The following is a 139,472-nucleotide window of genomic DNA, read 5'->3' on the forward strand; positions in this document are numbered from 1 at the left end:
ACTGAGCATTCCAGTTATTCACTGTCCTTGTCTGAGACAGGAAGAAGCAACAGAATCCTGGCTCCCAGCTCTTTTTCCCATACTTTGCTTCCTGGGGTAGGGGAGTGCGGGAGAGGCAGACACATAAAACCACGGCCTGGCCCAGCCGGGCGTGGCTCAGCAGTTGAGCATCGACCTAGGATCCAGGAGATCGAGGTTGGATTCCCGGTCAGGGCACATGCCCAGGTTGCGGGCTCCATCCCCAGTTGGGGGCGTGCAGGAGGCAGCTGATCAATGACTCTCTCATCATTGATGTTTCTCTCTCTCTCTCTTCCTCTCCCTTCCTCTCTCTGAAATCAATAAAGATATACTTTTTTTTAAAAAAGCATGGCCTAGATGCCATTTTTCTCGTGGCCTGTGTAGAGCATGTCCAGCCAATTTCTTGATCTACCTGGCTTATCTCTGGCAGGATCGTCCCTTGCCCTGGTGGTAATGCTCCCTCAGGTCCCAAATACCTGGGTGTAGGTCTCCCTTCCTAAGAGCCAAAATGGCAGAGACAATGCCAGCAGTTCCTTGCAAACAAGTCCCAAAGCTCTGTTCCACCTTCAGTGATGATGGAGTAAAGTCAAGGAACTAAGACACTGCCCAAAGGAGCATTAGAAACACCCCGTTCCTAATGCACGCCCCAAGGCTTGCAGGGCCGCATGGCTGCCTTCCAGATCTCCACGGCCCTCTGCTGCCCTGCACCACAAACTGCCCCAGCAGGGAGCTCTTTGGTGTGGGCAGTAGGTGAGGGGCAGCGACCTGGCCACGCACCAGCTCGTTAGCCCAGCTAGGGTGTTACCTCCTGTCACCGGATCCTCTCCATTGTGCTGGTTTACAAGGTTCTGTGAGCCGCACTGGATGTTTTGTAAGCAGATACCCATAGCTAATTATACATATGTATTTTTAATTGGAGAGATAAATTAACAAGATGGCTGGAGATGCTTTCCCATTAACAAGGGCTTTTGAGACAAAAGCACCATCGGATTTAGATGCCCTGTGACTTTTGGTTGAAATTGCACGTGTTATTTTGTCATTGTCATATTAAATTTTAGGGTTTTATTTTCTCAGATGAAGCCACACCCCTGAAAGAGAATTACTGCAGCACCATACTCAACCCTAGCAATAGAAATGTCCACCATCCTGATAAAATATTAAGAGCACACCACTCCAATATTATTACCCTTTGAAACAATGTTTGAGTTGCATGCCCAAGAAATGTAACTCAAATATTAATTAGCTAAAGCTTGTGTTAAGCAGAATAAAAACAAGAATATTTTATGAAAAGTGAAAAGATGTTTCTGTGCCATCTGATTTGGTTTCACTGCCTTCAAACTAGATTATGTTTCTTAAAACTTGCAAGTGTGAAGTCAAGAGGTTTCACATTACAGACATGGTGAAATCACCACAAATCTTGATGAGGCAAAACTTCAGGGCAAAGCAGAGAAGGAATTGTCCCAGAGGCTTGATGGATCTCCTCAGACCTCAGACCTCACCTGACAATTATTTGGGATATAGTTTATTCTCAGAGATGGACTACCGACCCTGTTGCATCTCCCCCAAATAAGAAGCAGAGCTTTTCTCCTGACAGGAAGTCTCTTGGTGGTCTCAGGTACACGACTTCTCATCCTCTGAAAGAAATCGACCACCTGCCCCAGGGGAAATGGTGTGTTCGAGTCCCTGTGCATCCCCCCACCTTAGAGCAGGCAGCAATGATGCAAGGAGAATGTTAACAGAATCAGGCATTTGTCAAAGTGCTGAGTTAGCCCCAGTAGGCTTGGAAGCTCCCCAGGAAAGACCAAATAGGGACATCACTCTAACTGTGATACCCAAGCCAGTCGCCTGGAAAGGCCTTGCCCAGCTGTGGCTGCCCCACCTGCGTTGCACCCACCAGAGGCCACAGGCAGGATACCTGTTCTCTCCCACTGGTAGTCGCAGTGTGATATTGTGTCCTGTCTCTCCACGCCCAGTGGCTGGAGTTTCTTAAGGACGGCAAACCCTTTAGGATTCAATGACTGAGCATCACAGAGGCTATGCCCCACCTGCTTCTAACCCTCTGTTAGTTTGAGACCTGCTGTGCCCTGGATCGAAACTCTTCAGAGTTTTGTATCCTTGAAAGATATTTTTTATCCTTCAAGAATCAAAGGTTCTGCATCCTTAAAAGACAGTTGCAAGTCTCCTCCACAATCCTCCCAGCCACCCATTGGCCTCACCCTCCTCCCAGCCGTGCCTCAAACTTACCCACCAGCAACACCTAAAGACGCATGGCGGACTTCTTGCCCTGTTCCTGCTGTTACCTCAGCCCAGGAACCCTCCTCTGGCCTCTTCTCACCATTTATTTATTTATTTATTTATTTATTTATTTATTTATTTATTTATTTATTTATTATTTTTTATATCTTTATTGACTTCAGAGAGAGGAAGAGAGAGAGACAGAAACATCAATGATGAGAGAGTCATTGATTGAGCCCGCAACCCGGGCATGTGCCCTGACCAGGGAATCGAACCCTGATTGCCTGGTTCCCAGGTCGACGCTCAACCTCTGAGCCATGCCCGGCCGGGCCTCTTCTCACCTTTTAAAACTCAATTCAGCACACTGCTTCCTGGAGGTCTCCCCTGATCCCTCCCCACAAACAAGACTGGGTACCCCTTTTCCTGGAATTGTGGAGGGTCAAGACCTGTTTCACACTTGAAGGAACACAGGGTGGGGGAATGGAGATAGAGTCAAATTGTCAAGTGTGGTCAACACAATCAAAGAGTCTTGGGAAGTGGGTTCGGGGCTAGTTTGGGCTCCATGGATACAAACAAGCAAACTTTGTGTGTGTGCCTGGCCATCTGGGGATGAGAGCTCTGGATGCTTCCAATGATGATTTTTCTGTGCTTGTGAATCTTTCATAAGTAGGCACCAGAATGAGCCATCCCAAAAGTCAGTGTGTGTGTCAGCGAAGAGAACAGCTTAAAGAGGGAGTAAGCAGCCCATCCTTGGAGGTAGTAGACTCTTGCTGGTGAGACCCCCTCGGTCCTCTAGTGGGAGGTAAGCAGAGTTTCTTGGCTTGCAGGGCACTGGCCTTGGGATCTTCCTGTGACAAAGAAGAGATGAGGCCTCTTTTCATGGCTACCACAGGCACACAGGGGTTGTGTCCCAGAACCCTGGTGAGATCCACAGGCCCCTTCTCAGAACATTGATTTTAAATCCATAAGATAAAATACTGAGATTATAAAGGAGACCAAGGATCCTGAAATAAGTGTCAAATCATTTCTTAAAATCTGTCATGTGACACATGTGCTTTCTAATAATTTAACAGCAAGATCTACTGGCAGGTCTACGACTATCATAATTTCAAAGCAGTGATAAGCATAATTGATATTTTGAGATAGCCCCAACAGCTTAATGTGCTATGAAAAGATCTGTAACTTCTATTGGGCACAGAATCACACATTCTTAGGAAAATGCTAAATTTCAGTTAAAGGCTAGGAAAAATAAAAATGTGATGTTTCCCCCATCCCTGTTTACAGAGCCACAAAGTTCCACCCATGACTCTAAGAGTTCCGGGGACCCCGGGTTAAGAACCCCGCACTCCAGAGCCTGTGACTGTCTTCTGGAGGGTCTACTCTGAAACTCTGGTCCTGATTGTTAAATCAGCCAAAGCTGCCCTTTTTGGAACTGGGCAGAGCTGCAATCGATAGGGTGAGCAGGAGGTAGGAGTGGGAACAGTTCATTGTGGCCTCAGGACGCCTTACATCAGGATTCGGAGTGCAGAGTCTGGGGGCCCTGCCTAGACCTACTGATTCAAATGCCCAGTGGTAGTCCTGGGAATTTGTGTTTTCAGCAGAGCCCTGGTAATAACTTTCACAAACGCCCTGATGCCTTGTCCCAGCCAGGGACAAGATAGAGGGAAAGGGCCCTGGATGCTCTCCACACCTCCCCTGGCTGAGTGCAAATGGAGATGAGCAGCAGCTCCTGGCCCCTCCAGGGCCCCGCTCTTGTAAGTGATGCCTGAAAGGTGAGGCTACACCGCCTCTCTCCAGGGAAACCTGAGCTGAGGAGTGTGTGGCCGGATTGAAGGGCTGGGAACTCACCACCTTGCCTCCTTCATGCCTCTCTCCCACACTTCACCTACCTCCACATTCAATCTCAATCAAGCCGCAGAGCCTTGGCTGCCCTTGGGCATAGGAAGGGAGGCCAACCACCATGAGGGCAGGAAATCACCCCAGGCTGAAGGCGTGTGTTGGCCAGCAAGCCCCCTGAGCCCGAGTGGGGGCTGAGCCAGCTCTGCTGACCATGAGCCACCAGCCAAAGGGCCTAAAGGAGGAAGGTGAGTCTGTCCCCATGTCCATGGGGCCCACCCCAAGGGGTCCTGGGTAGCAGCAGGGGACAGGGAAGCAGAAAGGGTCTTTTAAAACACAGGGAACTGTGTTTGAGTTCAGGGCCTGACACCTGCTTGCTGAATGACCTCAGTCTGGTTATCCAACCTCTCCCTGCCTCGCCCATAGGATGAAGGCAGCCACCGTTCCTTACAGGACTGTTGGAGGGATTTAAAATGACATGTGCAAAGTACCATGCGCAACATCTGTGTTAACATTGAAGACAGAGGCAGGCAAATTCCTCCAGGGTCTTTCAGTCTCCTTCTGTCTTGGTTTGAGTTGCTTTTCCTTGGCAATCCCCTCAGCAGATTCCTCTGTCTGTCTGTCTGTCTCTCTGGGGCAGCGGGCTGTGGGGATGTTCTGACCTTGTGATTTTTCCAGGGTGTCAGAGAAATGTCAAGACTGGGGACTCTGGAGCTTGTTAGTAAAAGAATGGGAGCAGGGTTCCAGCCGAGGCAGCTGTAAACCAGTGGAGGGTTCCCACAGGGAAATGGGGTGGCACAGGGAGGGGGACGTCCCAGAGGCCACCCATCCATCCCTGCCCATCTTTTACAGCAGGAGGTGGAGTGAGAGGAAGGTCCAGGAGCGGCTCTCCAGGCGCAGGTGAGGTGGGATGATTTGTTCAGGGGGGCCTGGCAGCCCAGCCATCTCCTCCACCCTCCTCCCCTTCTCCCCTCCTGCTCTTTGTAAGGAACCCTCCCAAGCAGGAGGTTTCATTGGAGAGGGGGCCGGTGCTGCACGGGGAGGGCCTGCCCTCAGCCCCAGGTGTCAGGGGAGATGTCCAGAGTTAGTGCCGCTCTGAGTCGAGTCTTGGGAAGCAGTGAACACTCACCATCCTGCGGGGTAGGAAGCTCACTGCACGCAGCTGGCAGGTGGTGGAGCCGGGACCCACACCCAGGCCACTAACTCCAGCCTGCACACTCTTAACCTCCACAAATACCAGCAGCAGTGTGTGCTCATCCCCCTTCCCATCCCCAGTGTGGCCACAGCTTTTCTGTGAGCCATGAGGGCTTTCCCCAGAGGGGGGTTGACCTGCTCCAGGAAGCCAGAGGACATCACAGGCTGGAGAGAAGACCCTCCACTGCCATTAGGAGGGCAGAAGCCATGCCCACAAGGTGGCTGTCCTACACGTCATATCATGAGACGTGTTGTGGATACGATGCCATTTTCCCCTCCTCACATTCGTTCAGGGGGGCCTGGCAGCCCAGCCATCTCCCACTGGTAGGCGAGGAAGCATAATCTTGTGGAGTGATGGACTTTGGGGGGTTGGAAGAGATCTCCCCACCCCATTTTGAGGGGAAGGGACTTGTTCTGGCCCCCACCCTGGCCCCAGGGTCCAACTCATCTGTGTCCCCTGCCAAGTTCTTCCCATTTTGCCCTCATTGGTGCCCCACTGCCTAGGGCCTGGGGCCTTAGTGAGGCAGCTCCATGACAAGGGGATGTGCAGAGGAGCCAGAGCTCTGGGCAGGAGGGAGGAGGTGTGAAGGCACCGCTGGCATCTCAACATTCCAGCTGCCCCTTGGTCACTGTCTCTCCTCCCTACCCCACCTGCCTCCCCGTCCAGTCTTCACCTCCCTCTAGAGACATGAGTGCGAGCATGAGAAAGTCATTCTCAGTGTGACCGGATGAGAAAGGGGGTCAGCTCCATTGGTGATGGTTGTCTGCAGGATGTTTGAGTCTGGTTCTCCATGGCCCCTTCCCTATGTTCTACTCCAGTCACTGTCCCTCCTACACGCATCCTGGCTCCCCTTCCACCCCAACTGAATGGGCTGGCCTTGTGGAGGTCACCTGTGGGCAAATGGTCCTTGGGAAGGACTGAAATGGAAAGTTGTTTTGCATGAAACACAAACATTTTCCTACTGAAATGTGCCCGCCCACACACACACACACACACACACACACGCACACACGCGCACACTCCTCTACCCTGTGCCATTTTTCCTTTCTCTGAAAAAACAAGGACATGGGTCAGAATTTTTGCTTTAGGGACCCAAATGGTCAAGGGATGCAATGAAGTTAAGTAATGGGAATCCATTAAATAAACTGAAACCCAATTACACAGATTCCAATTAAAATCTCCTCTGGAGTCGTCTCTGAGGGGACCCAATATCCTATTTCTTCCATTTATATTCTACAAGGAGAAAAATAATCTCTGAGAAGACAAAGGTCTTTTCTCAAAATAATTATAATTTGTTATTCCATTAGTTGAAAAAAGACCTCTGTATTCTCAGATCACTGAGCCAGAGGGTGAGCTGGGCCCTCCAGCTTCTCCTGGGCCTATTTTCTGCTCTGAGTCTGGTGCATAAATGTAGGGAGGCCTGTTACATGGAAGGGAGTGTGTGCTGGGCTTGGGAGTCTTCCTAATGTGGCAGCTGCCCTTCTAGCTCCTGAATTATGCCTTATGTAGAGTCCATTGAAAACTATGGCATGGGGTGGGGATCAATGTCAAAAAGCAGCTGTTTTCTGTGCTGAGGAGGTTGGGGGAAGATTGAAGGGAAAATTCAGGCCTGATTTCTACATTCCTCATGCATTTCATTCTGTTGGGAAATGAAATTACAACAGAAATTGTAGCTTGAAAAAATGTGTAAACCCCTCCCCAAAAGAAAACCATTATATTAGCTGATTGAGGACACAGAGTTCAGAAGACGGGGCAAACATATACTGACTAAGAATTCAGTTCTGTCAAGCAATATGAAACCCACCTTAGATGAGGGCCCAGGAGACCCTTCTTAATCCCTTGCCCACTCTCTCACTTCCCTGCTCTCCCTGAGAACCTAGCTCAGTTCTAGGGCTCTCCTCGGGGTCACAGCTGTGGGGACACACACTGTCTCACTCTTCGCATCTCTTTGGAGGGAGCGGATTTGTTTCTGTCTCCATCTCTCCTCCAAGACGGGGCTGAGCCTCCCACAGCCATGGAAGAGCATCTACAAGACAAGCCATCTCTGACTGGCTGATGCTGACCAGCTTCCTAACTTGGATGAGTTATTATTACGTTCAAATAATCTTTCTTTACATTGTCTTACCAAAGTCCCTTTTCCCATAGGAGGTGAGAAGGAGAAGAGAGAGGTCAGGGCAGGACTGGGCTGAGAAAATCTCAGCCTGTTGCATTTTACATTTAGATCAATGACCCATTTTGAGTTGATTTTTGTGAAAAGAATAAGGTCTGTGTCTAGATTATTATTATTATTTTGCATGTGATGTGATGTCCAGATGTTCCAGCACCATTTGGTGAAACATACCATCTCCACTGAATTGCCTTTGCTCCTTTGTCAAAGCTCAGTTGGCCATACTTATGTGGGTCTCTTTCTGGCCTCTCTGTTCTGCTCTGTTGGTGTATCTGTCTGTTCCTTCACTAATACCACACTGTCTTGATTATTGGAGCTTTATATTTAATCTTGATGTTGGATAGTGTCTGTTGACCAATTTCATTCCCCTCCTTCAGTATGATGTAAGCTATTCTGGGTCTTTTTGAAATTATTCAGACCAGCTGACCCTAACCCTGCCTACTCAGCCTCGTCTGTTCCTTCCCTTGGGAACCACAACGAAGGCTCTTGCCCACAGTTCCCCTCTCCCCCTCTGCCTCCTAGCTAAACCTGCGGCCCTGCACTTCAGTGCTGAGGAACAGGGCCTGAATCGACTGCTGCTCTCACCTCCTGTCCGTTCCCTCATGCCAGGCAGGGGCTCATAAGCGGGAAAGGCCCTGGATGGAGAATGGAGCCAGTGAGGCCCTTCCTGTCTCAGTGGTCCAGCCTTACCAAACGGAGGCTCCCAGACTTGGCCTTGACCCCGAGGGTCAGGAGATGGTTCAGCTCTGACTCTAAGGGACTGCACACCCAAGAAGAGGAAAGGCATGTGCCTAGATCTCTACCTGAGGATAGTCAAGAGTGTAGGAGTGCCAACCGGTCAGAGGGAGACGTTAACTCTCATCCCAGGCCGGATGCTCCAAAGAGGCTTTTGGAGCCAAAAGCTCCAGGAAGCATCTTGAACATTTGATTTCTCACAGCTGGGGTGCTGCCATTTTCCTGCCCCTGCAGGTGACAGGTCTGGGAGGAGATCCTCCAGGAAGCAGGCCCCCAAAGCAGAGGGTGTGGCAGGCAGGCGCGGAGGCCCTGCTGGCCAGAAGGAGCGAGCCAGGGGCAGCCCAAGGCCAGACTCCCCCAGGAGGAAGCAGGTGGAGCACAGGCGACGTGGAGAGAAGCTGGGGCAACAGGAGCGGGGCACAGCCCAGAGGACCCGCGAGGGGAGGAAGAAGAGAGATGGGAGGGCATCCCTCAAGGAGCAGAGAGCACCCTCAAGGAAGAAAAAGGAGGTGCCGAGGAAGGAGATGTGGAAGCAGCTGAAGAAACGCAGGTGTGTTGTGACTCTGATTCAGGCGTGGTTTTTTGTTTTTTGTTTTTAAAATTTATCTTTATTATTGAAAGCAATACAGAGGTCCCCAGGTGTGTTTTCAATTGTGCTTTCCTTCTCCTGCTGGTCTCTCTCCCTCTCCTGATGAGGGCCTGATGCGTTCCTCCCTCCCCAGCCTTGTAAATAGGCAGCCCCTGCTCTCTTCTGCTTCTCTTTGCCCCTGCCCGCTTCTCCACTTCTTAGGCAGAAACTGGAGGGGGACCACACCGTCCAGGTGGAGTGGTCACTGGGCACTCACCACCCAACACCTCATATCACACCAGAGCAAGTGGAAGTTTCGAGTGGGAAGGTGAGATGGCAGCAGGCTGGGACAAGATTCCAAGCCTCCTGAAATCCAGCGTGTGGCTCACCACAGCTCTTGCAGAAGAGCTGATATAAATGAACAAAACTAGATTTCGGACTGACTCATTGGAGGGCTTTAAGTGCACCATTTCCCCAACCTGGACCTGTGCCCTCTTTTGTGAAATGCAGCGTTGATCTAAAAGACCTTCAGGGGTCCTGCCAGCTCTGAAGTTCAAGGATTTGGGATGTGCTTTATCTGTTTTGTTTCCTTTGTTCGTTAGCACTAGCACACGCTGGCTGGTGAGCAGGACCAGCTTTCAGAATCAACAAGCCAGGATTTTAGTTCCATGGTTTGCTCCCAATTTTGATGAGACAGTTCCCTCTCTTTGCCTCCTTCTTGTGCTTTGCTCACTTCTCAGGATGTTTGAAGAATCCCTGTTGGTAACATGTAGGGAGGCTTTTGAAACAATTGGAGGTATTAGAATTATGGTGGAGCTGACGCTCCTTCCCATTGGGTTCCCACAAACTCCCTTTGCCCACACCCTCAGTCGTTGTCCATGGTACCTCTCCACCTTTACAGAGATGGGACTCAGGCCTCAAACAGGGCCACTGATTTCTTCTGTCAACCATGTCAGCCCTTGTTGGTTCAGTTACAGCTTTTGTCTACTGTCTGGTTGTCCCTGGACACAAGCTAACAGGGTAAAGAATGCATAGTGCCCTTAGAAGCTTAAAGAGAACTTGAATGCATAGTCAATGGGCCGTGGAGTGTCCCGAACTTTAGAGGGAGGCTGCACCATCCTAAATGGACCACAGGTGTCTGGATGGTAGATGCAAAGTAGAGGGTACAGGCAAGGGCTCATTCATGCCCATGGCAGGGCAGAGAGAGATGTAAAAGACTCGGTGCTGTTCCCCAGATGCTGACAGGCTAGTAGGGGAGATAGGACACGGGCATCAGTCACCATAAGACAAGGCAGAAAGCAATATGCATACGAGAAAAGATTTGACGGGGGGCTGGGGCACCAGGGTTCCTCCACAGAGAAGATAAGCATTCCAATAAGGCTTTTGAAGCAAAGGTGGAATTGGAACGAGCAACGACTGAATGCCCCCCGGACTGAGGGAACACCCCATGCAAAGACCCAAAGGCAGATATCATGGGGTGTACATGAGGCGTGCAAAAGAATCCCTGTGCTTTAGGCTTTCAGGTCTTTAAGGGCTAGGGCCCCTCCTCTCCACCTCTCTCCTTTGAGTTCTCTGATGATCCTCAGGAGTTCATCAGAAGCTAAAACTTATGGAGACTGCTGCAAACTGGTCTCTAAAACCTGCGGTAACCCAAGCCCACATCCTGAAGTTTCCATTAATGAACCTGCTGAGAAGGCTGCTCAGGTGGAACCCTTCTCCAGCCCCTCCCTTACCCCTACATCCCTGGCAGCTGTCAACTCAGCTGAGAGGCACTGTTCTTAGGACTAAAGGAGGCTGTGAGGAGCACACGGGAATCTGAACTTGGTGGCAGCTGAGCACATAGTCCTGTCTGTGGGATGCTGCAGGTCATCACACCACAAGGCTTCCAGCCGGAAGCTCTCTGCAGCTGTGCTGTCCAATACAACAGACACTAGCGACGTGCTGGGCACTTGAAATGTGGCCAGTGTGACCAAGGAGCTGAATTTCCAATTCAATTTAATTTAAATTTGGTGTTAATACAGAGTTGACACAAGAGATAGTAAATTACTTAACTTGGACAGACAGATGTAGTTTGTAGTTTTGAAATCAATTTTACTTTGAAGCCAAAGCATTTCATTTCATATATATATATATAAAACCAATTTTGTCAATGCAGATATCAAAGAAAATTATATTCTGCTACTTGATTCATTTATCAGGAAACTTTTAAGTATGTCTCAAAAAATTGGGGTACATGAATCTACTTTTTCAATTATAAATTTTATGAAATTCAAATATAGATCAAATACGTTTAATGAAAATTTAATGCCTGAATTGACAGGCACTGTGAGTACAAGATGAATGCCAGATTTTGAAGACAGTACAAAAAGAATAGAAAATATCTCATTAATAATTTTTATATTGATTACATGTTGAAATTATAATTTTTTCATATACTGGATTAAATAAAAGGCACTATTAAAATTAATTTTACCCATTTCCTTTTACCATTTTAATGTGGCTACTAAAAAAATTGAAAATTACAGTATGTGGCTTGCATTATGTTTCTATTGGGCAGCATGGTGCTAGAGTGTGGTACGTGGGTAGGACTCAGAGAAATAGAATTTGAGGAGGCATTTCACCCAGTGCCTTGAGCTACAGGACAGAGCTGTGGTCTCTTCTGACAGGAGGTGAGAGTCACTGAGGGCTCCTGAGTGGGGGCAGCCTGCGAGGGGTGGTCAGAGTTTTGGGTGTCAGGTGCTTGGCCCATGTGTCTGGCTATGGTCTCCTCTGATCGCACACTCTGCCCCTTCTCACTCTGCTCTGCTCCACCCTGGCTCTCCTCCAGATCACCTTCCTTGGCCTCCAGTGCCTCTGGTGGGGAGTCTCTGTCTGAGGAGGAGCTGGCCCGGATCCTGGAGCAGGTGGAAGACAAGAAGAAGCTAATCACCACCATGCGCAGCAAGCCCTGGCCCATGGCGAAGAAGCTTACAGAGCTCAGGTGAGCAGGTGGTGGTCACCAGGCTCTCTCAGTGTCCAAAAGGTTTACAGAGCTCAGGTGAGCGGGTGGTGGTCACCAGGCTCTCTCAATGTCCAAAAGGCTCCACTCCTTCTGATGGACATGCAAGTCCCTTCCTCCTCTCCGCCCCAAGGGGCCTTGGCAAGAAGGGGGCTTCACCGTCCCACTCTCCCTTGGTCCCCTCCTGTCCCCAGCACATGCACAGTGCTGGGGGGCGGGGGGGCGTTACAGGCATGGCAAGCGTGAGCAGTGACTGTTGACTGAGGCCCTGCTGTTTGGCCAGCATGGAGCAGGGCCAGGCTGGGAGATGGCACCATGGTGCTCCAGTCTCCCCCCAACCCTTCCACTGCCTGGCTGCCTCTCCATCTCACTCCCAACTCACCTGGTGGCTTCTGCACTTCCCTCTCAACCCAACAAAGACATGCCTTCTTCTGGGGGCTTCCTATGACCCTCCATCTCAACAGATTCAGACCTTTCTTGTTTTAAGTACCCAGAATCTCCCCGTGTGTTGCACACTCACACTCATGGAGAACAGGGAGGGGACCTGTCTCAGCTACTCACCATCCCAAATGCCTAACACAGGGCCAAGTCTGCAGCGGTGCTCCGTGAACACGCTCTAGCCTTGTACCTGTGCCCATGAGTCCTGTTTTCAACTGAGCCACTTCTCTGGTTTCCATATGACAGCTGGCACACCAAGCATTTTATGATTCTTGAGTGTCTACTGCATTTTGAGCAAAGAGCAGGAGTCACATTGCTTAACTTCTCTACTAAAATATTCCCATCCATAATTACCATTTCCCCCAAGTCTTTCCTTTGTGTTTCTGTCACAGGGTTGGGGGTCACACCTCCTTTCCCCTTTCCTCTCTAAAAAGCCATTTTCCCCCGCTCCTCTCACACCTGAGTTTCTTCATGGCTCAAGTCAACTGCCTCCCCCTGGATTATGTAGAAAACAATGGCAGTTTTATTTTAACTCTATTTACCCCCAACTCTAACAAAGGTCCTGGCAGAACTTACTCCACTGTCACTACACAAATCATTACGTCATCTCCTATGTAGCTGCAGGAAGAAATGCCTCCCCGGTGCCTTCAAGCCAGTGCTCACCACAGAACCTTCTGGGGTGATGGAAATGCGCTGAGTCTGCACTAACAAAGTAGCCACATGTGGCTCTTGAGCACTTGAAAAGCAGTTAGTGCGACTGAGAAACTGAATTTTTTTTTGTTTTATACTGGTTGATTTAAATTTAAATCATCATGGGTGGTGCAAGATGAGCACCGGATATTGAAGACAGTACAAAAAGAATTTAAAATATCTGATTAATTTTGATATTGATTACATATGGAAATTGTAATTTTTAAAAATATATTGGATGAAATGGTGACGGTTTGCGCTGTAGGTACCGCTCCAGGCAGTGGCTTCTTGTTTGTCTGGGTCTCTTCTCCCTGCTCCCTCAGGGCCTGTTCTCCCTCCTGTTATCCAGGGCAGAACAGCCATCTGTCACTCCAGTAGAGCCTCGTCCCCACTCAGGTGTCACCTGAACACATCTTTTATTAACAGTGGAAAAAGAGCAACCTTGATGCTTATGGAAATGAGATCCCCAGCTGGCTGGAAGTCTCAGGGACCATGAAAATCCCCCAGGGCTGTTCAGCTGCCCAGAGAAGTCTGACATCCCCTCCAGGCAGGAGGAAGAGTTCTGCCCTTGGTGAGGGTGGGGATTGGCTAAGGCCTGAAATGCTGGAATTGTCTCTCTCGCTGGCTCACTGAGGCAGGTTTCCCCCTCTAACAGTGGTCTCCTCCCTCCAGATCTCCCCTCTTTTTCTTCCCTTCCGCAAGACTCCTTATCCCAGACTCAGTTGTAAAGCTCTCCAGCCTCTGGGGCTCCCCTCCAGCAGGTGCCTCTCCCTAGAAGGTTCCTGCTTTCTCCCACCCCACCTGGCCGCTCCCTACACCCTAAGACTCAGGCCAGCACTCAGCTCCGTCAGGCAGAAGTGCAGCCGATGCGTGAGGCTCTGTTCAGGGCCTCCCTGGGCTGAAACCAGGGCATCAGCAGGGCCGCGGTTCCCATCGCAGGCTCTGGGTCCCCTTCCAAGCTCACTGGTTTGGGGCAGAATTCATTTCCTTCTCTTGCTCTTCACATGGGGCCCCAGCCACAGAGGCTCAGAAATTCCTCCGCTTCTAATTTCCTTGACGTTCCCTCCTGCCGCATCTCTCTCTGGCTCTTCTACCTTCCTCCTCTGTTTTTAAGGGCTCACGTGATTACATTGGACCCTTCCAGATAATCCAGAATCATGTCCCTATTTTAAAGTCAGTAATACACCTGCAAAATCCTTTTTGCCACATCCTTGTGTGTACCACCAGGGAGCAAAGGTCACAGAGGCCAAAATTCTGCCTACAGGTGCATTTGCATTTGGGAAATTTTGGGGACAAAACAGACAAAATACCCTTCCTTCATGGAACCTATATGATACTCAACAAGCCGTATAAAAACACAGCTGTCAGCCACGTCGGCACCCTCATAATTCAGATTTCTTTTGCTTGGGTGTTAATTGAATTCCTGTCCCTGCCCCCCTTTTTTTTTCTTACCAGGGAGGCCCAAGAATTTGTGGAGAAGTATGAAGGAGCCTTGGGAAAGGGGAAAGGCAAGCGGCTCTACGCCTATAAGATGCTGCTGGCTAAGGTGTGTGGCGCAGAGGCTGCAAACTTCTGAACTGGGGCGACTATCACAGGCGCCTCCAGCCTCCCCATCTGTGTCCAGCTCCCCCAGTATCCTGAGCGTGAGGCCAGTTGATTCCAGTCACCCAGGAGTGGAAAGCAGCTTATTCCATCATTTTCTCTATACTTACCTGTGAGGGTTGCAGTCTATAGGAAACTTGTTTCTTCTCCAGTGAAGACCTAGACTCATTAAATTGACACTGTTAAAACCACTGGGATCTTACTTCCCAAACCTTAAACATTGTTTGATGATTCATCCGTTTTCACGTGTTCCCTGGTTATTGGCGTATTCAAGTTTTAACTTTTTCTTGGGGCCATGTTGACATTTTATATTCTTCCAACACGTGATCATTTTATAAGGTCTTCATATGTGTTACCAGAAAGTTGCAGATGGTTGTCCCATAACTTTTGTAATTACTTTCTATATATATTGGGTTTGAATTTTTTTGTTCCTAATATTATTTTCCTCCTTTTTCAGTTTTAATTGCCTGACAACTATCTGTGAGTCATTTTATTAATTTTATCTAGAAACTATTTACCACTTAACAACTGCACACTCAGATCTTTTCTTTCCAAGTGAGGAGTGCGGTCTTCGACTATATCTTTGATAAATGATTTTGTTCAATGATGTTTCTATTCCAGTAGTTCTAGCTTCTTCCTTAGAAAAGGATTTCTGCCCATCCTCTGTCCTCTGTATTTACCTTCCCTCACTGTTATTAATTCTTTGCTCTCTCTTTGCATTCTCTGAAATTTCTCAGGTTTATTCTCAAGATCATTTAATCAGTTGTTTTGTTTCAATTATAATATAATGTTTATTTTCATTCTATTACTGAACTTTTAGCTACCTTGTAAGCCTTCCACACTTCCCCTGTATCCTTTTTAATTATTATTATTGATTTTAGAGAGGGAGGGAAGGAGAGGGAGAAACATCAATGTGAGAGAGAAACATCAGCCGGTTGCCTCCACCAGGGATCAAACCCACAACCTAGTGTATGCTCTGACCAGGAATCGAACCTGGTTTTCTGGTGCATGGGACAACATTCTAACTAACTGGGCCACTCTAGGGCCACCTATATTCTTTTTTTATCTCAAATTTCTATCCTTTACTCTAGAAGCCATATTTCTTGTATCCTATTAAGAATGCTGAACCATTTCTCAAAATGTATTAATGTATAAATGCTTTCCAAACATTCTGGAGAGTGGTGTCCCGTTTTCCTTGCTCCACAGTACTATTTCTCAAGCCTCATTGGTTGTTTTCTTTAAAATATATATGTATATGTTTTTATTGATTTTAGAGAGAGAGGAAGAGAGAGGAAGAAGGGGGAGAGAGAAACATTGATGTGAGAGAGAAACATCAATTGGTTGCCTTCTGTACACACCTCGACCCCTGACCGGGGACCCAACCCGAAACCTGGGTATGTGCCCTGACCTGGAATCAAACTGGTGATCTTTTGGTGCACAGGATGATGCTCAACCAACCGAGCTGCACCAGCCAGGGCTCATTGGCTGCTTTTAGTCATTCAGATTTCATCCACAGACAGGATGTATAGCTTGCCTGTGTCTTGTTCAGTCACTGAAATCTTTTGTCCTTTATAGCTGGAGAGAAGATGACAGGCACAGCTAATACCCCAGTCCTGGGGCAGCAGCTACCATCTCACCAAGCTCTGAGGAAGGGTGGGGGGGGTCTTCTCCTGCCCATGCCCCATCCCAGTTTTTGATTCTCTAAGCCAATGAAGGATAGAGAGCTTCGATGCAGAGCTTCTCCAGGCCTCCCTCTGCCTCTGCTCCACCTCCAGGGCATCACTTTTCAGGCCAAGAAGCCTACAGCACTGAGGGGCTGTCTGATGGTTGCCAAGCAACCAACTGGCGAGCTGTGTCTCCAGGGGCCTCGCTTGGCATCTTTCATTACCCCTATTGGCCTCAGCCTTGCAAGCCTATATTTTGTACTGATTTTATCAGCACCCTGACAGGAGATCCATCTCAGAGGAAGACTCACATTAATAAAGCTTTTGAGACTGATATATAAAACCAGATGCTAGGCTATTAATTTACAAGGAGAAATAACTAATACAAGAACTGGAAAACTTGAAGTCCACATCAGCAATGCTTTTTTTTTTTTTTTTTTTTTTTTAGTAGAGTTAGTTATATGGAAAGCTAAACCATAATCCCAATTCCAATCTATTAATTGGCAATGAAAAATTACTGCCATAGAAGCCAAAATACTCAAAGCCTAGGTGATGGCCAAATGCTCTCCTTATACACAGACCTACATGGGAGGCCAAATAAGCCAACGATGATTTTTGAGCACAGGATCAGAACTAAGGAAAGTAGATGACAGTGGGACTGAAGTGCCCAATATCCACTGCCTGCCATTCCCCACAGCCCTCCCTTCCAGTCTCAGGGCTATCTTTGCATTGTCGACCAGTCTTTTGCCTATGGGCCCCTCTTCTCCTTTCTCTCTTCTGATGGGCAGTTTCCTTCCTATTGAGTAATCACTCAATTAGGATATGGTCAAAGCCTTCAGGTCTGGAAGCCTGTCTGATTCCTTCAGACAAGTTTTCTCTTTCATCCTCAGTGAATTTACAAGGGAAAATCTCATTTCCTTCATGAACAAGTTCTTAGGAGACCTTTGTAATGATAGAAATTGATCGTAGGCTCTTTGCCCTACTACCTCTTTGCTGTTTTCTATGAAATTTTAAAATTCCGAATGGACTTATTTCCAGGGGATGGGGTTGTGGGAAAGCAGCCCTGTGAAGAGTTGACAAATTTTCACCCAACCCGCAGACAGACAGACACTCAGGTTTCTGATTGGTACAAACTCTGAGTGCTGGAACTGGGAAAAGACAGGGGCATGATGCCTTCCTCACTTTTTTTCAGAAAACACACACACACACACACACACACACACAACAACAACAACAACAACAACAACAGGCTGTTGTTTCGCCAGGAGAAGAATAGGAAGCGCTGGGCTGAGGCCTCTAGCAGTCCCACCAGCATCGGTTTAGCAACAGTTCCTATCAGATTTAGGCACTTGGCTGTCTGCCAAATGTGCTGTGAGATTTCTCCCCCTGCCCTGAATTTTTGTTTTAAGGTAAAGGAAGCTGTATCAGAGGTTGCTAACCCATTTGATCCCCCATACCAGAAATTATGCACAAAACTTCTCAATTCATATAAAAACTGTCCAAACCTGAAATTTTATCAGCCCTGTAGACAAATGCAAGGCGTCGTGTTACCCGGGCTTCTCTCTCACTCCATACCTGACTTAAAGTGAAGATTTAACATCTCTGGCAGCCTCACCCACATGTTGACCTCATATTGACATGTCAGCATCAACACGTGTCTCCAACATGCCCGGCCAGGCCCCAAGGCAGCATGTTGATGAACTGAAGGTATTACCTGTCTAATTTCAGAAATGGGTCAAGTTTAAGAGAGACTTTGATAATTTCAAGACTCAATGTATTCCCTGGGAAATGAAGATCAAGGACATTGAAAGTGAGTATTTTGGTGCCATTGCTTTCAGCTGATTTACTGAAGGGTTTTTCAAGGGTGGGATTGTGTTCTTGACCATGTGATGAGATTGTTTTGCAGGCCGTGTTGTATCCGGAAAAGGATGGGCTTTGGACTAGCAAGACAAATATTTAAATTGTGTTTCTTCACTTTCTGATTATGGGAGGTTAGGCGGATCTCTTAAGCCCATAGAGCCTCAGGTTATTTTTTGGAAAAAGACTGTGGAGATCAGGATTCCATTCCACAGTGATGTGAAAATCGGATCCATCATACACAGAAAGTGCTCAGTAGCGATAACTTCCTCCTGCTGCAACACTTAAGTCCCTCCGTCTTTTCTCTCTCCAGGTCACTTTGGCTCTTCAGTGGCATCGTATTTCATCTTCCTCCGATGGATGTATGGCGTTAACCTTGTCCTTTTTGGCTTGATATTTGGTCTAGTTATAATCCCAGAGGTAAAAAAAGAACTTCGTACATCTTTGGATAGTGTTGAGACTTACCATGACCACCATCTTCATTTATATTAAATACTCTCTGTTTTACACAGAATCAATCATTCATTTCAGATTCTATGCTCACATCAATTGCCCAGATAGCTCAGTAAAAAAAAAATACATATATATGTTTCTGAATTAAGAGGTGGGCCCTACATTTTCTACTTCTCACTTTAAGATCAGTGGAGAATTAATATCTCAGGGGGTTTTTTCTCTTTTACCCTGAAAAAAAAAAAAAAGAGAGAGGGATAGAATGTATTATATCATAATTTATAACCAAAAAACATTGGATTTGAATAGCATTCCTCACTATTCTTTCAAATATAATCCTATTGTGAATATAGGTAGATCCTTGCCTATCAGTGAGCAATTGAGAGACAAAAAAGGAATAAGTGACTTGTGCAGAGTTACAGAGGGTGAGATAGAAACATCAGTGATGAGAGAGTCATTGATCGGCTGCCTCCTGCACACCCCCAACTGGGGACCGAGCCCGCAACCCACGCATGTGCCCGACCTGGAATTGAACCACAATCTCCTAGATCCTAGGTCGATGCTCAACCGCTGAGCCACGCTGGCCAGGCTATGAAATAACTATTAACAAATTTAACAAGTTAGAATATTTCTCTGAGAAACACTATAAAGCATTACAGGACAAAAACACAACTAAATAAACAAGAGGACACATTCTTGGAAGTAAAAACTTAATATCATAAAGTCAATCCCTCCTAAATCAGTATGTAAATTTAATATAATTCTAATTGTTTATAATTAGTGATGCAAATACAGGCATATATGTAAGGGTATTAATATTAGAATTGTATACACATGAAGAACTAGAAATACTCTAAATTCCAAAATTTGTTAGGTGAGTTTATACTACATACATATGATTAGATATTCTGAAGTCATCTTATTTTGAGAATATCATATGACATAGGAAATTGGTCATAAAATAATATTATTAAGCTAAATAATCAGACTGAAATATATATGAAACTCAGAAGTAACTGAAAGGAAATATGTGACTATATAACAGTCATTATCTTTAAGATGGGGAGGCAGTAAATACTTCTTAAAATGCTCTTCTTTACTTTTTCACGTTTTCTGCAATAAGTGTGTGTTACTTGTAAAATCATGAACATGATTGCCCTGGCTGGTTTTGCTCAGTGGTTAGAGCATCAACCCTCAGACTGAAGGGCCCTGGGTTCGATTCCAGCCAAGGGCACGTACCTCGGCCCCAGTTGGGGAGGGTGGGGGAGGCATCTAATCGATGTGTCTCTCTCATATCAATGTTTCTCTCTCTCTCTCTCTCTCCCACTCTCTCTGAAAAAGCAATGGGAAAAATATCCTCAAGTGAGGATTAGAAAAAATAATAATAAAAAAAATAAAATCCAGAACATGACTGATGTCATTTAAAGAAGAAAATGTGTGTGCCCTGTTCTGAGTAGGAAAATCTCCGTGTGTTTGTATTTTCTCCATATGTAACTGTGTCATCTGTCCCCACGCAGGTACTGATGGGCATGCCCTATGGAAGTATACCCAGAAAGACAGTGCCTCGGGCTGAGGAAGAAAAAGCCATGGATTTTTCCGTCCTTTGGGATTTTGAGGTACCATTGCCAACATGCCAATGCACTTCTACTTTGTGATTGTGAGGTCTAAAAATTGCATGGACATGTGCAACGTGTTGCATTTAGTTATTAAAAAAACAATGCTTTAATCAAATACAGTTCCAGCACTATGCAAAATGAGCCAACCATCTCTGTCCTCCTAGGTCCCCTTCGTAGGTTCCTCTCTCCAGGCACACGTTCTGATGGGTGTCAGTCCCCATGAGAATGCTGCTCCCCTCATTCTGCTAGGTCAATGTAAGCGGCTCTACAACACGGTTTCTCTCCCTGTACCCGCAAGAAGACCCCAAATCTATTGCTATTGCAGCCTTCCCCCAAGTGTCACATGGCATCTTCAAGTGAATGTCCTACTGCCCCATAAATTCCAACATCTATTTAACCAAACCTGCATCTTTTCCCCATCTCCTTTGTTGGAACCATGGTTCATCCAATCACTGAAGTCTGAAGCCCAGAAGTCAACCTACACTTCTACCTCTTACCCACCCCCCACCCCCAACATCCAGTCAGTCACTATTCCAGGACACATTCCTGGAAGTAAAAACTTAATATAAAAAAGTCAATCCCTCCTAAATCAATATGTAAATTTAATATAATTCTAATTGCTTATAATTAGTGATGCAAATACAGGCATATATGTAAGGGTATTAATATTAGAATTGTATACACATGAAGAACTAGAAATACTCTAAATATTTCCTATCCACTAAATATTTCTTGAACTGGTCCCCTTTTCTCCACCCCTCTTACCTCTCCCTTGAATGACACTCCACTACACCAGGCCCACTGTCAGAATCTTCAACCTCTGCTCCCTGCCGTGGCTGGGCTCCTACAATCCCCATGCCCTCTGCTGCTGGAGTGACCCTTTTACAATGCAGACCTGGCCCTGTCACCCCTTACCTCCGATCCTCACTTATGCCCATTCCCAAACGGAACGAAATCCAGGGTCTGAATTGGGCTTACAGAAGAACTCTTCATGGCCTGGCTGTTCCCCACTTCTTCAGTCCCTTTTCTATCTAAGACCTCACACTTCATGCCCCAATGTTATCAAGTTTGGGGGGAGTCCCGGATGCATCACATACTTTCAGAGCCTCCCTGCCTTTGATCAGGGTCCTATGCTCAGGGTAAGAATCTGGAGCTGTTGTACATGCGCACATGCACACCTCCTTACCCCTAGGTTCACCCCAAATGTTAACAACACTCTCGGGCCTTATCTTTGGCACTCTGTATACTGGAGAAATAGAGAGAATGCAGAAAGGAAAGGGGGAGACATGGAGAGACTTGGGAGCAACGAGGGAAGTGGCAGGAAGGGCAAGAGTGTCCAGAGCCCTTCCTTCCTCCCCTCAGATGCCCGCTAGCCCCTGAGAAAGAGGTGCCTGTAGAATGGAAGTGTCTGATGACTGCGCCCCACTTACAGACCCAGAGCATTTGGATTTGCTGTCCCACAGGGCTACATTAAATATTCTGCTCTCTTCTACGGCTACTACAATGACCAGAGGACCATCGGGTGGCTGAGGTACAGACTGCCCATGGCTTACTTCATGGTGGGGGTCAGCGTGTTTGGCTATAGCCTGATGATTGTCATTAGATCGTAAGTATGACCATCTTATTTACAGGCTTTTAATTTCCTTCATACAACGATCCCGCTCCCATGGCCACTCTGTGCCCACTTATCTTCTTGTGGGGGATTTAGAGAGAAAAAAAGAACAAATTAACAAAGCAGATGCAGATTGTCATATGTGGTATAAAAGACAAACAGGGTAATGTGGGCAGTTCTGTGAAATGGGATAGAAACTCCTTTAGGTGAGGCTGAGAACTGCCAGCCATGCTGAAAGTCTGGGGAACAACATTTTAGGCAAAAGAAGAGCATGTGCAAAGGCCCTGAGGTAGGAAATATCCTAGTAGGTTCCAAAAACTGTCAAAGGCCAGTGTGGGTTGCATGGTACCTGCTAAGGTAAGACTAGAAAAGTTTGCAAGACCTGTTTTGCTCTCCCCAGAGCTCAGCTTTCTCAGAAAAACTCTTCTGTTCCTCTATACCTCTAGCTTGCAAGTCAAAACCCTGCCTGGTACTTATGATGATATAAACAATAAGCCTAAATGAATGTGTGTGGCTCTGATTAACCATGGTGTCCTCACTGGCCCCTACTCTACCTGTCTCAGTGGTCAGAAATGGGCTTGGTTCTTAATTGTGTCTAATTATGTCTGTGATTCTTAATTCATACTCTCTAAAGAAAAATTTGACCCATCCCACAAATTGCCTTCTTCTAAATCAGGGGACCCCAATCAGCAAAGGCTGGTGCAGGGTGGGGTGGCACAGTCTCTTGCACACACCTGACCACCAGGGCTCACCACCCTTCAGCAGGGCCACAAAGGGTTACTTCTCCCAGAAGAGCAGGGGTAGCTGTGTCTGCAGGAGAGGAAAAGAGAATTCTCGAAGCCTGGTCAGAACCCCTGAAAGGGAAAATGCTGCTGTTGATGAGAACCTGCCAGGCACACAACAGTGACCATGAGGTGATGTGTGGCTGCCCAGCTCTATCAAGCAACAGGGAAGAAAACAAGGAGACGGGCTTGGTTTTATTCTTAGCCTCATGTTATGTTTTTCCTTGCAATTATCCCAGATAAGTATAAGGATATGGAATGTTTCCATGATGAACCAAAGAGCTAACTAAGCCAGCCAAGCCCCTGGAACAGCAAATCCCAAAAGCCAACACATAAGATAGAGTTAGAGAGGAATGCAACACCCCACCCCCCCAACACACAACACACACAACACACACACACTCTCTCTCTCTCTCTCCCTCTCCCTCTCTCTCCCTCTCTCTCTCTCTCTCTCTCTCTGCATCTGATAGAGACCCTGCTCGGAATTTGCAATTCCCACAGGACTAACCTCCAGAGAGAGACTCCACAAGGAGAGGTTGAGGGTAGGTAGGGTGACGTGCATGGGTAGCAAGGCAGGTCCAAGGCGCTTTCAACCAAGCTTAAGAAAAGGTTGTGCATGTCACCTGGGTGCAGTACCAACTGTCTCAAGGCTAATTTGGAAAAATACATTTTCTATTGAAGAAAATAGATCAATTAAAAGAGGATGTTTCCTGTGAGAACAGAGTTCTAAAACAGTTGAAGGCAAATCGAGCCACAGGAAATCAGACATCGGCATAGAAAACATGGTTAAGTGTCCTGTATCCAGTAGGCTTCTTATTACACAACTGACACCGGGTGTCCTCACAGGAGACTCTGAATTTGAGGGGAAAGTGCCCTAAATCAAATCTGTCTTGGCCCACGCCCCTGCCTGGTTCATTCCCTTCACTGGATGTCTGCTACCTGTGCCCAAGATTGGCTCAGGCCAAGGTTCCCTTGGGCTGATGCAGCAAAAACGGAGCAGATATAATAACAGTGCTGTGCACCCTACAGGATGGCCAGCAACACCCAGGGCAGCACCAGCGAGGGGGAGAGTGATCACTTCACGTTCAGCTTCAAGATGTTCACCAGCTGGGACTACCTGATCGGGAATTCAGATACGGCCGACAACAAATACGCCTCCATCACCACCAGCTTCAAGGTAGCCACCAGGGCCGTTCCCACTTCCTGGGGGAACTTTGGGTGTCTCCTGTGATTGGGAGACATCTCCCAGATGGGGTATGGCAAGTAAGATCACCAAGTAACCTGTGGCAAGAGCTTTACTAGAGGTAGGAGACCAGCTTTCAAGCCTTCAAGAAAAAATGCTCACAGCTGGTACCCACTGTCTGTTTCTTCATATGTCAGAGAACCATGAATGTTGGGGCCTGGGCCTGTCTATTTCCTTGTGGAAGTGTTTTCTGCTCTGGGACATGAAAAGATGTGTTTGGGGCAGACGTTCTCAACCTTTTACGCATGTTTGAATCACCTAAGGAGCTTTAAAAATCTTCTCAGTCCCCCCATCCCTGAGGATTCTGATGTGATTGGTGTGGGATGGGATCCTGGCTTTGGATTTTTAAAAAAGCTCATCAAATGATTAGAACACCCAAAAAGAGTTAAGAAACCTGGTTGGGGAGTGTGGAAATAAAGGAGTCAATTACGTGCACACCACCACACTTGATTATCTCATTAAAGTTCACAAAGGAGATGTGAGATGACCTACACGTCTCTCTTTATTTTATAATATAAAAACAAACCAGAGGGTAACCACATTAACAAAAGCAGAAGCTATAACACTGAAGCACTGCACATTTTATTTTATCTCCATAAATATAAAGACCATTCAAGTTCTTAGTAGTTCAATATTTCTCCTGCCTGATTGGTCAGACTTTCCCCCAGGACCTGCAGAGGTCAGATTTATAACACAGCTATGCTTGGTTATCTCGTCTCTTCTCCTGGCCCTTCTTGGGAGGAGAAGTGAGCTGCTTGCCCACTGACTGATGCCTGCAGATGGCAGGTGCATCCACCAGTGAGAGGGTTTGGGCTCAGCAACTCACTTACATGGGTTTTGAGAGCCCCAGAGTTCAGTCAGCTTGGCAGTGGGTGCAGCAGGGAGCTGATTCAGTTCTCCCCACTCCTTCTCACAGCAATGAGGAGCCTCTGATGGAGCATCCAAGGACAGAATAAGGGTCAACAGGGCCTTTGTCTCTTCCTCCTGGCCTATCAGAGAGAATAAATGTCTATGAAGCACTTTGAACATCTGGGAAAGAGAAGGCTTCTCCTCTAAGTCTATTTAAAAAACAAGAAAATACCCTTACATAACAGGGCATATGTTGTGAGAAGTGTGTGTGCTAATGTATATTAACTGCCTGATGAGTTAGTTAAACCTGAACCTGAACATAGTAATTGTTAATTGATTGCCAAAATCTTCTTCCAGGTACTTTTATATCTAAGAGACCTCATTTTACACCCTGGTCTGCCATATACTAATTGTGTCTTCATAGAGTTACAGGTACAGGAGATAAGGTTAATAATAAAAAATCTATTGTAGTTTCATATGCTAGCAGAAAACAACTAGAAAGTAATTTTAAATTCCATTTATAATACTATTACAAAAATTATAAAAATTTCTAGGAATAGATTTAACCCAAAAAAAATGAAGATTGCTACACTGAAAGTAAAAAATATTGTTGAAAGACATTAAGAAACTCTAAATAAATGGAGAGATATATCATGCTCATGGATTAGAACAGAAGTCGCCAAACTATGACCCAGGGTCCAAATCCAGCCTGCTGCCTATTTTTTTAAATAAGATTTTATTGAAACAAAGCCATGCCCATATATTTATATCTTCTCTATGGTTGCTTTCATGCTACAATGACATAGCTGAGTAGTTGTGAGAGAGGCCACATGGCCTGCAAAACCAAAGAGATTTACTATCTGGCTTTTTACAGAAAAAAATTGACCAGAAGTTTGTTGTTGTTGTTGTTCTTTAATCCTCACCTGAGCATATTTTTTCCATTGCTTTTCAGAGAGAGTGGAAGGAAGAGGGGCGGGGGAGAGAAACACCGATGTGAAAGAGACACATTGATTGGTTGCCTCCAGAGTGAGCCTTCAACTGAGGTACATGCCTTTGACCAGAATAGAAACCAAGACCCTTCAGTCCGAGGGCCGATGCTCTAACCACTGAGCCAAACCAGCTAGGGCTATAACTTTTTTGTAGAAAAAGCCAGCCTCTGGATAGAAGACTCAATAATAAGAATCAATTTTAATCTATTTGATCTATAGATTTAAAACCATCCCAATCAATTACTGAAATTTCTCTGATCCTTAGTATCCGTGATATGGGAAATAATAGTAATTACTCTATTGGTTTGTTGTTGTGATTAAGAGGGAAAATGCATAGGAAGTATTTAGCAACACATCTGGTACACAGTAATTATTTAATAAATCTAAGCTTTTGTCATTACGTGGACCAGAGTAACAGTAACAACAAAATGTGTTTTCCTAAAGGAAAGAACTCCTTCTCCTTAGGGCAGCAGTGCTTTAAATCACCCCGCTGTATGATTTCATTCATGGAAATAGAGAGAGTAGTCATCTCAGGAATCCAACAACGGTTCCCGGCCTTACATTATTCATATCTGATTTCCACACATTAAGGAATCAATAGTGGATGAACAAGAGAGTAACAAAGAAGAAAATATCCACCTGACAAGATTTCTCCGTGTCCTGGCCAACTTCCTCATCATCTGCTGTTTGTGCGGGAGTGGGTACCTCATTTACTTTGTGGTGAAGCGATCCCAGGAATTCTCCAAAATGCAGAACGTCAGCTGGTATGAAAGGAATGAGGTAAGGAGGGCATCTCTGTGGAAGTGAACATTAGGAGCAGATTTTGAAATTACACTGCTTCCTGTGCCATTCAGCTGAAGACTGGTTTTAAAAAGTGAAATTACATCTCTTTTTAGTCTAGTAATGCAAACATCTTGAACAAAGAGTCACCCATTATTAATCTTCTGTAGCTAGATATAGCTGGATTTAATTAGCATGTCAGTCAGGATGGCCTTTAACACCAGTTATTAATAAGGTGATCCTTTCCTCACAGCTCTACAGTGCCATATATCATAAGTCAAGTGTTTATTAATGCATAGCTATAATTCTGGGCTCCCTTTTCTATTCCATTGGTCTATTTTTCTATTTCTGCATTAATAACACACTCATAAACTATGGCTTTATAGTATATCTTGATACCTGGTAGAGTGATTTTTCTCATCAGGATCCACAATAAAACACATTAAAGTTTTATTGTGATTATATTGAATCCATAAATCTCTTTTGGGAATTTGACATCTGTGGTAGTTGGCAAAATGGCTACAAATTCCTCCCATCCCTATGTGCACATGTCTTTGCAATGTGATTTTCTAGCTCCTCCCATGAAGAGTTGGAATCTGTTTCCCCATCTCTTGAATCCAGCTAAGTTTGGCCATGTGACTTGCTTTAGCCAATGGGACAGCAGCTGCCATGATACAAGCAGACTTGAAAAGTGCTTGTGTATTGGAATTTGCTCTCTTGAGAACCCTGAGACCTCCATGATTTAAATAATTCCAGGCTAGCCTGCTGAATGATAAGATGCATGGCCCAGTTAGCTCATCACCCCAGATGATAGCCAGCCAGCCACCAGCATGTGAATGAAGCCATCAGCCATCAGCTGACCATAGATTCATGAATGAATCCAAGTGAGACCAGCAAAAGAACCACCTAGCTAAGTCCAGAATCAAATACTGACCCACACAATCATAAGCTAAGTAAATTAAATAATAAGAAAAAAATTTGTCTATTCCCAGAAAGCAAGAAAGGATAGAAAAAGAAATATAAAACTGGTAAGACAAATATAAAGCAAACAGATAGATTTAAATCTAAATATATCAGTGGTTACAGTAAATGTAAACAGATTAAATCTACAGTTTAAGACAATACTGGGAAGATCTGGAGTGGGGTGGGAGTTGGGTAGAGGGTGGCAAGGAAGGAGAAAATGGTAGACATCTGTAATACTGTCAACAATATAATAAAAAATTTAAAATTTTGAAAAATAAAGATAATAATGATCAGATTGAATTTTTTTTTTTTAATATATCTTTATTGATTACAGAGAGAGGAAGGGAGAGTGAGAGAAAAAGAGAGAGAAACATCAATGATGAGAGAGTCATTGATCGGCTGCCTCCTGCACGCCCCCGACTGGGGATTGAGCCCGCAACCCAGGCATGTGCCCTGACCAGGAATCGAACCTCGATCTCCTGGATCCCACGTCCATGCTCAACCGCTGATCCACGCCTGGCCGGACCAGATTGAATTTTTTAAAAGGTACATGCCATTTACAATGAACCCATCTAAAACATGAAGTCACTAAGCTGTGTGAGGGTACAAAAGATGCCCAAGATGGATTCTGCTCTTTTTTTTAATCCTCACCAAGGATATTTTTTCCATTGCTTTCAGAGAGAGCAGAAGGGAGAGAAAGAAAGAGAGAAACATCGATGTGAGAGACACATCAATTGGTTGCCTCCTGCATGAGCCCTGACCAGGGCCAGGGGTCGAGCCTGCAACCCAGGTACGTGCCCTTGGCCGGAATCAAACCTGGGACCCTTCAGTCTGCAGGCCGACACTGTAACCACTGAGCCAACCCTGCTGGGGCAGATTCTGCTCTTAAGCAGGCTGCAGTTTCCTTCGGAAGCAGGCTTGACAAGAGTAAACCACAGCACAAACAGCAGTAGGCAAGAATGATGTGATCAGGATTTTGTAGCAAAGGCAGAAATTAGGTTGAGAGTTGGACAAACATGTCAAGAAGGGCAGTTGTGGATGGTTCTCAGGGTGGGAAGAACTAAGCAGGTTTAGAAGTATGAAGGTGATGAGAAGCCAAGCCAATGGTCAGTGTGAGAAACTGGGGGCATCAGGACTGGTCCAGAGATATTGACCAACCTGCAATTTGGTCAGCAGCTCAAGAACTTACCCTCCACTGGTGAGCAGTTTTAGTTTCAGAGAGAATGTTCTACTGTGGTCAGGTTCAGCTTTAGAGTCAAGATTCTCCCAAACTTGGAGGCAAAATTGAGTGCTTACCACTTAGCAGGCTCTGGACTAGTAGATGTGCGCTTATTATCTCTTCTGACTCTTACAACAAGGACTACTGTACGTGTCACTGTTTTACACGTGAAGAAATATGAAACTCAGAAGTTAGGTCACTTTTCCTAAATTACAAAACCAGCAAGTAATAGAGCCGGGCTCAAACCCAGAGAGCTGACTCCAAATGCCACACTCTCAACCACATCCCTCTACTCTTAGTTCCCTTCTGTGATCTGAGCTTCCTGTTTTCCAGTCTCCTGAGATGAGGGCTATCGCGGTGACTCTTACCTAGCTCACAACTTTACAGAGCACAAAGCTGTGTCCCATAGGGTAACTCATTTACTTCTCAAAGAAAGTTTGCTCTTTTTTAAAGAAAATTTTTTATCAATACTAATAGCAAGAACCATGATAGCAACCAGTTGCAGAGCAATTATGATGTGTGGGACATATGCCGACTGCTCCAGGCATGTGGGTGCCTTCACTAGGGTCAAACAGCAAGTTGTAGGACCCCAGGGCATCTCCAGAGGCAGAGGTGGGGACAAGAAGAAGAGGGAGATGCATGGCCCCAAGGCTGCAGATATGGTGGCCAACCTGGTGGTGTTGATGTAGCAAGTGACCCAGGTTTTGCTCATCTCTCAGGTTGAAATTGTGATGTCCCTGCTTGGGATGTTTTGTCCCCCTCTGTTTGAAACAATCGCTGCCCTGGAGAATTACCACCCACGCATTGGGCTGAAGTGGCAGCTGGGACGCATCTTTGCACTCTTCCTGGGCAACCTCTACACGTTTCTCTTGGCCCTGATGGATGATGTCCACCTCAAGGTAAAGACCACAAACTCCCCCCAGCCCCTGGTGCCTTTTTTTAAATATAATACTCTCCTAATGTATGAGTCATATTAGTTAAATAAATTTTAGAAAGGTCAGAATAGTAAAATGAAGAAAAAAATAGCCCCAGGATGTGACCGAAAGGCAACCATTGTTACCATTTTGCTGAAGTTCTTTGTTGTCTCTTTCTTAGATTGTCTTTTTACACATCATATACATGTCAGTTGGTACTCCTAGTATTTTATCTGAAGCTTTTCCTGCAGATAAAATACTATGGTTTCATAGCTGCCGTAAGTGTTTACCAGCTGAGCAAGTGTCCACTGAGATGATATGTCACAATTGACCTAACCTTTCATCATTGCTCACCAGATGGTTATGGAGCATCCACTGTGTCAGGCTCTCAGGGTACTGCAGGGAGCTAAACAGTCCTGTTCCAGGGTGTCCACCCTCTGGGCCAGGAGACAGACTCATCCCTTACAGCATGCTGCAGGATGTGCTTCCATGGGGGCGAGCCAGGGCTGCACTGCAGTGCATAGGAAGGGCTCCAGAGCCCCCTGAGGAATCTCAGCAGAGACTGGAAAGAGGGAACAACTGGTGCAAACAGAGGACTGTGGACGGCTGAACAACACAGGAGAGGGGAAGTGGAAATGCACTGGGGGAAGGCCCAGATGATGAGGCTTCTCTTCCTTACCCCTCCCTCCTCATTACTGAGCTGCATGACTTTTTTCCTGAGGTTGACAAGGGAGCTCTACGAAGGTTCTAAGCAAGAAAGTGATTGGAACTGGCTGCAACCTCATCTCTGGCTTCCCTCCTACTCTAGTAGACTATTCCACCCTCCTGAACCTCACAGTTCCTCCTGGAAACTTCTCTCTTGCCTCTCTCTCCACCCTTCTCCCCATGCTTGACTAGTTGAGTAAGGTTCAGGCTCAGATCCCTTTCCCTCCAGGAACTCTTCCTGGCCCCCATTGTCTGACATGAATTTCCTCAATCCCCAGAGAAAATTTCCCATAGCTCTTATCACTCTATTCTGTGATTGTCTGTTCATCTCTGTCACTTAAGAGACTGTGAACTTTCTGACGAACACTCCATCTCTTGTTCACTCCTCTGTCACCACTGCCTTATATGTCTAGAACAGACCCTGAATAAATTATTCTCAAAAGAATAATGAGTGTTTGGATGGATGCATGCATGGATGGATGGAAGATAACTTCATGGAAAAGACCCAAGGACTTCAGCCAATTGCCTCCCTCTTCTGTTTAGATTTGGGGGGACTCTGTTGAGGGGTAAGGCAGATATGAGGTGGCAAGGTTGTGGCATGTGCTGGCTTTAATTGCTGTTCCTGTGGAAACAGTTGGACCATCCCTGGTTCCTTCCAACCCCACTTCTCCATTTTTTGTTCCAGCTTTCTAATGAAGAGACAATAAAGAACATCACTCATTGGACTCTGTTTAACTATTACAACTCCTCGGGTTGGAACGAGAGTGTCCCCCGGCCACCCCTACACCCTGCCGACGTGCCCCGGGGTTCTTGCTGGGAGACAGCCGTGGGCATTGTGAGTAGTTGTGCTCTCCTGAAAAGGTCATCCCTGTTACTTCTTTCTTGATGTTTTCATTTTTAAGCTACTAAAATGTCCAGTCAGTATTTCCTAGGAAAGTTCCACTTTTTCACTTTCACATTTTTTCAGTGTCCCATATCTTTCTCTATATGCTTCATTCATTAATCTAATTTTTGAATTTTTTTAAAGTTTTACTGTAGATTTTACTGAAAGTCTAAGGTTCTCCATCTGGAAATCATGAATAAATGCTCCTAAAAATTAGATTCAGGACTTGGTGTGTATGTGCATCTGTGCATTTTTCTTTGAAGAGAATTAATATTTTTTATTAGAGTCTCAAAAATTAGCAACTACTATTTCCCCTCGTCCACTTTTACCACCATTCCTGTAACTTGCACAGGGGGGACTTCAAAGCCTAGTGTTCTTGGCCTTCTTAGGCAGAACCCTAAAGTATTCACGGGTAACACAGGGATCAGCTGCCTCAACTCCATCTCACTGCGTGGGGCTTCTAGTCATCAGCCACCCCACTGAGATGCAGAGTTTATGACTTTTTCATGGGTTCCCTGAAGAGTCCACTCACACAGAGCATCAAACAACAGTGTTTTTAACTGAGGATGATAAAGTACAATGAAGGAGGGAATTGCATCACACACTCTGCTAAACACTGCCTACAAGTTCACCGCCTGCAGAATCCCACAGGGAAAAATATCTGTCCTTGCCCCTGGGGTCCTGGGGGCCTTTTCTTCCCAATGCCTTCCCAAGGGCTCAGACTCACCATTTCTTGCCTCCTCCAGTCCAGATTCCCCATGCTCTTCAAATCCTCCTTGTCTTCAAGGTGCAGGGCCACTGAGCTTGCCCAGCTCCTGCACTCAACTCATCACAATGTGTAACAGAGAAAGAATCTTCAAGTCAATAAAACCCATCCTCTTTAGAAGGCCAAAGAGAGTTCACTACCTACATGATTCTTTTGGAATATTCTGCTATACAGGCTGTCATTTCTTGCCTCACATCCTTGGGAGGCAACTCTCTTGCCCTCCTCCCGGAGTGCCCATCACTGTTCCAGTCACTGATGAAAACTTGTTTCTGAGCTAGTTGGCAGTGATGGGTTCGAGTCATTATGCCCTGCTCACCTGTGTCTACCACCACCTCCAGCCCGGCCCCTGAGCATCACCTTGCACAGAGCGGAGACCTGATGCATGTTGAGTTGACTATTACTTAGGAGCATTAATTCTGAATTCTTACTGAGGAATGACCCTGAAAACTCACCAGTTGTTCATAGAGCAGAAAGTTATTAATGATCTTGGAGGATAGAAAGATGAATAAAGCGGACCCTGTACTCCCTAGGAATTCCAAGTCTACTAGATGTCTTAAAGGTTATACTATTATCTGGTAGGTCTTTAAATTTTCCCACAAAAGTAATAAATTATAGATACTCTACAAAGAACACGCCTTTGTTTTTGCCTCTTCTCCTATGTGCCTCTGTGAAAACCCTACATTATTTTCTCTGTGTAACAAGGAAAAAATCCAATTAGCTGGAGGTAAAGAAAGCCAGCTGTTGTCCCCAGTGACAATGATCAGATTCAGTCTTAGCTGGGGCAGCTGGTATTTCAGAGCAAGTGAGGAAAGTAAGGGACGAGACTTCAGGTCCTATATCTGTGCATTAGTGCTGATAACTACCATGCATTGGGCAGTGCCAGCGTGCCAGGCAATTTCCATACATAATCACTAAGCTTCCCATTAACCCTGCAAGGTTAATATTATCAACTTCAAGAGGTTCAGAGACTATTACAAAGCAATACAATTAGTAATTATAGAGTTGAGACCTATATAAGAATTTTTCAAAGCCTGGGTCCTTGCCCTGCACCACCACCACTCTGCCCCCCAAGATCAGAGGATCACAGAGAAGAATGCAGGTGGGTGGCTGCAGTCAGTTGGGAGAAGTGGGCAAGGTCCCACCCTGACCACCCCCTTCCTCTGTGTTCCTCCTTGCAGGAATTCATGAGGTTGACGGTGTCCGACATGCTGGTGACGTACATCACCATCCTGGTGGGGGACTTCCTGCGGGCTTGTTTTGTCCGGTTCATGAACTACTGCTGGTGCTGGGACCTGGAGGCTGGATTTGTAGGTCACCGTTTCACAGGCATTCCACAGGAAGTTGTCTGAGCCATCCTCTCTGATAGGGCCACATGCATTCTTGCGCATTTCTTTATATCCTTAGTGTTGGTCTCTGCTCTGTGAAGCAGAAAAGTATTTAATGTGTATTTCCTTTAGGTGTCCCATCTGCCTTTTCCCAATGCAGTTAACAGTATGAAATTCTTATCTGGGAAATGGAGGCATTTGGCCTTGGGAAAGGTCATGCTTCATTGCTGAGCAGACGGCTGGTAGAGAAATGCTGAAACAGCGTCAACTCACTGGGGAAGGCAAGGAACACGAGGCTTCGAAGTCCACACTGTGTGAGCTACAGGAACAGAGAGAAAGTGCTAAGGGGAAGGGTAGCTCCTCATTTTGAAACTCTAATGAAATCCTGGAGTGGGGCAGGGCAGATGTGGATGGGAATGTTTCAGAAATTCCTGGAGCATACGAAGAGCACGATAGCTATTGGTCCTGCCTTCTGGACTGTGCTTTGACTAACCTCTTTGGCTCATTTCCTCCACCTGGCCTACGCCTCTTCCCCACCTACCTGGGAAACTGCTCAGTCTAAATGTGTGTCATTTCCTCTCTGTAGTGGCCTTCTGTGATGTGGCAGAACCTCTGGCCCCATCTGTCCTGTGAATGTCTCTTTCCAAACACCCCACTGCCCTCCTACTGGCCACTGGTCTTGGCTGGGATCTCCCCCTTAACCGAGCTCCATATTTTGTTTACTTGGTCACCTCATCCCAGCCTGAAGCAGGGTATGTGGCCCACGTAAGGGTTTAGTATAGGTCTCTAAGATATTTTTTTCTTTCAGGAGCTAGCCAGTTTTACACGGGCCTACTCAACTCCTCCTCAGTGAGGGAAACTTCATAATCTTATCTGAGAACAAGGGTGCAAGAACCTCGTGCTCAAAAAAGATGGCATCTTTATGTCATGACATTGCTAAAACGTCACTGCTTTCAAATTAATTTATAAGTTCAACAAGATCCCAAAGTAATAGCAAAGTTTATTTGAAAAATAAGCATGTGGAAATAGCCAGGAAAAAATTTAGAACAGCAGAATGAAAGGAACTAGACCTACCTTTATAGTAAAACATACTATAAGGCTATAGTTACTAAAACTGATACCAGGGAATAGACAAAGTTATCAATGGATAGAATAGGAAGTCCAGAAATAGGTACAATCAATATGGGAATTTAATTTATGATACAGGAAGGCTTTCAAACCAGTGAGAAATGAAGGATTATATAACAAGTGGATTGAAGCAACTGGTTAATCATTGGAAGGGAAGCTCTATTTCTCGCTGATTTCACCTAAATAAATAAATTGCAGGTGAATTAAAGTTTTGAACATCAAATAAATGAAATCACAACTTTCTAAAAGAAAACATATGTAATATAAAACTTATAATCTTGGAATGAAGCAGATTTTTCTAAGCAAGATACAAAACCCAGTAGATAAAGGTTTTTTAAAAATATTTTAAAATGTTAAATTCCCAAGATTTTTCGTGTGTTGTATTATGCTTGCTTCCTCCTTTGATCCATGCGTGCCTGACCTTCCTTTTTCTCTCTCCTAACCTCTCATTCCTGGAAACTTTTATCTCCATTCCTGGAAGACAAATTGGGAAGTGGGTTTAAGCATGTTTCATGAGGATCCCAACTTCCCAGTGCTCCCAAATTTGTGTTCTTTCAAATACTTCACAAATCTTCCAAACTCTGAAAATCGGAGTCAGGCTGAAAATATGTATCTAGCTGAGCCTTCTCTTGCCCATGACTGCCCTAGGACCAGAGGACGATGAGAGGAGAATTAGAGGAGTGATTTATTTATTTTTGTTTGTTTTTTAAGCTTTCTTTTCACTTGACTTCTCGTTTAATTATTTGCACTTCATTATTTATTAGAGTTACTCCTTGATTATAATTTCAGGGTATATTTCTGCTAAGAGCATTGATTAAAATGTTCTTTTAGGGGCCAGGGTCCTCTCAAGAGCACACAGTCAGCCTACAGGCCCTAAAAGAGGTAAAAAAACACACACAAAACCTCTCATATTTTTGTCTTTAAAAAGATATTGGAAAAAGTTTCAACTTTGAGAACTTGAAAATGTTTTTTAAAGATGAAAACATGTTTAAGAAGCAGAACCCTGAATCGAGGTTCCTCTCTGGCCACCAGAGCAGGCTCTTTGGGATGGAGCAGCCCTGGCTTGGCCAGTTGGCTGGTAGTAGTCTGCTGACACCATCTAAAATGTTCTCTCTGTCTATCTGTCTGTCTGTCTGTCTCTCTCTCTCTCTCTCTAGCCTTCATATGCTGAGTTTGACATCAGTGGAAATGTGCTTGGTTTGATCTTCAACCAAGGAATGATCTGGTGAGTTACCCAGTTCATCTGGGGATCACTTCATTTGGGGAGTTGAAAAACTGGAACCCCAGGCTTGGTCTCTCAGCTAGCTGGGGAGAGGCTTGAGCTCCCTTCTTTCACATGAAAAATAGAGGGCAGGACTAGATGAGAACCGGGACAGCGTCTGTCCCACTCCGCGATACTGTGGCCTTAGGGAGGGGAGGAGAGGAGGGGTAGAGAGAGAACAGAAAGAAGGGGGGTGGGGGGGGAGGGAATAAGGAAGGAAGGAAAAGCTAGGCAGGGGAGGAAAGAAAAGAAAGGAGGAGGGAGGGGGAACGGAGGAAAGAAGGAGGGAGGTAAATGAACTAAGGAACTTCCTCCTCTGAAGAGGGAGTTAGAGGAGGCTGCAAAACTTCAGCCAAAGACTTTCAAGATGCCAGCGGGTCAGTGCAGATCAGTGTCCAATTCTCCTAAGAACTTTTCAAATACTTTTCTGAGCAGCAATGCTACTTTAGGGAAACCATGGAGAACAGAGAGGAGGCCATGTAATTTGCTAGATCTCTGGCAGTGAGAAAATAATGCTCAAGTGTCTCCTTCTCCTGAGTGGCTCTGGGGCAGTGAAAAATGCCCTGGTTAAATGGGAGGCCCCTTCCCTGGGGGTCCACAGAGAAAGCAGCGAGGCCTCATTGCCCTAACCATCAATCCCACCTCCTCCTGTCATCCTCCCCTGGCCTCTCCTGCTGCCAGGCCAACCAGCTGTGTGGTTTCTGCCCTTCCAGGATGGGCTCCTTCTATGCTCCGGGCCTGGTGGGCATCAACGTGCTGCGCCTGCTGACCTCCATGTACTTCCAGTGCTGGGCGGTGATGAGCAGTAACGTCCCCCACGAACGCGTGTTCAAAGCCTCCCGATCCAACAACTTCTACATGGGCCTCCTGCTGCTGGTGCTCTTCCTCAGCCTCCTGCCAGTGGCCTACACCATCATGTCCCTCCCGCCCTCCTTTGACTGCGGGCCATTCAGGTGCACAGCGTTGGTTCCGTAAGAGAAGCTGCCCCCGCCCCCGGGCAGTCTGCTCAGAGAGCAGTGGCTCAGAATTCCAGTTCTGGTGTCACATCAGCCTGCAGAAGGCCATGGAGCTTTGGGCAAATCATTAGTGCTGCTCAGCAGTTTCCTGCAGGAAGGAAATGTTCTGTGTCTGCTCAATTCAACATGGTAGCCACCAGCCACATGGCTGTTGAACACTTGAAATGAGGACTGAGAAACTGACTAATTTTTTTTCATTTGAATTCATTTTAATTTAAATAACCGCATGTGGCTAATAGCTACCATGTTGGACAGCACAAATCTAACCTTTTAATATATGGATAATCTACTGCCCTGGATTACCTTACCACAGGATGAGTACTGTAAGGAGGGGGGCGATATTCTGAAGATGAAATGACTATATATTGATAAGTGCCATTCAAATGTGAAGCAGCTACTGAGAGTCTTGACAGGGTCCCCACGATCTATAGAGCATTTGTCAGCACTATGGGTTCAAGGTATAAGTCAGACGAGTTTAGGAGACTGGACATTGTATAAAGAAATCAATAATTATGTAAGGAGGTAGATTGAGAAATAATGTGCATCTGCCACTCTCTTTCCAAATGTGAGAGCCTCTAGAAACAAAGCCCTCTCTCTACTCCATAAAAAGGGCTCTGTGGTTAAAGCAGCTTAGAACATCCTGTCCCTTTTATCTTCTACCTTCTCACTTAAATAAATGCTCGATACACGCTCCTTTACTAAATAAAGCCTTGGTGGAATTGTGCAATAAGATAAGATGTACAAGCTAATGTTTCCATCCTTATTAGCCACAGACCCTTGCTTCATGTAATACCCATCCAGGGCCAGGAGTGGGGTGAGGTGCCAACCCTGCACTTGCATGACCCTAAGAGTGAATACCTCCTTAAATTGTGCACCCCAGAGCCTCACCCGCCTCATTCTAGTCCCTGCCCTGCCTCCTACTGTGGATCGACACACTTTGAGAAATGCTGATCTGGTACTTTTCAGTTTATAAGGCACTTAGCTAGATAAAGTCCTGTGGTTAGTGCCCCACGATGAGTGCCATGGGAGCTCAGAGGAGACATTAGCAGGAGTGCTCACAACAGACTATAATCTGCCCAGGTGGAGCAGACCTCTGGTTCTTCCACCAGTGGTGAGTGGCAGCTTTGGACCTGCAGAGGGGAGGGGCTTGCACACAGTCCCATGCCACCTGAGCTTTGCAGTGTGCCACAACGTGTCCCCTTCTTTCCAGTGGGAAAAACAGAATGTATGACGTCATCCAAGAGACAGTTGAAAACGATTTCCCAACCTTCCTGGGCAAGATCTTTGCGTTCCTCGCCAATCCAGGCCTGATCATCCCAGCCATCCTGCTGATGTTGTAAGTTAGCCAAGGCCCATGGCTCTGCCTCATGGAAACCTCCCTTGCACAGTTGAATCATCCTTGGCAGGTCCTTCTTTCTTGCCCTCTTAGGCTGGATTTCCCAGAAGCAGATCCTGAGACTAAGATTCAAATGCAAGTGGCTTTTTGGGGAAGGGGGTGGGGAAGACAGAAGGGACAGGGAGCTGCTTTATTATCACTGGGATGCCTCTAGTCCTGCTGGGGAACTCTGGGAACTGTGCTTCAGAGCTACCCCACTCAAAGGTGAGGGATCTGGGGCAATTGTACGCCAGCTCCCATCAGCCACTGGATGAGTGCTGCTGGGAATCACAGGAGGGGAGAGGCATTGGTTCATTGCCAGGCAATACGGGCCAGCTGTGTTTCCGGTAGAAGGGTTTCTGTGGAGGGGGTGCGGGGAAGTGTCAGGCACAAGTAAAGGTGCTGGCAGTTGCAAGTCTTTCAGGGAGCATATTGAAAGATAGGAGCTAAGGAATATGGGTGGGTGCTGATATTATCCGCAACACCCTCCTAAACGTTTACTAGGAATATCTAAGACCTCTGGGTTCTGGGCTCTGTGAAAGCTGAGGGGCTGATTCAGCCTGTCCCTGGCAGGGCCCATGGGACTTCTCCATGGAGCACCCCATGCCCTGGAATATCTGGTTCGTTCATTCACCACTATCCCTCTCAAAGACTGAGAAACCCCTGTGGATAGTGGGTGGGTCTGATGATTTCTGTATTCCCAACACCAGCCCCATGCATAGGGCATAGGAGGCAAACAATGAATGCTTAAGGGGGGACCGAGGGAAGGAAGAAAAAAAGAAGGCAGGAAGCTAGAGCCATGAATTTGAATTACCATCATCAAAAATATACTAGTGAAGCCCTGCCCGAGTGGCTCAGTTGGTTGAGTGTCATCCCATGTACCAAAAGGTTGTGGCTCGATTCCCGGTCAGGGCATATACCTGGGGTGTGAGTTCCATCTCCAGTTGGGGAGCATATGGAAGGCAACTGATTGGCATTTGTCTCTCATATAGCTGTCTCTCTCTCACTCATATCCCTTCCTCTCTCTAAGCAGGTCCTCGGGTGATTGAAAAAAATACCAGTGAAAATATTAATTTATTTCTTTATAAATGCCTATTTTTGGCAAGCATTTTTTAAAATTATGAAATATTTCTAACATACAGAAAAGTACAACCACATACGTGATCATAAGATTAGATGTTAACATTTAGCAATATTTGCTTCATATCTCTTTTTAAGAGAAACCTTGTTTTATAGATACACTTCAAGCTCTACCCAATCCTCTCTTCCTCCCTCTCCAAAGGTAACCACTAATTTAATTAGTTTTAATCATTGTCATACTTATTTTGGTACTTTTATCATGTGTGTATGTACTATTGTTTTCTGAGTTTAAAATTTTTCATGAATGGTTCACACACTACATAGCTTTCTTCATTCAACATTCTGTTTAGGGGACTTACCCATGGGAATACCTGAGAACAGATTTTAATGTTTCTATTATGTTCCATTGTGTGAATGAATAAACCAGTTGACTCATTTCTCTGCATAGATATAGTTAGGTTGTTTCCACTTTTTTGCTATTGCAAATGTGCTCCTTGTATGTGTCTCCTTGTGAGTTTCTCTGATATAGACCTCTAGGAGTGCAGCTTCTGGGTCACAGGGATGTGTTTCTTTGTTCTTTCTAGATAGTGCTAAATTGCTCTCCAAAATAGGCATGTTTTGGAGACCTATTCATCCTCAATTTCAAACATGTGCTTCTAGTCCTGCCATGAGAGAGGGCTGACATGATATAACAACCTGGAATGCCCTGTGACCCTCTGAGAAGATTCTGGAACCCAGACACCAAACCTGACCCTTGCAGGCAGCCTCAGGAGGAACACAGCCACCCATAAGCACTTTATCCGCTCTGACCTCTAGCTCCTCCCTAATGCGCTAGAGAAAGGGCAGAGTAAGCGCCAAGACGGAGTGGTCCCTTTACCCGCCCTCCCTTCTCTCCTTTGCTTCAGGAGGCTCCCATAACAGCCTTCCACCTACATTCTGCTACAAAGACAATGTGGTTCCTCTTCTCTGTAGGGAGAGAGCTTGTAGATCCTACTGAAGTGGCTATGGGTGGCCCCACACTGAGGGGAAGGTTCAGAAGACCCAAGCTGGAGGAGCTAAGGCTTGAAATTCATGGAGAAAAGTGACAATTAGGATGAACCTAAAAAGCTCCCAGGTAACAGGCTGGCTGAGCATCCAGTCCAGGTGGGCCCTCTGTTCTCAGGTGGTACAGACCAGGTCATAGCCTGGGAAAGGGAAGCCCAGGCTACAGCCTCAAAGGACATCAAGTCATGAAGTCAGCCAGTGGGAGCCAGACGCTGAAAACCAGCAACCCAGGACAGACGTTCCCATCAGTGCATCTGAGCAGGGGGCCTGCAGGGCATCTGCAGTTGTGTTTTTAGCTAAACTTGGGGCAGGTACTTAGCAGCTCTGCCTCCCTCCATACTTGAAGATTGTTAAAATCTTTTACTTCAAATTGCACTCTGAGGAGTACTAATCAATGGGGTAACCTTGGGAAAATTACTTAACCTCTCTGAACTCCAGGATTCTGATTTGTAAAGATGGGAGTCATCCTTTCTACTTCATGGAGCTTTGTCCAAACCAGTGAGATGTGGAGTGGGATGTGCATGGCACAGAGCCTGGCACCGGGCAGGTGCCCAGGAAACACAAGCAGATTCTTCTGCAGACAGGAAACCCTGCCACTCCCTTGCCCCTTCAGATTCCCTATAAGAGGGATGATTCCTTTAGCCAAATTTTACTGAGCACTCAGAGGTAGAAATGTGGAGGTCATTTCCACGCTCCATCAAATACAGAGAGCAGGGACGTCCAGGACCTTTTTTACATGTTAAGTGGGGGACTTGGGATGGTAGGACCTCCTCCCATCCTGCCTGGAGGCAAAGCCTTGCCACCTATTCCAGGAAGCCTGCCCTGATTCCTCAGGAAAGGCATCCAGCTCTTGTCATTTTCCAAAATACCAGTATCACAGGAGGCATGCTTTTCTCTTACAGCCTGGCCATCTACTACCTGAACTCGGTTTCCAAAAGCCTTTCTCGAGCTAATGCCCAGCTAAGGAAGAAAATCCAAGCGGTGAGTCTGTCACAAGTTTCATTCTGTCTCAGGTTTCATTCCAGATGGTAAAAATGATGTCATGTTTTTGTGTTTTGCTAATTTGCTCTGTGAACCCAGATGTACACTCTAAATGTCTTTCTTCTAAACTCAAACCAAAAATATCCGTATGATTCAACAGCCTGCATTTATAGTCTCAAGATATTTGGGTATATATAACAATTATTCAAATGTTGAGAGGTTGCTGAAGAACAGGAGAAATTCAATGAATTCAACCAATGTTCACACATAATAAAACCAGTACCCACAGTAATTCCTATAGATTAATACTAATACTATAAATACTAAAAAAAACAAATAGTGCTGTCAAAACCACATACGGCTTGTGACCTGTGGCCTAGGAGGTGTTGGAAGTTCCCTCCACCGGGGACAGCCTGTCTCAGCGTTAGCTGACTGACTGCTCTGTGCCACTCTCCGGCCGCCCCACCTCGACATAAGCCCGCCCTCCTTGCTTTCTCGATGCCTCTTCTGGAACTAATGTCACCTGCCTCGCAGCCAGTTCCCCATCCCCATGCCCACTTCCTTAATCTTACTGGGCTCCTGCCTGGATAAAGAAAACCATTGAACAGAGAGTTGGAGGTTTCCATCCCCCCTGGCCAGACGCTCCTTCTAATGCTGTGTAAACCTGAGCCTCGGCCGCCCTCTGCAGTCAGCTGTGAGGACGAATGACAAGTGATTTAAGGTGATTCCCAAGAGCAGAAGACAGAGTCCTTGCCCTCTGCAGCCCCCATCCTGGGGCCAAACACCCACTCCCCGGGCCAAGGTTGACCACTGCTATTTCCCTGCAGCTCCGTGAGGATGAGAAGAGCCACAAGGCTGCCAAAGGCGGAGCCGCGGCCAGAGGCTCAGAGGACACAGCTACCGGCAGCTCCAAGAGTGCCACCAAAGCAGGTAAATTCCGTTTCATGATCACTTTTTACAAGGCCACGGAGGAAGGTGGAAAGAGCATGTGTTGTGAAATCAGACGGATCTGGGGTTGAAATCAGAATTTGGATGATTAGCTGTATGGAACTGGGCCAGTGAAAATGAGGCTAAATTATGGTGCCGACCTCACGAGGGGCGAGAATGAGATGGGTGAGTGTTAAAGCGCTTCGCAGAATTCCCGGCCCCGAGGAGGCACCCACGGAAACAGGCTGGTGGGAGGTGCGGTGTCTCTGTCAAGGGGGAAACAGCACCACTTGTCCTGCAGGCTTGTCTCACTCATTTCTGTCCTTCGGGTCTCTCATGACATCTTTTTGGTGGTGACTTCACTTCTTTATGTTCCCTGTAATTTAGTATTGTTTTTAAAATGATTTTGTCATCTTCAGTTTCTCTCTCGAATCTGTTAGTGCCCATGTCATACCCCCTTGACGTCTGGCTGCTTAACCCAGCGTAGGAGCACTCTTGGTGTCCCACCACCCCTTTAAGATGCTCAAGGCGTGGGCTGTGTGGCGCCAGCTGCCTGCGGGTGGGGACAATTGTTTGGAATGATTTCTTTAGCAGGAGGAATGGGGAGATTCGCACCTCACAGCTGCAACTTGTTTGTATTCTCTTTCCCAAAAAAAGCACTAGGATATCTGGCCTGAAAGGATGAGAAATGATCACATATGTTCCAAAGGAAGTGTCACAGGGCTTCAGAGGGAACTAATCAGAAACCATCTCCACCTGGGAGTAAGAAAGGGTCAAATTGAAAGAGACCATCTCTGAGGTGATCTCATTTTCCAGGGATTGTTCCTGTTTTAAAATTAAATCGTGCCAGTATGCTGAGATTTTGGCCCTTGGTGTGAGAATTGAGCAAGAGGCACAAGAAATGACTGATGGCTTAGGAGTTATAATTTTTAGTGCAGAAATTAATCATTTATTTGATGCTTTTAGAACCTGTAGGCAAGACCCTGAGAAAAAGAAACAAGAGAAATGAAGCACATAGCAGTTATTCCCCTGCAGGATGAAAATCCCTCATCAGTTTATTTTCAGTTCTCCAGATCCACTAGGGAAGGGCGACTGTGGAAGGGGGCCGGGAGAAGCCGGGCACCCATGTACATCTCTAGCAAACATCCTGCTGATGTTAGAATACTAACAAGGATTCTAGTACGGAGTGTTGACATGGGAATGCTAACAAGTTACTATTGAATAATAACACGTGAACACGTGGATGTTGCAAACAGAGGACAAGAACTCTGTGTCAGCCCTGCCAGTTTGCTTGCTGGTCAGAGCTTAGGCCGCGGACCGGAGGGTCCCAGGCTCAATTCTGACCAAGGGCACGTACCTCGGCTGCAGGCTCAATCCCCCGCCCTGGCTGGGCACATGTGGGAGGCAACCAATTGATGTGTCTCTCTCACATCGATGTTTCTCTCTCTCTCTCTTCCTCCCACTCTCTCTGAAAAGCAATGGAAACAATATCCTCGAGTGAGGGTTAACAAACAAACAAACAAAAAGAAATCCACACAGGTCAGGAAATGGAGTAAATACAATACTATGTTGTAATACCACCAACAAAACAAAACAAAAAAATGGAATGGACATATTTGGACACTGATGGACTTAAGTATGAAAGGAAAAGATAAGTGTACAAAATGTTTTCCATGAGAAACCAAGAAACTTACACTGGTTTGTCAGTGGCCTGGCCATGGCCCCAGGACCCCATGTGGCTGTCCCCCTTACCACTCCTTTCCCTCCTTTCTCTCCTGGCTGCTTTTGAAAGTTTTCCTTTCTTCACATTTTTATTTTTATTAAAGCTCTTTCAATTTTATATGGATTAAACCAGTAATGCAGTATTTGATTTTTTTAAAAAATTTAAGTGTTATCTGAACATATCCATGGGAGCTTAGAAAGATGGTCAATCTTTAGTCCGGAAAATTCCAATGGCCTCACTGCTGCCGTCACTTAGATTCTCTTCTTAAAGTATTCACTAGAATGATCTTAGCTGCTGCAACACACCGGCACCAAAAAGCTAATGGCTCAAACACAATAAAAGTCTACTTCTCACTCAACATAATGTCCAAATTGGGTGTCTCCATTTGATGGCCACTTTCTTACAAATGATGATGTGGGGACCCTGGCTCCTTCCATCCTGGTTCTGCCTGCGTCAAGCTAGTGCAAGGGGAAGGGCCTAGAAGACACACCTGGAAGTGGTGCACATCAATCCTCGACTTCAGTCACAGGCCACACACATCCATAGTGGAAAATGAGTCCCTTTCTGTGCCCCAGAAACTGGGTTTGGCAAAGAACAAGCCAGTAATTGCCCCTAACTTGGAGTTAGGAGAAGGAAAGGAAACAATTGAAAGAGCTGGAAATTAATCTGATTCCACTATCATCATGTTTGACCCTGGCAGCCGCTTGTGAGGCTGCTGTTGTCCCAACTTTATACTCAAGAAAACCAGGTTCAGAGAGTCTAGCCTAGGACCAGCGTTCAAATTCTAGTTCTCGAGCCAGAAGGTCATATTCCTCCAGCAGATCTGTTTATGCAACAGCTAGGCCAAGGCAACCCCAGATGCGAGGGTGATCTCACCTTTCTCAGGTCACCAAATAGGACTGAAATCTACCTACAGAGCAGGGCAGCTCCCGAGGGCTCCATTCGATACCAAAAAACTGCAGCAAAATCTCACATCCTCATTCTTGTCTCGGTTCTTTTTCCAGGGACCATGCCTCATTCTTCCAGCCAAAGCCAGACCCTCGACAAGAAGGCGCAGGGCCCTGGGACCTCCAGGTCTGCCGGTGGGACCATGCCGCCTGCCTCCAGTCACCTCCCTATATCTCGGCCTCCTGGCATCAGACCAGATTCTGGCCAAGCCCAGCCTCAGACTCATCCTGGGAGGCCGGCCTCTAGAAAGAGTGCTCAGAGACCTCCCCGCTGACAGCTGGTACTTACAGGAGCCCATCCTGAGGCCTAACCCCAAGCCCCACCAGCTCACATGCCCAAATTGGTATTCTCTTTTCTCTCTCTCTCTCTCTCTCTCTCTCTCTCTCTCTCACACACACACACACACACACACACACACACACACACTCTCTCTCTCCTCTTATTGAATGTGGGGACTTTGATTACTTAGGCCTTGTTGTCCAAAACTGGAGGACAGTGGCTTCATCTGCCCTTTGGGGGAGCTGAGCCTCCTGCCTCCCCATAACTTTTCTTCCCAGTATCTTGGTTCAGGCAACTCTGGATCTTGCACTCATGGTGGTTTCCCTTGGCTCCAGACTTTGGGAGGACGGGGCAGGGCTGTGACCCTCATCAAAGACTTTTTCATGATGCCCATGTTGGGACACAGGTTTCTGCCAGTTCCACCAACTGGGAGGAGAATGTAGAGGAGCCCATATTCCTGACCATCACCTCTATACAAAGGAGGTGAGATGGTTAAAATAAAAGGTACAAGAAGCCAATGAAAATAAAAGTAAATGGACCAAAGTCCAGCCATGGTGAGTGGGAAGATGGTGACCCAGAACCCAGTCTGAGGAGAGCTGATGCCATCAAGCACCAGAAATGCCCTGGAACCTCCTAGCTGCAAGGCAAGGAGCCAGTGAGTAATATAGTTCTTCTTATCTAATTGAAGGAAACTTAAGATTGCTCAGGACAGAAAAATCTTTCTCATGCAGCAAATTCTAAAAGGAACATGATAGCCTGTTTATTGTATAAGAGAAGCTGAAGATGATCTTTGAGGAGTTTTGCAGAGTGCAGTGCAGAGCCTTGCCTCTGGTGATTCTGTGTTCACCTAGTGTTAAGGAGGTTCTATGCAGAATGTGTCCCAGGCAGCATAAGCCGGGGAGTCCAGACCATTGAGATGGCCTTGCCAGCGAGGGCAAAGGTTCAGCACAGTCCCAGTCCAAGACTCTTTGACAGCCCAGATATCTTGCAGGCAGTTCCCTCCTTTCTTCTACCTGGTGCTCCCAGACCCAGGTGAGTATGCGGCTTTGGGATCAAGGAACCATCATGAAATGGTCTCCGCATGTTCTAAAAGGAGTCCTGTCCTTAAGCCACCACCCAATCATGTCCCCAGGGATTCTCAGGAGAATCCCCCACACCCTGGAAGTCAGGCAAAGTCCTGATATGGATTTTACAGAGATTTCATAAGCTATACAATTAAAATAATTTCCAACTTCCTTCCTGGTCCCACCCCAACTCCAAAACTTCACACACAACCTGGGATGGATGGGAATGAGGACACATGACCAGGAGAAATTATAAATCATTTCACCCCGGTCCATCTCCAGGCAGGCTAAATAAGATATGGCTGATGCCCCATCTCCATGGAACTGAGATCCAACCCCCAAATCCAAAAATGTTTGTGTATCGTATGTCTTCTTCTGGGAGGACATACCTGGTTCTGAACTATCCTACCTAAGACCTCGACACAAGAATCGACAGAATCTAACCCAACCAATCAGGACTAGAAGACCCAATAATGGCCACCTAGCTTTCATGTCATCCTGCCTGGGGATAATGCCAGCCCCTGGGGAAGGGAACAAGAGAGACTTGTTATAAGCCTCCTAGTGATTGTTAGGCTTATGATGGCTTTCAATATACCTAAACACTCACCATAAACACAAACAAATTATCCTGTTTTGGTGATACATAATTTTATGTGAGGGAATACTTCCTCTCTATTGCTGTACAACAAATTGTCCCCAAAATTTTACAGCTTAAAACAATAAACATTATCTCATACAGTTTCTGTGGATTAAAAATTTGGGAGTGATAGTAATATTGTAATAACAATGTAGTGTTTCAGCTGGGTACTTAAATTATCAGAGGATCACTTCGTAAATTATAACTGTCTAACCACTATGCTGTACACCTGAAACTGATATAAAATGTTAACTGTAATTGAGAAATAAAATAATTTGGGGGTGGCTTCACTGGGCAGTTATGGTTCTGGATATTGCAGTCAAGATCTCAGGCAGGGCTATAACCATTGGAAGACTTGACTGGGGCTGGAAGATCTGTTGGCAAGATGGCACACACATATGGCTGTTGGCAAGAGGCTTAGGTTCCTTGCTGGCTATTAACAGGAAACTGATTACTCCTCACATGGACCTCTCCATAGGGTGATGGGGTGTCCTCACAACATAGCAGCTGGTTTCCCCCAGAGCAAGTAATCTGAGAGAAAGAGCAAGGGGGAAGCCACAATACCTCTATTTCTGAAGTTACACCCTCAGTTCTACCACATTCCACTCATTAGAACTGAGTCACCAAGTCTAGCCCGCACTCAAAGGGAAGATTAGGTTGCATCTCTTGAGGGGGGTGGTTATCAAAGAATTTTTGGACATATTTTAACAGGTTTCCTAATTCAAATAGTTAAAAGCCCTCTATCAAGAAAATTTTAAAGCTTTTTTGAAAGACATCCATCAGAAGATTAGTTAATGGTGGCTCCTGGGACCCTTAAGCAACAGGAAACTTCCAGTGAGCTAGGGAGATAGGTAGAGGGGAAGGGTGTTAATGTGGTGTGGTTTACAGCTGAGACATGTTATTAGCGAACAGTCTAGACTATTATCATCTCTGCATTCTCCACTTTAAGCTTCCAGTCATTCCATCTTAAAACTTCACTATTCAGCCTGTCCAGGGGCCATCAGGCATGAAGACCATCTTTCTTCCTCCCTCTTCCTCCTTCCCTCCCTTTGCTCCCTCCCTCTTTCTTTTCTCCCTCCCTCCCTCCCTCCCTCCCTCCCTCCCTCCCTCCCTCCTTTCTTTCTCTTTTTTTCTTTCTTCTTTTTTTCTTTCTTCTTTCTTTCTTTCTTTCTTTCTTTCTTTCTTTCTTTCTTTCTTTCTTTCTTTCTTTCTTTCTTTCTTTCTTTCTTTCTTTCTTTCTTTCTTTCTTTCTCTCTTCCTCCCCCTCCTCCTCTTTCTTTCCTCAGGTCACCTAAGAATGATTTGAATTAGAAGATCTACTTAACAATTTACCTGGAGAATTATAACTACTGTCTACTGATATTACCCTAATTTGTCTATGTATTCCTTATAGGGGGGAGAAGGGGAATGAAGAGACACTGAATTTTATGTCAGAAGCTATTTTTGCAGGCAGATCCTTTCATTTCTAATAATCTATGTGCTCAACGTCCATAAAGAGCTCCATTTCATACAGAATCACATAAGTAGGAACACACTTTTGGCAAAGACCAAGGTGAACATCTGATTTCCCCATGACTAGCACACTCACAGAAACCTGGGAGTGATGCATCAGCCAGTAAGGGGACCTGAGCAGGGTACCAGCAGCATCCACTACACTTGTGATCCTCAGTTCAGTAAAGTCATTTTCAATATGCCCTGTAGAGCCCCACCCAAAGCTGGGGCATCAAAGTTCTTCATGCTCTGCAAGGAACAATAAGAAATAAACCTGCCATGCAGAAAGGAACATTTGTCTCTCTTGATCGTGGCAGAAGTGGAGGAAAAAGTTCTCCCTTGAGAATTTATATCCACAAAGCAGTCCTCACACAAAAAATCTAAATTCTCATATCAACTGTGTTCCAAAAAAACTCAAATGGAAAATTTTAAAGTGATTTTAGGTTCGCCCGGCCGGGCATGGTTCAGCTGTTGAGCGTCAACCTGGGATCCAGGCAATCGGGGTTCGATTCCCAGTCAGGGCACATACCCGGTTGTGGGCTTGATCAATGACTCTCTCATCATTGATGTTCCTCCCTCTGAAATCAATAAAGATGTTTTTTAAAAATAAAAAATAAAAAAAATAAAGTGATTTTAGGTTCATAGTACCTCCAAGAAAGAAGGGGGGGGGGGCAAAGAAACAACAAAAATCACCAAATAGAAAGCATCTAAGAGGATAGAAATAAAATATATCAGGAATCAAAATAAATGCTAATGGACTAAACCCTCCAGAAAAAAGACAAAGATTATCAAATGAATATTTTAAAATCCCATGTGTTGTTTCCATGAGATACCTTTAAAGCCTAAGACTAGGGCAAGTAGGTACTTTATCCCTTTTGGTTCCTAGGGAACAAACACTGAAATACAATCTTCAACGGCAAAATCACCAGGTGCGTATCATCCAATTGTGTAAGCTGGGCTTGTTTCTGAGTGCCGAGGATTTCTAGTGAAGACTGCTCTCTGCAGTACTTTGCCAGATCATTTATCTTCAGTGCAGTGTTAGTTTGAAAAATTTAAAGAGAGGCCAAGGCTCACGGTTGAGGTGCATGAGGTATGTACAGCATACATATATCTCCATCACCAAACCATGTCTGGAATAAGGGCCATATAAACCCAACCTCCAAATTCTGTTATGACTCATCCAGTTGATATATATAAGACTAAGTGCCAAGCATTATACTAAGTGATCAATAAGTAACAGATATTATCATGTGTGGGTAAGATCAAATATCCTCAGGCTCGGGTTATGAACACAAACAGTATCAACTGAACAAAACTTTTACCCTATAATTCTAATCAACTCTGAGCTTCAGAAGCGACAGCCAAAAAGACAAGGAACACGGCTAAATGGTCGTCCTCTGAAGCTTTTCATTCTTCTGTGTCCATGGAAATAAATGTTGCACATAGGGGTAACTCATCACCAAAGACTTTTGCAGGGTGTCTTTTCACATTTGAAAAAAGGGCTAAGGAATTGCTAGAAGCCTTTCAACTTTGATGGGAGAATTTTCTCATTCGTGAAATGAGTGTAAAGTGCCACCATCTTGTGGTTGTTTCATGCAATTTCCTTTCCTGAAGCTCTCCTGGTGACTGGAATTTTTTTTTTTTTTTAAAGACGGAGAAACAGCCATTTGTTGTTGCACTTTTCCATGCATTCATTGGTTGATTCTTGTATGTGCCCTGACCGGGGATTGAACCATCCTGGTGTATCAGGACGACCTAACCAACTGAACCACCGGCCTGAGCCGTCACTGGAATTTAAACAGTCATCCTGTTTAACCACAAGGGTAGTTCTGAGAAAAGCACTGTTAGGCAATTTTGTTGTGCGAACGTTATAGAGTGTACTTAACACAAGCCTAGATGGTATAGCCTACTACACACCTAGGCTATATAGTATACCACTGTTATATATAGGTCTGTCCTTATGTGGTGCATGACTAGCACATTGCATTTCCATAGGTGCCCATTAGCAATGCCCATTGCTCAAAGTAAAAACTGGGTTAATTTACATCAAAATGACACAGTGAACCATAGACTAGGTTAAATAAAAGTTATAGATGTTACAGTGTATGGTCGTTCCCCATGGGTAAATAGTACTATCTATACAGAGAAAGAAAAGGCCCCAGATGCCACATGGCTTTAAAGCTTGAGTCTGGAACATGCCTGTGAAACCCACAGCTCCCCCTCAGACCTGCTGCCTGTGAAGGACATTTTCTCAGCTGGAACTTTTGGGGACATCTGTCTTGCACATCACCTCCAAATTAATCTCCAATCCAACACTGTTTAGTAAAGAATAAAAGTCTCATCAGATCAAGAGAGATTCATCCTGGCCTTCACTCAAGCTTATGTTTTATTTTGTTTTATTTTTTATAAGAAAGAGAGCTTTTATTCTGCTAAATATAGTGAATATTATGAAATAATAAGGAAAGATAACTTCCCTCATGGGTTAGCTCTAGACTTTAAGATGGCATAATTTAAATCTGCATTAATGAAATCTACACATATATTTTATTTTCATATTAAATTTATTGGGGTGACAATGGTTCATATGAACATGTAGATTTCAAGTGTGGGTTTCTATGTTACAAGATCTGTATATTGCTCTGTGTGCCACCCAAAGGCTTATGTTTTAGATCTTACATGCTAGGTCCTTCCGTCTTTCTCCAACTACTGACCAGGATAAATCTTGTACCTTTAGCAGGTTCTTCTCGTTTCTGGCTTTTGCTTCCACTCTCTTTTCTTCATCTCTTAACAACCTACACATTCTTCTATAAATACCTAAAACCCTTTCTGGCCATAAAGTCTTCCTCAGGAGCACTGCCCCTCACCTCCAAGATGTGTTCTGGTCAGTCTCCCATACTACTGCATTTCAGCACTTGTTTATATTCATTCTTCCAGGATTATAAAGTCTCTGAAGTGAGAAGTCAAGGGTTATGTTTTTATTTTTCTCCAAAATCTCTGCATTGCTTGCTTAAGATCTCTGCCCAAATGTCACTTATTCACTGAGGGCCTCCAAAAAACAATGCTACATTCCTTAACATTTATCAACACATTTACTTCATTTTTCATCTCACTGCATAATGGAAACTCCATGATGGCACTGACTTGGTTGGATTACTACTATATCCCCTCACCTAGAAACATACCTGGCATGCAACAGGCGTTTGAACTGGTGAACTGGCCATCCCAAATGTGGATGGGCATCATCCAATCCTTTGAGTGCCAGAAACCAAAGGTGAGGGAATATACAAATTAGCTATATCTCTGCTGGAGCTGAGACATCCATCTTTCCCTCCCTGTGGAAATCAGTGCTCTTGGTCCTCATGCTTTCACACTTGGATGCAGATTTATCTACCCAAAATATGAATATGGTTAGCTTTCAGCTTAGTAACTCTCAGGCTTTTTGTATTTGACAGAAATTACATATATATATATATTTGTGTGTACATATGTATTTCTACATCTATACATATATTATGTATGTATTTATACATATATGTTTATATATGTATGTTTAGCTGAGACAAGTTTTACAAATCGATACCCCTTGCTCTGTGTGACATACTATTTCCTATTCTTTTTCGTCCAATTCCTTTTTAATGCGGCCAAGAATGTCTAAATTAATCCTGTAATCCATTAATGGATTCTGGCTTGTTTGAAAACCCCTGCCTTAGCAGACAAGCACCTGTAACCCCAGGAATAGTTAGGATTAAATATAGAAATAATGAAGTAAAACAAAGTCATAGCATTAATATTGTCCATTACATTTTGAAACCACCTATTTAATTTGGTATTTATAACGTTTAAGAGACTTTAACATTATAGGTTAATTTTGCAATTCCATTTAAAAATGTGAAATGGAATAACTGACTTAGACTCATGATTTTTAAGTGGATATATGTAACAGAATTTAACATTTGCAAGTAATATTGAGATTATGAAATTTTAATATTTACCAACCATATCTTTAATATATTTAGCTTCAAGAGTGAGCTCAGACCTGGCCGGTTTGGCTCAGCAGTTAAAGAGTGTCCGCTGGGGGACTGAAGGGTCTCTGGTTGGATTCAGGCCAAGGGCATGTACCCGGGTTGCAGGCTCAGTTCCTGGGGCCCTGGTCAGTGGGCCAGCAGATGTTCCCCTCTCTCTCCCCCTTCCACTCTCTGAAAAACCAATGGAAAAAATATCCTCAGGTAAGGATTAAAAAAAAAAAGAATAAGCTCAGTACTTGGATTTTGTCAAGTAACTTAACTGCTTAGGAAGAAAAGAAAATATATTAAATTTATAAATGTACTTTTGTTATGGGAATGTTATTTTTAAAAAGCAAACAAAAAAAACCTTAAAATGATTTTTTAAAAATTTACCAGCATATATACTACTTCGGGATAACCAAGTTTTAATATTAATTATTAAAGTAAAGGTAATTTCAAAAGTCGCCTGAGTGTCCAAAGGCCGCCCGAGCGCACGGCAGCAGCTCCCGGTCCCTGGGAGCGCCGCGGGCATGAGGACTTCAGGGCCCTTTCACCGGGGCGGCAGCACGTGTCCCGCGGAAGGAGCTGGGTTCCGCGCAACGGGACCGAGAACCCGACCCAAGAAAAGCTGGAGTCGTCTTTCTCTTCTACCTTATCGCCTGCCACCCTATTTAAAAAAAAAAAATGGATACAATTTAAAAGCACAGAACCAGCCACCAGGAGTGCCGTTTCCTCAGGGTCTGCGCCAGACCGCCCAGGCCCCGCTCCGTCCGGGTGGGGAGGAAGGGCGCGGCCCGCGGGGCTCCTGCCAGGGTCGGCCCGCAGTGGGAAGCGAGGGACGAAGGAGTCCTGGCGGGGGGGGGGGGGGAAGGAAGGCGTCCGGGGCCTGAGGTCGCTGGCGCTGCGGAAAGTGGACTTGCCATCCGTTTCCTGCCCGGGAATGATCCCCGCGGCTCCCGCCCGGCTTTCACCCAGCTCTGCGGCCCGTAAATTGAGAACGTGGGGCCTGGACCGTTACCCAGAAACGCGCTTTTCCAACCTGGCTTACGGCCTGCAGAGCTCGGCCCAGGCCAGGCGTCCCCAGCAACCGCGCCAGCCCGCGCGCGCCAGAGGCCGGAAGAGGCCGCCCGCCGGGAGATACCACTCTGCTGACCCCTCCGAAGTCCCGGAAAGGTATCGTCCCCGGCCTCTGATTGGTCGGTGGCGCGGGGGCGTGGCCTCGGGAGCCAGGTTCCGCGCGCCGGAGCCCGCTCTCCGCATTGCGAGCAGGGCCCGGAGCAGACGCCATGGTGAGGGGAAGTGGTGGTGCGCGGGCGAGGCGAAGGCCGCGGCGTGGGCCTGGGTTCGGGCCGGAGCCCTGGCAGGAGCCCGGGCCTGCCCTGGGAGTGGGCCCAGGCAGACGCGGGAACCGCGCTGACGCCCCGGCTCCCTTTCCAGGTGCTGCTGCACGTGCTCTTCGAGCACGCGGTCGGCTACGCGCTGCTGGCGCTGAAGGAGGTGGAGGAGATCAGCCTGCTGCAGCCGCAGGTGGGTGGAAGCCGGCGGGCCGCAGCGGCCCCGGCATGCACTGCGCGCTCCCACGTGGCCTGCCGCGCGCTGGGATGTGCGGTGAGCCCTAAAGCGGCAGAGTAGGGGTCCTTCTCTGCATCCGTGATTAGAATCGCGTTAGGATCATTTAGAAGCCTCCCGCACTCCATCCCGACGGAGCAGAACCGGGATTTAGGGCCCATGGTGGGTTCATTCTTGAGCGTTCAGTTGGTTCTTTTTTACGACCGGGGCTGAGAACCGCTGCTTTACTGCGCCCTAGAGGCAAGAGTGAAGGAAGGAAGACATCCTTTCTCCCCCGCAGGTGGAGGAGTGCGTGCTCAATCTGGGCAAGTTCCACAACATCGTTCGTCTCGTGGCCTTCTGTCCCTTTGCCTCATCCCAAGTTGCCTTGGAAAATGCCAACGCTGTGTCGGAAGGTGAGCAAGCCACCTCCGGGTATTTCAGGAAGATGATCTGGGATGTAGTTCTGCTACTGCCTAGTTCCTTTTAGGAAGCTTGTGATAGTATTTGCTTTTCTTTGGCTGATTTGTTCTAAATCTGATATGTTCTGGGTGGTATTTGATGTGTACAGGATGTAATTTTAGAATCGTCTTCACAGAGCTCAGTATCTGGGGAATAGGGTAGACTGAATGTTATATTTAAAGCACACAGTCCAGCGGGCACTGGTAATAGATTCATAAATGAAATCTGGCAGGGGGAACTGGTTCAGTGCTAAATACAATCACACATGGTTCTCTGCTGCTTGGCTCAATTGATTGTAAAAACCAAGGAAAAGGGTTGGTCCCAGAAGGCAAATTGGGATCTAAATATTTTCATAGTGCTCCAGGATATGTTTTAAATTTTCAGTTATGCATTTCACACTTGCGCTATTGGACCTGAGTGCCATTTCTCCCGTGGTTAATGCAGGCTTTGCAGTGATGACTTGAATCTGTCAATCCCCTGAGTATAATCACTGATGTCTCTATGTCTCTGAGCAAAGCCAGAAGGAGAGGGGTCCATGCACTGCTGGACCAGAAGTCTATCACTTAACAATTGAAAGGACCGGAGCCTTTGTGATGTAAGCTTTCTTCAGTCTGTTAGTGGGAGCTCTGTTTTTTGCCCTGAGGTATTGTTCATGAGGACCTCCGCCTGTTCTTGGAGACTTACCTGCCATCCAAAAAGAAGAAAGTACTCCTGGGGGTTGGGGACCCCAAGATTGGTGCTGCTATACAAGAGGATTTAGGGTACAACTGCCAGACTGGAGGTGTGATAGCTGAGATTCTTCGGGGTGAGACCATCATCTGGTAACATTTGTGCCATTCTTGACACACCTTTGAGGAGGGTTCTGGGAACATTAGGGTGCCTAAGGTTGCTTCTGGGTATCCTGCTTGGCTGTTGCCCGTGGGTGCAGGAGCTAGCTCAGAGCCTTTCCTTGCTCATAGTCTTACTCTCCTCCAGGAGTTCGTCTGCACTTCCACAACCTGGTGAAGGGCCTGACTGATGTGTCTGCTTGTAAAGCCCAGCTGGGGCTGGGACACAGCTATTCTCGTGCCAAAGTTAAGTTTAATGTGAACCGGGTGGACAACATGATAATACAGTCCATTAGCCTCCTGGACCAGCTAGATAAGGACATCAATACCTTCTCCATGCGTGTCAGGTAAGTGTGGGGGTGACCTTTGCAAACGGTCTGTGACCTGTGGCTTGGACTGGCTCCTGTGGGTAGAACAATGTGGGGTGGAGTGGGCCTCCTGGTGCTTACCACAGGCTGTGTTCTTACACTGACTGTACAGAAAGAGGAGGCAGAGTAAACCCACCCCATATACACCTCAGCTCAGGCCCTTTGCCTGGTCTGTATTGTGAATGGGGGTACATGGAGTCAAGGAGGTTTGGGTCTGGCTTGTTTTCACTTCTCCCAGGCAAAGAGTAGATGTGGAGAGGGCTAAGGGTATAGTTTTTTCTGAGACATGGCAGCTGGGCCAGGAAGTGATTGTGGCTCTTTGCAGGGAGTGGTATGGGTATCACTTTCCTGAGCTGGTGAAGATCATCAATGACAATGCTACATACTGCCGCCTTGCTCAGTTCATTGGAAACCGGAGGGAACTGAATGAAGAAAAGTTGGAGAAGCTGGAGGAGCTTACAATGGATGGGGCCAAGGCTAAGGCTATTCTGGATGCCTCGCGGTCCTCCATGGGTCAGTACAGAGCCTGGCAGTCAGAATAATGTATGGAACTTTGAGTATCTGGCTCCTACGCTGATACTTGGTGTCCTTCAGGTATGGACATATCAGCCATCGACTTGATAAACATCGAGAGCTTCTCCAGTCGTGTGGTGTCTTTGTCAGAGTACCGCCAGAGCTTGCACACTTACCTGCGATCCAAGATGAGCCAAGTAGCTCCCAGCTTGTCGGCCCTAATTGGGGAAGCGGTGTGTCATGGGAAACACAAAAATGGGGGGATAAGTATGGTTGTTACCATGTATATCTATGCTGCTCTATTTCCTGACCCACTATGTTTTTCCCGTATGCACTTGATGGGAAGAGGTAAAGCAGGATTGTGCAATTGGTAGGTTGGCAAATCCAGCTTCTGTGACTAATTCCTTGAATCCTTCTCCAGGTAGGTGCACGTCTCATTGCTCATGCTGGCAGCCTCACCAACTTGGCCAAGTATCCAGCATCCACAGTGCAGATCCTTGGGGCTGAAAAGGCCCTGTTCAGGTACCAGTGAGGGCACCTGCCCGCACTCAGGTGCCACTTCTGGTGCCCACTGCTTGTTTGGGGAATCACAGTGATGGCTGACCAGGACATCCTGACCTATACAGGCCTCTGCTATGGGTGTGATGGCCTGTCCTGGTGTCTGAGTGATTCCCAGGGCCCAGCAAAGGGACCAAGTTTCCAGGTCAGCGACATTGGATGCCTTCTCTGCCTCTGGGAGCTGTGGGTTGGCATGAGGTGGAATAGAGACCCACCCCAGCTTAAGGCTCACTCTGGAGACTGGGGGGAAAGGGGAGGGGAGGAGCTGCCTTGGCTAATAGGGTTGAAACTTCTGGTCTTAAATTCTCCACTGAATATTCTTCTCCCAGAGCCCTGAAGACAAGGGGTAACACCCCAAAATATGGACTCATTTTCCACTCCACCTTCATTGGCCGAGCAGCTGCCAAGAACAAAGGCCGCATCTCCCGATACCTGGCAAACAAATGCAGTATTGCCTCACGAATTGATTGCTTTTCTGGTATGGGTGAGGGAGTTGGCATTTGTGAGGAGGGAGTGGGGGACCGGATACCTTAGCTTCTACAATGATGGTAACATTTTTCGTCAACAGCAGTTCACCTAGTGAGTGGTGATACTTTGGGTCTGAGTGAAGCTGAGGGTAGAGGAAATACTGGGGATGGGGAGTCGTTTGTCCTTTAGGAGCTGACAGGCTTTGTTTACACACACACGCACACATCCAGAGGTACCCACAAGTGTATTTGGGGAGAAGCTTCGAGAACAAGTGGAGGAACGGCTATCCTTCTATGAGACTGGAGAGATTCCACGAAAGAATCTGGAGGTCATGAAGGAGGCCATGGTTCAGGTCAGTTTGGGCTTTGCTAGGTGGGGGAAAAACCATAGCTGGCTGTTGGAGGTGATGAACTGATTTACCCTGACCTTGTAGAGTGGAGGCAAAAAACTGATTTAATGAGCCTGATCCAAAAAAGCCAGGAGGGAGACCTCTGGAAGGCCAGAGGTCTTCAGAGCCTTTTCAGCACTTGTCTTTGGCCAGGCAGAGGAAGCGGCTGCTGAGATTACGAGGAAGCTGGAGAAACAGGAGAAGAAACGCTTGAAGAAGGAGAAGAAACGGCTGGCTGCAATTGCCCTTGCGCCTTCAGAAAACAGCAGTACACCGGAGGAGTGTGAGGTCAGTAGGCATGTCGGCTCTGAGTGAAGATCTTGAGTTATAGGATTTTCAACAGTAGAACAAAGGATGTGTGACCTCAAAGCCATAGTCTTGAGTCCAGGCACCTTTGGACTGAAACCTCTAAAACTGCCTCTTGATTCTATAGGAAAGAGATAGGTGGTGAGAGAACTTGTTCAGGAGCCCAGAGAGCTGGTTGTAGCACACTGGTTCCCTGGGCAAGAGCACTGTCCTCGGCAGCCTCCCAGGAGTCCTCAACCAGGGGTAGTGTGAATTCCTGCTGTTTTCTCGGCTGTGTGTCTGGAGGTGGTAGCATTTCAGTGGGGATGGGGGCAGGGAGGTCTCCAAAACATTGTTAGAATCCTCCCTGGGATTTTCATGGTGCCCAGTTTGTCAAGTATTTCAGAGTCCCTTCTGGATCTAGGCATGGTGGTTCTATTGTGACCAACATGGTGGGTTTTTCTCTTATTTAAAATGGGCTTAAATAATTAAATTTCTCCCCACCTTCTAAGTGGGAGTCACCTTTGGGATGGATTTGCAGAGTTTTATCCATATTGGAACTTTCCCAGAAACATTGGACAATTTAACAGCATTTGTACCCATCTTTCTGCCCTACTTAATTGCTGGAACTCTAATGGGGTGGGGGTGTTGGTGCAGTGAGTGACAGTTTCATGCCCATTTTCCCCTGTAGGAAACAAGTGAGAAACCCAAAAAGAAGAAAAAACAAAAGCTCCAGGAGACTCCTCAGGAGAATGGAGTGGAAGACCCACCTGTCCTTTCATCCAAACCCAAGAAAAAGAAACCTTTTTCCAAGGAGGAGCTGGTTAGTGGTGATCTTGAGGAGACAGCTGGCAGTGGAAATCTGCCCAAGAAAAAGAAGTCTTTCCCCAAAGAGGAACCTGTTAGTGACCCTGAAGAGGCAGGAAACAGGAGTGTTCCCAAGAAAAAGAGGAAATTCTCTTTAAAGGAGGAGCCTCTCAGCAGTGGACCTGAAGAGGCTGCTGGCGGCAAGAGCAGCAGCTCCAAGAAAAAGAAAAAGCTCCAAAAGCTATCCCAGGGAGATTAGAAAGGACATTACCCTGGTGGGGTAGAACTACCCAGCTACCCATCCCCTATATCCCAATAAAAACAAATTCACAAGAGTTGGTATGATATGTTTTATTGGACACCTTTATATGGATGTGCTTGGGACAGGGCATCAATGACAGCCTCAGTGAAGTCGCGGCAGGTGGCATAGCCACCCATGTCAGGAGTTCGAACCTGTGGGGGAGAATTGTCATCACCCCTGTGGCCTGGGCCCATCCCTACCCACCCCCCACCCCCCCGCTATACAATTCCCTAAGAAAGCCAGCCCCAGGACAACCTAGGCTCTGCCCAGAAGGTAATTATGGTCTAGAGGTTTAAGGGCTCTTCTCTGGTCCACTGTACTGAAGGGAGGTGTAGGTGGTATGGTCCTCATGAGGTTGGAGGGAATAAAGGGCTCTAGGCCCCATAGGGGTGCAGGTGGCCGATGACAGACTTGATGAAGTCGGTTGTGGTGCTGTAGCCGCCCATGTCTCGAGTCCGCACCTACAGCCACCACCGGCAACAGCCGTGGGGAAGAAGAGAAGAGAGCCCATGAAGGGGGGTAGGGCACTGTGATGGAAATGGGAGTCCAAGAAGGGGTGACAGCCAGAGGACAATGCAGCAGAGATGCAAGGAGGTTGCTAGGTTTGAAAGAACATGGACTTGTCCACTCAGGACTGAGGGCCAGAGCCACTACTAGGGCTATGCGCATCCTGGACAGTGAATGGGCAGAGAAGAAAGTAAGACAGGAAATACAGATTGGAGACAGGATGAAGATGCCTTGGAGAGAATAAGGAGACAAGACCAAGAGGATTAAAAAAAAAGATGCTCCATAAAAGGGCCAATGGATGGAGCAGGAAAGAGCGAGTAGCCGATGAGAACTAAAAGAACAGGATCAAGAGGATGAAACAGCCAAGAGGGAGGTGAAGAGCAGCCTGAGAGGGAAGGCAAGCTCAGATGTTCTTGGGACCTAGAGGGAAAGCAGGCCCCAGTTGAGGTTACCCAGACAGCAGTGAGGGCTTGAACCCCAGAGCCTTTCTAAGCTCACCTTGCCAACTTTGATCACCTTCTTCACTGCATCTGCAATCATGTTGGAGTGATACTCTAGACTGTCAATGTGGACAGGAAAAAGTTGAGATTCCCCCTTCATCAGGCCCCAGTTTCCTCCCCCCGCCCCCCCATGCTCCCATCACAACACTGGGCCTCCTCCCCCAGCCCATCACAACCTACTTGAGGTGTCGCAGCATGTTGGAAGCTGACAGAAGCATGGCTGTGGGGTTGGCTATATTTCTACCCACTGCCTGGGCAAATGGGTGCCGGGCACCCTGTGAAGAGAGGGGCAGGCCAAAATCACTGGGAGCAGACATTATGCACAAACTAAGATCAGGGAAGAGCATCAGGGAAGAGAGAGGTCAAACCAGGTACAGAGAAGAGGCATGGGGGGAAGCTATCAAGGGGGACCTGAGGTCAAAACTAGGGCACACACAACTAGAGAGGAGGTGACCTCACTTACCATCTCAAAGACTGCGTACTCTGCACTGTAGCTCTCACCAGGTACCACACCAGCTCCCCCAACCAGGCCAGCAGCCAGATTGTCAATAATGTTCCCATAGAGATTGGGCATCACCAGCACATCAAACTGGTAAGGATTCTGCACAAGCTGACGGGGAGGGGGGGACGACACAGGAATGTGGGCATGGAGAAAAGAAGTAAATTCCACTCCCCGCCCTCCCTCAGCATGTGAGAGTGCACACACGGGGAGGGCCTTACCTGCATGCAGCAGTTGTCTATGATCATTGTCTCAAACTTGATTTTGGGGTATAGTTCAGCAACTTCCTCACAGCACTGCAGAAACAACCCATCCCCAAGTTTCCTGTCCATGGGCCAAAGGAAATAGATTCAGCCAAGAGATGCAGAGGATTACCTTCCCAGGAACCTACCCCACGCAAAGCCATGTCCCTCACATGATGTTGGCTTTGTGGACAGCCGTGACCTTGTCCCGCCCCTTCTTAGTGGCATAGTCGAAGGCGAATTTTGCAATCCGCTGAGATTTGGTTCGAGTGACAATCTTCAAGCACTCAATCACGCCCCTCGCACTCTGGGCAAGAAGAGAGAAACAGCTGAGTGATACTGGAAGGGAAGGAAGGAGGTACAGCTGCCTCCCACCTTCACTCCTGCCCTCCCTAATTTCTAGGGCCTCACCTCATGTTCCAGAGAGCTGTATTCTCCTTCTGTCTGCTCTCGAATGATCACCAGATCTAAATTGTTGTGTCGAGTCTTGTACCCAGGAAGTGACTTCACATGGACTACATTGGCAAACAAGTCCAACTTACGCCTGGGGTGGGACAGAACCATCAGCACTGTGCCTGGTGCTCCAGAATCCCTCTGACCCATGGCCCCTACCACCTACCTCAGTCGCATATCGTAGGAGGCTAGTTCCCCCTTATACTCCATTGGGGTGTGGATCTTTCCTGCACAAATAAAGTTGCAGAATCGGGAAAATGTCAGGCACAAGCCAAGCCCAAAGGAGCCCAGATCAGTGTCCATTCCCCTCAGTGACATAATGCAACCCAGACTCCCATCTCCCACTCCCAATCAGTGACCCTTAAACTCCTCTGGAGGTAAGGGGCAAAGAATAATGCAGTTAAAACCATACACATTTTGTCTACTGTTTTATTTTTAGTCACCATATTTATGTTGAAACTTCAAAATGACCTAAAAGGAGGACAAGAGATTTTTTCGTGTTATCAAAGATCCTGGGTTTAATATGTTTAGAAACAATGCTAGGGGATCGGTAACCTTTCTTGATGTTTCTGTGTCTACCTATTTACATTTTTTCAACCAACAATTATTGAGTATTGACCATGTGTAAGGAAGGTACTAGGTATATCAACCAAAAACACAACACACAACTCCTGTCCCCAAGGGGCAAAAAATACAGTGGGGAAGACAGACAACATAAAGGACACAATTTTTAAAAACCATGGGAGAGGTAGTAATAACATACATAGAAACAGAAAAGAAATTCCCTCTGGTAATATCAGGAAATATCAAAGAACAGCTGGCACTTCAGCCAGACCTTACGTTAAGTGAGTGTAATAGACTAAATAGTGACCCCCAAAATGATATGTCCGTGCCTAGACCTGTAAATGTGACCTCATTTAGGAAAACAGTGTTCGAAGATATAATTAAATTAAGGGTCTTGAGATGAAATCAGCCTAAATTAAGGTGTGCCCAAAAATCCAATGACAAGCCTTTATACAAGAAGAGGAGGAGAAACAGATACACAGGCCCAGAGAGGAGAAAGCCATATGAAGACTGTGTCAGCGATTGGAGTGATGCATCTACAAGCCAAGGAATGCCTGGTGCCAGGCACCACCAGCAGCTGGAAGAGCCAAGGAAGGTTCTCCCCTAAGCCTTCAGAGCGAGCCCTGCCAAGACCTTAATTTTGGAATTCTGGCCTCCAGAACTGTGAAAAAATAAAATTTCTGTTATTTTAAGCCTCCTGTTGTGTAATAATTGGTTACGATAGCCCTAGGAAAGTAATAAATTGAGTGAGGAGGATTCTGACAGGTAGCATGAGAACATTCTGGGCAGAAGGAACAGCATAAGTCAAGATAGTGTATGCATTTGGAAACTAACACAGCCTAGTGTGACCAAAGCACAGAACAAGTGTTGTGGAAACAAAGGCAGAAAAGCTGAGAGTCACTGTACAAAGAACTTACTTTCCTATGGTAAGGCTGGGCCAGGCAAAGTCATATTGGTCTTTCCAAGAGAAAAGAAAGGTGAAGAAAATGAACTGCAGGGACAGAATTGGAAGCCAAAAAATCTAATGAGGAGATTCAAGTAGGGAAGAAGAGGGGAGACAGAAAAGTGGCAGCTAGAAGTAGCATTCTAGAAACACAATTAACAAGACTTGATGACCCATGATGTAGCCCCATGACAGACAATGAACTCTTGGAGCCTTCCTGCAGAGACAACTCACATGATCTCTCAATTCCTGTGTTCCCAACTGGAAGGAACAAATGGCCACGAACCTGGTGGGAGCTCAGGGGGAGTTAATGTATTAGTACATGCGGAGGGAAGTTTAATGAACATCTGTTCATTTGATTTTAAATAACACATGGGCAACAGGGCAGACATACCAATGATGGCCACCTTGTTCTCCTTCATGGAACTCAGAACTTGCTCCAGCTTCTCCTCAGAAGCCATATTCTGCACCTCGCTCAGGTAATGCTCCTGAAACTCCACCGGCACACAGGCAGCCTTCAGGGACAGGTCCCAGAAATTACAGGGTCAGGATCAAGTAAGTTCTTTCCAACCCACCCCATCGTCCATGCCGGCTGATTGCCCCAGGCAACTCGCCTTGAACACCTCCTTGACAGCATGCATCAGTTCAGGCCCCACGCCGTCTCCTGGCACCATCGTTACGGGAAAGGCGCCCTCCACCCTCACGTCCTCGGCCTGCAACGGGGGCCATCAGAGCTAGTGCTGGGGTAGGAGCAAGAGTCGGGGGGACGGGGGGGCACGGAGGATGAGGGGAGGGACGAGCGGGCCTTGTGCTTACCAGGCTCCGGGAGGCCGAGTGCGCCACAGCCGAAGTACACAGGCCCCTCCATGCCCCGGGGTTCGGGGCGGCGACCAGCGCCTGCGATAGAGACACACAGCCTGTGAGGTCAGGTCTGGAACCCCCAGACACGGAATACTGCAGTGAACCGGGTGAAACCCCGCCGATCCTCCCCCCAACCCCGGCCGGCCGGCTCCCGGGCCTCACTCGGGTCAGCCAGCGGACACCGCTGAGAGCCGCCATGTTCTTTGCAGGAAGTCGCGAGAGAAGTGACGTCAGAAGCCTGCGCGGCCCCGCACCCTGACTTCCCGCCTGTCCCAGGACCCCGGAGGGAGCCTCTTCCTACGGCCGACGCCCCCGCCCGCTTCTCTTCGTGCTTTTCCAGCCTCTTCCAGGCGCCCCTCTCCTGCAGGCCGAAGGGACGCACCACCGCTTCCTTTATTGCTTTTTCCGTCACCACGTTTATGTTGAAACTTCCAAATAACGTTAAAGAAGTATATGAGGCTTTATGTTTAATACGAAGTTGAGACGGTACTGGGGAGTCTGCCTTAGTGCTCTTCGTGTCTCCCTGTTGCTTATTCTGTAACCAGCACTTGCTGGCGCTCGGGCGGCAGGCACCGGGGCGCTCGCGCAGCCCGCGGGAGGCGCCGCGTGGCCGGTTCCCTCGCCGGCGCCTGGCCGGCCGGCTCCCGCCCCAATCACGTCTCCTCGCTGCTTTTGCCGCGTCTTGTCCTTTGCTCAGGCGGTTGTTTACCTGAGAGTGTGCCCCAGCCCTGAACTCCCCTGAGCAGGCCTGTAAATGGACACAGAACTTATTTTAAGCATATAAATGTGGCTCAAGGTAAGTTTCAGACTGATTTTTAAAGTTCCAGTCCCATGCTGTGTACAGCTGACACGCCTAAAAACACAAGGACAGGAGGAGCTGCCTAAGCCAGTGCTCCGAAGTGTGGCTTTAAGTCACCTGTCCAGGCGGGCCAGGGGCATTGTTCAGAATGCAGGCTTAGGAGTGTACCACCCCCCCCACCCCACCCCCCGCTTGCTGAATCCACCTCTCAGGATTGGGGCCCCAGAAAAATACCTATTTAACAGTCTCCCTCAGATGATAACACTGAAATTTAAAAATCTCTAGTTAAGTTCTCTGTGATTTATATACCTCATCCATCCAAAAAGGTGCAGGGCATTCTCCCAGCCCCAGGGAGGGAATGCAGTGGCTCTAATCTTGGAGGCCAAGCACAGGTTTTGTGCCTCTGCCTCTGACGTCCTTTAGGCAGGACATTCCCTACAGTAGGTGGAATGAAGAGATTTATAGATTTAAAAATTAGATAATAAATTTGTAATAGTCTTGAACAAATGAATGATGTATGAATATAAGGCTGTTATAGTTAATATAATTTATTAATGTATAATATTAATACAACATACTCCTCTACCTCCACTCATACAGCCCACATCAAGAGAGTATCACCATCTTGTTTCCATAGACTCTCTAGTCCCAACTTCCATACTGCTATTGCCATCCACCACCATTTTTCTCCGCCAAGTATCACTCTTCCTGATGAAGAAAAAGTGGGAGATTAACTCTTTTTTAAAACTATATTTTATGTTACTTAGGAAACTTAGGGTGGGAAAGAAGAGAGATGTGCCATCTTGATCCAATCTCTGAAAATAACCTAATTTTAATCCCAGAAAATACTAATTTTCTTGAAAGTAACTACAACACTATTTACATCGCTAAATTCTGCATAGACCTGAGCCCAGTCTGACACTCAAACAATATCTGCTGATATAACACCATGGGGCTGTCAGCAGGGTGAAAAGGACTGCTGAGGGGTACTAATTGGTTCAAGCAGAGATAAGATCATCATTGTCTTAAGGCCATGTCTTAAAGAGTCAGCAGACTCATTGTTTTATTTTGCTGCATAGTGTTCTACAAGTGAATTTGCTAACTTTATTGAGCCTTTCTCAAGCTGATGGATATTTAGTGATTTCTAGTTTGAGTCATTACCAGCAATATTGCTATGTACATCCCTGTACAATTTTCTTTGTACACATGATAAATGTTAGAAAGTGCCCCAACAAAGCACCTGTGCCCATTTGTATGGTTCAGTTATGAATGTGTTCTGTTGCAATAAACAGAAAACTTATTTAAAAAAATAAGGGTTGTTGGGGTTTTCCCTTCGCTTCTGAAGGTAAGGAGTTCCTGGGATTGGTTTAGCTGTTTGGAGATGCCCACTGAAATCCAGGCTCTCTAACTTTCCAGTCTGCCAGCCTAGTGTGTTGTCTGAGATCCTTGTGCTTGGTGCCTTATACTAACCATATGGCTCCTGCAGCTCTAAACATTGCTTCTGCATTCAGAGCTGGAAAAGGGGGACAACAGTTCCAGCCATACCTGTTCCTTCTTATCCGAAACCTAAACGCATTCCCAGAAACACTCTCAGCAGATTTCCATTAGGTATCACATGCCAGAAGTAAATCAGTGACCACTCTTACTACAAGAAAACTGAGAAAGAGAGGAAGAGGTTCGTCCTGATTGGCTTAAACTAGGGTGTCTGAAATGGAGCGTTAGGTGAACCAAAAACATTACCAGTTTATTTGGTTGAGCACCACAAGTGGCCATTCACGCCCAAAGTGAACAAAAGTCTTGCTTACTTGTACAGCCCTATACTCTCCCTCTATGCTCCCCTATCTCTCTCCCTACATTACTCCACCCTCAGCTGCTTTGAAGAAAAAATGGAGTATGCTGGGAACTTTCATAGAGGCGAAGGCCTCAGATGTTTATAACTCCGTAGGACCCAAGCACCCATGTCACCATCTTACCCAGTCCTGTTGTTGGATGAAGGCAGGAGTGGCTGAAGGCACCAAGAAATGCAGGGATAGGGGGGTGAGGGGGTGACAGCAATGGTCCTGGGCTTGGACCATTGTTTCAGTCCAACTGGTACAAATGCATGTACTTTTCCTGTCACCCAAATGGCCTTGGTTCACATATGGCAACTGACGCTGTAACTATTTGTTAACACTGACCATGTGACTTAACCAAACCAGCGTAATGATGATGCAAATCAGATTTCACACTGAATCTTGAACTGGAGAGACATGTATATGTTTTGTATGTGACCTTCAGGGTGTATATTTATATGTGGGCCATGGAAAGTCTCCATATTAGGGTTGGGGATTGCTTTTTGGCCATCTGTTTTTTTCTATAATTATTGGCAATGACATCAAAGATCAGTAGACTAGTCTAAAACTCACTTGTGAGAATTTTAATAGATAATAACCTGGCTTTAGACTATAGTCTGACTTCCTGAAATAAGATGTACTGAACCCCTTGGGACTTATTCACAGGTGACTGAGTATGGGACCCTGGGTGGCATGGTTGAAGTCAACACTTCAGGTTGGCCTCATTTTGCTGCTAGAGGTTCTATTGATAGTGGCCTTAATTAAATTCTGTATGAGACAGATTGAACAGATTTGGATGCAGCCTCTGCTGATCAGATTAATCAGAATGGCGGGTGGAGTGGCATACTCATGTGAATATTCACGTTCAGCCAAGAATGTGTAGGGCCAATTGTTGGGAGAGGCAAGCTGCCATAGGCCCTGTGCATCACAGCTCATTTTTACTGGGCCCGCCAAGAATATAAGGCCCTGACCACTTTGCCTGGATTATTTATTCTTTTATAATCCTATTTATTTTTCAATTACAGTTCACATACAATATTCTATCAGTTTCAGGTATACAACATAGTGATGAGATATTTATATAACTTACAAAAGGATCACCCCAGTAAGTCTAGCACCCATCTGACACCATACACAGTTATTAGTATATTACAGTGTTCCCTATGCTGTACTTTACATCCCCATGACTACTTTTATAACTGCCAATTTGTACTTCTTAACCCCTTTACCTTTTTCACCCCACCACCCAACCCACCTCCCACCTGGAAACCATCAAAATGTTCTCTGCATCTATGAGATTATTTCTGTTTTGTTTGTTGCATGGACTATTTCTCGGGGGGGGGGGGGAGGGCAGGAATCAACCTCGAGGAATGAAGTAATAGCTCTCTCCAGAACAAAGAGCGTGCTGTTGCCTTATATAAGAGAGGGGGGTTCTCCACGCTCATGCTCCTCAGGCCAATGCAAACCCACTATATGCACAGCACCCACAGGGCTCCTCCATATTGCCCCTATGGGACTTAGGGGGCAAGAAGAAATTACACAAACATGATGCTTTTGCTACTTGCTGTGCTATAATAAATTTCTGTTTCTGCTCCAGGAATTTCATGTCTCTGCCAGCCTGCATGAAACAGTAACAGGTTAACTTATTGGCTTGAAAGTAATGGTGGGTGGAGTGGCAAATTCCAAATACTTACGTGTAGTGGGATGAAAGAGAAAAAACAGTAACTGCTAGGAAGGACCTTACCTTAGGAGAAAGGGTGTCCCGGGTGTTGTCTTAGTCTGCTCAGGCTGCTATAGCAAAATACCATAGATGGGGGGGGGGGGGGGGGTGTATTTTAAACAATAAAAATTTTTCTTCTTTTTTTAAGATTTTATTGATATTTAGAGAGAGAAGAAGGGAGAGAGAGAAACATCAATGTGAGAGGGTAACCTCTATAGGCTGCCTCCTGCATGCCCCCTACCAGGGCTAGAGCCCAAAACCCGGGCATGTACCCATGGGAATGAAACCAGCAACCTTTCAGTGCATGGGATGATGCCCAACCAAGCAGATCGCCAAGGCAAAAAGAAAAAAATTATTTTCTTACAGTGCTGGAAAGGCTGGGAAATCCAAGATCAAGGTGCCAGCTGATTCAGTTCCTGGTGAGGACTCTCTTCCTGGCTTGCAGATAGCTGCCTTCTCACTGTGTCCTCACATGGTGGAGAGAGAGCTCTGGTCTATATTTATCTTCTTATAAGAGCACTAGCTCTATCAGATTAGGTCTCCATCCTTATAATCTCATATAATCTTTATCACCTCCTCAAGGGCCCTATTTACAAATACAGTCACAATGGATGTTAGAAATTCAACATATAAATTTCAGGGGGACAAACATTCAGTCCATAACAGGTGTCATCCAGATTTCACTTAAGGCTGGAGGTGAGCCCGGCCAGGCGTGGCTCAGCGGTTGAGTGTCAGCCTAGGATCCAGGAGATTGAGGTTCGATTCCCAGTCAAGGCACATGCCTGGGTGGCGGGCTCAATCCCCAGTTGTGGGCCTGCATGAGGCGGCGGATCAATGACTCTCTCATCATTGATGTTTCTCTCTCTCTCCCTCTCCTTTCCTCTTTCTAAAATCAATAAAGATTATATATATATATATATATATATATTTAAGGCTGGAGGTGAGAGAAACCTTTAAAAGAAATGTTGAGGCTGGCCTGCATGTCTCAGCAGTTGAGCCTCGACCTACGATCCAAGAGATCGAGGTTAGATTCCTGGCCAGGAAACATGCCTGGGTTGCGGGCTCGATCCCCAGTAGAGGGCAAGCAGGAGGTAGTCCATCAGTGGTTCGCTCATCATTGATGTCTCCCCCCCCTTCCCCCCTCTCTAAAATCAAAAAACATATCCTCAGGTAAGGATTTTTTTTTTTTAATTAGGAGGTCTTGAAGGACCTTGGAAGGGGCCTGTATGGATGAGGGTTCTTGAAATTTAAGCCTCCTGGAGAATTGGCCTCTGCCAGGTGCTCTCCCACCTGTCCCCTCCACTCCCCTCCCCTCCTACCCTACCCTGCTTTACTTCAGAGATGATGGCTTCCTTTGCTATTGACCACACAGCACTCAGAGAAAGAAGTTGATCTTGCCTCACAAGTCAAAAATGTACAGACGTTTCCCCACCCCCCACCCCGCCCCTTTCTCCATCCCCTTCATTCCTTTGGGGCCACTTTCTCTCTCTAGAGCTCACCCGCAACTTTCCTCCCCCTCCTTCAAGGCGCACACCTCTGCTTTCTTTCTCTTAAGCTCCAAGGGCCCTTCTTTTGCTGCTGTAGTTTGTTTCTTCTACCTCTGGGACTTTCTAAATAAACTTTGGCTTGTATTTGGAAAGATTATATATATGTATATATATATATATATATATATATATACACACACACACACACACACACTTTTATTTCAGATTTTCCACCAGTGGCATGATAGCTAAGGGGCAGCTCTCCAGGCCAGTGTTGGTGCTGTTACAGTTAGGTTAGAAACCTGCAGGTCCTGGACCCTCTCTTAAAGCTGGAAGATGAACAAAGGGGCAGCCTAGAGAAGATCTTGCAGCACCTGGGAAAATGGTTCCCTTCATCTTCCTCAGTGGGGATTTAGACTGGTTGTCTTTCAGATGGCTCGTGATTGGTAGGGGTGTGATCAGCCAGGAACTGGCAGCCTTTGCTCCAGCCCAGAGACTGAAGATGGCAGCTTCACTCCCCTGCCGAAGCGTCCACCGTTACAGCTCACTGTCTTGTTATTTAGGATTGAATAGCTGAGCCTAGATGCATGGGATGGATCCTAAGGCAAGACTAACACCTGTAGTGCAGGTTTTTCCTGAAGCAGTTGAAGAGACCTCAGCAGCCAACGGGGAAGAAGGCTAAGAGCTGGACATACCCACCAGGAAACCTCTGGGATGTCCTACTCATTTCTGTTTTCTTCGTGGAACTATTTGAACAGTCATTTTTAATACATGCTTTAATTTTTTTTAAATTCTTCCTATATTTTAATTCCCATCAGGGAACTTGATGACAAGTGGATCCAAGTGCCGACCTGACACCCTGGGACCTCCAGGGGGCGCTACGGCTCAACTTCTGCCAATGCACCACTTTGGATCTGTTTTCCATGGTCTGTACACCCTTTTGGAAATAAAAAGAGGGAAGGATGGAAGAGTTCTGCCAGTTTTTAAGATCTGGTTTTAAAGCCAGGCCTACAGGAAAAAATTCCAGGCTCCTCGGTATAACATGCTAGGCACAAGCATGATGCTGCAGGTGCTAAAATCTTGGGCTCTGAGGCAAGTGCCCCAAACCCACTCGTTGAGCCCTTCTTGTCTTACTCATGCTGGTCCTTCTTCCCAAGACCCCCTTTTCCCCTTCTCAGGCTCAGGCCCTCCTGTGCTGGTCCCCGTGCTTGCCTATGCATTTTTTTCCCCCCTAAATATGTTTTTATTGATTTCAGAGAGAGGAAGGGAGAGAAAGGGAGAGGGAGACAGAAGCATCAGTAATGAGTCATTGATCAGCTGCCTCCTGCATGCCCCCCACTGGGGATGGAGTCCGAAACCCAGGCATGTGCCCTGACCAGGAATCAGACGTGACCTCCTGGTTCGTAGGTCAACGCTCAACCACTGAGCCATGCCGGCAGGCCTGCCCGTGCATTTTTAACATCCCAGATCACTCTGGAGTGACAGAGTGTCACAAGTCCTCCACCACCACGCTGGTGCCCCTAAGGGCAGAGCTGTGTTTTAGCCTTTGCTTATTCTCCAGCACTGCACACATGACGAGAGCCCTTCCCGTGGACGTGCGCACAAATCGCCCTGGCAGGGAAGCATGAGGTCAGAGGCTCTGGGCTGGTGGTCTGGGGTGAGCCTCTGCCTGGGCCAGAAAGGACTGGCATTCTCTGCAGGCTTGGACCCAGCCTCCTCTGTTACCACCACCCCTCCAGCTCTCTGTAACCACAACCACAGCCAGCCCCCAATCCCTTCCTCATGGAGAAGCTGCAGCAGTTTGAGGAGAAATTTGCCAAAGGAACTAAGATAAATAATGCAAAATAAAAACACACATGGAGGTCCAAGAAACAGACTTGCTGGATCTAAAGCAGAGATGATTACCTTCGATCCCAAAGGCTGCCCCACAATTTGCTCACTGGCCTTCCACCTACTAAGCAAGCCCAGATGGCACCCTCATCACCCAGAGCCTTACTCCTTGGTTCAGAGGTTCTAACCCAGAAGCCCTTCTCTGGTGCTGCAGACCCTGAGAAGCCCCAAACACCACCCTGGTTGGTTTCTTTCTAATCCATGTGGGTAGAATAGAATAGAAACCCTTATAAGTCAGGAGCGCATGCAGACTGGCCTTAGCTCAGTACCACTTTCCTGGGTTGACTGACTTCCCTTTCTGCACCAGGTTAACACTGAGCACCTATGTCCCAAATGTACCTTGGAAAGAGTCTTCTAGAACCATGAAGATCTGCAACACAAAGGCCCTTCAACTATTATGAAAAGGAATGTGGACCCTGTTGCCTCCCAGAGAAAGGTGAGGGCACTGCAGGTAGAGAGGACAGCCAGAGTAAAGGCATGGAGCTGAGTGTGGGACCCGTATTTGAGAAACCGTGTGACATTCTGTGTCAGCTAAGTAAAAGACTCACACAGCAAGGGAATGGACAGAAGGCTGGCAAGAGACCTTTGGATCAGGCATCAAAGGGCCTAGAGTGTCCCTAAACTGAGTCCTTAAATGTCTCCTTGGGGAGCCATGAGAAAGATTTGGAAGTTTCTCAGCAGGTGATGGCATGCTTTAAAAACAAACTGTGGCAGGAAGATGGAGGGTGGTTGGGGGTGGATGGCTGGGGGCAGGGAGACAGCCAAGGAGGCTGTCATCAGACTGGGGTAAATTTCTCCTCCAAGCCAGAGTGGAGTGCAGGGGAAGACAAATACATTTGATTGCTAAAGATATTCACTGTGGGCCCTGGGGTAAGGAGGACATGGAGGGAGAATCCTTAAGATCTCACAGAGGTGTCTGTGGACAGGGTAAGGAAAGAACCAGAAACAAATACCTGGCCCCCAACTCTGATGGGCAATCAGGAGGAGGTGCCATGGGCAATGTGGCCTGGGCACATGGAGATGAAGCAGGCCTGGCCCAGGGGCAGAATTAGGGACCCTCAGTGGAGGCAGGTGCTCCCCTCCTCCCCGAGGGTCAAGCCCAGCCCTGTCCTCACTCACCAGCTGACATTCAGTACTGACAGAAGCAGGACAGAGGCCCACACTAGATCTTTCTCCCACAGATGGTCTCTGAGACTGTGGAAGAGCGTAAGTTCTCAGAGGGAGAAGGGAGCAAGGCACAGAAGGGCTGAAGCACTCAGAGAGGTAAGAGGGGAGACAGGGTGCTCTGATCATCAGGGTGGCTTTCCCAGGTGAGTGGGAGGTGGGGTGGGGGCCCCAATGCTGCAGGGGCCTGAGGCAGAGAGAAGAGCAAACAGCAGCAGAGCTAGGAGGGGGCCAGACTGCCAGGGCTCCGGAGTGGCTTGCTGGGGGCTGGCAAGGAAGGAATCCTTTTGGGGAAGTGTGCCTGTGGCTTTCTCAGAAACAGGAGGGGCACAAGTTGGCGGAGGAGGCGGGGACAAGGGGATGGCTCTTTTAAGAATGGGGAGTTCTGAGCAGAGGAAAGCCGGAAGAGCAAAACCCAAACAGATCAGGTGGGGCAACATCAGGAGGTGAAAAGATGGGGCTGAGCAAAGAGGTCCCCGGCACTTGTTTCTCTAAGGTGCCAGGAGAGGAGAGAATGGAGGAAGAAACCGAGAGGATGACAAAGGCGGCTGGCTGAGAGACAGCAGGGTCCTGTCAAGATTCCCTGCACCCTCTCCGTTAGGTAAGAGGCAGGGTGTCTGCTAGAAATTTCAAAGCCAGAGGCAGGTTTGAAGGTGGTGCACATATGCAACGGCTTTGGTGGGGGGGGTCTCTGGAGCAGTACTGCTCAAATGTAACGCGTACACAAACCGCCTGGAATCTTGTTAAAAGGCAGGTTCTGATTCAGCAGGTCTGGGCAGGGCCTAAGACTCTACATTTCTAACCAGCTCCCACGTAATGCCAATGCTGCGTCCAGGGACCACGCTGGGAGGAGCAAGGATTAGAGAGCCAGGTAAGGAGGTGGAGAGACTGGCCTAAGAATTCACCTTAAGGACAGACCTCCCTTTGATCATCTCACCTGGGGTAAAGCTGAGACCTTGATTAGTCCGGGAGGGAGGAACAGTCTCTGCAGGTGATGGGAAGGGGGGCAGGGAGAGGAGGCGATGGTAAAGGGGGCTGAGGTCAACAGGAGGTGGGGGAACCTCTGGGGTGCTGGGGGCCTAGCAGTATCCCTGAGATTCCACACTTGGAGGCCCCTCAAACAGAGGATGGGAGTCAGTTGGGGCAGGAAAGTGATATTTCAGGGGTGTCTGAGAGTGACACAGAGGGCAGGGCAGGCCAGGCCACCCCCATGCTGTTCTGCAGGAAAGTGCTGGACTCATTCTGGGCTGGTGCAAAACCTGGCCAAGACACACCAGGACAGAATGTGGGGAGAGGGGCAGAAGTGGCTCTGCCCTGGGGTCAAGGGCAAGATGGGTTCTGTGCCAGGAACTAATAAAAGAGAATGAAATCTGAGAGGGACGATTCTCTGGCTGAAGAGAGACAAAGTGAGCTGGCTCTGAGTCCCAACTCCAATCCCTAAGTCTCCAACTTGCAATAAAAAATCAAGAGGTTTCTGGAAGGCACAGGTTGGAAAGAACGGTTTAGGCGCCTGGACTAGGGATGGCGGGCGGGGCGGGCGGGCAGGGACCCCGGGGTCCAGGCTAACGGACAGAGGCTTAGTCCGGGCTGGGGTTAAACCGAGGTCAGCGGATCAGCGGTGCGGGGAGGGCGGCCGGTGGAGCAGGAGCACCGCCTGGAGGCGTCAAGCTGAGCGGCGAGTGGGGAGCAGGCCGCCGGCGCGAGGGGCCGCGGCGCCCGGGGCGCGAGGCTGGGCGGGCGCGGGGCGTCCGCGGGCGACCCCAGGGGGGCCCCGAGCGCGGAGCCGCCCGCCCCTCCGCCAAGGGCCCCGCGCCCGCCCGCCGCCCGGCCGCCCCGGCCCCGCAGCCCCTCCCGCCTTCCCGCAGCCTCCGCAGGCCGCAGCCCCCGGCCCCCGCCACCGGCTCGCCAGGGTCCGCCCCGCCGCGCAGCCCGGGCCCGGCCGCTCCTCCCCCGATGATGTCACGTCCCCGGCCGCCCCTCGGCCGGCCGCCGCCCCGCCCCCGCTCCCCGGCCCCCAGTCCCCCGGGCCCGCCCGCTCCCGCCAGCCCTCCTCCCGCCCGCGCTCCCTCCCTTCGGCTCCCGCTCCCCCGGGAGCGGCGGCGGCGGCGGCGGCGGGATGGCCCGGGCCCGCGGCCAGGCCCTGGGGAGCGGCGGGCGGCGGCGGCCGCGGCGGGGCGGCGCGGGAGCCGGGCCCCGTGGGGAGTCGGCCGGGCTGCTGCTGCTGCTGCTCCAGGTGCTGCCGCCCGCGGCTGCGGCGGGGCCGGGGCGCCGGGGCACGCGGGGCGCTGGCGGCGGCGCCTGCGGGCCCGGCGCTGCCCGCGCCTTTCCCCGGGACGCGCGGCTGCTGCTGCTCCTGCCTCCCCTGCCGCCGCCGCCGAGCCCCGCGCCCGCAGCCTCCGCCTCCCGGATGGTAATCAGCGCCCCGCGCCGGCGCCGCGGGCGGGCGGTGGGCGGGGGTGGGGGCGGCGAGGGGGAAAGGGCGGGCAGCCCCGCGCCCCCTCCTTGCCGGAGGCATCTCCTGGGGCGCCCCCCCTCCGACGACCGCGGCCCTGGGCAGCCGCCAGAGCGCGCCTCTGGGGCGCCTCCGCGCGGACCCGGTGCCGGCTGCGCGGCCGCCCAGCCCACCCCGCGCACAGTCCGCCCGCGGCGCTCAGGCCGCGGGGGAATCCCTCCGTCTCCCCGCCCCGCGCCCGGGAGGGAGGGGAGGGGAGGGGAGGGGACGGCGCGGGCGCTCGCCGACCCGCTTTCTCCGAGGGAGCGCCCCAGAGGCGCGCGCTCTGAGCCGCCGGGACTCGGCGCTGCTCCGCGCTCGGAGAGGCGCCCGCTGCCGTCGGGTCCGGGGAGCCGAGACGCCCTCGGCCTCAGGGGCAGCGGACCCCCGGCGCTGGGGGCCCACCACTGCGCGCCCTTATGTTCCCTGCCCAGGACGCTCTGCCCCGCGGCGGGCTGAACCTGAAGGAGGAGCCGCTGCTGCCGACCGGGCTGGGCGCGGTGCGCTCCTGGATGCAGGGCGCGGGCATCCTGGACGCCAGCACCGCGGCGCAGAGGTAAGCGCTCCGACGGGACCCGCGCGCCTTCGCTCGGCGGGCTGCGCGGGGCTGGAGGGAGCCGGAGCCCGGACGGCCCCGGCGAGCTCTCCCGCCGCCCTACCCCCGCGGCGGCGCTTCCCCCCGAGGGCGTGGGGCGGGGGGGCCGGGCCGGGGCTTCTGCCTCCGCTCGTGGCTGTCCCGGCTCTGACTTCTGACTGCCACGAGCGGGCCGGGCCAGCCGTGGCTCTAGCGGAAGAGGTATCCGGCTGCCCGCCGCCCCAGAGCCTCGTCCCACAGCCGCCAGCTGTCAAGCAATGGCCAGCCCCTGCTTCCTGGGCAGTCCCTGTACCCCTTCGGGTCCAATTCCCCGACCCTCTGCGGGGAAAAGCACACATCCAGCCCCCTTTCTGCTTTCCCACGCCCCTCAGAGTTGGAGGGTGGGTGTGCAGGGTGTGCAGGCCTAAGGTGAGGTGGGCAGTCCGCTTGGCTGGAATGATTGGGGCTGGGAATGGGGCAGGGCCGCTCAGGTCCCGCCTCTTCTCAAGGTGTTTTTCTGTAGGTCCTGCGGGAGGCAGGGTGTCCCTGGGAACCCAGAACCCACACCCATCTCCTCTGACTCCTTTGCAGGAGTCTGGGCAGGGAGGTTGGGTGGGGGATGGACTCTTGGATTTGGAAAGGAAGTTTAAAGATTTGTTTGCCTGCCCCCATAACACTCGGGCCCCAGCTTTTTGTATCCCTGGGGGGGTGGGGGGAGGACTAGGGGGCCGCTGCCTCTGCCGGCAGCTGGGACTGTGAAAGCCTGGCTTCCCAGGGCCCTGAGCAGCTGCTTGTCCAGCAGCCTGAAGGGATTCTGGTAGGAGGCTGCCAGGGCAGAGCAGGCCTGGCCCCTGGGCCATACATTCACATCCCTCGTCCTGTCTAGGGGACACCACTTATAGTCCAGTCCCACCCTTACCCCTAAGCACACACGCACACCTGTTTCATGCTCAGACTGAGTCAGCGATTGTGCACTCCTGTCCTTTTATGACTGTCAGGAGGGAGCGCTGGGAGTTCTCTCTGGAGCTCATCCCTTTGGGGAGAGAAAGGTCTTGCCTATGAATTAATTCATTCATGATGTAACTGTATTTCAGAAAACTGGAAAATTGAAAACAAAATTTTACCTCTCTAATACAACTACTGTCAACATTTTAGTGTATTTCCTTCCCTTCTTTCTTCTCATTACCATGTTTTTTCCTGTGCCATGCATACATTTCTGTATCCTGCCTGTTCTTCTGTTGGTTCTGGTTTTTTATTTAACTTGATGTGGTCAGTTTCTTAATGTGGCCCCATGTTGTTCTCCACCACTGGCTATGTAGTGAAAGCTCTTTATGACAGTAGGTAGCATACTCCAGTGGGGTCTCTGGGGTTTAAGGTTCCTATTTCTCTCTCCCTTCCCCTGTGTCGCAGCCCCAGGCAGCATGTTGGATGAAGGGGAAGCAGATGTGAAGGAGGCAGTGTCCTTGTAGCTTGTGTGGGTGCAGGCAGTGTGCGCATGAGGCTCTGCCTGGGGATTAGGCCACCAGCAGAGCTGTGTTCACAGTGGAAGTCTTGACTGATGTTTGGGGGTCAGATGAGTCCCCAGGGCCACACTGCTGGGACTCAGAAGGCTTCCCCAATTTGAAAGGGGGTATTTCTTCAGGCCTGGGCTACTTTCCTCCAATTCCAGAGGCTTGTCTTAGGACACAGCCTGGGAGGCTCTTCCTCCACATTTGAGGGCCTCTGGGCCACCTTCCCAGAGCAGTCTAATCCCTTCTCCACGAGACAGCCCAGCTTCTCTCCTGTTTGTATCTCAATCCCCAGTTGGTCCTATGCTCAGGTCTTCCCATCCTAAAACAGCAACAACAAAACTTCCTTTCCCTTCCCCGCCTCCCTCTTCAACCTCTGCCTGGTTCCTGTCCCTCTCATCTCTGAGAAACTTGCCCAGGAGCACTTCTCCCAAGGCTGCATGGAATCTGACAGTTGTCTTTGATGTTCCCCTTCTGCCCCATAGTCACCTGGTTGTCAAGACTTCTGGAAGTTCCCTCTGTGACCTCCTAACCTCAGTGCCCACGGCCAACTTTTAATGATGACACCCCCTGGCCCTCCCACACTTTCCTCCCTGGCTGAAGGTTAACCTACTCGTGTTTCCTATTGCCCAGCCTCAGCCTCCCACCATTCCCCCAAATCATCTGCCCTGCAACAGAGATCAAAGCAATATTTCCAAAGAACTTTTCTCTGATCGTGTCCCTCTTCAGTTAAAAACTTCAGTGACCCCCATCTTCTCCCCCAATAGTCAGCATTCAAGGCCCATCACAGTCTGACCCTAAATTTCCTTGCAGCCTCTGTATGATACTTGTCGCTCAACAATGTCTGTTGAAATAGTTCCCCTGCCCCCAGTACCCACATGCCCGCTTAATAATTTTACCCAGTACCTTATCTCTCTGTGCCCTCCCACCCAGCCCGGGGGAATGGTTCTTAGTGCTGCCTAAGGATGCTTACCACAGGCCAGAGTCAGCTGTGCCCTGGCTCTCCCGAGCTTCATTGCCCTGCCAGCCTGTTCCTTCAGAGCTAGGAGTACAGGCTCGAGCAGTCAGTAGAGGGGCAATGAGCACCTGCAGAAGGAAGCAGGAGGGCATGTTGGAAGGTTCCTAAATCCCTTTCTGTTGGACTCCCCTCTCCACACTGGTGGTCTCCAGGATCTCCCTTATCCCAGGAACCGGGTACTGGAGCAGCTGCTGCTCTCCAGCTCTACAAAGCCAAGGTTTTACAGAAGCTAGAGGAGGAGAAGACCCAGAGCCTAAGAACAGTGAGGGAGGCTCTGCCAACAGGAAGGAGTTCTCAGCAAAAGAGGGACAGGGGGAAAAGAGGGGCTGCATACCCTCATAATTCGAGACAACAGTGAAGGGAAGGGAAGGCTGATGCAGGGGACTGGCAGGGTCTTCTGAGTGTGGAACTCTGCACAGGACCCTGGCCATTGCCATGACTGGCCCTACTCTGGGCCAACAGAACTTTATCTTTGAGACCCATATCCCAGCTCAAGCCCACCTTCCCTGGACTCCCCTTCAGACCCACATCGTCTTGTTAGAGTGCTCAGCACAGAAGCAGCTGTCCTCTCTCTCTGATGTGATTCCCTGCCTGGGGAGACCTGAGGAGGACCCAGGCCAGCCTCCCCTTGACCTGGTTCCATCCCACTTGCAGGGCCCTGAGGGGCAAGCCAGCTGGGGCTGCCTTTCCTGTAAGCAGCTGCAGGCTACCCTCCCTGCTAGGAAATGCTTTTGTTTGCTTTAATAATTAATAGCCACTCCTCAGCCTGGGACCTGGCAGACAGGCCTGTGGGTGGGTGGGGAGGGAATGGGCAGAAAGAAGCAGGGTGGGCAGTCTTTTTCCCCCTTGTTTAGGGACCTCGGTGGCTGAGACAATTTCCTGGGGCAGGTGATCAGAGCCACGGCGGGGGCAGTGGGAGCAGGGGACATGAAACAGCCCCCAAAGCCTCCTCTCTTTCCGGCAGGCCCCTCTGGACATAGGTTCTGAACAGCTGCCTCTAGCCGCCATGTCCTTCTCTGCCCATGTGGTCGAGGTGGGTGCGCCCCAGCGAGCTACTGCTTCTATCTTCCCTGGTCTGTGGCACAGCCAGACTGGCATGTGGGGTTGGGCAGGGCTAAGCCAATAGATCTTGGCTAGGGCCAGGAATGCCAGGCCTAGCTTGATGGTTGCCAACAGTCCCAGGGGTGCCGGGGATGCCTGCAGGGAGAATGGGGGCCTGTGGGATGCTTGGAGGAGGCGAGGATGCAGAGGAAAGGAAGGGGGGCACTTAGGGAACCATGCCAGGGGAGGGAAGGAAGAGCAGGACTTAGAGACTTTAGGGAAACCCGAGACAAGGGTTGAGATGGAGGAGACATACCCTTTTTGCTCCTTCTACCTTCGGGGGAGGGTGGTCAAAAAGCAGCCTCCCCTCATTGCTGATACCTCAGGGCTTGTCCCCATTTCCCCAGCATCCCAGATGACACAGATGAGACCCAAGCCAAGGCACTTCTCAGAACCTTGGGCTGCCAGGGAGGGTAAGAAGGAGGCTTTGGTCCAGGCGGGGGCAGGAAGAGGCCTGACGGTGCCTCTGGGGGAAGCCAGAGCTCCAGCTTCAGCCACTTGTTCTCTGTGGTTTGAGATGCTTGGTCTAAACTGCTAGTGTTTATAATAACCATGTAGTCAAGGATGTGAGGAACCACTAGTGGCCTGAGGACAGAGCAGAGACGGTGAGGGGGACGTATTGTCTGTACTACCCAGTCATGGCAAAGTCCAGCAGCTTTTGAAAGAAGGACCCTGGGGCATCCTGCTCAGCCTCACAAAGGAGCACCTCCAGGCACCGCTGGGTGGCAGTGGGACCACTAGGTGGCCCTAGCAATAGCAGCAAGACAACTTGCATCCCCAGCATGACCCCATATGCACCCCCCCTATACTCTGGAGCACACGCCACCTGAATGGCCCAGGCTGTGAAGGTCAGGTTGTCCTTGGTGTCAACTTGAACTTGGACTCCCAGCACAGTACTCAGAAAGCCGATGCACACACCATGCTTACTACAAGGCAGGTGTCCTCCCACCAAAAATAGCTATGCAAAGCAAAGCTTTTTTGTCACAGTCACCTTTAACTTTGGGACTATTTCAGAACAGAAGATGGAAGGGGGTGAGTGGGCCCTGGTGGAAATATGAAAACAGGCACTTTCTCCTCCCACATCCTGGTTCTTTAGTACAGGAGCAAATGGCCCACCTCACCACACTCCAGAGTTGATAGGAAAGTGTTTTGAACATTTCAATGGAAACAATCTTTCTAAGAAAGCGAGATGTGTAATTCATTTTGGAGTCTTACAAAAAGTGGTTAATGCGACTGTTTTCATCACTCAGCTGCATTTATCTGCAAAGGGTGCTTATGTGGCAGGCTTTGTGCACTAATGATGCTAAGTGAATGAGCTGTTTCTGAATTACAGGCCCCAGCAACACATGTACCAGGTGAGGCATCTGCCAGGCTGCATGCAGGCCCTTGGGCTATAGCTTTGCTGGCTTCCATAACACCACTGGTAATTGGCACCCCACCCATGTCCCCTTGAAGCCTTGTAAAGGGTCTGCTTCCCCTGCCAGGATTTGCTTCCTAACCCTTACTTAGGCTCCCAGAGCCTGCTCTGCCCACTTGCACTTCAAGCCAGAAGTACCTGAGAAGTATCCCAGAAGCCCTCCACCAATGGCTGGCTGGAGTTGGTAGATAAATACCCCAGCTCCCTCCTCTGGCCTTCTGGCACAGTAACTCCGAAGCATGTGTTCTAGACCGTTTCCAGAGCTCCTGGTGGGATTGAGCTGCAGTTGCCCACAGTGGCAACTTTTCAATAATGCACCCTTTATAAATTGCCTTTCCTTTTCTCTTTCACTCTCCATCCCTGTAAGTACTTCCCGGGACTCATCTCCCATATAAGCTTTGCATTTGAGAGTCCTGCTTCTAGGGAAACCCAAATAAAACACTTGCCTCTCCAGACTCAAGGGGCTCTACTCCTGCCTCCTTTCCTTCTTTTAAATAAAGGAGTCATATCAATAAACATCCAGTTTCTCCCCACACTCTGAACTTGGGCAACCCCACTTTGGAGACCACGGAGTCAGAGACAGTGGCCCTCATCCACAACTGTCTGCCTCTAAGCTAGTGTGAGCAGACAGTGGGCCCATCTCCTACCTGGATCCCACACATTTGCACCCAGGCCTGCCCAGCAGGGCTCTCAGTCCTCTCCGAATCCCATCTCTCTTCTGAGTTGTTTCAGCATATCTCTATGTTTCTTTCTTTCTGTTCTTTAATCGTGGTTTGTTTTCTCTTTACAAGAGCATCAGCTAGTCCCAAGGGGATAAAAGCAAAAGTCTCTCCTTTCCCCTCTCAACCCTCTCCCTTTGGGGCTTACAGTTCCATTCAGGGATGTTGGTTGGTCACCTACTGCTCGCTGGGGGTGGCGGTGCCTGAGGGAACCAGGAGAAGAAAGGCATAGTCCAGACCAGCCTCCGGTGCTCTCACTGATGTGCTGGTCCCCTGTCATTCTCTGTCTTGTTCATAGGAATACTAGAATGTCTTTAAAGCAAAACCTTTTCTATCTCCCCTTGATCTTCTCACATGTCTGCTGGGGTATGAACAGGGTAAACTGGAGACATTCACAGACCAGGAACAGCCCTGGCTGTGCCCAGCAGGGGGCTTGCCCATTCTGGAGTCTTTTGGTCTGCAGGGGCTGGGGCTGTTACAGTTGTGTTGCTCAGGATTGTGATCCTGTCTCAGAGCTGTACACTAACCACCTCTGCCCCATAGCTTTGTGTGAGTGGGTGAGCCCAGGAGGAGGATTGTGCCTCAGACCCACTAAACAAGGTGGGGAAGAGAGAGTGACCCTGGGCTGTCTCGGGGAGAGTGGAACTGAGCCTGAGTCCACTGTGGGGTAGAGCACAGGCCTGCGAGGCAGTGCTGCCCCTCCATGCTCCCCAGCTGGCAGCACCAGTGTCCACAGACCCCAGGTCAGGGTATCTGACCTCTCTACCTGAGACTCCCCTCCTGTGGGGACAGTGGATTCTTAGGGGCCTGGCAGGAGCCAGCAGGTAGCCAGGACCCAGGACTGACTGATACTTGCCAAGCGGGAGGGATGGGAGAGGAAGCTCAGGGCAGCATCATTGATTTACAGGGGTGCCTGTGTAGAAAGGGTGTGTTGAGTGGTCTAGGGGATTGTGTTACTTCCCGGCATCCGCCCCTCCTCTCTTTAGACCTTTTTTTTCTTCTCTGCATCTTCACTCCCTGCTGTCTGAAAGCTCTCGAGTGTCTTTCCTGGGCTAGACAGCAGAATAAAGGGCAAAGTGATCTGGGATGCTTCCACAAGCCCGCCCCTTCTGGCCTCTCCTCCGGGTGGTCTGGGAACCTGTCCCTGGGAGCTTTCCTCCCCCTTGGGGTCCTGGGGACTGGAGGGAGGAGTCGGGGCTGCTGCCAGCATGTTCATCAGCAGTAATCAGGGACCTGCTGTGATCAAAGCCCCCTTCGGGCTTCCCTGGCTCTAGGTAACTGGGAATTTGGAGAGTCCAGGCCAGGACTTGAAAGGACTGTAGCCTGAGGGGGAAGAGGCGAGAGGGCGGAGAGAGGGTGAGGGATAAAGGGAGGAGGAAGATCTTAGGGGGAGGAACTTGCGTACAAAAACCCTCTGGGGAGGAAGAGCTGTTGGTAGCCTGCCCCTCTCCCTCATCTTGATCTGGACAAACAAGACCCATCACTTCTGCCTCTGAAACCAACATTTCACCCGGACCAGAGGCTCCCAAGCAGGCTTTCAAGAGGAGGAACAAATTTTCGTTTTATTGTTTATGTATTTACTGTAACCTATGAGTAACAACACGACAAGCCTCTCAATTCTCAAGCCCATGACATCCCAGATATTATGATTTCACATGAAGCTCATTAAGTTGATTTTAAACTTTATGAAGAATAATCTTAAGAGGTGATGAATATGGCAGATGTCACAGGGGCAAGTCCATGGTGGGACTCTGGTCTAAATGGCTCTCAAGTCAGCCCCACTACCCCCACCCTCCTCTACCTCTGCAGCAGCCTCTCACCTTCCCTCCACGCTGTGCCCACCCTGCCTGCAGCATCTTCTAAGCCCTGCCTGGGTTCAGATTCTTCTGGTGGCCTTTAGTCATGTTTCCCAAGCCATACCCCTCAACAAAAGTGCTCCATAGTTGAGTAAGCATGGTGTCTTAGTTGTCTATTGCTACATAAAAAATCACCCCAAAACTCAGCAGCATCAGACGACAAATTTATTATCTCACACAGTTTCTGAGAGTCAGACATCAGGGAGCAGCATAGGTGGGTGGTTCTGGCTCAGGGTTTCTTTTCTTTTGTAAAAGCAAGTAAGTAATTTATTTTTAAAATTGAGATATAATTGACACATAGAGTTATATTAGTTTCAGGTGTACAACATAATGATTCGATATTTGTATTTATTTCAAAGTGATCACCACAGTAAGACTAGTGAACATCTGTCACCACACAAAGTTACAAATTTTGTGTGTGTGATAACTTTTAAGATCTACTCTCTTGGCAACTTCAAATATACAGTATGGTGTTATTAACTATAGTCACCATGCCTCAGGGTTTTTTAAGAGGCTGCAGTCAAGGTGACAGCCAGGGCTGTGGCCATCTGAATGCTTCACTGGAGCTGGTGGATCTCCTTCCAAGGTGTCTCAAGTTAGTGCTGGCTGTCAGCAGGAGGCCTCAGCTCTTCTCCATGTGGACCTTCCATAAGGCTGCTTGAATGTCCTCACAACATGGCAGCCAGCTCCCCCCTGAGTGACTGATCCAAGAGGAAAAACAAAGCAGAAGCCACAGTGTCTTTTATGACCCAACATTGGAAATCATATGCTATCACTAGTGCCATACTCTATCAGCCAACAGACCAGTCCTGATACAGTATGTGAGGGGACTATGCAGGGCACGAATACCAGGAGGTGGGGGTGCTGGGGAACCGCCTTGGAGGCTGGCTACCACACACCGGACGGGAGCACCAGCCTGAGCCAGGTCAAGTAGGGTCCACTCCGGGATGGTGCCCCAGGGCCCCTCACATACACAAGTTTATGCTATAGAGCCACATTTTCCAGCAATTATGGCCATAGCACCCTTTTGTAGAGGAAGGATCTGGAGCTATGAGATCTAAAGGATGCGCTTTAGAACACACTGACCCCAAAAAGAAAGTGTAGATTCTTTTTGTGCCCTGCGTAGTCTAGCACTTCCAAAACAGCCTTTTCTCTCCTCACTTCACTTTTTGAAATCTGTAGTCCAGTGGCACTAACCCTCACGCCTGCAGCCATTTCTTCCGCTGCTTGGTCTGCTCTTTTGTCTGTTGCACCTGTTGAACTCCTGGTCATGCCTCAAGGACCAGGTAAAAAGCTACCATCTCCATGAAGTCTTTCTTTCATCTCTCACAGGAAGAATGAAGGGCACCTACCACTTTGTCTTGGGTTATAGCTCTCTGTGTTCCCTGCCCTTCCAGGCATTTAGCTCGAGCCCCACTCCGTGCCATGTGTTCAATGCTTGGTATATCATTGGAGTTCAGGAAATATTTGGTAGAAAGGGTCTGGTCCTTCTCCTCCTGCTCTTGCCTGGCCTTGCTTCTGGGAATAGTTTCTGATGAACCAGGAGAAAGCCTTTGGCAAGGCCAGACCAAAAGATCCTCCTGCCCAAGGGAGCCAGTGTCTGTCTCTCCCAAAGCATGGAGGCAGGTTCCTCCACACCTGGAGAGGGTGTCCCCTGCCTTCAGCCACAGCCCAGGATCCCGGCTGGGCAGACTAATGGCCCTGAGCCAGTGTGACATCTCGGAGAGCCCGATGGACATCATCATCTCCCAGGCAATGCTGCAGGCTCGTGTACATAGCCATGGACTGGGGTGCAGTGGGGTATTTGTTCCAGAACCTCCTAACTGCCCTTGGTGCCCTAAGGGCAGTCACAGGAGCCTCTGGTCAGTCAGGTGGGTTGTCCATGCATTTTGTTTTGGAGATGAGCCTTTCAAAATGTGGGTCCAGGGAGAAGCCTGGGAGGAAGCCTGGCAGAGACACCTTCACTGCCATTGCCTGTTCCCAAGGGGTGACCTCGGGGCTGAGAGGCCTCTCTGCGACTGAGATGACCCTGGCAAGGGTGAAACGGACCCATCTAGTTTATTCCCTGCCCAAAATCCTGACATGTCAGAGCTAAATCCCCTCTCTGAGAGCACTTACAGTGGTTGCCCGCCCCTCTCCCTCCCGCAGTGGCGTGGGCCTGGCACGGGCACACTTTGAGAAGCAGCCTCCCTCCAACCTCAGGAAATCCAACTTCTTCCACTTCGTGCTGGCCATGTATGACCGGCAAGGGCAGCCCGTGGAGGTGGAGCGCACGGCCTTCATCGACTTCGTGGAGAAGGACCGAGTGAGAGGCTCGTGGGCTCGACTGGGACAGAGCGCGGGGCAGGGGGGACGGGGGGCCTGGGGGCGCCCCTCCCGCAGGGGCTGATGAATGGGTAGATGGTGCAGGAGTGAAGAAGGACAGGGCTGAGTGGATGGGAGGGAAAGAGGGTGGGTTTAGAGAGGCGGCTGGGTGGGGGGTCCCTGGGAGCATCCTCCCCATCTTGGCCCTGTAGGAACCTGGGGCTGAAAAGACGAACAACGGGATCCATTACCGCCTCCGGCTGGTGTATAACAACGGTGAGTGAAGCCCACTGCACATGGTACAATAGCCCGATGTCAGGGCCGAGGAGGCCCCTGCCTCCACTGGGGAGAGTGTGGAGCGTGCTCCAGCCATCAGAGGCCGCAGATGCTCCCAGTACAGCAAGCCCTCCACCTTTCCACCCTTAGGACTTCGGACAGAGCAGGACCTCTACGTGCGGCTCATTGACTCCATGTCCAAGCAGGTGAGCCAGCCCAGGGATGCGCTGGCCCCTCGGGCCCCTGTCTCCTGGTGGGGTGGGTGAGCATGGTCACCCTGCCCCCACCTCCCCGTGCCGTCAACCCCACTGGCCTGGCTCCCTCAGTTCTTACCCCAGCCTGTGTGCCCTTGCCCTCTAGTCTAGAAAAAGGCAATATTTGTACAAAGACTTCATCCTAGGTCATGTCCCCTAGAAGCCCAGGCTAGACACAGGGATTCAGGTTCACAGGGTTTATTGGGGAGGCAGACAGGTACTCTCAGGAGAAGGGAGGGAGGGTAGCAGGCCAGGGCAAGGGGTGCTCAGCAAGGATGGGGTCTCAGCCGGTGTCCAGTGTCAGCCTAATCCACAAGGAGCTCTGGAGAAGGAGTGACAACAGAGCTGTCCCCCCTTGAGGCATGGAGACCAGGGTCCTTTACCCTATATGAGTCAGTAATTGGCTGGGGAACACTCCCAAGGGGAGCCTGTATCCTTCCAGACATTTTCAGGCAAGGCAGCGCCTATCCGCTGAGAGCCACTCTGAAGAGAAAGCACACAGCAGCCAACATTAACTGTAGCAGGGAGGTGGGTGCACTGGTCCAAGAAAGGGGATGAGGTGGGGCCCCAGGGTGGTTACTGCAACCCCTCAGCACCCTGCTGATATGGAAGCTCATGGGAAGGAGGCTCAGAGGCCAGCATCCTCAGGAGCTCAGGGAGACTGATACCTAAGTGAGCCCTGATGGGCTCTTGCTGAGACAGGGCTGCAAGTCTCAGGGTTTTGCAGAGAAGTGAGAGCTGGTAAAAAGGAAGCTGAGCTCAGATGGGCCGATCAGTAGCCCTGAATGCAAGGTGGGACTCGGGCTTTCCCACACAGGCAGGGTCTTCCAGCAGCCTCCACCCAATCCCAGGACAGAGGAAGAAATGGTGTGTTTTTTTTTCTAGAAGCCCTATGGTCCCCTTCATGTGGGAGGCAGGCTTCAGCTCCTGCTTTGCACTCTTAGGCCCCCTCAGAGTGACTTGGAGGGCATGGTCCCATCTCTCCCCCTGTACTTGGACATAAGAGGAGCCCACTGCCACTTGAGCCTGTGCACTTTCTCCCTCTCCCAGGCCATCATCTATGAGGGGCAGGACAAGAACCCAGAAATGTGCCGAGTGCTGCTCACCCATGAGATCATGTGCAGGTGAGAAAGGCTGGGTCACTTGCACCTTGACCCTTGGCTAAGATTTTGCCGAGGACTCCCCACCAGGCCCTGCCCCCTACCACTGCCACCACCACTCTCCCTGCTGCTCCCTGGGAAAGCCTGGTGGGGGAAGGCGATGTGGGAAGAGGGAGGCCCCTGGGCACAGTGCTGGCTGAGGAGAGGGTCCTTGAGGCCCCATTATCCTGGCCTGTTTATGTGGCTTCTCCAAGTGTTTTTGTAAGAGAGGCCTCCTGCCACTGCTGGGAAGCTTAACTAATAAAGCTCAGGGGAGGGCCCTCTGGGGATGTGGGGGCAGGGCCTGGGCCTCCTGGATTCCCTCCAGAGCAGGAGAGAGGAAACTTTGTCGCCTTCTACTTGACCCTTGGGGCATTTCCTGGGTGGGGCAGCGTGGAGTGGGGGGAACACAGCTCTTGGCTCCCCTTCCCCATCACCACAGGGCTTGGCATTTCTGGGCAAGTTCTCCCCAGGAGATGCCAGTCAGACAGCGTTCAGTTTCTCATACGTGGAAGAGAGACTACAGTGTTCAAAAATCTGGTTGGGATGATGGCTACCCCTGGGAAGAGTAGTGACTGACAAGGAGGGGGCTCGAAGGGCTTCCGGAGCTCTTGGCACATACATGGTATTTCTTGTCTGGATGCTGGTTACATGGGTGGCTTCACTCATGATTCATAAGCTGCATGCTTGCAATCTGAGCGTGTCTGTGTATGAGGAAAAGGGGTACATACAGAGTGAGAGGCCCTGGAGGTGGCCAGCAGCCTGCCCTTTCCTGCATCCCCCAGGAGCAGCATGCCTTTGGGACAAGGGTTTCCCTGCCAACCGGATACCAGGGCTGGGCTCTCCAAGTCCCTGTGACAGGATCCTCACTCTCCGTCTCCCCCAGACCCCTGAAAGCCAGCCCCTCTGGCCCAGGGATTCCATATCCAGAGACTGGACATGAGCATCCTCGCCCCATAGGGACACACACACACACAACACACACACACAAATGCTGTGATCTCCCTCTCCTTCATTGCCTTTCTCCTCTCCCCCCTCGTCTTTCCATCAGCCGGTGCTGTGACCGGAAGAGCTGTGGCAACCGGAATGAGACGCCCTCAGACCCCGTTATTATTGACAGGTACAGGCTGGGGAGAGGCCTGGGAGCTGCAGGGCCCGGGCAGGCTGGGCCGTCACAGAGCACGGTGGTGGCTCCAGGGAGGAACAGGTCTGCCCATCCCCACTTCCAACCCCATGTTGGTGGCACGCACTAGAAAAAAACTGTCAGATACCAGGGAGCTGCCAGCCATGGCCCCTGAACAAAGCCTTGGTGGCAGACCTTCTGGGGCTGGGCTTAGGAGCTTTGTTCCCTGACAGGAGTCTGGGAAGAGCAGGAGATGGGGGATGGGGATCGGATGTGCACTTACCCCAGAGAGAGGCTGGGAGAATGGAGGGATGAGCCGGCAGGGCAGGGCAAGCTGGGTTCTAGTCCGGGTACCACCTCTGTATTGTTTGACTTGTCTTCTGCGAATGTCCCTTTCCTTCATTTGAAAACTGGAGAAATACTAGACAGGTTTCAGTCGTAGGATTGTCAAAGTGATGCATATAAAAGTTTATTCTCGCCTTGGCCAGTGTGGCTCAGTTGGTTGCGCAGCATCCTGTGCAGGAGTTCGATTCCCAGTCAGAGCACATGCCCGGGTTGCGGGCTCGATCCCCGTTAGGGAGCATGCAGGAGGCAGCCCATCAATGTTTTGCTGTCACATCGATGTTTCCCTCTCTCTCCCCCTCTCCCTTACTCTCTCTCTAAATATCAATTGAAAAATATTTTTTTTAAAGTGTATTCTCCCACCATGATTTTTAAAAATTATTTTTAATAGGAAATACATATATAAGGTGCAAAATTCAAAAGGTACAAGAGTAAATAATGAAAAGTAAGTCTGTCTGCACTGCTATGTATAGCATACTACATACACTCTTTTGTACTTGGACTTTTTTAAAAAAATTGTCACACACACACAGACACACACACACACACACAGGGTATGGAAAAAGTAGGTTTACAGTTGTGAGTACACGAAATACAAGTTTATTTTTGTATTATTTATTAATTATCATATTATTTTCCATAGAAACAACTGTAAACCTAATTTTGCCCCACCTTTTATATCTTAGCGGTCATTCCATATTGGAACATAGCCCTGCCTTGTTCTTCTTTTAACAGATAAAACATTCGCAAGGTGCATATCTTCAAATTTAAAAGGGTTTACAGGAAAGTCTCCTGCCTCTGCCTCTGACCCATCCATCACCCTCCAAATAAGCAATCACTGTTAGCAGTTTCTTGTGTATCCTTCCTGGAATAGCCTGTGCCTGTACAAGAAAACAAAGGTAGCCCTGGCCGGTTTGGCTCAGTGGTTAGAGCGTCGGCCTGTGGACTGAAGGGTCCCGGGTTCGATTCCAGCCAAGGGCACGGACCTCAGTTGCAGGCTCCATCCCCAGCCCTGATCTGGGCTTGTGGAGGAGGCAACCAATCGATGTCTCTCTCACATCGATGTTTCTCTCTCTCTCTCTCCCTTCCACTCTCTCTGGAAAGCAATGGAAAAAAATATCCTTGGTGAGAATAAAAAAAGAAGAAAGAAAACAAAGATATACATTATTTTTGCACTTTTCCCTTTATTTTTATAAAAAGTTGGCATATTAAATGTACTTTCAGTACCTTTCTGAAAAGTGGGCACATTAGTATGTTCATCTGGGAGCTTAGGTCAGGACATGAGAAGACTCATTCTTTTTTTGCTACTGTAAAATATTCCATTGTATGGATAAACTGTAATTTCTTTTAATGGCCTCTATCATTGCACATTTTGGCTGTTTTCATTCTTTTTTAGGGATAAAGTATGTGGCAGTGAATTACCTCATCCATGTGTCATTTTGCACATGTATGAATTTTATGAAAGATATTACTAGAAGTAGAATTGCTGGGTCAAAAGACACATGCATTTATAATTTTGATAGTTATTGCTAGTTTACACTCTGTAGAGATTATACTGATTGGCAATCATACCGATTTTGAGAGTGCCCGTTCCCCACACTCTGGCCAATTATGTGTGTTGTTTATCATTTGACAAATAATTTTTTAACATCTGCTCTGTGCCAGGACCTCTTCTATGTGCTGTGGATTAAGCAGTGACCAAAATAGACAAAAGCTTTGCGCTCGTGGGCTTACAATCTAGTAGGGGAGGTAGACATGAACTGAGTGGATAAAACGTATAGCATGCTAGGTGGCAATAACAGCTAAGGAGAAAAAGGAGAGGTCAGAGAATATCACTTTGGTTTTTGGACGTGTTCTGTTTAAGATGGGAATGTTGAAAAGTCTCTAAAAACTGGCTCTCAAAGGAAAGATCCAGGCTGCAGTAGACATGTGAATGATTAGAATCATGGAGGGAATGAGTGTTGATAGAAAATGGAACAGGTTCAAGAACATAATCCTGGGGTGTCCAGTGTTTGGGGGTCATAGAGCTGTGGAAGGAGCAAAGAAACATGGTAAGGAGCAGCCAGTGAAGTCAGAGGGAAATCAGGAGTGGTGTGTCCTGGTGGCCTAGCTAAGCAAATATCCCAAAAAGGAAGCAGTGGTCAACTGTATTGCATGCTGCTTGTGGATATGATAAAAAGACTAAGGGTTGACCATTGGATTTAGCAATGTGGGGGACATCTGGTGACATCAACAAGAGCTATTTCAATGGAGTGGCGATTAGAAGTCTGACGGGTAGGTTTAAGAGAGAATGGGATAAGAGAGATTAGAGACAATGGCTAAAGGAATTCCTTTGACTTTTGCTATAAAGGGAACAAAGAAACAGGTGGTGGCTGGAGTACAATGTCGGGCCAAGAAAAAGTATATAGCTTGTTCATACTCTGATGAGAAAAACTCAGTAGAAAAGGGAAAAGTGATGATGCAAGAGATAGAAGGGAGAATTGCTAAAGCGTGTCCTTTAGTTGGCAAAGGGCATGGGTGGCTCCTTAGTGTTGCTTGGCAACCACACAACATTTCCATGGTCCATTCACTCCCCTGGACAACTATCTGAAGCCCTAAGGTCTCCCTTTCCTTCCGCATCCTCAGCTGAGGCTTGCAGTCATACATTTAAAGTGAGAATTTTCTCCAGCCACACAGAACTGCACAGATACAGGTACAAGGAAACATGAGAGGGCAAGAGAGTGAAAATGTATGCAAGGGGTATTTACAGAAATGGAACAAGAAATTGAAGCTGAGCAAGGAGAGGAGTGTGGAGAGTGAAGAGAAAGCAGGATAGATGGAACATGGGTTCTGATGGAGCCAAAGAATTACTGGAGTTGAGGTACTAGAGGGGAGCTAGAGAGTGGGCTGCCTGTAGGTAGGATCACTTGGGGATTGCATTTATTGGTAAGGTGTGACCTAGGGAGGCTGGAGACAGGGACGTTGCAGGAGAGATGCTCAAGGAATGGAGAAGAGAATGGGTTGGGAGAATTATACATCTATATTGATATTGAAATCACCAAGAATTATGACAGGACCAATCTTTAAGAGCATATATAGTGATCCAGGAATAAAGCCTTCAAGGAATGAAGACATTGAGCTCAGGGTTGAGAAATGACTGCAACAAGCAGTGGCTGCCATCATTTTTTTACCTTTCTTCATCGTTTAAGCCAACTGTGATATCCTAGTGAATTCCATGTCTCTGACTCTGAGGTTGAGCACGCCTTCATGTATTTAAAGTCTATTTGCATTTTCTTTTCTGTGAACTAAAAAGTTCTTTGTTTATTTTTGTTTACTTTTCTATAAGGGACTGGCTTTTGTTACTGACTTGTAGAAGTCTATATTAAGGAAATTAGCCCTTTTTCATGAGTTGCACAAATTTTTTCTAGTTGGTTGTTTTTAAATTTTTTTATGGTGAAATTTACCCAATTCCTCAATCTTTTAAGTACTTTGGATTTTTATCATATTTAGAAGGGCTTTTATTATGCCAAGATAACTTTTAAAAATGTATTCTGTGGTTTCTTCTAGTACTTTTATGGTTCATTGTTTACACTAAATATTTGACCGGTTTGAAAAATATTTTTAAGTTATTATGTTCTGGATGATACTTAGAAAAGGAAATATAACAAAATAAAAATTAGGAAACATAATAATCAATGTACACTTGTGAACCTATGAACTTAGAACATTAAAATACCATTGATGGCCACCACCGTCTTCCTTCCCCGTATCATACCCCTGCCTGCTGCCCTCTAAAGGTAATAAGTTGAAGTTTGTGTTTATCATGACCTTGCTCTTTAAAAAATAAATGATCACAAATTGTATAATATTAAACATGTTGTTTAGTTGTGCTTATGTTTAACTTTATAAAAATTATGCTATTTTTATATATAGTAGGCTTCTAAAAAGTTGTTTTAAAATTCAGCATTATGTTTCTAAGGTTTTTCTGTTGGCTATATTTAGCTTTAGTTCATTGTATTTCATTTTTGCTATGATAAGCAAAGCTGCTAATCACAGTCTTGTTTGTCTCTCCTGATTTGAATAGGTACAAGAGTTTGTTTAGGATATAAACCTGGCACTCGAATGAGATGTCTTTTATTTATTTTTCTTGCCTGATTGTACTAGCTAGACCTTCCAGTACAATGTTGAATAATAGCAGAGAGAATGGACATCTGCTTTGTTCCCAAACTTAGGTGGAAAGTAGTCTGTCACCGTTATTTATGTATGTGTATGTATGTATATCTGTATGTATGTATGTGTGTTTGCATGTATGTAGCTATATGTTTTTCATAGATGCCTTTTGTCAGGTTGAGGAAGTTCCCTACTATTTTTAGTTACTGAGTTTTTATGAGAGAAGGATGTTAGATTTGTCAGGTGCTTTTTCTGCATCTTTTGAGATGAACCATTTTTTTAGTTTAATATGATGAATTACATCAATTGGTTTTCCAATGTTAAACCAACCCTACATTTCCCAGATAAACCTCACTTGGTCATAGCATATTATCTTTTTAATATACTGTTGGATTTGACTTAATAAAATTTTATTTAGAATTTTGCATCTATGCTCATAATGAATATTTGTCTCTAGTTTTCTTGCAATTTTTTGGTCTCATTTTGGTATCAAATATGGTCTGCTGGCCTTATAGAATAAGTTGGGGGTATTTCCTCCTCTTCAGTTTTTTGAAAGAGTTTGGGTAGAATTGATATTACATCTTCCTTAAGCTCTTCTAAAATGAGTGTTGTGAATATGTATCTTTGAAGGAATTTGTCTATTTTTTACAAGTTGCTGAATTTGTTGGCATAAAATTGTTAATAATACTCCCTATCCATTTAATATATCTAGAATATGTAACAATGTCACTACTCTCATTTCTGATATTGGCAAATTGTATATCTTCTCTCTTTTTTCCTGAGCAATATAGCTACAGGTTTATCCATTTTATTTATCTTCTAAAAGAACCAGCTTTGATTTCACTGATTTTTTTCTATTTGATCAGTGTCTCTCTCATCATTGATGTTTCCATCTCTCTCTCTCCCTCTCCTTTCCTCTCTCTGAAATCAATAAAGATATATTTTTTAAAAAATAAAATAATAAAATCAATAATTATTGTGTATTTATCTATTTCTCCTTGAAGTCCTATCACGTTTGCTTCATACAATTAGAAAAACTGTTATTAGGTGCATAGATGTTTAGGATTATTATGTCCTCTTCTTTAACTGACCTCTTTATCATGAATCCATGAAATCTACTTTGATAATAATATAGCCACTCCAGCTTTCTTTTGACTAGTATTAGCATGATAAATCTTTCTCTATCCTTTTACTTTTATTCTATTTATGCCTTTTTATTAAAACTACATTTTTTGTAAGCAGCATAGAGTTTAGTCTTTTTTTAAAAAAATCCAATCTAGTAATTTCCACCTTCTAACTGGAATATTTAGGTCATTTACATTTAATGTGATTATTAACATGATTAGGTTTGAGTTTATCATTTTGACGTGCTTTCCATTCTTCTGTCTCTTTATTTGTTCTCCTTTTCTTTTTTCCCCCATTCTTTTAGATTTGGGGATTTTTATTATTCTATTTTATCTCTTTTATTGTCTTATTAGCAAAACTTTATTTTGTTACTTTAGTGATTGCTTTAGAACTTATAGTGTACATCTTTAACTTACTGAAGTCTATTTGATTATGCCACTTTATGTGTAGTATGTTATTGTGTCATGAATTTTATTTTTATATATGTTCTAAAATCTACAATACATTGTTATTATTTTTGTTTAAACATACAAGTACTTTTTTAAAAAGTTAAATAATATGAAAAGGTTTTATATATTTACCTATGTAGTTACTGTTTCCTTTGTTTTGTTTTGTTTGATTTTTTTTTTTAGAGAGAGAGAAATAGAGAGGGAGAAACATTGATTTGTTGCCCTACTTATTTATGCATTCACTGGTTGATTCTTTATGTGCCCTGACTGAGGATCGAACCGGCAACCTTGACATATTGGCATGATGCTCCAACCATCTGAGCTACCTGGGCTCCATTTTTTTTTTTTCCTGTAGATTGGAATTTCCAGCTGTAATCCTTTTTTTTTTTTTTTTTAATCCTCACCTGAGGATACACTTTCACTGATTGAGAGAGAGAGCAAAAGAAAGAGAGAAACATTGATCAGTTGCCTCCTGTATGGGCCCCAACTCGGATCAAACCCACAACCTAGGTATGTGCCCTCACCAGGAATTGAACCCACAACCTTTTGGTGAAGAGGATAACATTCCAATCAACTGAACCACCTGGCCAGGGCTCCACCTGTTACCATTTTTGTTATTCATGAAGGACATCTTTTAATATGTCTTGTATTTTTTTGAAAGATATTTTCACTGGGTATAGAATTTTAGATTGACAGTTGCTGTTTTAAGATATTGCTCCACTGTCTTCTCTCTTGCATTTCTGATGAGAAATTTGATACTGTCATTTTCTTTGTAACATGTCTTTTATCTCTGGCTGCTTTTAAGATTTCCCCTTTAGTATTCATTTTTAGCAACTTGATTATGATGTGCCTTGGTGTAATTTTCTTCATGTTTCTTGTGCTTGGAGCGTATTGATCTTCTTGAATCTATGAGTTTACAGTTTTCATTACATTTAGCAGGTTTTTAACCATTATTTCTTTAAATATTTTCTCTGTCACCCTTCATTTGGGGACTCATATTATCCATATATTAAACTGCTTCAGATTATCCTGTAGCTCACTGATAATTTTTTCTGTGTCATTTTTTGATAGTTTCTACTGCTTCAATTTTTTGTGCCTTCAATTTTTTTCTAACCTTTTCTTCTGCAATATTTCATCTGCTGTTAATCCCATCCAGTGTATTTTTTATCTCACACATTGTAGTTTTCATTTCTACAAGTTTAATTTGTACCTTTTTGATATCTTTCCTGTCTCTACTTAAATTTTTGAACATACTGAATACAGTTATAACCCTTTTAATGCTTTTTTCTGCTAATTCTAACATCTGTGTCTATTCTGGGTCAGCTTCAATTGACTGTTCTGTTCACTATGGGCCATATTGTTTTTGCATCTTGTCCTTTTTTTTTTTTTTTTAATATATCTTTATTGATTTCAGAGAGAGAAAGGGAGAGGGAAGGAGAGAGATAGAAACATCAGTGATGAGAGAGTCATTGATCAGCTGCAGCCTGCAACCCAGGCATGTGCCCTGACCAGAAATTGAACCCCGATCTCCTGGTTCCTAGGTCAACATTCAACAGCTGAGCCCCGCCCGGTTGAGCTGTCCTTTTTGGATAGTAGATATTTTTGTATTCCTAAAATCTCCTTGAGCTTTGTTCTGGGATGCAATTAAGTTTACTTGGAAACTTTGATCTTTTGGAGTCTTGCTTTTATGATTTTTTAGATGGGTCCACAGCAATAATCAATCTGGGACTAATTATTCCTCACTACCAAAGTAATACCTTCTTGAATACTCTACCCAGTTCCTCACAAATTATTAGTTTTCTTCAGTCTAACTGGAAGAAACAGGCACTATTCCTATTCCTATATCACCACCAGGACTTCTTCTTTTATTCTTTTAGGGTAATTCTTCCCCTGGCCTTGGGTGGTGTCTTCTCATGCATACGCTGATCAGTACTCTACTAAATATTCATGGGGGACCCTCCACAAATCTCTGGGATTCTCTTTCTATGCACCTTTCTCCTCTGTGAGACTGTCCTATGAAGTCTAGCTACCTTGGTCTCCCTGAGTTCTCAGTTCCATCTCCTCAACTCTGGAAGTCTTCTGGACTCTATCTTAGTTTCCCTCTATGTGCTGTGGCCTAGAAAATCTCAAAGCATCATGCTGGGGCATTTGTAAGGTTCACCTTGTTTATTTACCATCTCTCAGGGACCACTGTCCTTTGTTGTCTAATATTCATTGTCTTGAAAAATGTTGTTTGTGCCTTTTTGTTTTCAGGCCATAGATAAATGTAGTCTCCGTTACTCCTTTTTGGCGTAAGCAGAAGTAAAAGTGTGTTTCTTAATTTCAAAGCTGATGGTATTTTTCTAGTTACCTTTTGTTACTAATTTCTAACCTAACTGTCAGATTGAGTCTACTGTTTTATGTATGTCCATTAAATTTGGATTGTTAATTGTGCGGTTCAGGTATGTCTTTACTTATTGTCTGCTTGATCTATTAAAAATTAAGAAATGAATGTTAAGGTTATCCTTGTGGACTCCATCAAATTTTTTTTTTTAAATATATCTTTATTGATTTCAGAGAGAGGAAAGGAGAGGGAGAGGGAGAGGGAGAGATAGAAACATCAATGATGAGAGAGTCATTGATCGGCTGCAGCCCACAACCCGGGCATGTGCCCTGACCGGGAATCGAACCCTGATCACCTGGATCCTAGGTCGACACTTAACTGCTGAGCCACGCCCGGCCGGGCTACATCAATTTTTGATACATATATATTATTTACTATTTCATTAAGTGTGGACAAGTTTGGAATCTTGTAGCTTCCTTCTGAGTTGATCCTTTTATCAGTATTTATTGATCCTTTATTTCTAATAACATTTTTGCTTTAAAGCCTATTTTATAGGTATTTATAGGCTCTATCAACTTACTTTTGATTATATTTGCTTCATATATCTTTTTATACCCTACTACTTTCAACCATTATGTGTCCTTATATTCCAGATATTTCTCTTTTAACAGCATATTGCTGGATTTTTTAAAAAATCTAGTCTGTTTCTAACCTGGCAAGTTTAGTCCAGTTACTTTATTGAAATTATGATTTATTTCAACTATTTTTTCTATGATTTTTGTACTTTCTATTTGTTCCATTTCTTCTATGTTTCTTTGGGTTTTTTCTTGCTATTTAAAATTGTTTGACTGTTTTGTTTGATGTGGTATATGTGTTTCTTATTTTATTTTCCCTTTACTGGTTTGGAAATTTATTCACTTCATTTCTATTCTTTTAGTTATTACTCTTAAAATTTACCACATATTCTTAGCAAAGTCATAATTTCTTTCCTAATATTAGAATCTTTGACGGTGTGCCTGAGCTGGCTCATACTGATTCACAAGAGCTAATTATTAGCAACTCTTCTCAATTCCATATTCAGAGACTTCACATTGATAGCTTGAAATCAGCCATGGGGGAACATATAATCGTGGAAATTGACAAATACTATAAATCAGGGTTCCCACCTCTGGATATGGTCATTAAACATTTACCAGTACACCATCGATCTTAGGCCATTCTATTACCCCATGAATTTTAATTAATTTTAAATTCTATACATTATTATTCTTTTTATTGTATATAAACATTATTTTTAGATTTACCAAATTTTTGCTCATCTTTTCCTTCTTGCATCTCAAACAACTTTTTGTGGGGTCATTTTTGGAAGTACATCTTTTAGAAATCCCTTCTTTAGCTAAGGTCTGCTGGTGGTAAACCATTCTCACTTTTTAAAATATATGTATATAGGTTTTTATTGATTTCAGAGAGAGGAAGGGAGAGGGAGAAAGATAGAAACATCGATGATGAGTCATTGATCGGCTGCCTCCTGCACACCCCCATGGAGACTGAACCCACAACCCAGTCATGTGCCCTGACGGGGAATCGAACTGTGGTCTACTGGTTCATGGGTTGACGCTCAACCACTGAGCCACACCCTCTGGCCTCTCACTTTTGTTTTACTATAAATGTCTTCATGTCACTCTCTTTCTTGAAAGATAGTTTTCCTGGGAGCACAATTCTAAATTCACAGTTATTTTATACTTAGCACTTTGAAAATATTTCCATTGTTGCTGTTGAAAAGTATTACATAGTTGTCATTCTTTTGTGGGTAAACTCTCTTTCCTCTCTGGCTGTATATAAGAGCTTCTCTTTGTCTTTAGAGTTCTTTAGTAGATGGATTATTCAATAATTTCTCTTGGGACAACTGGCAGATACCAGGAAAAAAATAAGAGGCTGATTGCCTGGGTGGTGTTGCTCAGTGGTTGAGAGCATTGAACCATGAACCAAGAGGTCACAGTTCAATCCCTGGTCAGGACACATGCCCGGGTTGCGGGATCAGTCCCCAGTAGGGGGTGTGCAGGAGGCAGCCAATTGATGTTTCTCATTTATGTGTCTATCTACCCCTCTCCCTTCGTCTCTCTCAAAAAATCAATAAAAACATATTTTAAAAAAAATTTTTAAATAGAGGTGCATTGAATAATCCATCTTTTACCACCAACTGTATATATCATCCATGCTATATTCTAAATGTAATGGTACATATTCCTGGACTTTCCAATCCATTTCCATTTTCATCTACTTATTTATGTGGAAATGTGATGCTGTTTTCTGAAGATTTGTAATATGTTTTAGTGCCTGGTAGATCTAGCATTTCTTCACCATTACTCTTATATTTTAGAATTTTTCCAACTCTTCTTGATTATTTTTTCATACAAACTTAACAATTAGATTGTCTAGGTCACCTCAAAATTACTTCCTGGTGACATTTTAAAAACTGTGGTAAAGAAACATCACATAAAATTTATCATCTTTACCATCTTTAAATATACAATTCAGTAGTGTTAAGTATATTCACATTGTTCTACAACAGATCTCCAGAACTTTTTCTTCTTGCAAAACTGAAACTCTACACCCATTAAACTACAACACCACATTTTCCCCTCTCCCCAGTCCTGGACCCACCAGTCTACTTTCTGTTTCTGTGAATTTGGCTACTTTAAATGCCTCATATAAGTAGAATCATACAGTATTCATTTTTTTATGACTGGCTTATTTCACTTAGCATAATTCCTCAAGGTTCACCCATGGCGTAGCATGTAAAGGGACTTTCTTCCTTTTTAAGGCTGAATAATATTCCCTTTTATGTATATACCACATCCATCAGTCATTGGACATTTGGGTGCTTCCATCTCTTGACTATTGTGAAGAGTGCTGCTATGAATGTGAGTGTGAAAATATCTGTTTGAGATATTGATACTTGAGATATCAATTCTTTTGGATATATACCCAGAAATGGTGTTTCTGGATCTTATGACAGTTTTAAATTTTGTTTTTAGGAACTCAATATTGTTTTCTAGAGCAGTGGCACCATTTTACAATCCCAGCAGCAGTGCGCAAGGATTCTTATGTCTCCCACACTTGTTACTTTCTCTTTTTATATGGTAGCCATCCTAATGGGTGTGAGATGATATCTCATTTGGGGGTTTTTTTGCATTTCTCTCATGAAAGTGGTGTTGAGCATCTTTTCAGATGCTTCTGGGCCATCTGTACATCTTTTTGTTTTGTTGTCGATCCTAATCTGAGGATATTTTTTCCACTGATTTTTAGAGAGAGTGGAAGGGGGGAGAGAGAGAGTCATCGATGTGAGAGAGACACATCAATGGGCTGCCCCCTGCACCTGCCCTGACCGGGGATTGAGCCTGCAACCCAGATACTGCGCACTTGACCGGGAACCAAACCCATGGCCCTTCTGTGCCCGGGCCGATGCTCTAACGATTGAGCCACACCAGCCTGGTCAAATAACAAGCACTGAGAATGGGGCTGGTAGGGAGCTGCCAGGCAGATAAAGTAGTAACAATTGTCTGGAAACCCTGACTGTTGAGAAGCTCCAAACCCAATTTGTCCTTTCCAGTGGCTACTAAACTGCTGGTTTTCACAACTACCAAGGTTTCAAGGTTGCCACAGAGCTGGGGAGAGAGGGATGGGATAGGACAATTTAAAGCACTGCATTGCTCTCTGTTCTTACTAATATTACAGAAATGTTGCTATAAAACATAATTATGTAAGCCCTGGCTAGGTAGCTCAGTTAGTTAGAGTGTCATCCCGATACACCAAGGTTGTGGGTTCGATCCCCAGTCAGGGCACATACAAGAAGCAACCAATGAATGCATAAATCAGTGGAACACCAAATCGATGTTTCTCTCCCACCTCCCCTCTCTTTCAAGTCAATAAACTTAAAAAACATAATTATGTAAGCCTGTAAATAATAGTAAGAGGAAATGGAAAACAATGTAAGACTTTAAGACAACACTATCCAATTGAACTTTCGTAATGATGGAAATGTTCTATACTGACCAATATGGTAGCCAATAGCTACATGTACTTATTGGGCACTAAATGTAACTGAGGAACTGAATGTTCAATTTTATTTAATTTTGACTAAAATTTTTTTAAAATTTATCTTTATTGTTGAAAGTATTACAAATGCTTCCCCCTTCCCCAATTTAAATAGCTACATTAAAATGGCTATCTTATTGGACATTCACAGCTCTAAGATTAAATAGTTGCTTGATTGGCTGGAATGACCCTGGTGCAGGAGTGGGTGGGAAGTTGTCCTCCCATGAGAGCCCACAGCTCTCCTCCTCTGGCTCCTGGGGGTGGGCAGGAGCTGTGGGCTATGGACACTCTCTGGCATGTAGCTGTGCCTGATGCACAGTGAGTGTTTTTCAATAACTGTTGAAACAAGTCATGTCTGAGCCACCTGGCTCTTGTCTGCCCTGTTGGTGGCAACCTTAGACCCCAATCCCTAGATCAACTACAACCTGACAAATGCAATTTGATAAGAAGGGGTTGTAGGAGCTATGAAAGAATACCACCCCCTTCCTAATCCAATAGTCCTTAGAACATTTTCTGTTTTCCTCTGCAGCCACAAAACAAGCCCAAGATAGCATCTGTTTCCTTCCACCCTTTCCAGCAGGGTCTCTTTTCTCCCACACTAATGCTGCAGGTATAGGCTTCTGTCTAAGGTCCATTCTGGCAATTCCCCTTGAGGTTCCAGAACCTCCCTGCTGGGTCAGTGCTGAAGTGGGACTGAAACTTTCCCTCTTCCCTGCAGAATTAACTGCACTTCCTTCCCCTGACCTCCTTTCAGAGCTGAGAGCATTTGAGGGAGGGGGAAGTAGAGAGAGTTCATGAGAGATTCCTCATGTGCCCTGGGGTTCATGTGGGCTAGGATGCCAATCACAAAGGCAAGGGTCCCCAAGCCATCCTTAATCCAGGGATCTAAGGTAAGATGTCTGGGCAGCTGAAACCAAGCTTGAGATCAGAGTGGCCCCCATGCTGAGGCTGGAGTGGAGCTGTGGACCATACCCCCCAAGGATATTGATGGAGTGTGAGTATAGACATGACAAGGCCTGGGGACCACGTAGGTGGAGTGGGAGATAGCTAGTGAATGAACTGTCTGCAATTTGAATGATAAATTTTCACCATTAAGCTAAGGGCTATTGAGGGTTGGGGACTCAAGCCTACCTGGAATGTCTGACCATATGACTTGGAGAAAGGTCTCACCTTTCTCAACCTCAGTTTCCTCATTTGTGAAATGGAGCTGACTCTTAACCTCAACTGGTAGGAATGTTGTGAAGCTAAGTGAGAAGTGCTTACACAATGCCCAGCACAGTGCCTGCCAGTATCATTTCTTACCCCACCCACCCTCACCATCTTAGAAGGTAGTGCAACTGAGCCTAGACAGCAATGAGAAAGTCAGTTAGAGGCAGGGATGGACTTCCTGATTCTGACCACAGTCAGAAATGAGCAGGAGAGAGTTGAGCCTCTGTCTGGAGCCCTGGATGCCTGCGCTGGGAATGGGTCTGTTTCTGAATAGGCAGGGAGTGACGCTCAGCCTTCTGTATGTTCTCTCTCTGTCACGTGGTGCATTATAGAAGGTGCCAGCCCTTGCCAGCCACCCACCTCTGCCTCTCTCATGATTCATAAATAAAAGGTGCCAAGATCCCTGGCTTTGGGGCCTGGCTCACCCACCTAAGGCCAGAGGAATATAATACTTCATCCCTTCAGTCTCGGGACCTTATGTCTTTATGTCCCCAAATTACTCACAAGTACACCTTCCTCCTCTGTGGCTTCCCTCTGCCCATCCATCCCCAGTGCCCATTCCTCCTCCTTGTTCTCCATCCCTCCTCTTCTGCCTTTCAGATTCTGCATTCACAGAAGACTCCCTGGGCTGGGAGTACATGCAGGGGACGTGTACCTCTGTGTCCACACGGACACAGTATGCTTCATGCTCATGTGACCCACTGCAACCATGCTCCAGCCTGTCCCTGCCACTCCACATGGGGTACCCAGAAGCCTCCCATTAGCAGCCTCTCCACCCCTCCCCTCAGGCCCCATTAAGGGAAAGTGGAGTCACCACTACTCTTCATGGGCAGCTGGGGGCCGCTTAGCAGTCTCTCCACCCCCTCTCCCCCTCTCCTCAGGCCCCATGCCCAGCCCTGAGGTTTGGAGAGCCTAGTAAGTGCCCTATCAACATGTTAATCAAATTACTTAGGAGCTAAAATTGACGCTGTTCATTAATTATACAAGATTATGCTAATTGTGCATGCAAATGCATGCAGGGGAACAGAAGGTGTTCAGGCGCATGGTGGGCCATTAGCATAGAGGATGGGGTTCGGGTGCATTGGCATGCTAATGTATGCACCCTGGCTATTTATAGTCCCCCAGCCCATCTGCACTGCAGCCACCTCTGCCCCAGTGAGGATCATGGTTGGGAGGCCAGATCCTGGCCTGGCAGGTGGCTGTGGCTCTAGGGACACTGGACCTTGGCTGCTGCCCCAGGCCAAGACCAGGAAATAGTGTGGATCGCCCCCATTGGGCTCATTCCCACCTGGGCCTGAACTATGCTTCGCACCAACCTCTTCATTCACCATCCCTTCTCTAGCCTAGGCCCTTTGGTGCCTGCTTCTCCAATGACTCTCCCAAATGACACAGCCAATAAGGCCCCCCGCCCCCCCACTGACTTCCTGTCTACCACAGGGTCCAAATCCCACATGATTTAATGCCAGTTCCCTCCAGGCCCTGGTCCTCAGCTACCCTTCTCAGTCTTGTCAGGCACCACTGGGAAACTCCCATGCATCCCACCTACCCTTTGGTGGGGCTGTTGTTCCCTTTGCATGTGGGGCCCCTTCCTCCTACTTCTCTTCCAGGGAAAATGTCTCTGGTCCTCCAAGACCCCAAATGCCCAAGATCACATGTGACCTCGAGGACCCCTCCCACTTCTCCCAGGCAGAGTGGCTGCTACAGATTACACTTGGCAAGTTACCCTGCCATGCCCACCACTCTAGCTCACTAACTCTTTCTCTCTTTCCTGCTGTATTGTACTTTTCTTAAGGTCTTGCTCATCTCTAGATTACACTGCCTGACACATAGAAGGTGTTTAATACATCTTTATAAATGGGTGTATTGAATGAATGAGGGAATGAGTGGTCCAGCTATCTGTATTCTCCTCTGTCCTTGAGCTGGGGGCAGGGGGCAGCAGACAAGAAAAACAGTGGCAAGCACAGACCCTGCCCCAGAATATGCTCTGTTTCTCCTGAGGCTCATGAGTTCAAAGCCAAACCCTTTGGGGTGTAAATTAGTGGAGGATTCTCCCTACTCCTTGCCCCCAACCCCTACCCTGCTTTTCCCCATCCCTGGCTGCAGTGCCATCTTTGGTCTTGGAAATAAATATCCAGTTTTATTCTACTCTTTGCTCCCAGCCTGCATTCTTTTCCAAGGCCTTCACAGACACACGTTTTGAACACCCTGCCCCAACCCATGTATCCATTCATATCGCTTCCTCTTTCTACAGTTGCAATGTCTGATATGGTAGCTGTGAGCCACATGTGACTATTTAAATTAAAATAAAATAAAATTGAAATTTTTCTTTCTCAATCACACTAGGTACATTTCAAGTGCTCAATAGCCACATGTGGCTAGTGGGTATGTATCATTTTGGGAGAAGTTCTATTGGACAACACTTGTAATCTAGACATTCATTTCCTTGTTCCTGACAGTCCTGTAGTTGCAAGCACCCTTGGGCTCAGTTACTAGCAGCTTTTTCTTTGAAAGTGGGAACATAATTTTAGCTCTAAGTATCTCACAGGGATGTAGGGGGAGAAAAAACACTGGGACAAAGCTCCGTGACCTGGTTTCTTAGGATGACATTCCTGGAAGCAGGGCTAGAGATGGGGATTCCTGTGAAAGTGACGTACTAGAGCCCTGGCCAGTGTAGCTCAGTGGTTAGTGTCAGCCCGAGCACCAGTCGTGGGTTCTATTCCCAGTCAAGGGCACATACCTGGGTTGCAGGTTCGACCCCCAGTCTTTCTCACATTCATCTCTCTTTCTCCCCCACCCCATCCCTCCCTCCCTTCCACTCTCTCTAAAACTCAATGGAAAATCCTTGGATGAAGATTAACAAAAAATTTTAAAAGTAAAAATAAGAAAGTGATGTATTGGAGGAAAGCTGTGGAGAGACAAGGAGATGTCGGTCTGTTTGGGCTGTGGGCTGCTCGTGGGGACCATGCTCCTGTGACAATTCACAGGTAGTGGGGGCAGCTGTGAGTTCTTTAACAGCCAACACTCACAGAAGCCGGGGGCGAGGGAATCCAGGCAGGCACCAAGTCACCATGAGACCTGGGCACAGCCTTCCAGAGGGCAGCTCCATCCCGCTCTGCTGTCCAGCCCCGGGAACCCAGAGTTGAATGGTGGGCTCACAGCAGTCACCTCCGCCTTTGCCTTATCTCAGCTCTTTTGAGTAAAGCACTGTGCTAAGGGAGGTCTCTTTATGCAGCGGTGTCACCCCGAGAAGTTATGGATAAGTCAAGTGTTCACACGTGAGTCACAGTCAAACCGGCATCTGCTTCTTTGATAGGGAATATTTCATTGACAAGGAAGGTTCGTTTTCATTTCGTCTTGAGTCGTTTTTACAGGGGTGAAGAAAAAGCATTTATAGAAATGATTAAGAAGGCTAAACTAAGGTCAGGACGTGGCAAGGGAGGCGTGGGAGGGAGCTGCTCTTGCGTTTCATTTCAATCACAGGCATCCAGTCATGATGCATAACTACCACTCTTAATTGCTTTATTAGCTGGATAATGAATTAGTTGGACAGCTCTTCATCTGGTCTTTTATTAAACTTTCCTTTGTGGGGAATGTTGAACATATAGACATAATAGAATGAAATCGTGTGTACCTTTCACTGAACTGCAACGCTGACCAACTTTTGGCTGCTCTTAGGCAACTGGTATTTAATCATAAAAATCTTCTCAGACTGAGAGATCAGCAGTGACATGACCAAAGCCCAAAGCTAGGAGTAAGGAGACCCTGATGAACGTGTAACCTTGGGGAAACCCCATTCGAGGCCAGCGTGGTCCCTGCATGGCCTGCGCCTTTTGAAGGACGGCTTGCTGCACAGAAGCCTCCTGGCTGGGGCGAGGCTGGGCTCTGAGAACCCCACTTAGAGGGGCTTTTCCACGACTCTCAGCATCATCAGTGGTGCATAAAGTCCAAGTTCATACCCCGACCTTGGCATTCACTGGGACTCTAGCTTATTCTTGCGTCTCCTTGGTTTTCTCATCCGTAAAGTGAGAATGATTGCAGACCTCAGGACTGTGAGGGGGTCAAGCAGGATACCACAAGTGAGAGCTCCGCAGAGTTCCAGGCTCTTGCTGAGCACTTGTAAATTAGACTTGGATGACTTTTAAATGTATTTTTGCAGTTTCGTATTTTATTTGTAACTCATGCTTGTAATTATGGTGTTTTCTTCTAGTAATTCCAGTGGCAGCTCCTGGGACTTGAACTTTCTCTTACGACCCTTTCTGTAGATCATGCTCCCAAAGAACCTCATGGCCACAATGGGGAAGGCACCAGGCACAGGTTCTGTCTGACCCAGGGGCATCCTAAAATGCTCACCCTCCATGGGGGTGCTCAGGTCAGGCAGGGCTGTGGGCTTGACTCTGCCCAGCCAGGTAAAAGTGGCTCCCCCAGGCTTCCTTCCAGCCTCGTAGGGGTAGCGGGGCTTTTCAGAAACACCCCCTCTTCTCTCATCCCCCCATCCTCCCCCACCTGAAATCAGCCAGGCTTGTGGGGGTGGGGGTTGCTTCCCTGATGACAAGAAAGGCTTCACAGCCCCTCAACAAAGTTCACATCCCTTCTTGCCTTAGGTCCCTGTAGGATGCCCCTGGCCCCAGAGCCAGGTGGCTCAATCCTCACTTACCCAGACCCTGCCAGGCTCTCTTCTTTCCAAGGGATATATAGTTATAGAAAGGGGTAGAGGGAAGGCAGGAGGACAGGAGAAGAAATGGAATATGTGAAAAATACTGGAATAAGACTAAAGTTACATACAAAGCCAGTTAATATCCATAGGACAATAAATAAAATTATACCCTTTAGGGCTAATTTCTCTGCCAAACAGAAATTATTTACTTCTCCCCACAAAAATCATTTGCGTTTTATCAGTTTTCTGTAGATTAGCACCTAACGTATGTCATCTGGGCCCCAGTCAACAGCAAATATGAGCCAAAGTTACTTTCCCCTGGAGAATCAGCTAACTCCTAGATGGCTTTGTAACATGATACTCTAAAGTAGCATTGTCAATATAAATATAATGCAAGCCACATATGTAGTTTTAAATTTTCTAGTAGCCACATTTTTTTAAAAGAAGTAACCGGTAACATTAATCATGACAATATATTTTAATTAACTCAATATATCCAAAATTATTATCATTGCAACATGTAATCAATACCAAAAATTTTCCTAATGAGGTATTTTTCATTCTTTGTTTTCTAACTAAGTGATTGAAACCTGGTAGGTATTTTATACTTACAGCACATCTCAATTCAGACTAACCACATTTGAAGCGCTCGATGCCACACACGGCTCGTAGCTGTTACACAGGGTAGTGCAGCTCTGGGGCATTGCTCCTCAGACTTTAGGGAGCATCAGAATAGCTGGAGGGCTTGTGAACACACAGATGGCTAGGCCCCACCCCCAAGAATTTCTGATTCAATGTGTGAGATGAGGTCTGAGATTTCGCATCTCTGACAAGTTCCTAGGTGATGCTGCTGCTGGTCTGGGTACCACACTTTGAAAATCACTGTTCCAGGATGACTTTGAAAGGGCTCACAGTCATCTTTTTGCCTTATTTGCAAGTTGTGGATAACTTTTCTTAGCAGCCCTGAGGCTGGCAGGGGGCAGGACATGGGCTGCTGCAGCAACAGGCTCTCTCTGGAGAGTGTGCATTGGCTGGGTGTCTGGGTGAGAGCAGCCTCATGGACTACCAGCTGGCAGTGGGAGAGATTTCAGCAACTCCACCATTGATGGCATCGACTCTGTGCAGCTCTGAGCTACAGGCTCAGAGGGAAGGGAAAAGGGGACTGACTCTCATTAACACCACTCTTCAGGTAATGCCAGCCAGGCTCAAAAACAGGCCCTGGGACAGGTCCTCACAGATGGAGGTACCAGCAGGGTCCTGGGGCTCTAAGGGAGGGGTGGTCCCCAAAGGCCAGACAGGAAATGGGAATTGGTGTGGGCCCAAAGGACAAATGCAACCTGTACTGGAAAGGGCATAAAGGCTGGGAAGACCTGCCCAGCAAGGGCTGTGGAAGAGGCTGAGAGGGAGTTCCACCAGGGGAAGCCAGGACCCTGCAGGAAACAGCAGCCTGAGGCATTGGGGAGGTAGGAAATAAAGGATGTCCCGGAAGCAGGCCTGGAAGGCACTTCAGCAGCCATCAGTTACTTGTTCCCTGGTTCATGGATGAAGATGGATGCCAGAGATGTATCCATCCATCGGTGGATTTATCCCAGACCACAGAGTGAGTCAATGCCTGGGCCAGAGCCTAGATCTCCAGCCCCATCCCAGGGCCCCTCCTCTGGATTCTGTAGGTTTGGGGGTGGGGTTGCATGCAGTGGGCACGTGTGATCATGTAAGGGAAGTGTGTGTCATCTTTGGGGCATTCTCATGCTTGTTGAATCATCAGTGACATCCAAGGGTTAGCATTGATCCCCTTCGGGACAGGGACTATGCCCTGTCCCACTCTTTTCCCCTCCTGAGTTTAGCACCTTCTAAAGGACTGAGTACATTAGCATAGAATTTAAATAAACTGGTCTACACTGTTTGTGATTAGGGTGTTGGAACTCTGTCATAAATGTGGGACGTGCATGAGGCAACTACTGTGGGCATAGAAGTGTCTACACCATGGGGTGTCTTATAGGGGTGTAGGGAGTCTTTACTGTGGTGTATAATGGGATGTAAATGGAGCGTCTACACTGTGCAGGTATACTATTTGGGAGCATCTGAATTGCCTGCACCTTGGGGAGGACCTATTGGATTATATATGGCATCTACACTATGGTGACTACCATTTGGGGACATATAAACTATGTGCACTGCAGGGTATCCCTCGGGTGGATGAAGTGGATACCTGATAGGTGTGCACTATTTGGGGTCACATGACATGTCTGCATCTCAGTGTTCTGCAGGGGTGTATAGAAGGTCTACACTATGTGGAAGTGTCCACTGTGGATGGAAACGTGCTGATGTACATAGGGAAAGGGAACTAAAGGGGGTTCCCAGAGGGACACCCATTGTGTGGGGGGAAATGACAGGTGCTAAGGGGTAGCAGTGGGGCAGAGGTGGGACTTGGGACGGGGTGCATCTCGTCCCAAGTGACTGGCACCAGTACCCAATGAGGGCCCCCCCCAGACACCTCTGTTCCAGAAGGGGTACCCACCACTCCCAACACATGCGGACCTCCTCTTTGGGGACTAGATTTCAGAGCCTGTAACAGATCTTCCTCTGAATGTGAATTTCATGTTTGTTGACTTTGAAGGCAACTCTGATGTGTTAAAATGGATGCTCAAATTTGGAGTTCAAAACCAGGGGGTGCTGATAAATGAGGAAGCTGACCAGGGGAGCTCATAGAGCAGCCCGGGAGGCTGTGCCACATGCCAGGACCCCCACAGACTTTAGCCCTGCACACTACAGTTTGTACAGGGAATCTCCCCACATGTTCACAGAGTCCCATAGGGTCTAAGGCAGATAGTGATAGTATCCTGAATTTACTAACTGTACAAAACAAGAAGAGTATCCATGGTTACCTCAATGGTGGGTGGCAGGGCCAAGGCCCCACCATCCCAGCCAACAGCCTGGAAGGATGCAAGACCAGGTGCTCATGTGTTTGTCTAAAAAGCAGCCTCATCACTGCATATACTGTGCTTTTTTCCAGTTACTGTATGTGAAAAGGAAGGCACTCACTGTACCTGACAGGCGCACCATGCATATATGATGGGTACAGGCCCAGTGTGACTAGGCTTTCGTTCTGTGTATAATGGATATAGAATATGTGTGAGGAAGATCTCTTTGAGGGTGCTAGGGCAGGGGTCTGCTATGTGGGAGCGAGATCTGTGCATGAGGGGGATTTGTTGGGGGGATCTGCTGTGAAGGAGAAAGGGGGGTCTGCTTACTATATGTGATGATTATACAGTATTTGCAATGACTATATTTTGGGTAATCATATACAACATAAAATGGTATATTAATGCATATAGTGCCATGTTCTTTCTGTGCATATACTACGTAGGATGGGCATACACTGTGTATGGTGGGTGGCAGGCTCTGTTTGTGATTAGTATCCCATATGTGTGTGGTAAGTACAGGCTATCTGTGGAATACATACTGTAAGGCTTATATGAAGGGTGTACCCTGAGGGTGGTGGGTGTACACTGTGTGGTGGCCATGTTTTGTGAGTAATAGTATATAAGGCATATACAGTGTAGAGAATGGATATACTGTCTAGGGCAAGTCTACACTGTGTGGGTGATGCGTACACTCTGGGGGAGGAACATGCTATGTGATATGGATGCATTATATGTGTGATGGGCACATACTATGACAAATACACATGGAGTGGAATAAGTTTACAGGTAAGTGTGAGTACCTGCTGCATGTGTATACATTGTGTGATGGGTATAGTTCATGAGAAATAGGTATATATGATACACATAATGGGCATATTCTTTAGGAATACATTTTGTGGGGGTGAATATACACTTTGTGGGACAGATAGGCACTGTGTGATCCTATACTGTGGGGGATAGTCTGTGTATGAAATAGTTGTTGGGACAGGTCTATTCTGTGGATATCAGGCATCTTGTGCGTGCGCAGGTTATGATGGGAATATGGGGTTGTGCCTGGGAGGAGACATGGCAGGGAGCAGTTGGATCTTCATCTGTTTCCAGAACCCCAGACCCTGAGTGCACCGACCATACTGTTTCAGGTTCTTCCTCAAGTTCTTCCTCAAATGCAACCAGAACTGCCTAAAGAACGCAGGGAATCCCCGAGACATGCGTCGCTTCCAGGTGGGTCTAGGGAGAGGTTCACCCCTGCAAACCTGCCCTTTCCTGATAGTGGGAATTAGGGGAGGCTATGGTCCTGCCACCGTGGGAAAGGCATTGAGGGCAGATCCCTGTCCAGCCCACCCCTATGCTTCAGGGTCTGGTGCCTACTGGGGGTGGGGCGGCTCCATCTCAACTTCTGCTGGCTGCCAAGGGAGGCTTCATTAGAGTCCCACTTAAGGAGATGCTAATTGTGACATTTTTACATGATTAACGACCCAGCTAATTTGCATAGCGTGAAGCAGAGAGCAGCTGCCCTTAGCTCATCCCCAACCTGCACACCCATCCCAGTGAAGGAGGGGGGAAGAAGGCAGCCCCAGTTTCCTCCCAAGGGTGGAGGCTCCTGCTGATGGGTTCTCAAGCTGATGCTGCCCTGGTACCCCCTCCTCCCCCAATCAAAACGCTCACTCCTGTTGCCTAAGGCCCATTCCTGCCTTGGAGCCCCAGGGATACAGTCTGGGCTACTGTGTGTGCAAAAACAGTAGTCACTCCACCCAAGGAGACAGTTTTTCCCCCAGAGCTCTTGGTTTTTCTAGCTCCAGGGGTCAGTTTCCCTGGGCAGAGATTGTGCTTCTGGGGGTGCCACCTGACCCAACTGGCTCTCCTCACACCAGCTCAGTCCCTGAGGGGCTGAAGCTTTTCCCTGGTCAGTGACCCTGAATTCCAGCCTCCAGCCACCAGCCCGAAGTTGCTGGTGTCCCCCAACATTTCCCTCCTGGGAGCCTCCCCTCCCCAGGGCTCCAGCCCGGCTGGCCTCGGCTCTCCCCGCAGGTGGTGGTGTCCACGACCGTGAGCGTGGACGGACACGTATTGGCCGTGTCTGACAACATGTTTGTGCACAACAACTCCAAGCATGGCCGCAGGGCGCGCCGCCTGGACCCCTCCGAAGGTCAGGACCCCCGGTCCAGCCCCGCGGCTGCTGCCAAAGGCCCAGCCAGCCTCCCGTCCCCACCTTGGGGCCAGCCCCTGACCTGGCGCCTTTCCTGCCCCCAGCTGCCACCCCCTGCATAAAGGCCATCAGCCCCGGGGAGGGCTGGACCACAGGCGGCGCCACCGTCATTGTCATCGGCGACAACTTCTTCGATGGGTTGCAGGTCGTGTTCGGGAACGTGCTCGTGTGGAGCGAGGTGGGCCACCCCCCCAAACTCCCTCCGGGCCTTGGGGCTGGGCCTCCCCCCCTTACGCCCCACCCCGTCTTAACTCGCAGGCTTCTCTCGGTTCGCAGCTCATCACCCCCCACGCCATTCGGGTGCAGACGCCCCCGCGTCACATTCCCGGGGTGGTGGAGGTGACCCTGTCCTACAAGTCCAAGCAGTTTTGCAAAGGAGCCCCGGGTCGCTTTGTCTACACCGGTAAGGCGCCACGCGGGGAGCGGAGGCCCAGGGCTCGGGAGGGAGCAGCGTCCGGCACGGCCCGGAGCCCCGCCTCGGGGTTCGCCGGTCTACCTGTGGCCACGCCCCCTGGCGGCTGTCTGTCCTCCGCCGCCCCCGGCTTCTCAGTCCCCCCCCTCCCCCCGCCGCAGGGTCCCTGCCCTTCCCCCCCCCCAGGCGTTCTCGCCGCCTTGGGCCTTCTCGCCAGGGCGTCTAGAACACCCCACTCCTCAGAGTCTAGAACATCTCCAGGGGAATGTTTATTTCAGAGGTGCCCCCAAACAGGCTCACAGCTCCCTGAGCCCTCCCTGGATCTCTTGGTTCCCCCAAGCCTCACTCTGCATGCGTGTACACACGCACGCACGCACACGCAAGCCCTGAGTGACAGCCACTCCCCGAGGATGCGGGTTGGAACCCCACATCCCGGCTCTATTTGGCCACTGGCCAGAATCTCCCTCACCTCCGCCCGGCCCAAGCAATGCTCTCCTCCCCACCGCCCCCACCCTACCCAACAGACGTTCGCCGAGCCCTTCGCGGGGCTCGCCCCGCTCGGTAGTGAGCCTGCTTACTGTCGGGGAGTTCCAGTCTGTCTGGGGACCTGAACGGTGCTAGGTGGGCGCACAGCCAGGGATTCCTCCTGGAGTGTGGGCTGAACGGGGGCGGGAGGGAGGAAGAGCAGCTAGGCGGGGAAGGGAAGTCGTCGGGGAGAAGGGGGAAGGCAGGCAGTGCAAAGTCCCGGAGTGAGAGTTTTAATCTTTGGGGTAAACTAAATTCTCTACATCCGAAGTTGCAGGTGAAGGTAGGTAAGGCGTTGACGCTGGTGAGTTAGGCTGTGGTGAGGTGCTGCTGCGAGTGCTCCTGAGCTGTGATAAATGGAGATTGTTGGGGGGGTTCTTTTTTATAGCAAATAATTTACTCCCGAAAGACCAAATGCAGACCGAAATCTTTCCTTCCAGTCCTGCAGAAGCTAATACGTATATACAGTTTCCATTTTTGTATTAAGAAAGGAACTGAAGAAACTTCGAACCTCGCGGACCTGTGTGCCCCGAATTTTCCGAGAGGTTTGGGCTGGGCTTGGTGAGGGGTCCGCTGCGAGGCCCCCGGGCCGGCTGCCGGCCGGCTGGGCCCTGCGCCAGGCTGGCGGCGTCCCCCAAGCACTGTCGCTCTCCCCAGCCCTGAACGAACCCACCATTGACTACGGATTCCAGCGGCTACAGAAGGTCATTCCCAGACACCCCGGAGATCCCGAGAGGCTGCCCAAGGTACACAGAGGGGCGCAGCGGGGTGGGGATGAGGGTGTCCTGGGGTCAAGGGGGGCGGTAGGGGGCTGCCGGCCCCCCTGTCGCCCCGGGGACTGCTCCTTGGTCCCGCTGTCTCCTCCCTGGCCCGCAGGAAGTGCTGCTGAAGAGGGCGGCCGACTTGGCGGAGGCCCTGTACGGAGTGCCCGGCAGTAACCAGGTATGGCGCCTCCGGCCGCCTCCCAGCGCCGCCCAGCCCGGGGCCGCCCCGTCCCGGCCCCCGCGGCTGCCCCGGCCGTGCCCCGCTCTTGTCTTCGCAGGAGCTCCTCCTGAAGCGCGCGGCGGACGTGGCCGAGGCTCTGTACAGCGCGCCCCGCGCGCCCGCGCCGCTGGGGCCGCTGGCTCCCAGCCACCCGCACCCCGCCGTCGTGGGCATCAACGCCTTCAGCAGCCCGCTGGCCATCGCCGTCGGGGAGGCCACGCCGGGCCCGGAGCCGGGTGCGTCCCACAGCCCCGCGCGCGCAGCCGGCCCCGCCCCGCCCCGCCCCCGCCGCGCGGCGCCTCGCCGCTGACGGGCGCTCTCCCGCAGGCTACGCGCGCAGCTGCAGCAGCGCGTCCCCGCGCGGGTTCGCGCCCAGCCCCGGCTCGCAGCAGAGCGGCTACGGCGGCGGCCTCGGCGCCGGCCTCGGCGGCTACGGGGCGCCGGGGGTGGCTGGCCTCGGCGTGCCCGGCTCCCCTAGCTTCCTCAATGGCTCCACGGCCCCCTCACCCTTCGCCAGTGAGTGTCCCCTGCCCGCCGAGGGAGGGACCGAGGGAGGGACCGGGCCCCAGGAGCAGAGCGGGGCTCAGCCCTGCGCCTCCCGGCCCCTGGAGAGGGGCTCCCTGCACCAGTCCCTTGAGGGTAGACACTAGCCTTGCCGCTGGAAGCCGGGCCGGTCCCCTCGCGCCACCTCTCTCCCCGTTGTTGGGCGCCCGCCCCTCAGCGCCACCCCTGGGCTTCACGCCCCCTCCCCCAGCGCCACCCCTGGGCTTCACGCCCCGGCACCTGTAGCTCTCTCTGCTGACTCCCGTGGCACACGTCGCTTCTAGCCCTCCTGTCCTCCCTAAAGGGGTTTTTAACTAGGGGACCTCCCGCTGAAACCCGCGGGCGCCACCTTTCTGTCTTATGCCGGAACTTCGGGAGGGTTGGCGCCCCCTGCCGGAAGCCCGGGGGAACTCAGGGCTCCAGAAAAGGGGCTTCCACCTGCCCCGCGCAGGGTGTCATGCAGAGCGAGCGAATTCCGTGTGGTCAGACAGCTGGATTCAGAGTTTGTGTGTCCAAATCAGGAGCTGTCTAACATTCAGCAAGCTATTTACTGTAAAATGGGATCATTGTCACCCCTTGTCTAGGGCTGTTCTCAGATCTGAATGGGCACTAATCATTCTCTGTGTGGTTTCTTGGGGTAGGGCAGTTCAAAGCTAGGTGGAGGGGCAACAAGACATTTATGCTTTTACAATTTCCCCTGCCCTCAAGTCCCTCTTTCCAGATACCAAGTTCCAGAGCAGCCTGTTTTCAGCTCCTTATAGCTTAGCTATTCAGCAGACATTTATAAAGCACCTATTATGTGCTGCAAAGCACCTCCCTATCAATTGTAAGAGAAATTGTGCCTCAAGTCCTGGGGGATGCTGCTGAGCCAGAGGAATGGGGAAGGCTGCCTGAGAAGAAGCTGGTTGTGGCTTTTCCTGTGGTTTCCTCTCCTGTCCCCTGTCTTATGTTTGCTATCGCTGAGGATCAAAATACCTGGCCACCTGCCTAGCCTTCCCTGCCAGTGACCTGCATCCTGGGTAATGTTCTTTCTGGCTGTTTCAGTCTCCTCCCTTCCCAGGCTCAATTTCTGGAACTCTAAGCCCCATATTCCAGCATCCACACAGGCGATGACTCTCTGGTATCCCCCGTAAGGCCTCTGTATCTCCTGGCCATTTGCTCAAGCCAGGCTCTACTGCTCTCACTTCCCTTCAGTTCTGAGACAGTACTCTTACAAACCTCTCTCTGGGTGCCCCTCGGATTTGAAGCTGGTGGAGTCTGGACCACCAACCTCCCTCCCTCGCTGTATACACAATGCCATCAGCAGTGGAGGAACACACTGCCCCAGGGGACAGAAGCCAGGCCACCTGAGGTCTCCCCATTCAGCCAGAGGATCGAGAATTCTAGAGCTGCTTATGCCCCACTTCCAGAATCAGCTGAGGACACCTTGGACTCGCCTGAGGGCCACTCCCATCTCATAATATTGTAATATTTACCCAGGCCCCCATCCACTCCTCCTGCACAGAGTAACTTTGTGGAAAATGACAGGGGCTGTCATTTTCAATGAGTGTACTAGTATGTGCCTGGAATGACATTCAGAACTGTCCCAGCCAGAGAGTCTCGAGCTATTTGTTTGGGCTGCCCCTTGATCTTCTGCTTTGGCCATCAGCAGCCCTGGACTGACGCCACAACTCCCATTCCTACCCAAGCTACAAAATGTGGCTGTGAGCACCTGGCCTTGAGAGATAGAATACATTTGTCTCAGACCTGCCATGGAGCTCATGGCCTCATCAGCTAGCAGTGAGCATTGTCTTAAAGGAGATGACCATCCATGGGCTGAGGACATTTGGAACAGGGGCAGCAATGTACCAATGGGGTGGGGGTGCTTTGATGCCAAAGGCAGCTAGCCTTTTCAGGCTGTTGGTTTCTTCCAGAAAGCCCCTGCCCCCACCCCATAGCCGACTGCTTGAACAACACTGAAATCACAGCCTGATTGGTCTTTAGGAAAGGCGGGGAAGTGGGTTCAGATGAGGATATAGAAGCGGGATCCAGAGATAACCCCAGGGGAAGAAGCGGCAGGCAGGAGGGGCAGGCAAAGCCTCTGTGCAGGAGAGCAAGCCACAGCACTGGGTGGCTGGGTTGTTGGAGGCAGGAAAACCTGAGGATGTGGATCCCTACACCCTTCTTTAAAATTGACCGGCTGGAAGAGGGTGATGTAGGACCTGGACTAGAGATGACAAGGACCTGCATTAAACTGGAACAGAACAAAGTGCCCAGGGTGAGGGGTGATTGGTAAGAGGAGCCTATTTGTGGAGGAAGTTCAAGTGCTTGTGTGTGAGCTCCGGTCCTGGACAGAGAGGCCTTGTAACAGGAGCCTTCATATACCCCCAAACTTTATCCCTGACCACTTGCCCCCAGCTCCACTATGAACCCCAATCTTTGACTAGCTTTGGTACTCCAGAACCCTTTAAATATTTCTCACCATCTCAGATTCCCAGCGGTTTTCAGCAGGAACCCTAGGCTCTTCTATCTCTTGCTGATCTTTCATCTTTGGGGTCACCTCCCAGTGTTTGATTTTGTTGGATATTCTGGTTTTTGCTTTTGTTTTTACCTAGTCTGACTCTGTCACCTCCAGCTCTGAGAAAGGGTCTCCAGAGCCCCCAAAAAGGCGAGTGTTGGCCCAGGACCTCCGAGGCTACCAGCCTTCCTCCAGACCCTGTCCTGTATTGATCTCCCCAGAACCCTCATAGCCCCAGTGAGATCTGGGCCTGGGGTCAGCAGCCCACACTGCTCACTCTGGTGCTGTCTCCCTGTTGTGTCTCCCACTGCCTTCCCTACTGCACCTGCCCCTCCCCGCCCCGCCCCGGAGTCATGCCCTCTAGCCCCCCGCTGGCTGCTGCCTCCTCCATGTCCCTCCCGGCTGCTGCCTCCACCACCAGCGTCTTCTCCTTCTCACCTGTCAACATGATCTCCGCTGTCAAACAGAGGAGCGCCTTTGCCCCTGTGCTGCGCCCACCCAGTTCCCCACCCCAGGCCTGCCCCAGAGCCCATGGAGAGGGGCTTCCAGGTGAGCAGTTCACTGCCCCACTGTGGCCTGGTAGAGCAGCTGGGCTTGAGCAGCTGACCAGTTCTTCCTGCAGGATGCAGAGCAAGCTTTGTAGGGGCCCAAGGGGACCCTACTTCCCTGGGCCTCATAGCTTGGGGTGGTCACCACTCTGGATGCTATCAACTGGCCACTTGACCAAGGGAAAGGGGATTAGATTCCAGTTGGAGAAGGTCTAAAGGCCATCCCAAGGCCCCACCCCTATCCAGTGGAACCCAGAGCAGAGACCCAATACTCAGCTGGAGGAACCCCACGTAGACTGCATGCTTTTGACCTGTGCATCCACTGGAGGGTAGCACACACCACTGTGAGGGACTAGGTCACTCACTGGATGGTAGGGGACTGGCCTTGGACAAGGTTTAGCCCAGCAGGATAAACATCGTCTCTCAGCATCGCAGTTGTGAAATGGTTGTCATTTGCCATTTGTCAATCTCCTCCAACTAACTCAACATCCAACGTAACAAAACCTGAGCCCTAACCAATAGTGTCTAGCAAGTCAAAAGAAGTCACACCCCCTAGGACGATGGTTCTTCGGGTGGTCTTGTTAGATAATGCTCTAGGATGAATTGAAAGGGCAATCATTTTTTGCCTCATTTCCCTTAACCTAAGAGTGTCTAGAGCTTAAAATATGAGGGGTGGGGACAGGGGACCACTGATTTCTCCTGCCAACAAAGAGAACCATGGGAGGGGGTTAGGCAGAGGTAAGAGGTGATGAAAGTAATGAATTTCATGGAGATATGGGAGGACAGTGCGCTGCTGCTGCTACATTGGGTATCAGTGCTCCTGGAGGTTGGCCTCTTCTTTTCTGTCCTGGTACCTGGCCATCTGCTTCCTCACCTTGAGCTAGGCCTTCTGGAGGAGGCTGGCTGGGGAAGAGGAGCCCAGAGTCATCTTTCAATTGAGGAAGCTAGGGCAGCAAAGGGTAGGTGAGGGGCACGCCTCACCTAACTGCAATGCTGGTTCCAGGCCAGGGCTAGAGGTGGCTGACTACCTTCAAGGCTCTTGATAGCTCTGTGATATATGCACTGCATACTGTCCCCAGCCCAGAGAGGCCAGGGAGATAAGATCCCCAGGCTACGTATGGCTTATAGCCCCTCCCCTTGGTTACCACAGACCAGCCTTTTGAGGATTCTGAGAAGTTCCACTCTCCAGCCCGGGGGCTTCAGGGCCTGGCGTACTCCTAATTACGGTAGGTCTCTGGCTAGTCTTGCCTCCTTCCCCAGCCCTGAGTGGTCTGTCTCTCCAAAAGACCTTAGCAGGGATGGGGACCTAGGGTCCAGGTCTTCCTCTCCAGGGCCCATATAGACAACTGTCAGGGCCACATAGCCCATGCAGTGGCCCAAACTGAACAAGTGTAAAGAAGTGGATTCCTGTCCCCTTGAAACCAGCCTTTCTCCAAGACCTTCTCTCCATCTCCCAACCAGGTCTGCAAGTCGGGCCCCTGCTGGCCTGGACTGAAGGTCCTTCCAGGATTCACACCCAGGTCCTGAATGGCAGCACAGACAGCTACAGGGTCAGGGCTGTGGACAGACCTCATCCCATGGGCCTGAATGGGGAGAAGACTTCCTCCCCGTGCTCAAGGCCCTCCACCCCAGCCCCATAGGCTTCTTTCACCTCCCTTTCTTGGAGCTGGTCAGAAGCCCCAGCACTGTGATGATGCTCTTGGCAGGAGAGCATCCCAGGGAGGCGCTGGGATGCAGGACTTTATTCTCTGGGTTGATTGATGTGGAAGAGATGGACTTTGTGCAGACCTGAAGCATTGGGTGACAGGAGCATGGGAAAGGGGGACTGTGGGAAAGAGGATAGCTCAGGGAGAGGTCGCCTGGGAAGGTCCCATTTGTGTCTGGCCCATCTCACTGGCCCAGCATCCCACTTCTCTCTAAGGCAAGGGAGATACCCAGCAGCCTCAGGAGGCTAGCCCAGGCTCCCATGGAGCTTCCAACGGCCGCTTAACCCCATGGCTGCCCCACTCCCATTGTGGCCTGCACTCTCATGCTTGCTGCATCATGAATCCCAGTGGGGGCTTCGGGCATGGCAGTGCAGAAGAGGGGGTGCCAGGCCTCCTGAATTGTGGGCCTTCCTCCAATCGTCTCAAGGATTCTGCCCCCCCCCCCCATGACTGCTGGTCCCACAAAACCATGGAATAGGCCCAGCTGCCCCTGGACTCACATTCTGCTCTGCTGGGGTTGGAGAAAACAGAACAATAAACAGATGCAGGTGGCCACCCGGCCTCTCCTGCCTGCTTCCTTGGCGTGAGTCTGCTTTTCTCAGGAGTTCTGCACCTCTCATGAACCCCTCCAAAACATGCCCCTGGGCAGCCTTCCTGCACCTTGGGTTTTTTCAACAGCCTCAGAGTTCAACTGAGCAAATATTCCCTGCCCAAGTCTGCTTTCAGGTACTGCGGGGGGATGTGGGGAGAAGGCTTACAGGCCTGGGGACCCAGGACATGGGCTCAGCCCTGAGAGCTGTAGCTGGGAGCACATTCTGGCCACTAAGGACTCCATCTCCTAGCTGTCTGGTCAGGACCAAAGTAGGGATTGTCATCCCCCAAGGTGGGGGTTGCTGGGAACTAGAACAGAGCAAATTAAACATTATCTAGGTGTACACAGGCCCAGAAGTAAGATCTTTCCTGACCAGAGGCTGCAGGGTTTCACCTGGGCTCAGTGGGGTAGCTTTTGGCTCCCAAGGTTGCTGCTATCTGAGCAAGTCCTGACCCCCAGGCCTAGCCACCTCCTGGCACTCCTTTCTTAGAGTTTTGGAGGAAGGGTAATAAAGATGCAGGATTCCTGGGCTCATTTATCCCCTCTCCTGGGATAAACTCCTGTTTTCCCCCTGAGACATGTGCCCTAGACCCTTTACCCTAGGTGCCACTCTTTTGCCCCACTGTCCAGGGAGCCCAGTGCCCAGCCCCAAGCCTCAGGCTTTTTTCTCTCTCCTCCTGGCAGCACTCTCTGGCTCTGACCTGTGGAAACCCTGTCCTTCCCCAACCCATGTGCCCATGCCCTGCAGCCCTCTGGACAAACACACTTGGTAAAGCAGATGGGCTGGTCCTGCCACTTCCATCTCTTGTGTTCATGGCCAATACCTAGGACCCATAACAGGTAGCCTTCTGGTCATCCTCCCCTATTTTAGCACTTGCCTGGTCTCCCCTTCAGTCCTTGCTTCCAGTCTGTGTTGCAGAGCCCTGAAGCCTGCCATCCCAAACCCTGCTCCATTCAGATTCTGAGCAATTCCCACTGCCTGGAGCCCTCCCAGGTTGAGCACCTGCAGAACTCTAATCTATACTGGACACAGGTGGTAACTGGACAGTGGTTACATTTTGGTTCCTGAGATGGGTCAGGAGCCATGGTTTATAGGAATGAGTTGTGATATCTGTCCTCAAAAATTTCTCAACTGTCCTCAAGACACCATTTGAGTCAACACTGCCCACTCCCTGGTCCAGAGCAGGCAGAGCTAATGAATTACGGTGTTTGCTGTGGACTGAATTGTGTCCTCCCCAAATCTATACATTGAAGCCCTAACCTTCCCCCCATGTGACTATATTTAGAGATAGGGCCTTTAAGGAGGTGACTAAGGTAAAATAAGGTCCTGAGAGTCGTGCGCTAATCTGATAGCACTGATGTCTTTATAAGAGGAGACCCCAGAGCTCTCTTTTCACTATGTGAGGACACCTTGAGCAGGTGGCTGTCTACAAGCTAGGAAGAGAGTCCTCACCAGGAACCAAATCAGCTGATACCTTGATCCTTGGTACTTGTAGCTTCCAGAACAGTGAGAAAATAAATTTCTATTGTTTCAGCCACCCCGTCTATGGTATTTATTTTGTTATGGCAACCCAGGCTGGCTAATATAATTTTATTTCCCACATGTCTTAGTTTGGGTTCCCCTAGAAGCAGAACTGAGACAAGTTTCCTGCTGGAGACTCGGGTAGACAGTGTAGAACACGCTTCAGGGTTTTTCCACCTGAGGAGCTAGGGAGCTGGAGTGTCTATACACCAGCTTCCATCAGTCAGTGGTTGAGGGCTTCTGGGGGCGGCGGGGGTGGGGAGCACTGCCTTCTTGCACTTCCAGTCAGCCCATGGGTGGTAAAACAGGTCCCAAAAGCTAGAGAAAATTCTCAGGCAAAAAATGCAGGTGTTGGCAGATGAAGTCAGACAGGTGCCACTGAAGAGATAAAGATGAGGGGATGTGGGTGGGACACAACAGTGTCTGCCATGGAGGTGGTCCCTGGCAGTCAACCTGTGGAAAAGGAAGTTGTTTTTTGTACTTGAAATAAGTTCAGAGTGGGCATGAGTTTTCCTTTATGTGCAGGTCCCAATTCTCCTGAGACCATGTGACAGAACCTCTGCCCAGGTTGTTTCTAGATGTAAGGTGACAGAGATCCTTCTCAGCATCAGCCCACCCACAGACATTTTTTACACAGGGCCAGTTAGGGTGGAGGTAGGATGGAGATAAAACACTTGGTTACTGGATCTTCAGAGAGACAACATCACCGCTCCTGCAGACTCAGATCCTCCTATCGCTTCTAACTCCCCACTCTCCACTCTCATGGAATTTTTGATGACTAGAACTTCTTAATTGAATATCATCTGACATCAATCTTTTCTTTATGGTTAATGCTGTTTATCCTTTATAAAAAAATCCTTACCTATCCCAAAATCAGTAAGATATTTTGGTTGTTGTGTATAGTATAAGACAGGAATCAGTTTAATTTTTGTGTGTGTGTGTATGGATTACCAGTTGGCTCAGCACAATTTATTGAAATGATCATCTTTTCCTCACTGCACTGCTGTGGTAACTTTATCATAAAACAAGTGTCCATAAATGTATGGGTCTGTTCTGGATTCTCTATTCTGACCCATTTATCTTTTTGTCTATCTTTATACCAATACCAAACTATTATAATTAAATTAGTAAGTTTGGATATCCAAGTATGGCAAGCCATCCAATTTAGTTCTTCATGATTATCTTGGCTATACTTGATCCTTAGCATTTTCATATAAATTTTATAATCAGTTTTTTTTAACTTGCTGAATTTTCTTTGGGATTGCATTAGATTTATCAGTCAGCTAATGGAGAATTGACACCTTTGATATATTGAGTATTTCAGTCTATGGATATTTAGACCTTTTAAATGTTTTCTTAATAGGATTTTATAAGCCTCTGTATGGAAGTTTTACACATCTTTCATTTATTCCTCAGTATTTGATTATTTATGCTATTATAAACATATCATTTTCTTAATCTCAATTTCTGTTTGTTGTGGGCATATAGAAATACAATTGATTTTTATACAATAACCTTGTATCCAGCAACCTTGCTTAGCTCACTTATAGTAGTACTTTACCCATAGATTATCTTGAATTTTCTTAAATACAGAATTATGCCATCTGCAAAGAACAGTTTTATTTCTTCCTTTCCAATCTTTATTTCATTTTCTTGCCTAGATACACTGTTTGAAACCTCCACTAAAATGTTGAATAAAAGTAGTGTTAATGGACATCTTTGTTTTGTTTCTGATAATGGAAGGCAAATTTTTAACATCTCACCATTAAGTATCATGTTTGGTTTTATAGATAGCCTTTTATTCTTAATTTTTTTTAATTTAAATTATGAATAGATGCCAAATTTTATGAAATGCTCTTCTGCATGTATTGAGATAATCATGTGACTTTCTCTAATATTTTGTTAATGTGCTGAATTACATTCATTATATGTCTAATGTTAAACCATTACATCAACTGTCTAACTACATGTTTTAATAGTAAACTCCAGTCTATTTTTTATGCAGGGTAGACCAGTTGTTAACATGCAGCCCCATTCCCCATGCCCCAATTTTCCCTCTCTCTTTGCACTACTCTCCCAGAAGGCACCCATTGGTCCTTATTTTCCCCACTTCTCAAGAAGCTAGGCTTTTGGGAAACAAAATGCAGAGATTTACAGACCACCTCAGTACTTCCCCTGCCATGCAATCTTCAGCTAACTCCTTGGAGTAGGGGAGGGAAAAACACAAGAACAAACACAAGTTAATCTCTCACTAAGTCATTTTACCTCGATAGCCTGTCTCTTCCCAGCTGGACTCTTAGCTCTGGGTCACCCTAGTGGAGTTCCAGAAGACCACTCATGGGCAGTCTGTCCAAGAGCCCCCGCTTCCACTCTCCAAAGGAGGTGTGCAAACCTCCCCACCTTTCCTCAGCCTTGGTGGGGAGCACAAAGCAGCAGCCCCCAAGGGGGTGGGGAGCTTCTGGGTCTAGAGCTGCAGGGACTGAGCTGCAGGGACTGTGGGAGGGTTCTGAGTACACAGACCCCGCACACACTGGAGACAGAATGGGAGAGACTTCATGGCTCTAAAGATGTAGAAGAGGCTTCCCAGCAGGGCAGTAACAGAAACAAGGCCATTTTTAATTTGTTCCTTGAGAGAAAAGGAGCCAAGTATTTAAAAGGGGAAGGAAAAATGCTGTAAAGTAGCAGGGCTGCTGCTCCTGGGGCCCAGCATCCTGGCATCTTGGTTCTCCAAAGCCTCTCCTCCCCATCGCCTGCCAGCCTGGGAGTGAAAGCTGCTCCTGATGTGCTGCTGGCTGTGCAGTGGCCTCTAAGCTAGGTTGCCAGGGCTTTATGCCTGAGCTGGGGGAAGCTGCTGAGTTGCTGGGAAGGCAGAGGTGGGGAAGTTTCCCCACGGCAGGGTTGTGAAGGGCTGTCTATCTGGCATTTTGGCCAGGGACCACTCCAGAGCTGGGCAGCTATCCTGTGAGTCTAGTTCCTGATGGCCTGTCTTGGGATGGGGTGCCATCAGGAAAGCCCTCTGCCTGGGTCCCTGCTTCTGCTGCCTCTCTTGTGTTTCACCCACCTGGGAGGCTGGCTCCCCTCCACGCGTCTTCCCCCTCCCCACTCACCCAGAGCATGGGTCCACCTTCAATTGAGTGGGGGAGGGTTCGACCACTTCTGGACTGGCACCAACACAAGCCCTGCCAGCTTTGGCTTCTGTGGTGAAAGCTGGTTTGTCTGGGCTGCTCCCTGGGCCCTTCTTGGAGCTAGGCCCAGAGGGCCACCTTGCCAAGACAAATTGTGGCTGCTGGGTAAAATGTGGTGGAGCGGCTGCTGAGCAGGCCCAAACCTGGCAGACCTGTCAATGGTGTCCCCCATAGCACGGGGCCCTACAGGGTCAGGCCAGGCCAGGAGCAGTTACCAAGAGACCACAGGACATTGCTCTTGTTGAGTGAGGCAGACATCCCCTCTTGATATCACCTGAAAGTCAAAGCCCCTAATCAAGCCTCAAGGTTCAAAGAATTCCTCCAAACCTCTTCCTTGGGAGGGGGGCAGCTCAGTAGCAGAAAGCCAGGGAGAAGGGATTGCGGGGAGGTGTGTGTGCCTGTGTGCATGTGTGTGTGTGTGTGCGCACATGCATGTGCACATGTGTGGGGTTGGGAGTGCTGCCAGAGCAGAAGAAAGAGCCCCAGCAAGGCTGCCTCTTCCCTCAACAGTGCAGTATGAGGGGGCTCCATTGCCATTAGCTCCCCCGTTTCTTCAGCACTTGCCATAATCCCATTCCATTTGATGGCATTCCCTGGGTACAGAACCTGAAATGGGAATTTGTGTGCATGTGCAAGTACCCTCTGAAAGAAGAGGGGTCAGAGAGGCAGGACAAGGCAGGGGAAAGAGCTAAGCAAGAATGTGCTCTCAGCAGGAATCTAGCATGATTCCCTATCCCCCACCCTGCCAGGGTCTGGAGCATGAAGGGCACCACAGTTGGGCCTTGTTTGAAGCAAGGAGATGGCTATAACACCCCTGCTGCGGTCACTGGCTTCGGGCTGTCACAGTGGGGTAGAGCATGTAACCTCTGGGTCAAGCAGCTCCCATTTGGCCAAGAGTAGTACTTGAGGGAAGAGGGTAGTTGTGAACTGTTAGCAGTCAACACTCTCCACAGTTAGGGGATGGAAACACTGGCTGGTAAGGATGATCTCAGTGGGACACTATGGGCCTCCAGTGTACCCATTGACCTAGTACCTCCAAGAGCAGGGCTAGGCCTTCTTTTATGACATCACAACTTTTTGGGTGGCAAGGACTCTCCTTCTGTACACTCCACTCCCATTTTGGGGAGTGTCCTGGGCCATTGGCATACCAAGGGCAGGAATCCACCCAGGGAGATCAGATAAGGCTCAGCAGAACGCTGCAGCAGAGGTGGATACATATACTCAGTGGAACGGTTGACTCATTAGTGGTTTTTATAGATGCCCTTTATCATGTTAAGAAGTTCCCTTCTAACTCTAGTTTGCTGAGAATTTTTATTAGGAATGGATGTTAGATGTCAAATGCTTTTTGTGCATCTGTTGAGATGATTACATATTTCTTTTTTAGTTTGTTAATATGGTGAATTCTATATTAGAATCAATTTCAATTAGAAAAGAGGATCAGAAATGGTTCTCTTTCATGTAGAATGGACAAAATTATTTAGAATTTAGCTTTCCCAGTCTCTATAATAATACAGTTTGGAGATATCTGGCCCATCTGTACCCCTGTGCAGACCACTATAATGCACATTGGGCAGGATGACACAATGAGGCCATCGCAGAGCGGCCTTGTTAAACCTTTTATTTCTATTTCTTACCTTATTGCTAATATCAAATGAATATTTTCCTCCTAAAATCAGGAATGAGGCAAAGATGTCCACTGTCACCACTTCTGTATGAGGTTTCCTGTGCTTCTTTGATCTGCAAATATATGTCTTTCACCAAATTTAGGGAGTTTTCTGCCATTGTTTCTTAATTTATACTTAATCATGTTCTTGATTTTCTTTATTATTTTATCACTCATACATCCATAAACAATATAAATCAATTTTCCTTTTGTGTTTTGCTTATTTCACTCAGAATTGTTTCAATGAATCATCCATGTTGTGTATGTATAGTGATTATTTTCATTCCTCTATACAACTCCATTGCATAAATGTACCATATTTTATTCTCTTGATCGACATTTGGGCTGATTCCAATTTGAGCCTATTAATAATAAGGCTGCTATAAGCATTTATTATAGATGTATCTTTTTGCACATGTGTAAGAGTTTCACTATAGAATACATTGTACAAAGGGGCATCTGTGTCTTCAGTTTTGCTAGATTATGCTGAAGTGTTTGTCTTGTCATATATGTCAAGTGGACTGCAAAGGCAAATGCCTCAAATGACACATGGTACGGACATAATTATTCAGAGTTTATTAGAGAGAACTACCAGGCAAAGTGTTGGGAGAATGCATATTGTCCCAAAGTCCCTTTATCCAAAAGGTGGGTTGCTAAGCCGGCAGGGCTGATCTCACTGTTAAAAGAGCTCCAGGAGGAGGGCCCCATTCTCACTGTAGCTTACATATTTATGAGGAAGGTAGGAGGGATCTGGGAACCTCTTGGCAGCCACGTATCAGACGGAGCTTTCTGGCCAGGGAAATGTCTTGCTAGAATGGGGAAAATCCAGAGCTTGGACGTCAGCTGGAGGAGTTCACATGCCATTTCAGTTATGCTGAACTAGCTGATTCTAGGCTTCCAAGGGACAAACCTGGGTGTGTTCATTTGTATCATTATATAATGATGTCCCTTTCTGTCTCTGGTAATTGTCTTTGCCTGGAAGTCAGCTTTATCTGATATTAAGATAGCCACTCCCAATTCCCCTTGTTTGCATGATACATCTGTTTTCATTTTCTTCCCTTCAAGGTACCTATATCTTTATATTTGAAGTAAGCTTATTGCAATATATAGTCAGGCCGTGTCTTTTAATTCGCTCTGCCAATAAGCTGTGCACTTATGTGTATTTTAATTATGTATATTAAACTCCAATGAATAAAAACAAATCTTTTTTTTTTTTGTAATTGATGCTGTGTAAGAGGAGTTGGAGGTGGGGAGAAAGGAGCTTGGAGATGGGAGATGTGGCACTAAATCCCTTGTGGTCTCAGATTGAAAACTTGAGAGGCAGAAACAGAGAGACCTCAAGAGACAGAAACAGAACAACAGCCCGGCAATAGGCAGAGCTTACATAACAAAAAGCTACATGGCTGTCTTTGCACCGTATGTTACCTGTCAGTATTTGCCCCATTCATGCCCTTGCAAGCTCTCCTCTGAATTGCAGGGGGCCAGGGGGCCTGGAAACTACATTTTGTGGGCTTCCTTGCAACTAGGTTACAGTTATATTTTGCCAGTGGACCTCATAGATTGGAGATTAGAAAGTGGGAGGAAGAAATTATTCTGATTCTGGCTCTAGCCATGGCAAGTGACCTCTGATCACAGGTGTGGCCCCAGGTCATTCTGGGCAGGAGCACCAACATCAGCAAAATACGGGCTTATAAACACCAGGCCACCTGTGTTCTCAGCTCCCTGAATTCTAGGTAAAATTCCCTTCTCCCTCCCTTTTTTCCATCCAATTCTTCCAGCACCTTGATACCCGATTTCCAGCACTCCCTCTCCCTCTGCTTCAAATACCTACAGTGGGTTGTTTTCCTGGCCAAACAGACTGACACAAAACTTCCCCTTCAGTCTGAAACTAATCAAATCCTGCCATTCTTACCAACACTTTCCAAAAATGGCTGGCGAAGGAAATTCAAATGCTCAGCTGTTCTATCTTTGGTTGTCTCCCTCTTGGAGGTGTCCCTGTCCATACCCCCACAGTTGGCCCATCTCCCATCTAAACTCCTAGGACCATCACCTTTATCACACCTTCGGCCATTTGAGTCCCTGTGGATCTGCAGTGGTGGATTTCACATGTATGGGACTCCCATCTGTGCTCCCACAGCAACCAGCCTCTACCTTGGCACACCTCACACTGTGGTTGGGTGGGCACGGTCTATCCTCGACTCCTTGCATACTTGGCACCAAGCAGGTGCTTCCGAATGTTCAACAGCTCCTTATGAGGCCAGCTGCAGAAGTTGATGGGTTGATGAGTTGCTCTACCAAACCCTAAGTTAAAAAAGGGAACAAGGGACAGGGCCCTCTTCAAAGGTGACCCGGCAGCTCCATGTCACTGAGGGGTAACCTTCAGAAGTGGCCCAAACCCAGGTGAGGGCCTCTTTTCACACTGTTTTTCCAGAAGTCAACTGATGAGAGTGTGCAGGTGTGTGCAGGATAGGACTGGGGAGGAGGGGGAGCCGAGGCCTGGCCCAGGGAGAAGACCTGGGACATGGAGTTCACAGGAAAACGGGCGGAGGTGCCAAATGCTTTAATGAGCCCGCGCACCTTTCCCCCAATTTGTCCCTCCCTCCCCACTGCTAGTCCTCTCCTTCAGTTCAGGACAGGTCCAGCCTGCCCAAGGCTCTGCAGCTGCCGAAGGTGTTAACCCTTCCGTCCCCTCAGCCGCTCCAGCCGCCTCCGGAGGTCTGGGGGCACCTTAGCCCCGGCTGCCAGCAGCTCTCGCAGTCTCTGTTTGGGAGTCTTGGTGAGGTGGAAATTGCAGGGGACAGGGCCCTCTTCAAAGGTGACCCGGCAGCTCCGTGTCACTGAGTGGTAACCTTCAGCACTGGCAGTCACCATATAGTTCCCTGGGGTCAGCAGGCGCCAGTAATCCCCGTCCCACGCTGAGGAGTGAAGAGCAGATCAGGGGCCAATGATGCTCAGCTTCTGGCCCCACCGAAAGCCCTCCCTCACCTCCACCATCCCCTCCCCGCCACACACACCCGTCGTTACGTCGTGGTTAATTCCATCCACAGCAATGACAGCATCAGCAATCCCAAGCTCCGTGTCCTTGTCGCGCACAACTCCTGCAATGCCCATGCGCACCTGTGTGGGGAAGCTCATCAAACCCTTTCCCTTCTGCACGACCGTGACCTTCAGTTCATTTCCTGGCTCGGTCCCCCTGCAAACCTGATAAAGCTGGTAGGTCTGTTCCTAGGTGACAAAACTGACAAAAATATCTCCTGTTGATAAACTGCATCAGGACTGGGAGAGCTATAAACACCTGGTAGGAAGGAGTATCTTAGGGCTTCCCCAAGTTCAGTGACCCTTGTTATGGGCTTGTCATTTGGGAACCCTTGGAAGCTATACTATGGAGTCATTGTAAGGGACAGGTTCCCGTGGAATATGAAGCGTCCACACCACGGCCCTTCCTGCAAGTGTGAGTCATTGCTGAGAGCGGCCCTCCTGAGAACAGCCCCAGGAGGACTCTGCGGACACGGCTTAGCCTGCTGTGGGGTCTGCCCTCTGGCTAACATGTCTGACACCGCCCTGCTGGCAAAACGGGTTTCCTGGCCTCCAGCCCTGCAAGTCAATCTCATGACCTGTGGCTTCGTGTGAGTCAGGATGCTAGAATGCTCGAGGGAACCTTAGGTGACCCCATGGGGGGAGCTGCAACCTGAATGGAGGGCAGCTCAGTCAGGAGTGCCGGGCTGGCTGGGGTGGGGATTCGGCTCCGACCTGTTCCAGGTAGGTGAGGAGGGCCTCTTTGTTGTTCTCCCACTCCTGGGGCAGCTCCGTCTTGTGAGGAAACTTGTCACAGGACAGTTCCACAGTGACCTCAAAGCAGTTGGTGTGTAGGTAACTGAAGTCATTCATGCCTAGGGGAACCACACACACTGGAGCCCAAGGGGGCAGGCTGGGAACCCGCCCTCATGCCACCCTCCTCTGGGACACTCGCCCCAATGGGAAGTGACGCCAGTACTGTAGGTGACAGCAGATTCTTATTGGGGTAGGGTTATGGGGACAAGGTTAACTCCACCCTCAGGCACATACTCCCAGGGACCGTGTGCCAGTCAGCCCCGTTGATGATGTTGCCATGTAAGGAGAAGTCCTGGTTGTGGCAAGGTCGGCGATCTGGGTCCTGCATGGCCCAATTAGTGCCAGCATAGACGGTGCTGAGCCAGCGAAACACAGCATCATCTGGGGTGGGTGTGAGTTCCTGGGCAGCCCATGGTGTCCGAGTCATGTCGAATGGGTAGGACACCACGAGCTCACCCCCGTGGAGGTTGGCACTCAGCACAAAGGGGATCCGCTCCATCCACTCGATCACTGCCCGAGTTTCAGGAGCCACCTGAACAGGGGCAGGTCAGGAAAGGTGGGAGTCAGAGACAAGGGCCCCCAGGGTGGCCCTCCACCACTGCCCCAAGAATACTCACAGTGGCATTAGGCAGGGTGTAATAAGTGGGCAGTGGCAGGTGGTGGTTGGGGAAAGTGTCAGGCATCAACCCATCGTCCTCTGCTTCCCACAGTGGTGTGTTGAGGTCAGCAAAATTATGGTTAAGGTCAATGCCCTGCTGATTCCAGCGGCCCTCTGCCCAGCCCACCAGCTCCGAACCCTGCCGGAATAGGGGCTTGGTCAGCCAAGCAGGCTCCAGTCACCCTGGGAGAGGGAGCAGGGTGGCCCTCATGCCAGGTGGCTTACCCGGCGGAAGGCAGTCTCATAGCCATCAGGGTTCATGGAGGGCAGCAGGTGAATGCGTGTCTCCGTGAGCAGCCGTGTCACCCGTGGGTTCCCTCGCAGGAACTCATGGCACAGGAACTGCATCAGGAGCAGGAGCAACTCCCGCCCCAGGGCCTCATTTCCGTGCATGCCGGCCACATATCGAACCTCAGGCTCTCCTGGGAACACACTGGGGCTCACAGCTGTTTCCCACCCACAGCCCTCCCTGTGCCTACCTCCCCCGCCCCACCTGCCAGTACCCAGCTCATGCTCCCCAGGATGGTCCGACATTTCCATCACATACAGCTTCAGACCCTGGAAGCTCTTCCCGATGCTGTAGACGCGGGTGATGTTGGGGCACTTCTCATTCACCTGCTTCATCAGCTGGGGGGTGGGGGGTGGGAGGATGGACCCAGGGGTCAGACCCCATGTGGCCATGGACAGACTTAAAAAAGCCAGTGGCAGGCCCACGCAGATGGGAACACCATGGCACGGTACAGGCGGGGAGAAGCAGCAGGAGTGAAGAAAGCCTCAGTCAGGGAAAGTGCCATAACAAGGGAAATTGGAACAGCGTTTAGGAGTTAAGAGGAAAGAAGGGTGAGACAGTGAGGGTGGAAGAGGTGACATGAGGGCAGTTGGAACAGGTTATGCTCTGGTGAGAAGGGGACCTGCGATAGGCAGCTCCTCCCTCTTGGGTCATAGGGGTTATGTCTGACCTTCCTCATGGCCTTATAATTATGATGCTGGAAATCCAGAGGGTCAGAGGATGCCAGTGCAGGGGTCTCAGGGAATGGACCACTAGGACCTGGTAAAGGGTGAGTTCATGGTAAAGGTGAGTTTGCAGTGAAGGATGCACCCTGCCCATCCAGCCCTTGTCTGACTGCCCACCTGAGACGGGGCAGGCCAGGATCTCCGCCCGGAGGCAAGATGCACCTCCCTGGAGCCAGGTCTGGGGCAGCAGGCGAATAAAGCGGGCCACCTGGGGCTCAGGCAGGAGGTTTAGCACTGGTGTCTCTGGGTCGGAATTGGCAGGAAATACCTGGGGGTGTCAAGTGCTTTGGTGGGGCTGCTCAAACCCCAGCGACCTGGCCTAGGACCCAAACTCCCCATCAAACCCACCCTGGTGGACTTGCTGAAGATTTGTACTTGGCGTCAAAGACAGACCCTGGCCCACGACTCCTGCCAAAGGGCAGCCCTAGGCAGCCATGGTTTCTGGCTGGCTCACAGCTCATTAGACAAATATGGCCACACGACTCAGGAGCAGCCAATCCTAAAACCAGCCAGGACCCCATACTATAGCCTGGTATATAAAAGGGTCCATGAGATGGGGAGGTGAGAGGAGATGCAAGGACCAGAAACCCATTGTCACAAGGGGTGCTATAGCAGGAAGCCGTGGCATGAAGAGGCACCCACCCCAAGGAAGAAGTATTTGGGGAGAATACAGACATGTTCCAAAGCAGCCTGGCTTCTAAGGTTGCCTGCTTGGCGCCACCCATCCTAACAACAACCTTTTCTCCTGGAATGCCCAAGTGGGCATCTGATCCTTGTCCCCAGAAGAGACCCTGGCCAGCCCAGCACCCTCAAGTGGGCTTGCTGCCCAACTCCCAACATAGAGGGCCCAAGCCACCATGGCACTACGCACCGCATCCATCCCACTGCTGCGGTTCCTACTGCCCCACCAGGTCCGACTGTCATTGCTGAACTGGACCTTGTATGAGGTGACCCAGTCGTACCTGGCAGAAGAGGTGGGGAGAGGTCATCGGTGGCCCTTAGGACTCCCGCCCCAGCCATCCTGAGTCTGCCCAGGATTCCTGGCCTGGGGCTAGCATGCCTCACCTCCAGATAGAGTTCCTGCCCTGGGTGATAATGCCTGAGAAGCGGACAGGGTGCCTAGCGTCCACCTGAAGCCATGGCTCAGCATCCTGCTGCTCAGCACACCAGGCCCCATCGTATAGATCACCATCTTCCAGGCCTGACTGTGGGTATAAGACATGGTAATCAGGCCCAGGTGGGCAGGGTGAGTGGACCAGAATTGGGAGGAGGGGGACAGGAAAGAAGGTTCTAGGGGCTGCCTTGCTCTGAGTCAAGATGCTGACCTGAATGTTGAGCCGTCCTCGGTGAGGTCCAAGACCAAGGGACTGGCTGCTGGATGCCTCAAACTGGTTATCTGAAACTCGCAGGGACTCCAGGCCCAAAGGCGGACAGCCTGGGGGCAGGAACAGAGCAGAGACATAGAAGAGATTATCAAGAAGTGGAAAACTGAGTCTAAGCTGGCCCAGCTAGATGCATTCCTATGTTCGTGAGGTCAAGTTATGTTAGTTCCTATGTGCTCCAGGGGCTGAAAATCTGGGTAGGACCATACCTGGTTCTTGCACCTCGGGAAGGTCAAGGGTCCCTGCAGGGCTAGTGGTCACTGGAGGCCTGGTGGTCACCGGAGGCCGGGCAGTCACCAGGGACCTGGGGCTAGTTAGCTTCTTTCGCTTCTTCACAATGACCTTTTTCTTCTTGATGATACGAATCTGGACATGCTGTTGTGAGGTCCCTGGGACCAAGGAGGCACAACACCAGGGAAGGAAAGAATGGCATGAAACTCCAGATGGAGAGGTCTGCCACCCCAAGAAGGCCTGCAAGCCCCACCACAAGTATCTTAGGGCTTAAGCATGGACTTAAAGGCCTGCACAGTCTGATCCCAACCTGCTTCTCCGGCCGCTTCCTTGGCTCCTTCTCCTTCCTGATTTGACTACATGCTTGGCCAGCCTCCTCTGACCCCTCCATTGGAGAGCTACACCCAGCCACTAGGAATTATTTGGTCGCTCCAAAGAACTGAGTTTGGTTCTTTACCTCTAGACTTTGCACTGTCCCCTCCCCGCCATACCACCCACCACCACCTCTGATTTTACTGCCTAATTTCTATTCTTCCTTCACATCTCAGATGCCCTTCAAGGAGCCCTCCTTAGCTCCAGACTCAGCGTCCAAAAGCCCCTGTGCCACCTCCATCACTCCATCTGTCCTCTGTGCTGAGATATCCTGTTCTCAAAACCATGTCTGCCTAGGTGCTCAGGCCTCCCAGGCTGGGCCTGTGTCTTGGTCGCCCTTCAGCATAGGGCCTTGCCTACCCACCCAAGCTCCACAGGTACCTCCAGGACACGCTGTACATTTTCATGTCTGGTGCCCCTGTGCTTTTCACAGGCAGATTCCTTCTTGGCTGCCCTTCTCTTCAGCAATTCCTGATTCCTTTGTGAGCAAGGACCCAACAATGTCTACTTGCCTCCTCTGAAAAGCCCTCCTTGACTGCCATCCCCTTGCCTTTCTCCTCCATGCTCCGGCATTTGGACGTCAGACAGCCTGCCTCTGCCCGGACAGTGCCCCATTCCTCCAGACAGCCTCAGCAAAGAGTACTCTCCCTCCCTTTCTCTGGCTCCTTCCTTCTAGCCCCTGCCCTCAAAATCTCTCCTCTACAGTCTTGCTCTGAACCTTTTAGTGTCAGTGCCTTTGCACCTCTCTTTCCTCTCCTTCTGACTCTGGTCTCAGTTTCCTCATCTGTGAAAAGGGAAGATTTGGGGCTGCAAGAGGCAGCGTCCCACTGGCTCCTGTCCCAGGACTGCTGACTCGGTCTGGCCGGGAACTGGGGCTGCTGAGTCAGGATCTATTGCACGGGTTGGAAAGTGAGGGTGAGTGTGTGAGTGGGTGTCGGGGAAGGGTCGTCACACAGGGGCCGGGTGTGGGGGCAACCGACGTGCGGGAGGCGCGGGCCCCGCGGGAGAGCTCACCGTTCTTCTTCCCCGAGGGCGGGTGTGCGGGGCTGCTGGGCTGCGCTGGGGCAGAGATCGGGGCCTCCAAGGTCGCGAGCGGTGCCCGGCCCAGCACGGAGGAGCCGGGCGCCCCCAGACCCTGACCGACGGCAGGCGCGAAGGCGGCCAGGGTGAGCAGGAGACCCCACATGGCGAAGTCCGGAGGCACGGAAGCGCGGGCCCGCGGCGGGCGGGGGGTTCGCCCTTTCCTGCCGCCGGCTCCGGAGCCCCCCGCCCCTTCCTGCGGCGCCGCACGCCCCCTAAGCCTCCGACCCGCCCACAGCCCGCTCACTGGCCCGGGACCCCGAAGAGGAGGGCACGGGAGGGCGGGGCGCAGCGAGCGGCGGCCCCCCGACGGCGGCCGGACGCCTCCGCGCGCCGAGCCCGCCCCTCGCTCCCCGCTGCCCTCCCGCGCGGCGCTCCGCCGTCCGCGAAGCCCCTCGGCGGCCGCGGAGTCGCTGCGAGGCGCCTGTCCGACGCGGGCACCTACTCTGTGCCGCATTCCAGGCGCTTTACGCGTGGCCCCCCACCTCGTTTTACAAACAGGTAAACTGAGGCTCAAAGCGGCTACTGACTTAGGCAAGGCAGCAAAGCTGGGGACTTTGGGGGGGAAACTACAGCCCAAGGGGGAACCCATCCGGAGCCCGAGTCCGCCCGCCAGGGCGGGTGGGACGGAGGAAGAGCGCGGCGGGAGGAGGGAGGGGGGCCGGCCTTCTAGGAATCCTCCTGACGGACAGCCCGAGGCGCCCAGCCGGAGGCGGCGCGTCCCAGCACAACCCCCACCCCACCCCACCCCGGCCCCGCCTCCCCTCCTCCTTTGCTCCCCCGCTGCCACGTTCTGGTGTTACATAATCCAAAAAGAGGAGCCCGAGCGGGTGCCCAGCGGGCTGGGGCCGGGGGTGGGGGGGTGGGGGGGTGGGGGGGTGGGTGGCTGGGCCGAGGCTTGCTGGGCGTCCTGCCCTCTCCCTGCCTCAATGCTCCTCCCGGGGCCCGCAGGCCTGAGTCTCTGTCCTCGGTAACACCCCCATCCTCCGATTCCAGAGCCCCGGACCCTGCACTTTCCCCCTCGAAGACCCTTTTGACTCTCCCATGCTAGGGTCGCCTTCCCAGAAGGAAGGAAATGCGTCACTGCGCGCCTCCGGACAATGCTTTGCCCTTCAAGGAGCCCCAGAGAGATACTGCCATCCCACCTTGAGAAGTGATGGCCGGAGGTGGCCAAGGAATCTGGAGGAGGAAGGGCCCTGAGCAAATTTTTTTTTTGCAGGGCCACTATCTATATAAACTGTTTGAATCACCCAAAGTCAGCATCTCCGCACTATTCTGGTGGCCCTATCTGGTAGGATCTCTGGAAAGAAATACCGCCCTGCGCTCCTGGAACACCACCAGCCCAGAGGACCTCAAAAACGCAAGTCCTGGAGCTCCTCAGGCATCTGCTGCACCCCACCCCAGGGTAGAGGCGCCCTGTTGGGTGCGGCCAGAAAGGCACCAGATGTTAGTCCAGTGGGGTCAGACCCGACCTGGGTTCAGCAACCTCGGTACTTGAGTTCAGGCTACAAAAGAATTTAGAGCCAAGACTCAAACTATAAGAGAACATTTATTTGGAAAATCACAGGGGTAGAAGTAATTCATAGAAGAAATGGGCTTAGGAAATAGGTTGTAGAGGCAGAAGTGAGGAGGGTAAAGGTGACTGGCCTGGGGGGATGGGGAGGGGAAAAAGGAGGGGGAAAAGGCGCTGGCTTGCTCCGGGGAGGGAGGGCGCGCTGGTTCCTCTGTCCCAAGGGTTTTAAGAGTGGAGATTTTAGGGGAGGTCCCAGGAGAATATCTCAATAGACTGTTCAGCTGCTTTCCAGGTTCGTCCTTTCAGGGTCCAGGTCTCCACTAATTGATTGATCGGGGCCTGGGCAGGGGGTCATCCATTAGTCAGTGCCGCTGGTCCTGAGGTCAGCAGAGGTATGGCTTGCTTTTCTGGTTTTGCTGCTTTTCTGCACCTGGAGCTGAAATACAACTGAGGCCTAGATGTTACCTCTAGGGAGGAAAGGTCACCCTGGGGAGGAGGTCCCACACACGGTACAATTGTCCTTTGCTAGGCACCCAGGGCTTTCCACCCTGGTGACCTTCTGTACCTGGCCCATTGTCCTTGCTCTTCTCATGTCTGTTTAACTGCCTACCAGAGCCACAAGGGCAGTAACCAGGACATGACCCACGCGGGTCCTGGTTCCCCCTTGGAGCTCTCTGCTGGATGGCACTGCAAGGTGCCAGGCACCAGAGAGGCACTTAGAAAAACTCTAGTGTCAGGTGTGTCAGGTAGGGGCTGATAGGTCTCGGTGTCCCGTCCACAACCCCGGCCATCCTGCACGTGTGCACGATCATGACCTTATGCAATGATGATTCAGCAGAACGCAACTGCGCATGCGGCAGCGCACTGCTTGCTATGGTCTATATAACCAGTGCTGTGCGCAATAAAAAGGAATCGTTCTCTCGATGTCGGCTCTGCGGGCCTTCTTTACGCTGGGGATCTCGACTCCGAAACACCCCTTTCAGCCTCCCTCCCTCAACATCAAGGTAGGCCCACCAAAGCCAAGGCTCCCTGAAGGGTGGACAAGGTCAGGGGCAGAAGAACAGTACTACAGACCAAGGCTTCCTGGGGTGGGGGTGGGGGATGGAAGGCCAGGACAGGCTCCTGTGGAGTAGAAGTGGGTTTGAACAAAGCCCCATCTGTCCATTTCCCTGTCTCTGGCATCCACTACCATCCAATTTTTGCAGAGTGTGAGGGGGAGAAAGGGGTACTGGGGCTAGGACATCTCAGCCTCCTGAGACTCCAACCCCCTCCAAGTTGGTCCCCACACAGCAGCCTAATCCTGTCAAGTTCCTCGTGGTTTAAGCCCCTACTAGGCTCACCTGCAAGACCCTTCATGACAAGGTTCTCCACCCACACCTTTCCCACCTCATCTCCCCATGCTCGCCCCCTGGCTCACATCCCTCCAACCACATAGGCATTCTAGCTGTTCCTCCAGTGCACCAGCCCCATCCAGCCTCAGGGCCTTTGCATGGTCTCGCCTCGTCATTCAGATTGCCTTTCAACGTCACTTGTGTCCAAGGGCCTTCCCTGACCATTCTGATGAAAGTAAGCTCCATTCTCTACACACACTGTGTCCTCACACTTTATTAGTATGTTGTCCTCAGGGCGCTCAACATGACTGAGATTATCTTGTTTAATTTGGTATGTGTGCCCTGGCTGGTTTGGCTCAGTGGTTAGAGTGTCGGCCCTCGGACTGAAGGGTCCAGGGTTTGATTCCAGCCAAGGGCACATACCGCAGTTGCGGCTCAATCCCCAGCCCCAGTCGGGGTACATGTGGTAGGCAACCAATTGATGTGTCTCTGTCACATGGATGTTTCTCTCTCTCCCTTCCACTCTCTCGGAAAAGGCGATGGAAAAAATATCCTCGGGTGAGGATTTTTTAAAAAGCTGTTTCGTGTTCACTGTTGGGTCCCTCCTCCCCTGCAGCAGGAGGTAAGCAACCCTCCAAGAGACCCTTTTGCATCAGATGTTCACAACTGCACCTCAGGATCTAGAAAAATCCCTGATCCCTAGTCAGTCATCAAAAAGTATGTGTGTAACATACTCAAGATTAGAGAGAAACAGGCAGAGCTGGAGGGACGTTGACCTTTCCCAACAGTACCAGGTTTTGTGGGGGGACACCTGCCCCCACAAAGGGACTGGCAGGATAGGGCATGTTGGCCACCTCCCACCATTTCCTTAGGAGCTGGGATTTGCAGGACATTCATATCTTTTGCATCCCATGTACCCCCATCCTCCTTCTTACCCCTTTGTACCCCTTGTCTCTCTGCCCTATTGCAAACTTTAGGGCCCCTTTACATCCCTCTAAGCCCTTGAGCCCCTCAGCGCCTTCTATTTTCTTTTTTAATCCTTACCTGAGGATATTTTTTTCCATTGCTTTCAGAAAGAAGGGAAGGGAGAGAGAGGGAGGGAAGAAGGGGAGGGAGAGAGAGAGACAGAGAAACCTCCATGTGAGAGACACACGTCAGTTGGTTGCCTCCCGCATGTGCCCAGATTGGGGCTGGGGATCAAGCCTGCAACCGAGGTATGTGCCTTGGCCAGAGTCTAACCCTGGACCCTTCAGTCCCCAGTCCGATGCTCTAACCACTGAGCCACACAGGCTAGGGCTCCTCAGCCCCTTCCCATGCCCCTTTATAACTTCCTCACCCCCTCACCGCCACTGTGCTCCCAGCCAGGCTACTGCCTTTGGCCCTTGCCACGGGGTACCTGGGGCTGCAAAGCCACCAAGCCTGGAAGCAGGTTCTGGAGGTAGTAGCTCCTAGGGTACAATGACAGGTTTGCACCCAGGTAGAACCCGACCCCCCAAATCAAGTCTGTTCCTGCTTGTCACTACTGAGCCAATAAGCAGAGACAAGTTTGAATCATTTAGGAGTGTTTATTTCTTATTGCTGGCAATATGGAGTGAGCAGCAGGCTTCACGCCCTGGGAAAAACCCCTGCTCCCTACTTTCTCCTGCCAGCTAGCTGATTGTATAGGGGTAGGAAAAATGTGCAGCTGGGAGCGTAGCAGGGCAAGGGAAGTTTTAGGGTCTGCAGCTTGTGTGTCTGCGTGCAGGAGCTCAAAGTACCAGAACAGGGGGACTAATCTTTTATGATGTTAAAAAACAGCTCAGCCAGTTCCTGGGACGGGAGAATGGTCAGCATTCCTGAGGCAAACTCTCGGAGGGGGTCAGGGTCCCAGCATATCAGCCAAGTTAAAGCATGTCCTGTCCTTGGTCAGCTCTCAAAATGTATTTTCTTTTTTGAGTAATGGACCCATCTGGGCTTCTTCGAGGCCGCCTTATTTTTACAGACCTGTTTTCCTTCTTGCAGCACAGCTTCCAGTTTCCCAGGGTCTGTAAGAAAGCCTCTTAGCTATACTTAGTAAGATAATAATCGTTGAACAACTGTGGTTCTACTCCGATTACATGCCCTTCCCCTATCTGTGGGTTTACTCAGCCAGAGCCCTAGCCCCAGGAGCCAGGTAGAGAATCTTCTATAGCCTCACAAGGGCGAGGCTACTTTGCAAGCACAACTGAGGCAGACTTGGTGGGAATAGCTGCCTTAAGGGATCTTGAAGGGCTGGGCAGATGGAGGTGGAGAGGATCAATGACCTTGGAGCCATCCTGGTTTAATTTCACATCAGGTTTCTGCCATTTACTTGTTTGGGTACCCTTGAATAGTAATTTCACCTCTTTGAGCCTCAGCTTCCTCATCTGTAAAATTGGAATGATAATATTTACTTGTCAGTATTACTGTGATGATAAAGTGAGATTATATGTAGTTCCCAGGGCCCTGGCATTAATCAGATGAAATAAAGATGGAGAAAACAGCTTAACACAGTCCTCTTGCTCCCACGTATGTGGATGGAATAAAACAATATTCAAAAGAAAGGAGGCTATGTGTTTGGCTG

At 48.7% G+C, this 139,472-nt stretch overlaps 5 protein-coding genes, 1 long non-coding RNA gene and 5 other non-coding genes across 13 annotated transcripts; 8 read left to right on the forward strand and 3 right to left on the reverse strand.

Moving 5' to 3' along the window:
* Positions 1-4,303: 4,303 nt before the first annotated feature.
* TMC2 (transmembrane channel like 2) lies at positions 4,304-44,856 on the forward strand. The gene is made up of 20 exons (XM_087819293.1): positions 4,304-4,337; positions 4,942-4,989; positions 8,421-8,736; positions 11,582-11,734; positions 14,336-14,426; positions 17,875-17,956; positions 18,317-18,423; positions 19,971-20,069; positions 21,533-21,675; positions 23,493-23,640; positions 26,136-26,324; positions 29,226-29,405; positions 30,811-30,960; positions 32,953-33,081; positions 35,385-35,452; positions 36,202-36,441; positions 37,715-37,840; positions 40,906-40,984; positions 41,812-41,959; positions 44,639-44,856. The coding sequence occupies exons 1-20, from the start codon at positions 4,304-4,306 to the stop codon at positions 44,854-44,856; spliced, it is 2,748 nt and encodes a 915-aa protein (XP_087675419.1).
* An 8,421-nt stretch (positions 44,857-53,277) lies between these two features.
* Positions 53,278-58,616, forward strand: NOP56 (NOP56 ribonucleoprotein). The gene is made up of 12 exons (XM_016215803.2): positions 53,278-53,346; positions 53,495-53,584; positions 53,907-54,021; positions 54,711-54,872; positions 55,043-55,241; positions 55,588-55,775; positions 55,857-56,008; positions 56,197-56,297; positions 56,663-56,811; positions 57,032-57,153; positions 57,343-57,477; positions 58,166-58,616. The coding sequence occupies exons 1-12, from the start codon at positions 53,344-53,346 to the stop codon at positions 58,538-58,540; spliced, it is 1,791 nt and encodes a 596-aa protein (XP_016071289.1). The 5' UTR covers positions 53,278-53,343; the 3' UTR covers positions 58,541-58,616.
* Positions 54,515-54,582, forward strand: LOC148092702 (small nucleolar RNA SNORD110). The gene has a single exon (XR_015714855.1). It is a non-coding gene; the product is annotated as a small nucleolar RNA SNORD110 (small nucleolar RNA).
* On the forward strand, positions 55,327-55,458 carry LOC148092703 (small nucleolar RNA SNORA51). Its single transcript, XR_015714848.1, has one exon. It is a non-coding gene; the product is annotated as a small nucleolar RNA SNORA51 (small nucleolar RNA).
* LOC148092704 (small nucleolar RNA SNORD86) lies at positions 56,361-56,446 on the forward strand. The gene has a single exon (XR_015714846.1). It is a non-coding gene; the product is annotated as a small nucleolar RNA SNORD86 (small nucleolar RNA).
* On the forward strand, positions 56,871-56,941 carry LOC148092705 (small nucleolar RNA SNORD56). Its single transcript, XR_015714893.1, has one exon. It is a non-coding gene; the product is annotated as a small nucleolar RNA SNORD56 (small nucleolar RNA).
* LOC148092706 (small nucleolar RNA SNORD57) lies at positions 57,200-57,270 on the forward strand. The gene has a single exon (XR_015714891.1). It is a non-coding gene; the product is annotated as a small nucleolar RNA SNORD57 (small nucleolar RNA).
* IDH3B (isocitrate dehydrogenase (NAD(+)) 3 non-catalytic subunit beta) lies at positions 58,500-63,396 on the reverse strand. Of its 2 annotated transcripts, XM_016215805.2 has the most exons (13): positions 63,314-63,396; positions 63,107-63,187; positions 62,905-63,003; positions 62,685-62,805; positions 60,950-61,010; positions 60,742-60,874; positions 60,504-60,637; positions 60,310-60,412; positions 60,053-60,199; positions 59,770-59,864; positions 59,588-59,648; positions 58,838-59,043; positions 58,658-58,734 (listed from the first exon to the last, which is right to left on the reverse strand). In XM_016215805.2, exons 1-12 carry the CDS (start codon positions 63,347-63,349, stop codon positions 58,957-58,959), a joined length of 1,158 nt encoding a protein of 385 aa, XP_016071291.1. In that variant the 5' UTR covers positions 63,350-63,396; the 3' UTR covers positions 58,658-58,734; positions 58,838-58,956. The 2 variants fall into 2 exon arrangements, with proteins under 2 accessions (XP_016071290.1, XP_016071291.1); XM_016215804.2 differs by lacking the exon at positions 58,838-59,043 and having other exon boundaries at positions 58,500-58,734.
* Positions 63,397-64,264: 868 nt separating this feature from the next.
* On the reverse strand, positions 64,265-68,347 carry LOC148092707 (uncharacterized). The gene is made up of 3 exons (XR_015714762.1): positions 67,867-68,347; positions 64,537-64,658; positions 64,265-64,385 (listed from the first exon to the last, which is right to left on the reverse strand). It is a non-coding gene; the product is annotated as an uncharacterized LOC148092707 (long non-coding RNA).
* Positions 68,348-74,159: 5,812 nt separating this feature from the next.
* EBF4 (EBF transcription factor 4) lies at positions 74,160-119,097 on the forward strand. Its single transcript, XM_087818834.1, has 18 exons — positions 74,160-74,453; positions 74,969-75,090; positions 84,876-85,032; positions 85,244-85,307; positions 85,458-85,513; positions 86,612-86,685; positions 87,752-87,820; positions 110,236-110,317; positions 111,125-111,242; positions 111,347-111,480; positions 111,579-111,705; positions 112,897-112,985; positions 113,116-113,181; positions 113,282-113,459; positions 113,551-113,739; positions 116,615-116,812; positions 117,962-118,037; positions 118,273-119,097. The coding sequence occupies exons 1-17, from the start codon at positions 74,160-74,162 to the stop codon at positions 118,030-118,032; spliced, it is 2,088 nt and encodes a 695-aa protein (XP_087674960.1). The 3' UTR covers positions 118,033-118,037; positions 118,273-119,097.
* Positions 119,098-128,063: 8,966 nt separating this feature from the next.
* Positions 128,064-134,225, reverse strand: CPXM1 (carboxypeptidase X, M14 family member 1). Of its 2 annotated transcripts, XM_016215791.2 has the most exons (14): positions 133,982-134,225; positions 132,574-132,753; positions 132,308-132,417; positions 132,048-132,187; positions 131,854-131,944; positions 131,100-131,250; positions 130,928-131,016; positions 130,472-130,595; positions 130,194-130,390; positions 129,928-130,107; positions 129,545-129,842; positions 129,230-129,369; positions 128,494-128,596; positions 128,064-128,394 (listed from the first exon to the last, which is right to left on the reverse strand). In XM_016215791.2, the coding sequence occupies exons 1-14, from the start codon at positions 134,151-134,153 to the stop codon at positions 128,153-128,155; spliced, it is 2,217 nt and encodes a 738-aa protein (XP_016071277.2). In that variant the 5' UTR covers positions 134,154-134,225; the 3' UTR covers positions 128,064-128,152. The 2 variants fall into 2 exon arrangements, with proteins under 2 accessions (XP_016071277.2, XP_016071278.2); XM_016215792.2 differs by lacking the exon at positions 129,928-130,107 and having other exon boundaries at positions 133,982-134,208.
* Positions 134,226-139,472: the final 5,247 nt, after the last annotated feature.

The sequence above is a fragment of the Miniopterus natalensis genome, chromosome 7 (genome assembly GCF_054644295.1).
Source record: "Miniopterus natalensis isolate mMinNat1 chromosome 7, mMinNat1.hap1, whole genome shotgun sequence".
Lineage (NCBI taxonomy): Eukaryota > Metazoa > Chordata > Mammalia > Chiroptera > Miniopteridae > Miniopterus > Miniopterus natalensis.

Coding starts and splice junctions, on each gene's coding strand:
- EBF4 (XM_087818834.1), top strand. CDS start 74,160: ATGGCCCGGGCCCGCGGCCAGGCCCTGGGGAGCGGCGGGCGGCGGCGG. Junction 87,821..110,235: donor GACCCCGTTATTATTGACAG/GTACAGGCTGGG, acceptor ATACTGTTTCAG/GTTCTTCCTCAAGTTCTTCC. Junction 111,243..111,346: donor CCGCCTGGACCCCTCCGAAG/GTCAGGACCCCC, acceptor TCCTGCCCCCAG/CTGCCACCCCCTGCATAAAG.
- TMC2 (XM_087819293.1), top strand. CDS start 4,304: ATGAGCCACCAGCCAAAGGGCCTAAAGGAGGAAG. Junction 17,957..18,316: donor GAAGATCAAGGACATTGAAA/GTGAGTATTTTG, acceptor TTCTCTCTCCAG/GTCACTTTGGCTCTTCAGTG. Junction 33,082..35,384: donor GGGACCTGGAGGCTGGATTT/GTAGGTCACCGT, acceptor CTCTCTCTCTAG/CCTTCATATGCTGAGTTTGA.
- NOP56 (XM_016215803.2), top strand. Junction 55,776..55,856: donor TGCCTCGCGGTCCTCCATGG/GTCAGTACAGAG, acceptor GGTGTCCTTCAG/GTATGGACATATCAGCCATC. Junction 56,298..56,662: donor GCTGAAAAGGCCCTGTTCAG/GTACCAGTGAGG, acceptor TTCTTCTCCCAG/AGCCCTGAAGACAAGGGGTA.
- CPXM1 (XM_016215791.2), bottom strand. CDS start 134,153: ATGTGGGGTCTCCTGCTCACCCTGGCCGCCTTCGCGCCTGCCGTCGGT. Junction 131,017..131,099: donor CCTGGCCTGCCCCGTCTCAG/GTGGGCAGTCAG, acceptor ACCCTTTACCAG/GTCCTAGTGGTCCATTCCCT. Junction 128,597..129,229: donor TCCTCACCTACCTGGAACAG/GTCGGAGCCGAA, acceptor TTCCCCACACAG/GTGCGCATGGGCATTGCAGG.
- IDH3B (XM_016215804.2), bottom strand. CDS start 63,349: ATGGCGGCTCTCAGCGGTGTCCGCTGGCTGACCCGA. Junction 60,200..60,309: donor TAGACAACTGCTGCATGCAG/GTAAGGCCCTCC, acceptor CCTCCCCGTCAG/CTTGTGCAGAATCCTTACCA. Junction 59,865..60,052: donor AGTACGCAGTCTTTGAGATG/GTAAGTGAGGTC, acceptor CTCTCTTCACAG/GGTGCCCGGCACCCATTTGC.